Source organism: Rhinichthys klamathensis, unplaced genomic scaffold (genome assembly GCF_029890125.1).
Source record: "Rhinichthys klamathensis goyatoka isolate OS25496 unplaced genomic scaffold, OSU_Roscu_1.1 h1tg000111l_1, whole genome shotgun sequence".
NCBI classification, from domain to species: Eukaryota; Metazoa; Chordata; class Actinopteri; order Cypriniformes; family Leuciscidae; genus Rhinichthys; species Rhinichthys klamathensis.
The window spans coordinates 4,004,789-4,148,967 of record NW_026606649.1 but is presented as its reverse complement, the minus strand read 5'-3'; the positions used below and the strand labels follow the sequence as shown (position 1 = coordinate 4,148,967).

The 144,179-nt window shown below is 40.0% G+C and overlaps 5 protein-coding genes across 9 annotated transcripts; 2 read left to right on the top strand and 3 right to left on the bottom strand.

The window, feature by feature from the left end:
* Positions 1-31,654: 31,654 nt before the first annotated feature.
* LOC130087816 (serine/threonine-protein kinase SIK2-like) lies at positions 31,655-45,280 on the top strand. Of its 2 annotated transcripts, XM_056254294.1 has the most exons (12): positions 31,655-31,818; positions 32,211-32,366; positions 32,583-32,699; positions 33,999-34,062; positions 34,199-34,360; positions 35,760-35,884; positions 36,058-36,181; positions 36,391-36,614; positions 42,882-43,245; positions 43,390-43,662; positions 43,756-43,963; positions 44,744-45,280. In XM_056254294.1, exons 2-12 carry the CDS (start codon positions 32,226-32,228, stop codon positions 45,078-45,080), a joined length of 2,139 nt encoding a protein of 712 aa, XP_056110269.1. In that variant the 5' UTR covers positions 31,655-31,818; positions 32,211-32,225; the 3' UTR covers positions 45,081-45,280. The 2 variants fall into 2 exon arrangements, with proteins under 2 accessions (XP_056110269.1, XP_056110268.1); XM_056254293.1 differs by lacking the exon at positions 31,655-31,818 and having other exon boundaries at positions 32,191-32,366.
* A 946-nt stretch (positions 45,281-46,226) lies between these two features.
* Positions 46,227-50,925, bottom strand: cryaa (crystallin, alpha A). Its single transcript, XM_056254296.1, has 4 exons — positions 50,831-50,925; positions 50,309-50,728; positions 49,506-49,628; positions 46,227-47,088 (listed from the first exon to the last, which is right to left on the bottom strand). The coding sequence occupies exons 2-4, from the start codon at positions 50,498-50,500 to the stop codon at positions 46,885-46,887; spliced, it is 519 nt and encodes a 172-aa protein (XP_056110271.1). The 5' UTR covers positions 50,501-50,728; positions 50,831-50,925; the 3' UTR covers positions 46,227-46,884.
* A 4,967-nt stretch (positions 50,926-55,892) lies between these two features.
* Positions 55,893-85,535, bottom strand: cbsa (cystathionine beta-synthase a). The gene is made up of 15 exons (XM_056254295.1): positions 85,455-85,535; positions 73,260-73,518; positions 72,496-72,602; positions 72,120-72,254; positions 71,590-71,669; positions 71,306-71,510; positions 70,467-70,558; positions 70,072-70,197; positions 59,411-59,495; positions 59,169-59,274; positions 58,916-58,993; positions 58,287-58,421; positions 58,022-58,130; positions 57,852-57,936; positions 55,893-56,066 (listed from the first exon to the last, which is right to left on the bottom strand). Exons 2-15 carry the CDS (start codon positions 73,499-73,501, stop codon positions 55,936-55,938), a joined length of 1,716 nt encoding a protein of 571 aa, XP_056110270.1. The 5' UTR covers positions 73,502-73,518; positions 85,455-85,535; the 3' UTR covers positions 55,893-55,935.
* Positions 85,536-86,147: 612 nt separating this feature from the next.
* On the bottom strand, positions 86,148-98,471 carry LOC130087819 (splicing factor U2AF 35 kDa subunit-like). Of its 3 annotated transcripts, none has more exons than XM_056254297.1 (8): positions 98,406-98,471; positions 97,877-97,964; positions 90,760-90,826; positions 90,028-90,077; positions 89,224-89,322; positions 88,925-89,058; positions 86,556-86,648; positions 86,148-86,463 (listed from the first exon to the last, which is right to left on the bottom strand). In XM_056254297.1, the coding sequence occupies exons 1-8, from the start codon at positions 98,447-98,449 to the stop codon at positions 86,346-86,348; spliced, it is 693 nt and encodes a 230-aa protein (XP_056110272.1). In that variant the 5' UTR covers positions 98,450-98,471; the 3' UTR covers positions 86,148-86,345. The 3 variants fall into 3 exon arrangements, with proteins under 3 accessions (XP_056110272.1, XP_056110273.1, XP_056110274.1); XM_056254298.1 differs by having other exon boundaries at positions 89,272-89,322; XM_056254299.1 differs by lacking the exon at positions 90,760-90,826 and having other exon boundaries at positions 98,406-98,442.
* Positions 98,472-110,287: 11,816 nt separating this feature from the next.
* gemin8 (gem (nuclear organelle) associated protein 8) lies at positions 110,288-116,558 on the top strand. Of its 2 annotated transcripts, none has more exons than XM_056254301.1 (4): positions 110,288-110,339; positions 110,571-110,612; positions 111,077-111,470; positions 115,987-116,558. In XM_056254301.1, exons 2-4 carry the CDS (start codon positions 110,610-110,612, stop codon positions 116,241-116,243), a joined length of 654 nt encoding a protein of 217 aa, XP_056110276.1. In that variant the 5' UTR covers positions 110,288-110,339; positions 110,571-110,609; the 3' UTR covers positions 116,244-116,558. The 2 variants fall into 2 exon arrangements, with proteins under 2 accessions (XP_056110276.1, XP_056110275.1); XM_056254300.1 differs by having other exon boundaries at positions 110,300-110,456.
* Positions 116,559-144,179: the final 27,621 nt, after the last annotated feature.

Here is a 144,179-nt window from a genome sequence, read left to right as displayed (position 1 = left end):
GGATTTTTGGCTAAAAAAGCCTCTGATTTTTTACCCACTCCTCTTAAGTGGTTTATTCAATTCCCACCAAACTTTTTCAACATGATGAAAATACATTAAAGAAGCTAAATTGTGAATGGCTATTGAATATCTCAAATTGTTTTGCTATGGCGAGGGATTAAAGTCATGTCAAAAAAGTAAACACTAAAAGCCTCATATCTTCTAAAAAATTAATTATACACCATTTATTTCTAGATAAAATTACACAAATATCAGAACTAACCCCATTTTATTCTTGTTTTCAATTTAAGAATAATGTACAAGTTTAAAAACAGCCAGAATGTGCTATTCAGTTAAAAAATAAATACATCAAGTAATACAAAGGGCTATACTGCCCTCTTGTGTCCAAAATGATATCAACTCAGTACATAAAACTTTTTTTATCAGGTATGGCTATTGTAATTAAATATAAATATATTAGGTATGTGGCTGTGAGGATCTTTTCCCACCGGTTAATCGACGTTAGACACCAGCGAGGCCTTTTAAATCGCTAATATAAAAGTGAAAGTAAAGTAAGGACGTCCGCACGGACATAGTGGTGGCGCTCGCAGTGCGCTCGAATGAATTTCTATGGAAGTGGAAATGAAAAAACGTTCGCTCTGTTCTGCTTGCTCGTCGCCATGGACGCGCACCGTTATGAATGCCAGTGCAGCCGCATACTTTTTAGTGTCACTTTAAAATTAGCACCATATCGGGGGCCGATTGTTTCCGGTTTTCAGGTAATACACAACAACAAATGAGTAAATGACAGATTCGCTTAAATAGGCGCTTTTACACAAAATATTCCATCATCATTTTTTTCAGTCAGCTCTTCACTCTCGTGATTAATGAATTTTGACTCCTGTTGCTGATCTTTGCTGCAACTTTCGTTCAGCTCACAATTTAGTAAGCAAACACGCTTCAAATGTGTTTTTATTTTATTTTTGTGTATACATATGTGTGTATATATATATATATATATATATATATATATATATATATATATATATATATATATATATATATAGCTTATGTTTAACAATCGTTGGAAAGAATGATACTTTTAAACATATCACTAAACCGTCATTAGGTGTCGCCAGGCGACCGTCTTAATGAGCGAGTCATTGATTCATTCGTTCAAACGATTCGTTCGAACGGCTGAGTCATTCATGAATGAGACAGATTATGGATTGGTCGTTGAATCTTTGAGTCAACCGATTCGTTCAAAATGCTGAATCATTCAGTAATGAGAACGCGTTGCTGTGAGATCCTCGATGGTTCTGCTGTGATCTTTGTTTAACTATTTTCGCTGCTGAAACAGAAAAAAAGTCAATATTGCATCTAAAATGTAAGTGATTTGACGTGTGTGTGTGTGTGTGTGTGTGTGTGTGTGATTGTGTCTGTTACAGTGATTGTTTAACCCTTGTTAAAGTTTAGGCCTTGTCTTTTTGGATATATATCTTTTTATATATAAAAAAATAGCATACAACCCTGAGAATTTTCTCTCCCTCTCTCTTCGTCTCTGTGTGTGAGGGATTTGTCTATTGCTTTTAATGGAGTTCAAGGTTTCAGGGGCTTTTGGGGCTCTTAACGTGCTCAAAAACTATTGAAACTTTGCACACAGGTCAGAGCCCACAGCCATCAGGGCCGGGCTGAAGCTGGTACCCGGGCGTGGCAGGGGGGCTCAACAGCGCCCCCTTGAACGGGGTCCAACAATTTGGTCCATATATCCAACACACTTGCATGAATTAATATGAAACTTAGTACACATATAGATCTCATCGGGCCGAACATCTTTCCCCTGGTCAAGTTTTACGCCAGCCCAACAGGAAATCGGCTATTATGGGTTGTTTGGAAAACGCTTGCTGTGGAATTTGAAGTACTACTCCTAGGCAATTCATTCAATCATTGCCAAACTCGGTGTGCATGAAGTCAAGACATTAAGGATGCTAAATTGTGGACAGATTTTTGATATCTCGAACGGTTTGGCCACGGAGAGGAAATTAATTTTCATGACTAAAAAAGGACATATAAAGTGTGTTATGACTTAGTTAGTTTTACCTACAGTTACAAAACTCAGCGTGTATATTCTTCTCCTCAAGCCGAACAACTTTCTAATTTAAAGTAATTAGCTCCGACCCTCAGAAAGTCAGATATTGTGGTTTGAATATGGTCATTTTCTCTCTCTCTCTGAGCCAATATGGCAAGCCGCTTTAACATTTAATCATTTTAACCTACTAGTCTCTATTTTCATGCTACTAGTACTTATTTTTTAGATACTAGTATCTATTCCATTAAGTACTAGTACTTATTCATTTGGGACTAGTGCTTATTCTTTAGTACTAGTGCCTATTCTTTAGATACTAGTGCTTATTCTTTAGATATTCTTTTGAATACGTATTAGTAGCTAATGAATAAGTACTGGTATCTATTTAATATGTACTAGTATCTAATGACTTAGTACTAGTATTTATTGAATAAATACTAGTATCTATTAATAGGTACTAGTATCTAAAAGGTCATTTTCTCTCTCTCTCTCTCTCTCTCTCTCTCTCTCTCTCTCTCTCTCTGAGCCAATATGGCAAGCCGTTTTAACATTTAATCATTTTAACCTACTAGTCTCTATTTTCATGCTACTAGTACTTATTTTTTAGATACTAGTATCTATTCCATTAAGTACTAGTACTTATTCATTAGCGACTAGTGCTTATTCTGTTTAGAATATTCAAAGTGCTTATTCAATTTTTATGCTTATTTATATTTTCAGAGCAGAAAATCCGATTTTTCTGCTTATTCAATATTGCATCTAAAATGTAAGTGACTTGACGTGTGTGTGTGTGTGTGTGTGTGTGTGTGTGTGTGTGTGTGTGTGTGTGTGTGTGTGAGAGAGAGAGAGAGAGAGAGAGAGAGAGAGAGAGAGAGAGAGAGAGAGAGAGAGAGAGAGAGATTGCGTCTGTTACAGTGACAAGAGTTTAACCCTTTAAGGCCTTGTCTTTTTGGATATATATCTTTTTTTTATATAAAAAAAAGTGCATACAACCCATATATTTTAAATGTATTGTTTGCTTTAAATTAAATTAAGATTGTATGTTTGGTAATTGAACCTAAATACATTTAAAATTAATGTGCTATATTTCAGATCAATATATTTGTTTTCCTTCATTTTAATCAACACTAACTTTATTCTCATCTGAATTATAAATAACTTATTTCTGTATAAAATAAAAAATCCCGAATAATCCAGACCAACCAGAGCGCACTATTTCTACAACATCATCAGTGCTGAAGCGGAACTACCAGAGCCGTTCGGCAGATAGCGAGCAGATATTTTGTGTCACGTCGTGCACAATAACCCTAAAGGCACCAGGGTGGCGGTGCCACCGGCTTTTTATATATATATATATATATATATATATATATATATATATATATATATATATATATAAATATAGCTGCGAGCAGCGATGAAGGGCCAAAGCCGGCGGCACCGCCACCCCGGTGCCTTTAGGTAACTAAAGGCACCGGGGTTGCGGTGCCACCGGCTTGGGCCCGTAATCGCTGCTCGCAGCTATATTTATTCTTATTATTTTTCTGCTACCTTTTGGACACTTTTGGAGGCCTTAACATGCTCAAAAACTCCTGAAACTTTGCACACATGTCAGAACCCGCGGCCATCAGGGCCGGGCTGAAGATGGTACCCGGGCGTGGCAGGGGGGCTCGACAGCGCCCCCTGGAACGGGGTCCGAAAACATGGTCCATAAATCAAACACGCTTGCATGTAATAATATGAAACTCGGTACACATGTAGATCTCCTCGTTTCATATATACTTCACACTCTTACTTTTTACCCCAGCCCAACAGGAAGTCGGCTATTTAGGGTTGTTGGTAAAACACACGCAATGGAATGTGAAATACTCCTCCTAGAGAATTCAAACAAACGGCACGAAACTCGGTCAGCATGAAGTCAAGACATTGAGGATGAAAGTTTGCGAGGGGATTTTTGATATCTCGAACGGTTTGGCCGTGGCGAGGAAACAAAATTATGGCGAGAAACGTGAAACAGGAAGTGTGTCATAACTACTGCATACATTAACTGATCTTGATGAAACTTCAACAGTGTGTTCGTTGTAAGAGCCCGATCACATGGATGTGACTATTGTGAGTCAAAGTTATAGCGCCACCAACTGGCAGCAGGAAGTGTGTCACTTCCTAAATGCTTTGAAATCACCCTCTTATTTTTACCCGATTTGCTTCAAACTTTATTTGTATAATGTAAACACACGGCAGATGTAGACCTGTGAAAGGATTATTGATATCTTAGATACTGTTGCCGTGGCAACACATCAAACTTTAATATTCTTGTTTGATGCTTTTGAGACTCTTAGCATGCTTGAAATTGCATGAAACTCGACAGACACAGGTATGCATATGGTTCAGATCAAGCCGGACAACTTTCTAATTAACTGTCATTAGCTCAGACCAAGAGGAATTTAGATATTTTGGTTTGAATGTGGATGTTTCTGAGAATTTTCTCTCCCTCTCCCTCTGACAGAGAGAATGCACCCTGCCATTCGTGTGTGTCTGTGTCTGTGTCTGTGTGGGGAGGGGGGGAGGGGCTCTTTTAGTTTAAACACAAAATTATACATAGGGCCATACTGCCCTCTTGTGTCCAAAATTATATTTATATATACATTATACATATATTTGGTATGTGACGGACCGAGAGCTTTTAAATACGGGACATTGATAATGGCCACGTGCAGAGCGCTCGAGGGAATTCCTATGGAAGTTCTGCTCGCTCATCGCCGTGGACGCGCACCGTTATGAATGCCCGTGCAGCCGTTAGTTTCATTTTAAAATTAGCGCCTTTTCTGGGGCCGATTGCTTGAATTGTGAGTTCAATAGCCTATTATTCTTCATGGAAACCACAACAACAAAAGAGTATAAAAGTTTGGTGTGAACGCAGCATAATGAACAAGCTGCGATCTCAAGATTGCAATGCTGGAGTGTGTGTGTGTGTGTGTGTGTGTGTGTGTGTGTGTGTGTGTGTGTGTGTGCGTATGAGAGAGAGGCGCGGGCGAACTGTGTGTGTGTGTGTGTCTGTGTGGGGAGGGGCTCTTCGAGTGATAGTTATTATACAAAATTATACATAGGGCCATACTGCCCTCTTGTGTCCAAAATGATATTTATACATATATTTGGCAAGCATGTGACTGAGGACCGAGAGCTTTTAAATACGGACGTCCACACGGACATTGATAAGGGTTGCGCTTGCAGAGCGCTTGAGGGAATTCCTATGGAAGTAGGAATGAACTAAAAAACGTTCGCTCTGTTCTGCTCGCTCGTCGCCATGGACGCGCACCATTATGAATGCCAGTGCAGCCGCATACTTTTTAGTGTCACTTTAAAATTAGTGCAATAACGGGGCCGATTGCTTGAATTGTGAGTTCAATAGTCTATTATTTTTCACGGAAAACACAACAACAAAAGAGTACAATGATAGATTCGCTTAAATAGGGGCTTTTACATAAAATAGCCTATTCCGTCATCATCTTTTCAGTCAGCTCTTCACTCTCGTGATTAATGAAATTTGACTCCTGTTGCTGATATTTGCTGCAACTTTCGTTCCGCTCACAATTTAGTAAGCAAACACGCTTCAAATGTGTTTTTATTTTATTTTTGTGTATATATATATGTGTGTGTATATATATGTGTGTGTGTATATATATATATATATATATATATATATATATAGCTTATGTTTCAAATATGAGTTAATTAACAATCGTTGGAAAGAATGATACTTTTAATATCACTAAACCGTCATTAGGTGTCGCCAGGCGACCGTCTTAATGAGCGAGTCATTGATTCATTCGTTCAAACGATTCGTTCGAACGGCTGAGTCATTCATGAATGAGACAGATTATGGATTGGTCGTTGAATCTTTGAGTCAACCGATTCGTTCAAAATGCTGAATCATTCAGTAATGAGAACGCGTTGCTGTGAGATGCTCGATGGTTCTGCTGTGATCTTTGTTTAACTATTTTCGCTGCTGAAACAGAAAAAAAAGTCAATATTGCATCTAAAATGTAAGTGATTTGACGTGTGTGTGTGTGTGTGTGATTGTGTCTGTTACAGTGATTGTTTAACCCTTGTTAAAGTTTAGGCCTTGTCTTTTTGGATATATATCTTTTTATATAAAAAAAAATAGCATACAACCCATGTATTTTAAATGTATTGTTTGCTTTAAATTACATTGAGATTTGTATGTTTGGTAATTGAACCTGAATGAATTATAAATGAATGTGCTATATTTCAGATCATATATTTGTTTTCCTTAAAATTTGAACTAACACTAACTTTATTCTCATCTGAATGATAGATTATTTATTTATGTATAAAATAAAAACACATTTGATTTTTCTTTTTTAATCAATGTAGAATGTGTAACTGAAAAAATAAACAGATTAGGGCTCTGATCGAGGACAATAAATGAAAACCAATGCAATATGATGAATGTCCAAAAGATTTTTTTGGCTTTTAAACTATGTGTGTGTGTGTGTGTGTGTGTAACAGATTTCGGTTGGGTGACAGTTGTAGTTTACGGTTTGACAAAAGCACAATGTTGTGTTTTATTGTGATTGTACACAAATATAAGTAAACACTTTGCAGTTTGAATAATGTCCTGTATGAACAAAAGGACGGGGTATGTTTTTATGTCTACATTGTTCAATCACGCCTCACACACACACACACACACACACACACACACACACACCAACTATTTTTCTAATCAGATCAGGCAAGTAATATTCTGTCTTGGCACACTTCATATAACTTTCAAACTTGTGTACTTATTTCATGTGTGCATTAAGTCCATGAGACCGTAGGGTGTCTCATTTTTCATTTTAGGTTTCAGAAGGTTGCTCACGCATACTTTGTGGTTGATATGTGCCCTCAATGCACACTTTTGCAGAGCCCACACCAATGCAAGCTCTACAGCACACATCTTCTCAAAGGTCAAAGCGGAGTTACGATATTGCCCGTCATGCACAGTAACCCTAAAGGCACCGGGGTGGCGGTGCCACCGGCTTGTTTATATATATATATATATATATATATATATAAATATAGCTGCGAGCAGCGATGAAGGGCCAAAGCCGGCGGCACCGCCACTCCGGTGCCTTTAGGTAACTAAAGGCACCGGGGTTGCGGTGCCACCGGCTTGGGCCCGTAATCGCTGCTCGCAGCTATATTTTTCCTTGCTTTTATTTTGTGATTATTTTAATTCCTTACTGTGTAAAGCACTTTGCCAGAGTGTATGAAATGTGCTATATAAATAAATAAAACTGCCTTGCCTAATGTTGCATCACAATAAATGTATAAAATGGATGTAATTGATTGTGACAGTGAATAAAGAATATGCTGATGTACATGGACTCAAGTCACTTTTTGGGAATTTATTAAATTCAATAGCATTCATGTAAAATATAAATTAAAGTAAATTTACTTTTTCATTCTGTAAAAATAAAGTGCAGTAATGTCAATATACTGTAAAATGAAAATGTGGTAAGGGCATCTTACTGTAAAATTAAATCGCGGTTAGGGCATCTTACTGTAAAATTAAATTGCAGTAAGGGCATCTTACTGTAAAATTAAATCGCGGTAAGGGCATCGTACTGTAAAATTAAATCGCGGTAAGGGCATTTTACTGTAAAATGAAATTACAGTAAGGGCATCATACCGTAAAACACATTTACAGGTAAGCTACTGTAAAGGGGAACTTACAGTAACTTACTGGCAATAGTGCTGCCAGTAAGTTACCGCAAAAATACAATAAAATGTCTAACAGTGTAATTAATGCTGACAAATTTGGCAACAGAATTTCATTTAGGACTGCACATGATGGATTTTTCAGTCCCGCTCCAGCTGAATTCTGCAAAAAAATACTGTTGTAATAGAAACCTTTGTCCACAAACACAGATCCACAAATCTGTTTTGCCAATATGTTATTCTGATCCTAGACCAGCAGTTATGGGCAGCTTTTCCCCCTAAAAGTAATCAGAAGCAGCAGCAGGCAGGGGAAGGCAAAGTCTTTTCTAGCCTTATACACACTTCGCCTATATGCTTGCTCCTGTAAATTGTTTTTATTTTATATTTTTGTAGTTCTTCTTGTTGCTTTTGTATAAAAGATAAATAGCAATTTATTTGTTTTTAGATAATTCATTTTTTTATATTTCTATTTTGTGGGAGTCCCTCAAATCATTTTATTGTCCCGCAACCCGCATTCAACCATCAAATCTTGTCTCGCTTCGCACTGTTGCGTAATTTTTACTGTCTGTGTTTGCAAATGTTTCCTGCCCCTGTGAGGTGTATGAGGTCACACCCATTCCCAAGCAACAGTCCACCCAGTAAATCCCAACTGCATTCTCTCAAATGGTGTGTGGTATTACTGTGTTCACACAGTAAGCAGATTTACTTGAATTACTTGAATTTACTTGAAGTACTATAACCATTTGAGTGATGGAGTTGTGAAAATGGTTGTTGTGATTTCCATTAGTTAAAAAAGCAAGTTGATGATCAGCAATACAGAAAGGAATTAGTTTGATATGAATGATTGAAATGATTTTATATAATCATACATATAATAAATAGAACATACACAACTGTGTAAAAGTACTAAATATACTCATTAAATTCAAACCATACACATACAGTACACATAATAAATTAAAAACCTACACATATATGCACATACAGTACACAAATTCAAAACAGATGTGCACATACAGTACACAAATTCAAAACTTACACAGATGTGCACATACAGTATACAAATTCAAAACTTTCACAGATATGCACATACAGTATACAATTTCAAAACAAATGTGCACATACAGTACACAAATTCAAAACTTACACAGATGTGCGCACTGTCTACAATTTCAAAACACAAATGTGCACATACAGTACACAAATTTATAACAGATGTGCACATACAGTATACAAATTTAATAAATTTCTAAATGGGAGTAGAGGGCATTGTATAGTTTGTCATAGATGGAGAAAATTTTAAATCATACATCCACTGCTTGAAGTAAGGTCTCCTGTTCAACTGCCTCCCTATTGAAAATGATGAAAACTCTTTGTCCCCAAGCACCAAGACATGTGGATCTTGGCTTGTCTCACTATTCAGGTATTACACCATATTAGTTCCAACCTTAAAGGTGCAATGTGTAAAAATTTTGAGTATCTATTAACAGAAATGCAATATGACATCCATAACTATGTTTTCAGTGGTGTATCAAGAACTTACTTAATAAACCGTAATGTTTTTATTACCTTAGAATGAGACATTTATATCTACATAACCGCGGGCACCCCCTTCTATGAAGGTCGACATATTGTGACGTCATGTTTCTACCGTAGCCGACAGCGAACAAACAGCGCTACAGAGCGCGTTTCGTCACTACCTTGAAAGAGAAGCAGCAGAAAGCTAGAAGCTAGCCATAAACACCGTGAGTAGTGACTTTTCCCTTGTCAGTGGAGTAAAATATGTAGTTGAATTGTTTCATTTAACTTAGCTCTTCTCCCTCGCTGTGTTATGGCTTTGCTATGTGGGGATAAATGTGCTGGTTACGTTCGTAAGACAGCTGATTAGTAACTTACTCTTGTCATAAGCCGCTTTCCGACCGGAGGGACTTTTGCAGTTCCTAGAACCTAACGTTCCTAGAACCCTTTTTTTCGCGTGTTCCGACCGGACTAAGTTGGGGATTTTTTAGTTCCTCAGACCGTAGTTCCTATAACTCTTTCAATACCTAGTCTAGAGCGAGGACTTTTTTAGTTCCCTTTCCCTAGGTCTACGTTGATTGGTTCAACTTATAAGTCACGCCCACTGTCAACACATTTTCTTCGCTGTCTGTTGCAATTCGCCTATGTAGGCTATGCTAACTCATAACTTAAGACAAACATAACGCATTCAACCAGCTTTTGCTAATGCTTGCTAAACTTACCCGTCGTTTTGTTTGCCTCCTGCGCTCTGCTCTTCTATCTTCTTCCATCATATTACTTAAGATCATATTACGCTGGAGCCTTCGTCTTCTGTGTTTCTCTGTACAGAACTCAAGATCTTTTAACGCCGCCGTTCGTACTCCGTTATTAAGGTCCCGGCAAGGCAGAACAGGAACATTCCGATAGCCTCCTCCACGCTGGTTTGTTGTTGTTGTATGTGGCGCCGCCGCCGCCGTGCTTGCGTCACTCCCTTACCCCTCCTACCAGTTCCTATGGCCACTTGGCCAGTGCGAACGCAAACAGCAAAACCGAGTTTGGGGGAGAGTAGTTCTTAGAACTGTTTAGAAGTGGACAGTTCCTATAACTAAGTTCCTGTAACTACTTGGTCGGAAAGCGGCTATTGACCGTAAAACAGTATGTAACAGGAATCACCAACCCGTCGATCGCGGTCGACAAGTCGATCTTGGAAGAATTTTAAGTCGATCGCGAAGAGTTTTCAAAATCAGACAAAAAAAAGCCTATTGTGTGTAGTAAATGTTGTCTAGGGGATGCGGAGGTGCGTGCGCTGTTACAATCCAGCTCAGCCACAGTAACAGCTCATATTTAGCCAGCTAAACTTTTACTACCCTGTTAGAAAAAATATATAGTTGCATAGTTTCATGTGGTTCTTCTCCCTCGCTGTATTATGGGTTTGCTATGTGGGGAGAAATGTGCTGGTTACGTTTGTGAGACAATCAGCTGATTACTATTATTATATTATATATTAAGACCCTTGATCCTCACCTGACTATGGCTTTGTAAACTTTATCCATGGTGTGGTTTATAATGGACTGTGGTACAGAAACAGTGACAATGTTACACACTCTTGGCTTACTCTGGCTATTCTCTGCTGTCTCAGACGACGATATGTTTGTCCCGTTTTAGCCACCGTAGCTTCTTCGAAAGGGAGGGGTGAGCAGTGGGCTGAGCCCTTAGTGCAAATCGCAACCAAACCGCTAGATGTCGCTAAAAAATACACACTGCACCTTTAAAAGAATAAATAAACTTTACTTGGCATACATGGTGAATGCATGATACATGAACTAAAACATTCCATTACATTTGGAATGTTCAAATTGAATGGAATGTGAATGGATTATGATTCAGGCAGCATTACAGGTCAGAAGTCACAATTCAATTAAATATATAATAAAATAATTGCCTCAAATTCAAGTTTAGGTGCATCAAAAGACATGCTATTACAAAGGTTGAGTTGCTTGTTGTTTTCGTCTGGCAGCTTTCCACAAATGTCTGAGTTGGGGTTGGTGGGTTATTCCTTCTAGGTGACTGAATGGGATCACATGACTGATTGTTAACAGGGCCATGTATCACGGTATCAGCAATCACCCACAATGACAATTACCTGTGACTATATTAAAGATTCTATGGGTGCAGCTATGCTGAATTGGTCTCACCCTTACAGTTTTGCTAAAAAAAAAAATTTAAATCACACATTAAAAATCTCATTATTTATAGTGCATGGAACACTTATTATATCAACACTTGTACACTTATAATATAGTAATGGTCGTCATCACACTTGACTTGACTGCATTTAATGGTTGAAAATCATAAAGTTCAATGACACTAAGTGCTTCCGAAACTTGGTCAGGAACAACAACATAGGTAAAGTAATGATGACAGAAACAAACTGTTGTTGATCTCTGAACTATTAGCTTCACTTAGTCATCAAGAGTGACAATTTTCTTAATACAACTAAACTGAGTATCTCCATCTGTAGTGCAGGACATGAAAATGGTCATCCCTGGCCTATATACTGTGCCATTAACCTCTACCTAGTGGATAAACACCTCACTGGAACGGGGAAAATCTTCCAAGCTACCAGTACTATCTTGAACCCCCTTGACTGACTAAAGAACGGAGTTTTGACCTGAACCAATCTCAGTTTCCTTCTTGAACAACCTGCCTGTCAACAGCTGGCTGAAAAGCACAGCATCATTTGGTGCCTGTATGCCATAATCTTTGTGACATTTTTTAAATTACAAGTGACATGGCTCAGTCTTTAAAAAAAAGAAGAAGCTATGTTTAGCTTCAAATCGCATGGTCCAGAAGTTGACAACTGGGCATATCTTTCTAATAGCATGGATAGTCAACCATGAAATGGTGTTTCGGTCCTAAATGCAAGTGAGGGAACAACTCTTGGAAGAGTGTATGATGGTCTTGAATGAGAGTTCGGAGGTATATTGTGGCCTCAGCAGTCATGGATGAGCAAAATATAATTTGCAAACAAGACAACAGTAGAAGCAGCAGTTCTCAGTACTTGTTGCCATGTGGTATTAAGTCACCTGTTAGAAGGGGAAGAAATCGCAACAGACACCACATTTGTGCAGCAGTCTGAAGCATGGTACTGCTGGGGTTTCATGAAGTTCATGACTTGACAGGACTGATGGTTTATTGCACCTATCAACAAAACCATTATTCAAAGCTTGTTAACCTGTAGTTTACAGTATTCAGGCTAATGTGCCCTTAAGCTATAAGTTCAGACAGCACTAGTTTCATCTCCAGAGGGCCAACACCCTCTAAAATATCATGCATGAAATAAGGTGTGACATTGTCAACAACACTGAAGAATGCAAGTCTAGGACAATCCTGACTATAATTCAGTGCATTGCACAGCAAATTTGGATCTGCTGTGGAGCCTCTGGGTATGAAGACCTGTTTTGTTTTGTTTTTTGTTTTTTTTGCACAAACGACAGACTGCAAAACTCTCTGAAAAACCAAGAAGAGAATTCAGGGCAAGATTGTCCCCACACACCTGCGCAACACCAACCTTTATGGTACCACTGAATTGTTCAGTCTCAGTTTGAATGTCATTTTGTTCTAAACCCCTTAAATGTTTTCCTATTCAAGAAGTCCATGCCATATGTTTTGATATCATCTGACTTGTACAAAGCCAACAGAAAGCATGCTGACAAGGAAGATGGCAGCTTAGATACCAAACATCTAATTTGGAAGTAAATTAGCCCCAGTTTGTGAATTGAAGTCTTGAAACCGATGGGATTTACAATTTCACAATTGTCATTTTACAGGGACAGAGGAATGGAAAGATGTTTCGAAAACAGGTGGCTGGTTTTGTACTGCTCACCATCAATGTTAATGATCAATCAATGTAATGCATCATGGTGCATTACGGTTTATTACTAATGCCAAGTCCCGCACTCATCACTGTCGTCTTGATGAGGCGACTGGTTTTAGTTCTTTAGGTTTGCGTAGATGGTTTCATTGGCATATTTTTATTTATAAAGTCATCAATGGTAATTTACCCAGTTATCTTACTAGTCTGTTGACCTGGAATCATTCCACTTACAATCTCCGCTCTGTTAACATTCTGGCTCTAAAAATCCCACGTATAACAACTGAATTTGGTAAGTCTGCTTTTAGTTATGCTGCTCCTTGGTGTTGGAATTTGCTCCAAAAAGTATTGAAGCTTTCTGTTTTTATCCCACTAGAACATTTTAAACAATTACTTAAATGTTTCAAATTTGAACAATGCACATGTTTTCAATGACCCTTTAAGTCATTCTTAAATTGTTTTACATGTATTGTAAATCTGCTTTGTTTGTTTGTTTCTGTGTAACTTGTCTAATTGTTGGCCCCAGGGCTCCCTTGAAAAAGAGATTTGAATATCTCAACGGGACATCACCTGGTAAAATAAAGGATAAATAAAATAAAATAAAAAAATGTAATCAATGAGGGCACCATCTTTATTTTGCTTTGAGAAAGGATTTTTTTCCATTGTACCTGGACTTTCTAGGGGTTTTTTTTAAGGACAGGCTGCAAAGGAACATATTGAAAGGTGTCCTGGACTGCTATCTGTCTCACGCTGACTGCCAGTCAGTGCATGCAAACGCTGGACAGAAAAGCCTGGAAACTGCTTAGTCTCTGGCTTAATAAAAAAACCTGTTAGATAAAAATATTTCATCTGTTTAAAGTCTGAATCCAAGTCCATCAATGGTTCAGCTGCTCTCTCAAAGTGATTCTTTAAGGTACTGACATCTGAGTGACCAAGTCGATGCAAAAGAGCCAAGTTACATACACTGTAAAAAAAAGAGTTAATTTACAGGTAACGCCCTGTATTTTTTTATTTACAGAATTTTGCCGTTTTTTTCATTATACAGTGAATACCTGTTATTTTACAGATTTGCTGTAATTTTAAGGTCCACTATTATATTTACAGGTAATTGCTTGTATTTTGGTTTTACATCAATTTTACCTTTTTTTTTTAAGGAAATTGTCTGTATTTTTACAAGGTTATGTGTCATTTTACCGTAAATATTAAGTAATATTTTACAGATTCTTTCTGTGAAATTAGAAAACAAAGAAAATAAGGTATAACTGCAGAAATCAGCAGTCATTTAACATGTTGTCCTTAAAGATCATTAAGCATGTGGGTGTCAAAGTGAGTTTTAAGGTTAAATAATTGTATTTGTATACAGTAGGTATACAAACAGTCTTTTAATCTTGTCTTGCAAATATAAAATCTTTATAGTCGTATAGCAATAAAGTCTTGCAAATCTTTAAGACAGTATTTTAATCTTGTCTTGCAAATATGCTCATTTTGATAATCATTTGTATTATTCTCCCCTAATTTCATGTTATGTCTTTTATGAATATTTTTCCAAATCTGCGTTGCTGCACATTGCGAGGCTTTGTGTGCGTGTGACTGTGTGTGTGTGTGTGTGTGTGTGTGTGCTCGCGCGCGATGATGCAGATTCAATCCGCCATTACTTTTCCGTTGGGGGGGAGGCCAAGATGGCGACCTGGGTAGACGCTTTCCTGTGAGCTCGTGAATTTTTTAAAGTACCAAACTTTTAGAATGATCCTAATGGACTCAAAGATTGTTTTCTGAGAAGTGACTTGTTGCCTTTGTATTTTATGCACGGACAGTAGGACTATTTAACCTAAAAAAAGAGAAAAAAGTGAAGTTCTTCCGTCGTCGCGTTATGAAACAGTGAACCGGCTAGCTTATAAAAGAGAAGTTAGCAACGTGACAGATTAGCACTGAAAATATGGCCAAAAAAGAAGCAAGACGCAAGGGAGGACTGATAATGGACCTGGAGTCTGATGCTTTTCCAAACTTATGTTCACCTCTTCCTGAAACCCCTCTGAATAGCCCCAGTACAAAGAAGGTCCGCACTGAAATTTCGAATAAAGGAGCGGAAAATGAGTCCAATGCTGATATCCTGAAAGCTATTCACGGACTGAATGACCGATTCTCCAAGTTTGAAGAAATGGTGAACAAGAACACGGCGGAGATTGTTGTCATGCAGGAGCATATGAAAGACCTTGGGATGCATTGTAAGGCGACAGATGACATCGTGAAGAAGCTGAACGAGCGAGCGACTGCAATTCAGGAGCGGCAGGAGGAGGCTGAGAGATATAGCCGACGATGGAATCTCCGTCTGCTTAATCTCCCGGAATACAGCAACGAAGATGTGAGAAAGGAGGTGCTGGAAATAATCGCCCAGATCATTCCTGAAGAAAAGTCCAGACTTGGGTTCCTGGTAGACACTGTACACAGAGTGGGGAGAAATAAAGATGACAACAAACCACGTCCCATTATCATGCAATTCACCATGCGCACTTTCCGACACAAAGAACTCCGATGTGTTGAAAAGAAAAAATCTACAGATGGCAGAAGACCTCACTTACATGGAGAGACAGTGCAGGAACAAACTCTGGCCAATGGTTAAACAAGCCCGTGACGAAGGGAAGAAGACCAAATGGATCAGCCCGGTGGCCATCATTGATGGTGTAAGACATACAGTTTAAGAATCAATTAGTTGAATAATAAGGTGATCTTAAGTTAAGTTGAATGCTAAGTAATATTAATAAGATCCCTTAACTACCTCAAGCTAACTCAGGCTATTGTTCACAAGGAACAATGGCTAATTTAAGTTTACATGTTTGATTAGATGTATTGATTTACTGGGAAAATGTTCATACCTTAGGTTAAATTCTCCTACTAAGGTACTTATTGTCTACTGTATAGCACAATTACATTGATGTGATGGTTACCTTTGTTCGAAATTAGCATACTGCACTATGAGTAGTTAAATAACCTACTTCTACAGTAGCACAGTTACTTGCTTAATTAAGCAATTTATTCACTTCTTTATATTAAAAAAGAGAAATAAATGAGTCTTCAATTATATAAGGTACTCAATATTTAGAGTTCTCGTTTGAGAGTACCTACTTGTGTATCTATATCTCAACACTTTACAAGTTCCTGTTTATTTTACAGACTTCTAGTTCACTTTATTTAATTTTTCTATGACAGACTTCCATTTCAGTTCCTTAAAAATAATATCCCTTAATGTTAGAGGTATCCATGACAGCACCAAAAGAAAATCTATTTTTATTTTTTGTAGACGAAAAAATGCAGATTTAATTCTTTTACAAGAGACTCACTCAAGTGAAAATGACGTGAAATTTTGGAAAGCACAATGGGGTGATCAGTGTTATTTCTGTCATGCCTCTCAACAATCTGCTGGTGTAGCTATTCTCCTCAACAAATTTAAAGGTATTATTATTGAATCATTATTTTTCAGATGAGGGTAGATGGATTATTTTAGTTTTCAAACTGGATAACACCATTTTTATAGTTTGTAACTGTATAATCATAACAACACAGCTTTAGCCAAAACAATGTGTATACAATTGTGTAAGAAACTTCAAGCTCTTAAACTGAAGTACAAAGAAGCACAATTGATTCTTGGGGGAGATTATAATGATGCTCCAGATGATCTCTTAGATCAATTACCGATGAGAACAGTTCAACATTCAAGATTTAAAAGCATTGCATATATTTGTGAACAACTTTCGGTTGTCGATGTATGGCGATACTTAAATTCTGATACAAAAGAATTTACTTGGAGTAATGCGAATAGATCTCTACAATCCAGAATTGACTTGTGGCTTATATCACCTTCTTGCACACAATTTGTTTCAGAAGCATCTCACGATTTTGCTCCCTTATCTGATCATAGATTGATTAAAATTCATTTAATAGGCACTAAACAAAATCAAAACAATCTTCGTGGTTTCTGGAAGCTAAATAATGACTTATTAAATGATGAAATATTTTGTGGTGATGTTAAAAGAACAGCGAAACAGATATTTAGGGATCCTAAAATGAATCATACACAAAAATGGGAATACTTTAAATTTAAGATAAGAGAAACAGCAATGAGACGGAGTAAAGAAATAAAAAATAATAACGCCTCAAAAGAAATTAGTATCATGAACGAACTAAATACATTATTGAAGAAAGATAATCTATTAGAGGAAGAAGAAATTAAATTGAAGAAACTAAAAGAAGAAATAGATCATACATATATTAATATGGCTAAAGGAGCCTTCATAAGGTCAAAAGCAAAATGGTTGGAATTAGGCGAAAAGAACTCAAGCTACTTTTTTGCCCTAGAGAAACGAAATCAAAAAAGAAACAATATCTCTGCACTCAAGATTGATGATGTCATAACCAGTAATCATTTGGACATTTCAAAATGTTTATTCATTCTACAGTAACATATACAAATCAAATTCCCAAATCAATGATTGTGATAAGTTTATTGAATCAATTAAAAAATATACACCAACCATTTCAGAGCCCTTCAAAACTAATTGTGAACGACCCATCACAAAATCAGAAATATCAGAAGCAATTCAATCAATGAAAAAAGGAAAATCTCCAGGCAACGACGGCCTCTCGGTTGAATTCTATTTACATTTTTGGAATATTATTGTGGATCCTTTATTGGAATTATTTAAGGAATGTCAAGATAGGAAAGAAATGTCAACAAGTATGAAACAGGGTATTATAACGCTAATCCCTAAACCGGAAAAAAGATCACCTTATGATAGAAAATTGGAGACCTATTACGCTCCTAAATATAGATTACAAAATTATCTCATTGGTATATGCTAAAAGGTTAAAAAAAGATCTTGGAGAAATTATCGCCGAAACTCAAACGGGTTTTATGTCCAACCGTCATATTAGTTCCAACATAAGGCTTGTTCTTGACTTATTAGACTACTCTGAAAACATTGATAATGACTCCCTTATAGTTTTTCTTGATTTTTACAAGGCTTTTGATACGGTGGAATATCATTTTTTGTTTAAAGCACTTCAAACCTTTGGTTTTGGTCAAAATTTTATTTCAACAATTGGAATGTTTTATACAAATATTGACAGTTGTGTCATACTATATCCAAACACTACCAAAAGATTTCCAGTGCTGAGATCCGTCCGTCAAGGCTGTCCGATTTCTCCCTTTTTATTTTTGATTGTTGTCGAATTGCTCTCATTACATATTTTAAAGAACCCAATAATTGAAGGTTTGTCTATTTTTGGAAAGGAAATTAAACTGACCCAACTAGCTGATGATACAGCATTATTCTTAAAGGACAAACATCAGATTGGAAAAGCTGTAGCATTAATAGACGAATTCTCAGCTGCTTCTGGACTAAAATTTAATAAATCTAAATGCGAAATTTTATGTCTGTTTGAAACAAACGTTAAAACCATATATAGTATGCCTGTTAAAAATTGTATTAGATATCTCGGTGTTTTTGTTTGTAAGAATGTTATAGAGCGCCAACAATTCAACTTTTCCCCCAAAATGAAAAAATCTAAAACTATATTGAACCTATGGCTTCAAAGAGACTTATCAATCTTAGGTAGGGTCCTTTTGACTAAGGCTGAAGGAGTTTCTAGATTTGTGTATCCAGCACTCTCCCTTAATGTCTGTGATTCTACATGTAAAGAAATCAATGATATGTTTGTGAAATTTCAGGAAATTTGTGTGGAAGAATAAGCACCATCATTTGAAAAAAGCTTTGCTTTCTGGTCCTAAAGCTAAAGGGGGTTTTGATCTATTAGATTTTGTGGATTTAAATTATACTTTTAAAGTTAAATGGTTAAAGGAATGCTTAAAAGCCCCAGATTCATTATGGAATTTTATTCCTCATAATATATTCAAGAAGGTTGGAGGTCTCAAGTTCTTACTGTCTTGTAATTACAGTATTTCTAAATTACCAGTTAAGATGTCGGAATTTCATCAACAAGCTCTGTTAGCCTGGAAGCTATGTTATTCACACAACTTTTCACCACATAAAACTATCATTTGGAACAATGAGTATATTATTAAAAGGAACAAATCATTGTATTTACAAAACTGGATAGATAATAATATCATCTACATAAAAGACTTATTTAGCCCTAATGGTCAACTTCTTAGCTATGAAGACTTTCTTACACAGAAAACTTTCCGCGTAAAATTTAAAGAATTTAGCTCAGTAATTAACTCTATTCCCAGTGGAATATTAGAATTAATGAAAAGCTATGTAGAACAAAATGTACAACGCATTACTCCTAACATTATTTACATAAATGGTATTGACATTCTAAGCAAAAAATGTACTAATAAACATATCAGAGAATGTTTCTACAATGCCAAAAAAATAATACCTAGAGGGAAATTTTTCTGGAATGCCATTTTTATGAATATTAATTGGCAGAAGGCATGGCTTGTTCCTTTTAAATTTTGTGTCACAAATAAAATTAGAGAATTACATCTAAAAATATTACATAACATATACCCATCTAAGATGTACATTTCAAGATTTCTTGATATTGATAACAAATGTACTTTTTGTAAAAATGAACTTGAAAATGTAACCCACTTGTTTTATGGTTGTTCATACAGTAATGCATTTTGGAAAAACTTGAGAATTATATATTATGTAAAACAAAACACAAAATCAACATTGAGGGGAAGAACATTATCACTTATTTTGAATAGAAAGAAAAGAAACTATGTACTATAATAAACATTTACATTTTGTTAGGCAAATTTCATATCCATAAATGTAAATTCCAGAATTCTTTACCATCATTTAAGTTGTTTTTGATAGAGGTGGATTTTTACAAACAAGAAATGCATATCAGTAATGAACATTCATTTAGAAAATTTTAATGGATAATATGTCACTAGAACTATTTTTGTCATGGGATACAAATCTGTCACAAGTTTACTTTTCTTTAATGGTAACTTGATTGTGTTTTTTGTTTGTTTGTTTGTTTTCAACATTTAACGTATTGTATTACTATTATAACGAATGTGAACTGGAAAGACTGAAATGTTGTTGTTGTTGTTGTTAATAAAAAAATAAAAAAAATAAAAAATACTTTTCCGTTGCTTAGTCCCGCCCACCACAACGGCAGTAAGGGTAAAATCTTTCCGTGGCAGGGACAGCTGCCACCGAGACCTGTCACTCCACCCGTCACCGCTATTGGCAGCTGTCACTCCACCCGTCACCGCTATGTGCGCCTGCCACTCGACCTGTCACCGCTATGTGCGCCTGTCACTCGACCCGTCACCGCTATATGCGCCTGTCCTGCACACCGTCACCGCTATATGCGCCTGTCCCGCGACCAGTCACGGGTATGCACGCCCGTCCCGGCGTCCGTCACCGTTATATGCGCCTGTCCCGCTGTCTGTCACGGCTATACACGCCTGTCCCGCCTTCCGTCACCGCTATATGCGCCTGTCCCGCCTTCCGTCACCGCTACATGCGCCTTTCCCGCCTTCCGTCACCGCTATATGCGCCTGTCCCGCCTTCCGTCACCGCTATATGCGCCTGTCCCGCCTTCCGTCACCGCTACATGCGCCTTTCCCGCGCCCTGTCATGGATATACACGCCTGTACTGCGACCCGTCACCGCTATATGCGCCTGTCCCGCTCACTGTCACGGCTATGTCCCGCTTTCCGTCAGGTCTATATGAGCCTGTCCCGCGTCCCGTCACGGCTTTATGTGCATGTCCCGCGACCTGTCACGGCCATACGCGCCTGTCCTGCGAGCCGTCACGGCTAAATGCACCTGTCATTCCACCCGTCACGGCTATACGAGCCTGTCCCTCGACCCGTCAGGTCTATATGCGCTTGTCCCGCGACCCGTCAGGTCTATACGAGCCTGTCCCGCGACTCGTCAGGTCTATATGCGCTTGTCCCGCGACCCGTCAGGTCTATACGAGCCTGTCCCGCGACCCGTCACGGGCACGGCTATGGCTATGGTGTCTTTTTGTCATTAAATCTAACAATGTTTAGACTAGATTTTTTTTTAAACATCAATGTTAATGATAAACAGTTAGGCTATTATATTGCATTAAAGAGGCCATATTTGTCTAAAATACACAGTGATGTAGTTGCTTTGCAACCGAGTTATAACAGTAACCTAAAATGCTGCAAAAAATGCAATATATGTATAAATACAAAGAATGTTTATTAGTTTTTCACTTACAATTTCTTGTAATAAAACTTCAAAAAAGTCCCCTATTGAAATATGCATGCGTATAAGAAATATTTTATTTACATACATTTTTATAAATATATTTGTAAATATATATAAACATGTATTTAAATTAATATTTCAATAACAATCTTTACATAAATATGGATCTTCTTTACAAAAACATAATTTGGAAACAGGGCATGAAACAGATTTTGTACGTTTGAATGGTCCAAGGTAGTGCGCACGCACTGTAAATCTCTTGGGTAGGATTTGGGGTGTGGAGTGCGTGCGTATTACACGCCAAAAAGTGCGTATCATATGCACGCGAAAACTGCGTATCATATACACGCAAAAACTGCGTATCATATAGGCCTACGCAAAAACTATTTTTGGCTTATAAATGGCACGAGAAATTAAATTCGTGGTATACGCACTTTCATAGTGCAACATTAGTGCAAGTTTACCTTAAGATAGCATGCAGTGAGGTTGGCTTGACATAGCCTATAATAATAATAATTATTATAATAATATAAATAATTATTAATAATTATAGCAATAACTAGCCCATAGCATAGATTTATTTAACCGTGAGTGACAGGTGCGTATAGCCGTGACAGGTAGCGGGACAGGCGCATATATCCGTGACGGCAAGCGGGACAGGCGCATATATCCGTGACGGGTCGCGGGACAGGCGCGTATGGCAGTGACAGGTGCGTATAGCCGTGACAGGTAGCGGGACAGGCGCATATATCCGTGACGGCAAGCGGGACAGGCGCATATATCCGTGACGGGTCGCGGGACAGGCGCGTATGGCAGTGACAGGTCGAGAGACAGGCCCATAGCCGTGACGGCTCGCGGGACAGGCGCGTATAGTGGTGACGGGTCGGGGGACAGGTGCATTTAGCCGTGACGGAACGCGGGACAGGCGCGTATAGCCGTGACAGGTCGCGGGACAGGCGCGTATAGCCGTGACAGTAAACGGGACAGGCGCGTATAGCCGTGACAGGAAGCGGGACAGGCGCATTTAGCCGTGACGGGTCGTGGGACAGGCGCGTATAGCCGTGACGGAACAAGGGACAGGCGCGTATACCCGTGACAGTGCGCGGGACAGGCGCGTATAGCCGTGACAGGTCGCGGGACAGCCGGGTACAGCCGTGACAGAGCGCGGGACAGGCGCATTTTGCCGTGACGAGACCCGCGGGATAGGCGCGTATAGCCGTGACAGAATGCGGGACAGGCGCGTATAGCCGTGACAGGTCGAGAGACAGGCGCATATAGCGGTGACGGGTCGAGTGGAAGGCGCACATAACGGTGACAGGTCGAGTGGCAGGCGCACATAGCGGTGACAGGTCGAGAGACAGCTGCCAATAGCGGTGACGGGTGGAGTGACAGGTCTCGGTGGCAGCTGTCCCTGCCACGGAAAGATTTTACTGCCTCTCCACAACGGTTAGCTGCTCAGATCTGTCGTCAAGTTTTGGTTCTGTGTCAAGGGCAAGCGGGAGATTTGAATTCAGTCTACGGTTGTGAAGTGGATTGTGATCACAGTGGTTCAAAGCTATAATCGTATTCGTCAGGAGCAGCCGCGAGCAGGAGCACTGAACACATGAGTTATGTTACAGTCCGTTCGGAAATAACGCGCTCTTTTTCAGTGAGCCTGGATCGCCACAGCGGACATCATCATGCCAAGCAACCGATCACCGGCTGAGGTAAGAGTCTCATACTATGTAAACGACATTTTATATTACATTTGTATTAATTGACAGTTTCCAAGCTAACGTTTGTATTTCATAAATGTTCAGTCATAACTGTTGTCGAGAGCTGGGGGGCAAAACACTGCAGCATGCCTTTCAATTTTCCATCTGTTTTAAGAAAGATCAGTTGAACATCTCTAAAGACTAAAACAAGCTTTAGTAGACTTGTTATGCGTATCAAAGTCCGTCCAATTGTGTATAAAATCTTAGTTATGATGATAGTCAGTCAATCAATCTCTTAAACGGCGGGACATTTTGAAACACTGTGTGGAAGCTGAAAACTCTTGTCTTAAAAAAACATCCTTGATTTTATTATAGTAAAATTGTAGTAACCACGTTTTTGGCAGATTTATTACCATTTTAATAACCACAGTTTTACTAAAAATGGGCCTACCTTTTTTGTTTGTTTTCGTTGTAGTTAAACCATGGCTAATTTTCGAAATGGTTAACCTGACTAAGTTAACTATCAAGACCGTTAAAGGAGAACTCCGGTCAATTTTAACATTGAGCTCATTTTTTGTACATTTGGAGTGCTGTCAGTACAGACAAAAACGACAAAAATCGGTGTTGCCTACACCGTGTTATCCTCTTTTTAAAATTCGCACCCTGTTGACTTCAATGGGGCAAGTTCTAAACCTGCTTTTAGCCTCTTAACATCCTTGATTTGTCATTACAAGTGCACAGCCATGTGAGTGGTGTTATTAAGAGTGACCACGGTCAATCTGACTGCAGTAGATGTGAAAGATATTAATAAAAATGATGTTAATTCAGCCAGCTCACATACCTGTATTTACTTCCTGTTTTCGTTCAAAGTCCACAGTAGTCGATTGTCGAGTTCGCGCGCGCGATCATTGGTAACTAATATAACTAATGATCGTGCGCGCGAACTCGACAATCGACTACTGTGGACTTCGAACGAAAACAGGAAGTAAATACAGGTATGTGAGCTGGCTGAATTAACATCATTTTTATTAATATCTTTCACATCTACTGCAGTCAGATTGACCGTGGTCACTCTTAATAACACCACTCACATGTAATGACACATTAAGGATGTAAAGAGGCTAAAAGCAGGTTTAGAACTTGCCCCATTGAAGTCAACAGGGTGCGAATTTTAAAAAGAGGATAACACGGTGTAGGCAACACCGATTTTTGTCGTTTTTGTCTGTACTGACAGCACTCCAAATGTACAAAAAAATGACCGGAGTTCTCCTTTAAGAAATCGAATTCAGTTCTGTAACGTTACTTGTTGATAATAATACAGCGAATACTAGAGTATGAATATAACATAATGAACCCCTATGTGTAACTGATGCAGCTAGGTCACAGTAAATCATATTCATTTTTACATTATATGTAGCTAAAATCACATGGCAGCTCAAAACATACTGGTAACCTTTCCTGCTCAGCTTCCAGATCATAGTCAGTTGAGGTTTTGCACTGTCCCAGTGGAACACATTCTGACATGTGTAAATGTAATACTGAGTTTTAAAATAACTTTTTTTTTTTGTGTGTGATTTCAGGTCCTGTGGAAAGCAGATGATCATGGCAAACAAGGTATGGGAAGAATTAACTTTAAAAAATAGTAATGACGAGTCTTCTGATTTCATGTGATTGCACTAAAAGTGTGCACAAGTTTTGGTTTTGCTACAGTAAGACCATGATTGTGTTAGATTCCACCCATCTATTTTTTTTTTAACTAGGCTCTGTCGTTTAGATTTAGAAACATGGCTTTTCCTATCACTGCTATCTTAATGACACACATCTCTACCTTTCATTCCAGCCAGATGATCTGACGGTTGCTGCTCGCATCTCGCCTTAGCTGATGGAACATCCTTGCTGGATGAATGACCTTCACCTTCAACTCAACCTTGCCAGGACAGAACTGCTTATGGTTTCAACCAAACCATACTTGCTGTAATCCTGCTGATTTCCTTACACCATTAGGAGGATCAGGCCCTTCCTATCGGAGCTCCACAACTCCTGGTCTAAGCTCTTGCTCTATCCAGACTGGATATTGTAATTCTCTCAGGACAGGCCTTCCAGCATCAGTCAAACCTCTGCAACTGATCCAGATGCTGCAGCAAGAGTGGTCTTTAAAGGTAGCCCTATACGTAAACTCACTACTTTAGATCTATGTGTCCTCCAGAAGCTTGTGTTCTGCAAATGAACAGCTTCTTGTGGTGCCATCATCCCAAAGAGACACTAAACCACTTTTACTGACCTTTACCTGCTGTTTCCAGCTGGTGGAATGACCGGCGCAACTCAACACATTTTCAAGAAACTGCTAAAGATCCATCTTTTTCATAAATACTTGCCCCAATAACACTAAATCTTTGTTTAAAAAAAAAAAAAAACTTGCTATGTGTACTGTGCTAGACTAACTGGGACTTGTCACTGCACTTGTTGCTTCTATTGTTATCTTAATTGGTAAGTCATTTTGGATTAAATGTAATTGTAAATGTTTAAAAAAAAGTTATATTAGAGTATAAAGGTATACAGCAATTGCCTTTTAATAAAGATATTTTTACATGTTCCAAATGATATACTAAGCTTCTATTTCCTATTAATCACTTATCTTGATGTTCAGTGTTTGTTCAATTACTAATAGTGTAAATGTGCATGTATTCTGTACTCATACATTTAGTTAATTAACAGAAATTGACTGTAAATTTCCTATTATTAAGTACTTAAACAGAGATTGGTCAAAGTTGTGAAATTGGATCTGTACAAATAAAAATAAATTTACAAACATTTCTATTTTAATTTATGTATTTATTGCATTTTTATTAGGGCTGCACGATTTGGGGAAAATGTCATATTGCGATTAATGAGGTCAATATTGCGACAGCGATATAATAAACAAATGGTTTCATGAGTCAACTTGCTTGGTTCTAAAGTAAAATGCACACACAGATTAGTGATCATTCTGTGTATTAATCTGTATTTCTCAACTCAAACTAGCAACAACAACTAAATGATTGATAACACCTATAATGATCAATAAACCATTGATGTCTGGATAAAAATGACGACACCCCCCACATTTTAAACGTTAATTATAGCCATCCAACATTACAGTGATTCCATCAATACAATTGAAAGCTATCAACTTTTAAAATATTTATTAGGCTTAAAAAATATTAATAACAGCTTTTAAATTAAGTGAACTTCAAACAATCCTCACATAAACCCATAATAAATGCCATATTTACCTGTGCCCTTCCTGTCTTAACAGGTAGGATTGAGGATTTATATACAGATTTATATACAGAAATTGAATAAAGTTATCAAACAGTCTGCACTGCATGAATTATAAATTATATATATAGACTAATCCTTATTAAACCCACGAAACTTCTTTAGTCAAGAGTAGTGAGTAATTTTCTGTTCCCTTTGTTCTTTGATTAACTTTACTGACGGAACGCTTTATTCGCTGCTGGCCCTTTAAGAGCAGCCGTTGCCGAGACGCGGATCTCTCACGCGCCTCATTCTCTCACAAGCACAACTCTTTTTGTCCATCATAAGACTGCTCTTATGTTATGAAGATAATCGACAAAACGACATTTTAGCATAATTGTGTGTGTTATTGTTCGTTCAAGCTCGAAAGAGAACTGTATTCTGGCACGCGGTCTGTGCATGCGCATTATGCGCGCGTTTTTCTGTGAGTCACGGTGCAGATCCACTTGTCCGTGCGACACTTCTGTTGCGCCGCGCTCCACTTTATTCCTATGGGTGACGTCACGCGACTTTAACGCGCCCGCAAAGCATCCCGGGAAGGCGGCGCTTCATTTGAAAAAATGCTGCGCGTCCAAAAGCTGGCCGATGCCCAGCTTTATGCAAATGAATCCGTCAAACGCGAAGCGTCTATCCAATAGAAGTAGAGCATATGGAGACGGGGGGAAGTCTCTCGCAAGTCCTCTGTTCTAGACTGGCCGCTGGCTCAAAACCACGCCCATAGCGGTAAACACGAGGAACGCCCATCAATGTACAAATGTGGGGAGGCGTCGCGACACCACGCTTCAGTCGTGTCGCAAAAGTGGATCAGTACTCTCACATTCAGGACATTCACAGGCAGCGCGCTCTCTTTTGACTTCTTGTCGTGCAAAATGGTTTTAAGGCATTTGCACGAATAAGAGCGGGATCATGTAACACTAGTCAAAGGATGACAAAAAAGATAAAAAAAATCCGTCTGAATCCGTCTGGAAACTTTGCTGCCAGAGATTTGCCGTTTTTTTACGGGATTTTTTTTTACAGTGTACAAGTACAATATCAGTGATAAAAGAAGATGTTTGCTTCACCATGTAATTAATTGCAGAATATGTTTGATTTTTAATTGGCTTTAAAGTAACAACAGGTAACTTTTCAGCCTTCATAATATATTTCCAAGTCTCTTGTGATGGTACATCGACTTACAATAGGTTGAATGACACGTCTGCCATAGCCTGACGGGGTCTGTAGCGTTTTTAATCGTACTTTTAAACTTTGGGTTTCGGGTAGTAACCGGCGAACAAAGAGAACTACAAAATTCGACTGCTTTACGGCATATACGTCACTTCCACCACCACCACCCCCACTTCCTTAAAATCGGACTTGCGAGCCAAATGTTATAGTCATGGCCCAAGCAGCACAGAAAAACAAGAAAGCAAAGGTTTTATCGGAGCAAAGCAAAAAAAGAAAAAGAGAAAGTGATCGCGTTAAAGGCAGAACGAGGATCAACATTGCAGAGCTGCCAACTCTCACGCATTGGCCGTGAGACACCCGCATTTAATTGGTTTCCCACGCTCACACGCCACACCCCCGGTTTCTCACGCTAAATTGTCAACCCGGTCGGTCAAATGCCTGAAAGATGAGTTTATCTATAGATCTCTACCTGTTGAGCCACTCGTGATCGACAAGTTATACCGCAAATTAGTTCAAATCTCCCGGAATCTAGAGCGAGCGCGCACGCGAGACAGATGCTGCGTTCCAGGCAGGTTTTTGAGCAGGTAAATCACGACTTCAAACCACGACTCACGACTTTGTAGCGTTCCATCCAGTCACGCCAAACTACCTGTGCGCAATATATACTTATAGTTTTCAGAGACACTTAAAATTGTAATACATAATCGTGTGTGTATTTTTATCATTATAATATAATTATTAATTTGACTGAAACGTTATATTGGCCTAAATTGCATTCTCACTGTGTGTGGGGGGGCTGCCATTGTTGTTTTGTATGGCTCCGCGGGCTATGTGACGTCAGAACTCGTAACTGGGAGTACATCGATCTAGTACGAGTTCACGGGTGGGAAGTCACGGGTTTGACTGCCGTTCCAGTGCACTTTCACGGGTATAAGGTTGGAAAAACACGGGTTACAGGTTGCCTGGAACGCGGCAAGAGACTGTGCTCCAACGCGCGCGGACGGCAGAGAGAGAAAGCGAGCGAGAGACCTTGCGTGTGCAGGGAGCATCGAACCCCCCATCGAAAAAAGATTGCCTCTCTCTAATCTCTCTAATTCGCTAGAGTAATAGCGAATTATCAAGCTAGTAAACGATATTCTAGTTTTTGATGGTTAGCTATCGCTAGTATTCTCGTTCTGATTTGAACTTTGCAATCGATGAAATACAAATAGCATATGTTTGACCTAAAAAGTGTAGTCTACTCAACATGTACAAAGAAAGGAGGAAGATTATTAATAAAATCATATTTTAGGATACCTAACATGTCTGTGATATTTGTTTATTTGTCTTGCCTCAAGCTATAATGCAAATCGATTTGTAAAATTTGCAGATTCATTTATGGTAGCTTGATATTATAATATTGACGATATATGGTTATTATCAACTACTCAAACATTGCATTGAAGTATCATACAGATTCAGTAAAACGGTAACCAATAGACTAGGCTACTATAATGACGCTGGCTTGTAAACGCGATCATTTGTCGTTATAAAAAAAATAAAACACATGAAATTATATTCATATGACATGCTGAAATATATGCCACTGTACCTGGGATGAAGACATTTCACACACGCGAGAACACCTGCATGTGACCTCCTCCTACAGTGTTCAGGGCTATCATGGTTGTCAACAAATGCATGTGCATGTAGGATGACAGTTTACGACAGTAGTAGAGGACAATACTGTTTCCCAACTGTAGGGGGAGCCCGAGAGCAAAAAACGACCTGTTTTTACTTTAAGCTTTGCAAGGAAGCATTCCACTCTCAATGTTATATCTTCCTCTGCTAAATCATCCCAATCCTCGGTTTCCTCATCACCCCCAGAGTCATCTCTAAGGGCCCTATCATACACCTGGCGCGATGCGGCGCCAGGCACGACGCAAGCGTTTTTTGCTAATTTCAGCCCGACGCAGTTATCTTTTTCACGTCCTGCGCCACGTTGTTTAAATAGCAAATGCATTTGCGCCCATCTATGTGCCCATGGGCGTGCTGGTCTGAAAACGAGGTGTGTTCGGGCGCATTGTTGGTGCAATGTTTGAAGCAGATGTCATAAAAAATGGCAGTAGACCAGGAAGATATTAAAATGAGCGGTTCATTCATAAATCCGTAAATCTTACCTTCATGCTGTGGAAATACAAACCGGAAGACAGAACACAATGAGCGGTGCTGAAATGGGGATGGGCTACATAAGGTCTATAGGAGAGAATTCAGCAAATTCAAACGCTTCTCACTGAATATCACAGCGCTGTCGTGTGATTGAGGTGTGAGCTAGAGCTGCGCTATGCACTGGTCCGAGCTGATAAATGGTCCGTGCGGCGTTACCAGCCTGATTTCGGTGACCTACTTAGTTTATCGATACATTTCACCAGGCATTTTTATTAAAGATAGGGAATACTTCTCTAAACTGTTTGTTGTTTTATATACTTGTTTTATATACTTTATTAATGCTAGCGAGTAAATTGGGATATCTAGAAACAATCGATCTGATTCTCTGTAGAAGAAAAAAAACTTACTTTAAAAATTTTTTTTATAAATAAAACCCAATACAATTAAACTGCACATTTTAAAGTGGCCTTTTATTGTGGCCAGCCTAAGGCACACCTGTGCAATAATCATCAATAATAATCGGTAAAGGAGAAGTGCTCACTAACACAGATTTAGACAGATTTGTGAACAATATTTGAGAGAAATAGGCCTTTTGAGTACATAGAAAAAGTCTTAGATCTTTGAGTTCAGCTCATGAAAAATGGGGGCAAAAACAAAAGTGTTGTGTTTATAATTTTGTTAAGTGTAGTATCTCCCATATTCTAAATTAACCTCAGGTGATGTGTGTTCTCATGTGGTCATGCTGCAAGTGAATGCCTGTATAAGGGTGTGTGAAGCTTCCCTATAATGCATGCTTGGCTGTATTGTGCAGTGGGTCAGAAATGACAGCAGGGAAAAACCATGCTAAATGCAAGTAATGAAATGCAACTAACCCTGATATGTAGTGCGTTAAGATAGCAAGGAACTTTGTTTTCTGTGTTAGTATGGTATTGTTTATGCATTTACAGAATTGTCAATATTAATAAGATGATCAAAATGATCATTTTGTTGGGCATGTGCTCATGGTAATTTTATGGAGCACTATATAATGCAAGTTGTAGAGCTGCCCTTACAACAACAAAAAAGTATACTTCAAGTTTTTATTAAGTATACTTAAGTAAAGTCTAAATATATTTTTAAGTATACCTTATGTAGTACTAATATCAATGTGCAGTATACTTGTAAGTGTACTATTTCAATACTACTTACTTGGGACTTAATTGGCCCACGTTTAATGAATGACTTGTAAGTATACTTTAAGTGTAACAGTAGTAAACTTTGAGTACACAACTAGTTTACAACTGTTTTCATTTGTACAGCAACTATACTACAAGTGAACTTACAACAAGGCCTATATTTACTGTACTATAGTTTACTAGTTAAATACTTGTAGCGTTTTTTTTTAACACTAACAGTAAGTTGAGTACACAACTAGTTTACCACTATGTTTTTCGTTTGTGCAGCAACCATACAAGTGAACTTGTATATAACTATACTTACTGTACTATAGTTTAGTTAAATACTTGAAGCACATTTTTTTAGTTTATGAAAGTACACTGAAGTATACTCTCAGTAAACTAAACTGCAAGTATAGGCTTGTAAGTTTTCTTTAGGTGAACTTAACATTACTGTACTATTTATATACTATTTTCTTTAGGTGAACTTAACATCACTGTACTATTTATATACTATTTTTGCACTTTAAGTATACTGAAAGTATACTCTCTTATTTTTAGTTTTAGGATGAATGACGCACTTGAATAAACTTTTTTTTTTTTTTTTTTGTAAGGGCGTATCTGAAACTCTAGGGCAGATTAGGGAGGAGGCTAATTATCTGTCCAATTATTATAGTGTTACACCCCGTAATCGAAGTAACTGTCTGGCAACTTTTGCAATCCAGTGTACGTGCTGTGTTAAGTTGCTGGGCAACATGACATTTTGTATCAGATCTCTGACGCAAAAGTGACGTTAATAAAGTAAGAATGAGTTTGCAATGGTATGTTTGCATGAGGCGGAGGCTGAACCGTTCTTACCGACTTCATCGCCCGAACTCTGGGGGAATATGCATGTCTGAAACGTGTACCGGTTTTTGGAGAGATGACAGCCCAGCGCGAGACGACTACTCTAACTGACTGCTCGTGAGATAAACAAGTAAATCATTGGATTGATGATTTAATAAAAAGGTTTACTGGCTTTATTGATTTTTTTAGCACATGGAGAGATCACTTAAAAATTGATTAGGCGCCCCGGAGGTAGCCTAGATAATTAATTCGAGCTAAAAGAATCACGTTTTTCTTTCTGGCTGTGATGAAAATCACAATTAATTATTATTTTGATTCATTTTTTTATTTTTTATTTTATTTTATTTTTTATCTACGCATGAAATGCACATTTTAAAAGTATATTTGTCCGTTTAGGTTGTGTGAATGACGCACATGTTAATGTAGGTTATAAACACTTTTTATTTCAGTAGCCGTAATGCGTGTAGCCTATACAGTTTACCTGATCTTAATCACTGTTCTTGATCACTGATCTTGATTCAGTCCTCCTTTTTCACAATGGTGATTTTGTCGGAGGAAAAGGCAGCGAGGCAGTCCGGGAGACCGCTGCAAGTTGGTTTCTACGAGATCATCAAGACATTAGGCAAAGGAAACTTTGCTGTGGTAAAACTAGCTAGACACGAAGTCACCAAAACAGAGGTATGTTGTGGTTTTTGTTATTACTTAAAGTCGTTTGCGTTTCACCTGCCATGTACAATTATATTAGCGTAAATTAGGCGAAATATAAGGGGAATTATTGCTATATAATTAGATCATGTTAAATAAATTATTTTTTATTTCTAATTTTTTTTTTATCACACGTTTACCTGCACCTCCTTCACTAAATAAACATATTCTCTGGTTGTACTTTAACAGGTTGCCATAAAAATCATTGATAAAACTCGACTGGATGAATCTGATTTAGAGAAGATTAACCGGGAAGTTCAAATCATGAAGCTTTTGAAGCACCCATACATAATCAAGCTTTACCAGGTGTGTGTGTGTGTGTGTGCGTGTGCGTGTGTTGTGCAATCATTATGGTTGATTGATACCCATATTTGCCTATGTATCCATTTATTAGGCACATCAAGTGTTAATAGACCTTCAATAATAGTAATACCCTTGATCCATGTTCACTTGAAATTAGAGTTTAATATTTCTTATATTGTCCTCCTAAATCTCAACCCTTGATATCTACCAACTATAAGCTTAGATTTTTCACTTCATTAGTTTAACTGTTTTAAACTGTTAAACTAGTTTAGAGTTACCAGAAGCAGCACAAATCATAACTGTACAATACCATACTGTAGGACAAGCTTCGCACAGACAGCCTTTTCTGTTAAGAGCTCTAGACTCTGGAATTCGTTACCATCTGACATTAAGGTCATATCTGACTTGAAAAAGTTCACTTCCAGGATTAAGTTGTGGGTAAAGGCAAACCAAAACTGTAACCATTTTTAACTAGTGTTATTTTTCTGGTTGTGTGTGTGTGTGTGTGTGTGTGTGTGTGTGTGTGTGTGTGTGTGTGTGTGTGTGTGTGTGTGTGTGTGTGTGTGTGTGTGTTTGAAGAAATGTGAATATTTTCTATTTGTATGTATCTATTTATAATGTAGGCTACTTAGAAATGCCCAACCAGGGACAGGAGTTGAAAATTAGCATTAGCTACAAACTCTATATGCTGCGCATCAGTTACACTTACAGGCTTTGTATTGTAACTATGTTTGACTGTATGGCCCCTGTTAAATAAATAAATAAGCTGGCTGAAAGCCAGTTTACAGCGAGTTTATTCTAATGCACCACGACTTTCCCATGGCTGCTACTTCCTATCTTTACTGCTCTCTCAGGAGTATGTGGAAGGGGGAAAATAATGACCTTACAATGGAAAGGTCATGATACAACTGCTTTCTCAATAATTATTTAATGTTGGTGTTCCAAGTCCAAAGTTGGGGGGGGGGGGGGGGGGGGTCAGTTCAACTCAGTTCAAACTGAGTTGAAAAAGAAAAAGAAAACTGAGTTGAAATTGAATTAGACACAAACCTCACAAGTATTTTGATTTTGAGATATCACTTGTTTGGGCATTTAGCCTTTTTAATCAAGCAGGATTCCAATTTGTGTTCCCCTGAGAACCAGAGTGTCATGCATGTGCACTACCTATTGTTCCATGATTCCAATAAGATGTAACTTTTATTTTGATTCATCACTTTATTTCTAAAGATCTATTTAAAAAATGCAATGAATGAACTTTTTTGTTCTGCTTGTCACTAGTATGAAGAATTTGTTTGTATCATGTAGGTTATGGAGACCAAAGCCATGCTGTATATTGTGACAGAGTATGCCAAAAATGGAGAGGTGTTTGGTGAGCCTAAAGAGAATTGTTTAATTACCTACAAATCTGTATTTTCTTTTCTTTTTTTCTTTTTTTTTTTTGTGGCTTTTATGTCATTGCCTCTCATGCTGGTAACTAATACTGTTATTATCTTTCTTTTTTAAAGATTATCTTACCTCAGTTGGTCATCTAAGTGAAGCAGAAGCTCGTAGGAAGTTCTGGCAACTCCTTGATGCTGTAGAATATTGTCACACGCATCACATTGTACACAGAGACCTGAAAGCAGAAAATTTACTCCTGGACAGTAACATGAATATAAAACTGGCAGGTAAGAAAGATCATGTAGCCTACCTCTATTTTCATCCATCCATCCATTTTCCAAACCACTTGTCCTCTGTAAGGTTGTGAAAATATGATTGCATGGAAAAAAGTATGACAATCAAACAAAAAGCAAATTAATCCATTGACCATTGCCATATTTATATCCATTTCCAAATGCAGTAGTTCTTCCCGTTCCTTGCGCCACCCCAAACCCAAACTACCAACCACCAGCTCTGCACATTTTGTATGTATCTCTTATCAGTTCAGAGGTTTGTTTAGTTCGACTGTAAGTGCCCTGCAAATTGAACTTTACAAGGTATGCCAACATGTGAGATTTCAATCCGAAAGGTACATGTTCAGTTCAAAGAGCACTGCTAACGCCATTGGGAACGAGGGAACATCAATACATCACTTCACGAGAAATGGAGTGGGAAATTTACACGTCATTGTGTATCACTCCAGCACTTGAAGAAGTTAGAATAAAATAAGGATTTTAATTGGGTTTAATTCGCCCCATAATTAGCCCCATGTGTGGTTTGTGCGTGGTTGTTCATGGATATAATGTGCTTGAGACATGACAGTTACTTGTGCAAATACGATTACATAAGATAAAAAAAATCTAAATTACATTTATTTTCACATTAAAAATAACAGACATTTATCACACATTTTAGCACTTGTAATTATGACTAATTAAATTAATAATAACAAATTAATATTTATATAAATGTACTTGGATTTATTATATAGGCTACACATACTGAATGAAAGTATGGTAATGTTTATTGCATTTATTTACAGAAGTATATTATATCGTAACTCAAACTTCTCTAATAAGCGCTATTCAAGTCTGTGTGTGATGACGTTGCAGGCAGTGGCGTAGCGCAAATCCGCAAACTAATGTCGTGTTCCAGGCAACCTGTAACCCGTGTTTTTCCAACCTTATACCCGTGAAAGTGCACTGGAACTGCAGTCAAACCCGTGACTTCCCACCCGTGAACTCGAACTAGATTGATGTACTCCCAGTTACGAGCTCTGACGTCACATAGCCCGCGAAACCATACAAAACAGCAATGGTTTGTTTACATCTAGCTACCACAATTCCTTGCGCTCAGGTAGTTTGGCGTGACTGGCTTGGAACGCGACAAAGTCGTGAGTCGTAGTTTGAAGTCGTGATTTACGTGCTCAAAAACCTGCCTGGAACGCAGCATAACATTCCCAAGTGAAGTGAAGTGAAGTAGTAGGGAGTAGTGAACATACAGGACACAATATATGCAGAGCAGGATTGAGAAGCTCTGCACTAATGAAAGTGTGAAAAGTGTTGTAAGAGACCTTATTGTTATTAAAAGTACCTAATTTAGAGACATCTAATGGCTAATGTACAGTATCTCTTTGTATTTCTTCAGACTTTGGTTTTGGAAACTTCTATCAGCATGGTAAATCGTTGTCCACCTGGTGTGGGAGTCCTCCCTATGCCGCCCCAGAAGTCTTTGAGGGGAAGGAATATGAGGGACCACCCTTGGATATCTGGGTAAGATATCAGCTTTTGTGTAACTGTTGTATAACAGCTTTTCAGCTTTTGTATAACTGTTGTATAACAGCTTTTTAGCTTTTGTATAACTGTTCTGACCCTCTGAAATTTTTCCAGAATGTCCTCTTTGACATTAAGGAAACATCTAAAATGTGTCTCTGACTGCTTCTTAGAGTCTGGGAGTATTGTTGTATGTATTGGTTTGTGGCACACTACCTTTTGATGGCACCACTCTCCTTGCCTTAAGAAGAAGAGTCACTGACGGACGCTTCAGAGTGCCCTTCTTCATGTCACAGGGTATGCCTCAATATAGAAGGTTCCTCCTATACTGTATATTAGAGGGGCATACAACATTTACATATATAGTTCCAGCACCATTCTCATGGTCGTCTTAACTGTGCATTAATTTTCAATATTTTAGTTGGACTCTTTTCTCATGGAGTGGTGTGCTGATATCTGGTGTCTTTAGTCCTTCTTTCATCCTTGCTGTTTCCATCTTTCCACAGACTGTGAAAGCCTTATACGGAGGATGTTGGCTGTTGAACCTACCAAGAGATTCAGTTTGGCACAAATCAAACAGCATCGTTGGATGCAGGCTGATCCCTCTGCTATATGCCATTCCCCTTTACACTTTTCCTGTCTTGAGACTCATCTCCAACAAGGGACTTACAATGAAGCAGTTCTGAGTATTATGCAGACAGTGGGCATTGACAGGAAGAGAACTATAGAGGTGAGGAGCCCAGAGATCAAGGTCTGTGTGGGAAAAAGACACCTTAGTTCACCTTTAAAAAAAAAAATATTTACTCACCCTCATGTCGTTCTGCGAAACAAAAAAGAAGATATTTTGAGGAATGCTGGTAACCAAATGGAAGTACTATTGACTTCTATTATATGGTGAAAAAACACACTGAGACCTTTCTCAAAAAATGATTTTTATGTTCCACAGAAAAAAGTTATACATGTTTGAAATGACATGAGGGTCATTAGATTATGACAGATTTAACCATTCCTTCAAGTCTAAATCTCCAACCCTTCTCCTGGAGAGCTATCAGGTGTGTTTGAAATCGCCCCCTATACTTTTTTTTTTTTTTTTTTTTATTAACTTCAATTTCAGAAAAGGGTACAAATCACAACTAAGTAATCAACATATACATAACAATATACAAAAATACAACACATAAAAAGAATACAATACAATTTTGCCAGGGGAAGCTTACGGACCATTACAAAGAGAAAGAAGACCATATGTTGACAGTTTTAATTGCCTTTTTGTTGTTGGAACCAGAAATCAGATTAATATAATGTGCAACTTCGTGGAGAAACAGTACAAAATTAGGGGTTTTAGCGCTAAATTTGGACTTATGAATGTGAAATTTTGCCAAAAGAATTAATAAATTTATAATGAAGTACCTCTTATCTCTAGTTTGACTTTCATAAAAGCAAAACACAACATTCTTCCATAATAAGGCAAAGTCTTTATAAATATGGTCAATTATGAATCTGCTGAAATTTTGCCAAAATGTTCTGGTGTGTGAGCAATACCAAAAGAGATGCAAAACAGTTTCTGGGTGATCTTCACAAAAAGAACATTTTGTATTGATGTCTCTTTTAAATTTAACCATGTAATGATTAGCAGGGTAATATTTGTGAATTATTCTGAAAGACACTTCTTTCACCTTATTTACTATCAAGTATCTGTGAGGAATCATCCAAACCTTTTTCCAGTCAATGCCATTTACAAATCGGTTCCAATAAAATGTAACATTTGGAATAGATACAATTTCTTTCTGAAATAGTGCTCGAACATTCTTATTATTTTGAGGTATTTGGGAAAAACAGACTTTTCCAACTGGTGATTCAGCCACATCAGGGAGGGAGACAGAAGTAAGCGGAAGTCTGCTAGTACACCTAAAAAGCATGATTACGCCTGATGGAATGGCGTCAAATACAATTGCAAATTCTCTTGGCGTAACTGGGATGTTATATGTTGATAAAAATTCACTATAGGAGAAAAGTCGCCCCTCTCCATTAAATAGCTGGTCCACCAGCAGAATCTGATTGACTACCCAATTTTCAAAAAAGAGTGACTTGTTCTTATATAAAATATCTCTGTTATTCCAAATTAAATACCTGTGAGGTGAGAAATTATGCTTATAAATGAGAGACCAAGCTAAAAAGACCTGCTTGTGAAAAGTGGACAGTTTTACAGGGAGTTTGTCCACATTGTAGTTACAGTTCAAAATAAAGGCCAGACCCCCAAATCGAGAGAATATATAGTGGGGAATAAAATTCCAAATCGAGACAGGGTTTTTAAGAAAATTCTTAGCCCAATTAATCTTAAAAGTATTATTTAGAGTATTAAAATCCAAAAAGTTGAGCCCACCAGATTCATAATTATTCATAACAACACTTTTTTTTTATATAATGGGTACGATTTTTCCAGATGAAGTCAAAAAGCATTCTATCAATGTCTTTACAAATTTTACTGTCCAGGTGTAAAGAGAGAGCTGCGTATGTGAGCCGGGATATACCTTCAGCCTTGGTAAGCAACACTCTGCCTTTTAGAGATAAATCCCTTTGCAACCACTGGTTCAGTTTGCTCTGAGTTTTTTTAACAATTGGCGAGAAATTTAGTGGGCATCTAACTTTCTGATCTTTAGAGATAATAATACCCAAATACGTAACTTCTTCCTTGATCGGAATGTTGCAAATAGTTTGTGTATTACACTCTTTTAAAGGCAATAGCTCACATTTATTAATATTTAGGCATAGACCAGAGGCCTCTGAAAACTGATTAATTACTTGAATGGCGACAGGTACCTGACTTGCATTTTTTAAAAAGATTGTGGTATCGTCAGCAAGCTGACTGATGATGATATCCCTACCCGCAATAGAAATTCCCTGTATAGCACTGTTACCGACATGAGTTGTGAGAATTTGTGTACAAAGTAAAAAGAGATAAGGGGAAATCGGGCATCCCTGACGAATGCCCCTTTCCAGATAAAATCTAGGGGAAGTTCCATTTTTCAGTATGATGGAGCTATTTCCATTAACATATAAGGTTTTAATTGCTTTGCAGAAAAAGTCCCCAAAACCAAATTTCTCTAAAGACAGAAAAATAAATTGGTGTTCTATCGTATCAAAAGCCTTATAGAAATCTAAGAAGAGGATGAAGCCATCTTCAGATATCAAGTCAGAGTAGTCAAGAACATCTAATACTAGCCTAATATTGTTAGAGATGTGCCTGTTTCTCAAAAAGCCTGATTGTGATTCATCTATAATTGTGTCAAGAGTTTCTTTAATTCTACTCGCAAACAACGACGCCATAATTTTGTAATCATTGTTTAGCAGACAAATGGGTCTCCAGCTGTCGATAAAAAGCACATCTTTTCTAGGCTTGGGAATCAATGTAACCAGCCCTTGAGTGAGGCTAGGAGGAAGGGTATCATTCTCTATACTTTCCATAAATACCTGTAGTAAAAATGGGGCTAAGAGATCTGAGAACGCTTTGTAAAATTCAGCGGTTAAACCGTCCGTGCCGGGGGATTTATTGTTTTTGAGTAGAGCAATCGAATCAGAGACCTCTGCCAATGTAAGAGGGGAGTCACAATAATCTTTGTCTGCCGAATCAATCTTTCTGACGTTATTTACGGAGTTAAGAAAATGAGAAGTAACTTCTTTATTATAATTTGAGCTGTATAAATTGCTATAAAATTCTGAACAAAAATTTGAAATTAATCTAGCGTCATCAGTAACGACCCCATTAACATTTAAATTATAAATGGTATTGATTTTAGATCGGTATCTTTCAAGACGAAAAAAGTAAGCAGAATTTTGCTCCCCCTCCTCCAGCCATCTCTTTCTAGACCTTACAAAGGCTCCCTCTTTTTTTTGTCGATATAACTCGTCTAATTTGTTTTGGAGTTGTAAAAGAAGTAGTTTATCCTCCTCTGAAACTTCCTCTGGGGGTCTCTGATAGAATGAAGAAATTTTAGTAATGACTTCATCTTCTTCTGCTCTTTTAGCTTTGGCAATAGAGGCTCCATACTGTCTGAATAATTTCCCTGACTCAAACTTAAATAATTCCCAGTTAGTGTTGTAGGATTTTTCCTTTTTAGCCTTGTTGTAAAAAAGATTAATTAACTTAATAATTTCCTTCTTCACCTTTTCATGCCTTAACACGGAATTGTTTAATTTCCAGTAGCAAGATCTATGGAAAGTATTAGATGCACTAAATTGAATGCTTATATGAATTGCTCTATGGTCAGTGAGTGGTGTGGCATGGATATTTACTGTTATTTTCTCTTTATCAATGCTATTGGACAATAGCCAAAAATCAATGCGAGACTGGCTGGAGCCTGACCTGTTGCTCCAAGTGAAAGATCTTTCATCAGGAAATTTTTCTCTCCATACATCCACAATGTTAAATCTACCCATGAGTCTTTTAAGGTTTGTACTGAGGGAGGAGGGCCGCCCAGGGGGCCACCTGTCAATAGCATCATCTAGAGCAATATTAAAGTCTCCACCAACTAAAAGAAGAGAATTTGGATATCTTGTGAGCCAAAATGTAATTCTTTCCTCTAATGAATCAAGTAATTTATCATTCTCAAGTTTGTTATTATAGCCGTAAAGATTAATAACTATGATAGAAATGTTGTCAACTCTAATTATCAGACATACATAGTGTCCTAGGGAGTCACAGTCTGAGTGTAGGACATCACCAGTAAACGCATTTTTAAGCGTGGTTACTCCAGCAGATCTCTCTGAGCCATGAGAGAACCAAGTATCATTACCCCATTGAGATTTCCAAAAATTGACATCAGCAGATGTGGAATGACTTTCTTGAAAAAAACAAAAACCCGTACGAAGTTGTTTTGCAAATAGAAATAAAGCTTTCCTTTTACAGATCTGTCTTAGTCCCCTGGCATTTAAAGAAACAATAGATAAAGACAAAGTTATTAAAGTACGTGAACGAGGAATAAACTAGAAAGTAAACAATAACCAAATAGTTAGAGGTGTATTACCGAATAAGGGGACCGAGCGCTGCTTTATATTAGAAATATAACGGTAAAGAATAAAGTAAATAGTTCCGGCCAGCTTAAAAAAAAACAACAACAAAAAAACACAGCGTTCAGCTGCCTGCCCTCGGTTATTAAATGGCCTTAAAAACAGAACATATAGTAGAAAAGGCAGCGAATTTGAAAAATAAAGTACCTTTTCAAAGTGCAGTACAACAAAAAACTATAACCTTACAATAACTCTGAATGTAGTGCAAATCAAACCAGTAAGTGTTCTTGTATTAACATGCAGCAGGCTAGTCTGTTGCTTAGGTGGGCAGTGAGACTTCTGATCCGTTGATAAAACCGCGACCACCAATGAAGAATGCAGGTTTGCCCTCCTCTCGAGCTTTTTTTATCACTGGCCATAATTTGCTTCGTCGTTCTCTGTCTTCCTTAGAGAGATCCTCCGCAAATCTTAACCCGTTGTCGCGCAGGTGCGGTGACGTTTTGGCAGCTTTCCATACGGCGTCTCTGCAGACACGTGCGATGAACTGGATGATGATGGATCTGGGTCTGCCGTCATCCTGCCGCCTCGTACCGAGGCGATGTACGGTATCGATAGTGTCAGCCAGCCTGTTCTTCTCCTCCGGCAGAACAGCCTGACAGACCTCGATGGCCTTCTTTCGTACGTTTTCCTTTTCCGATTCTTCAACTCCATAAAGTCGAAGGTTCCATCTCCTGGAGTATCTTTCTAACTCCGAGACCCTTTGCTGACACGTGTCTACTCGTTTTTCTTCTTTTGCCATTTTCACCTCGAGTGTACGCACTTTGCTCTTTACCTCCTTAATCTCTGCACACACAAAGTCAATTGTCTTTTTAAGACCTTCAATTTTAAGTGCATTGGCACTGACCATGCTTTCAATGTTGTCTGACCGCGTGTTTATCAGAGCTGAGAGGCTAGCTATGATATCGCTGGTGTTGGTTTGCTCTGACACGATTGCGTGCATCATTTTCTTCGGTGCTGGCGACTTACTGGGAGTGACAGGTAGTAGTGGAAAATCATCCATGAAGTCTTCCGTAGTGGAGAGAGGCAGAGAAGTGGAGGTATAATCGTGACAACTGTCAACTAGAGCATTGCCAGCCTTAAGAGTAATATTACTAGCATCTGGCTTTGGTTTCTGTCCGGCGCTCTCTTGGCCTCTTTTCCTTTCTCGTTGGTTCGACATTGCTCAATCGTTCGTCTTACGAGTGCTGTAGTATTTATGAAAACAAAATTTTGTGCTTGGCGAGATAATAAATTGAGTTTTACTGTTTCCAAAACTTTAGTTTGCAGAGCTCGGTAGAAAGCGTCTACTCACTCGGCCATCTTGGCACGCCCCCCTCCTCGCCCCCTATACCCTCAATTCACTATTCCCTACATTACTCCACATATAGTCCCCATGAAGGAGTGAATGACAACAAGGGAGCAAATTCCGGACACTGAGTGCGCCGGAAGGGCTGCAGCTTTTGCATAATTTGTGCTTTCTGTTTAATAATCTTTTGAAACTACGCAAACTGGCAGCTCTAGTAGTATTGCAAATATTTATCTTGAACTCTGTCATGGAAACTAGCATGTATAAACCTTAATTAAACAATTTAATAATCAATTAAAAAGGAATGTATACCTGTATCATGTAATGCTTTTAGTACCAGTCTGATTTTTGTGAAGTCAGACTCATAGACCTTGGTTTAAGCTTGGCTTTGTCCTGCATGCATATACATTAATTTGACTAAACTATTGATCTTGGCATTGTGCGTTTGCTCTGAAGACAGATGTGACATGATACAAGTATTTAATCCAACAAATATTGGGTTACACATTGATTGCATCACGTGTACTGGGACAGACAGATGAAGACTAGTAGCTCAACACTATACAGTAGCTTGATTATAACATGTATACGCATGTACTTACCGTGCATCACTTTATTGACTAAAGAACATGCCTCTGTATTCAGTCTCTTCAGAACAGTAGCTTCAACCACTTTTCTGCTATCTACTGCCTGCTGTTAGAAAGAGTGATGAAGCGTCAAGCACTGCAACAAAACAAACTGGGAACTGGGTGGCTGAAAGTGCCGGGTCTCAACCCTTCAGCAACAATGCTGCCTTTGGAGGACGATCTTAGCACACTAGAGTACACATGCTCTGCTTCTGCTACCTGCCAGCTGGAGACTACAGGATATCAAAAGTCACAGCCTGGGGATCTAAAAAATAGGGAGGAGGACGATCAGTCCACGATCAATCCTTCTGTGGGGTTCAGAAAATCACAGAGACACACGCCCTCAAATGCCAGTGCCTCCCAGAACTTTTCCTGCTTACCAAGTAAGTTTGAAGGAATCTCTAGATATTTCATTCATTATGATTAGTCAATTTATACTGACTAAAAGTACTGTGACACATTGATATTAAAGTGTTGCAGAGTGTGTCTGACTCTAGTTTATTAGTGTTCCCTGTCCCTTGCTTCAGGTATAGTCATAGATCGTGTAGATGGTGCCACCTCAAACTCCTGCCTCAGGTCCACTCCCTCTGCTTCTACTAGTTCTTCTTTCACCACCCTCTGCACCCCATTAGAGATGGGCACTGACACCAATGGCCGCATGACTCAGGGATTACGTCCGTGTTCACAGATATTACTAGGGAATTCCGGCACTCACTCATCCATCCTTGGGCACCAGAGTTGTCTGCCCTTACCCAGCTTTCCGGAGGGAAGGAGATCCTCAGATTCCTCTCTTATACAAGGTCAGGGAAACAGTACACTGTGCACAGAGAAAACTATATCCTTGTTACAGTAAACAATATGAATTAAACAATATTTCCTCTTTTTTTTGTTAGGTGTGAAGGCGTTCCCAATTTATTTGAGAAAGAATGCCTGTATTAAGGGCCAGCTGAGTTGGAATAAACCGAAGGCGCCTGTGCAACACGCGTGGATCCTAGATGACAGTCCCCAAAGCGGTAGTACATCTGCAGTTTTAACAAGCCCTCCATGCTCTCCAGTGGCGCTCCACAGTGGTGTCCAGGAGAATGTTTCAAAAAATAAAAGGTGAAAATAATTCAGTGGTTAATGATTTACCCTTGTTAAAAAAAGACCAAAGGGCTTAATTGTATTGGATGTGCACGTATGTGCATTTTTTACTTTTTACTAATGCCAAATTAAAAGTTTTACTTTAAAGTACATTTTAAATCATTGTTTTAAAAATCTTTTGTCATGCTTTAAAGAATTACACTTATGATGTGTTGACTAACATATTAAATCACCTGTAAAATAATTGATTCTAATTTTAACTGTAGTTATTCAATATTACATTTGAGGTTAATATATTTGAATTGTACTAAATTGCAACTGTATCATTAGCAAAGTGTAATTACAAACATTTTCAAATGCATGACACAAGTTTCAGTAGAAATTTTAATTATATTTTAGTTTACCATAAATACTTGTCAGTACATTCAGCAGTACACTTACATTTCAAAGACGATAGAAGTAATTATGAAAAGATAAACTGTAAAGATGTACTTAAGTCTTTCTTAAGTGAGTCAAAAAAGCACCCTTAAGTGCATTTAATACAAATGTAAACTATTATATATTTTAATTTAATTGGGAATATGAAATGAAGTGTCCAAAAACATTACATTCAGTTTGCACTTAAGTTTTCTTTTAAAGTCCATTACTTCTGTAATAAGTAACTTCTCTTTCAGTAGGTGTATTTCTTTTTCACAACGGTACTTCAGTCATTACCTCATAGAAGGCATTACAAATTTATTAGTAAATTTCAAACAGCTGAAATCAAATACTTATAGCCTCTTTATTTTTGTATTTTAGGATGGTTCCTTTTCAATGCTATCAGAGCCAGCAGCAGCTTCTCCCAGTGGCCTCTACTTCTTATGTTCCATTGAAAAAAACCACAGGCCTAGATTCACAGCGCTTTTTCACGCCACCTCTTCCCCCACAGTATCAGAGGAAACCCATCAGTCTCTCCGCCTGCTTGCTCCCACCGCAGTCAGCTCCTCGCCACTCTCAATTTTCTCTCTCCTCTTCTTCCTCCATTGTGGAACCAGCCGCAAAGCTTCTTGAGACTCGACTGCAGATTACTCCACAATCTCAGTCTCTGCCTCAGGCTGGGATTTACATTGGCATTGTATCACCCTCAGTGAAGTGACCCTGATTTTATCCAGGAACTTTATAAATAAAATATATAGTTTAGTATTTGTCACAATTGAGAGTTTAAGAGTGAGCGAATTTACCTGATTAATAAATAAATTACTAACTACTAATAAATAATTGATGTGTTTGTACAGAGGCGAATAGTTTTAATGTCCAGAAAGTGGTGTGAATATTATTATTATACATCATTATACAGTTTACTAAGATCTTGTTGTTGCTTTATAATTTATTTGGTACCAAAAATTATTAATAATTGAAGACTACTGTAGTTGTGGTTCATACTGTGATTGGTTTAATTAGAGCTTAACCTTTATTATGCAGTAATTTAGGGGGCATTGCTGGTTTTAATAGTGGAATAGTAATTAATGCACTGGGCTATTAGTTTATTAATACATACATCTGTAATATCTTCATTTTTTTTTTAAACCAAATAAATTTCAAATGTTTTTATCACTTCTTTTAAAAAGTAATTTTTAAAATCCCACACTTTCCTTCAAGTCTGGCAAAACAGTTTTACACTAAAAACATACTTATTGTAGCCCCAATTGAAGGGAAATGCCAATAGCCTCAAGCTTTTGACCATACGTCAACATCCGACGTTTTAGGGTACCCTTTAACGTCAGTATATGACGCTATGAAATCCTAACCCTACCCCAGACCTAAACCTACCCGCGTCATCTAACTGACGCTAAAGGTAAAGCGTCAGACATATGACGCCCTAGGATCGTCATCTAACTGACGTTAAAGGGTACCCTAAAACGTCGGATGTTGACGTATGGTCAAAAGCGTCAGTCATATGACGTCTTGGGATGAGACTGTGTAAAGAAAATCAATCAGTAGCTCTTATGACAAAGATCAGATGGCAACGGGTTTAAGAAAGATTTAGAAAACATTTTGGATCGTTTTCAGATACCAGTTCATTAAGAATCTGGATATGTCTTTTTTGTAGTTATTGAAAAAAGCATCATTCAACTTCTCCAAAATAATATAAATCATCTAGTCATTTAATTATGATGTATGGTGTGACTTGTATTGTATTACATAGCTTTAAAAAAGACAAACATGGTGTGTCTAATGGTTAATGGTACAACTTTATTTTTTAAATATTTTTTTAGTAGACTCCTGAGGAGTCTGTAATCAGTAGAACAGGGCTAAAACCTACAAGACAGGAAAGAGTCAATGACAAGAGAGGTCTAGAAAAGAGGTCTTGACACAGGTAAGAGAGGAAGCAGAGGTCTGACTGGTGCCAGTGATGGAATCTCTCTCAGATCAGAAATCTTCAAACAGAGCAATTTTAAAACAAGCTCTCCACCTCCCTTTCATTTAGTTCTCCAATTGATCCTATAGTAAATGATTATGCTTTTAAATCATAATTACCCTAATAATATATAATATATCACCCAGGATGACAATGACTGCTTGCCACTTAACATCTGACTAGAGAGAAGGGTAGAGGGTTGAGTAAAGAAACCTTACAATCTTTCACTTCAATCTTTAAGACCCCCAGCCAATCATCCTGATCCATTACCTGTGTGAGTAGCATGTAATGAAAAAATGAAAACAATCATAGTGGATTATGGAGATTTTTAGCTAGTATAGTCTAATGAAAGAAGGTATTAGGCCAGATATACACTGACACCCTTTGAGGTGGAAGTGGGAGGAAGGGCTTGTTTAATGATAGACAAATAAAGGATTTGCTTAAATCCACCTTTAGATGCCCTCTGCAATTAAAGCCTAGCCCCCCCTGGGAGCCCCACTCACACCTCCAAACCACCACCTGGCTGTGGGGTGCTGCCCGTCTAGGAGGAGGAGCCTGAGTTCTTGTCCTCGCGGGTAACAGGGATGGTGCGGTCTCCGCGGCCAGCATCTATGCCACCAGTCTTGGGTCCATAAAGAGTGAGCAGGCCATCAGCAGTCAGTGAGCAGTTGATGGCAGACTGGTCCACGTTGGGAGGCAGACGGTAGCGACGGTGGAACTCACGGGAGATGTAGCCATGATCATCCTGAAAGCCAACCATGCAATAGAAAGACAGAGAAAAATGTAGGAAAAGGCCACATTTTTATTATATTACAGATATTATTAACACGTATTACTATGGTCTTAGCTGACCTGAAGAGGAGCCTGTTCTTTTAAACTAAAGCTTTATTCAGTTGAGTTTAAATGATTTGAGATCCCAGTTCCAGGAAAGATTTAAATAGGCCATGAGGATTAATTTATAATGTTTTTTTTTTTAGTTTATAATGGAATTATAAATTATAATTGAATGAATAATAAAGTAAAGTGTTAAAGTATATCAAAGTAATCCATCAAGAGGTTGACACCCATTCCAACTGGTCAACTCTGAAGATAGCCTTTTTCATTTATTAGAAATTTTCTCCTAAATTGGTCTGAATCTTATGAATCTGTTTACAGGATCTGTTACTAGTTTGATCCTGATTACATTAGTGTAGATTTGAGGCCATATACTGTAATACATAACCGTATGGGGGACTTTTCAACAAGCACCGGTGAAACATAGTAGTCACCCGACTTTAGTGTCTGCTGTTGATTAGGTCATACAGAACAACAGCTTTAGGGTCAAAGCATTTTAGCGCACACTCCACCAGTAAAACCTGGAAAAGATTACCCAGAAGTTCTTTACTGGCTTTTGGGACTCCCAAATAGGGTGGCAGGCTATGACGCAGAAGTGACGTCAATCTGACGCAAACATTCTGAGAGATCTGCTCCCTTTTTCCTCATCTGTGCCTCCCTTAAGGCTACTGAAACATGAATAAACCCACCATGCTGAAAAAGTGGCTATGGGGATGGGAGGATGGAGATAAAAATAGAAAAGGAACTGAAAAGAAAAACACAACTGGAAAAAAATGAGAGGAAATGTGTGCTGGGTAGCAACTGATTACATGTAATCTGAATTACGTACTCAGTTTCAAGAAAATTTAAATACTTGTACCGGTAATTAGATTATATTACATTTTAAAAAGCTTGCAATAAGACTACGGTTACATTTTTGCTGTTGATTACATGAATACATGTTATTCTCACAAATTATTCATAATTCATTGATTCTCCCTAGCACTTATTTTTACTGAAATGAATTGAATTGCACACAGACAAACCACTATTCATGAGCCTATCACTGAAAACTGAGACCCACACTGCATTTGATCACTGGATTTACAGAAATCATTTCACTTTTAAGAAGTGTTTTCTTAACATTGCATCTAATCAGCTCCTTATTACACACTGAGTCATTTAAACACGTATTACTGTCTTTGGAAAGCTTTTGTCTTTCAAACAAGGCTTTTGTCTGTCACTAATAATCAAATTAAGTCAATAATAATAATAATAATAATCAAATTAAGTTCAACAAAATATTCTTTAAAAATCTTTTTTAATAAGTGATTTATTTTGATTGTTTTTATTTTAAAAGTATTTATTTAAATGATTTTTTTTAATGATTTAATTAGTTTTTTTTTTTTTTTTTTTTTTTTGGAATCTGTAACCGACTACAATTAGTTAGTAATCTACCCAGCACTGGATATGTGAGGTGGTAAAAGAGACCAATGCAAAGATGAATGTGCTTGGAATGGCTGATGAGTTTTAAAATAATGATCTCATAAAAGCTTAAATAATCCAAAATATATATATTTTTTGTATTAAAAAATCTTTTCACATATACAAATATTACTTGCTCCCTAAATTTCAAATAATTTATTTTGCTTCTATAAAACCATTTCAGTAGAACAACTGGTACTTCATTGAAATATAAGCAGTCTACCTCTGTATGACTTCCAAAGAGTTTGCTAAATGCCTGTCTGTGAAAATTCAGTGTCTTATTTAGTTAGGATGATGTGATTTCATGAAATCATTAATTATATTTTCCCATGCACTAAAGTTATAGAATAGTTCATTTGTCATGTTTAATTACACTCACTCCTATAGTTGTTCCAGATGTCAAAGATGCTCATTTCTGACTTTATGTGATGCATATGAAAGTTGCGATTTTTAGAGAGAAGAATTCAGACTGATCCACTGACAAGAATTTATCATAGGCTACTGCATTTGTTACACTATTTAATTCTTCCAGACTGTTGAACTCACACATACAAGCACTTATACTATTATACTGTTGTACTGTTCATAGTTCACTGCACACTGAACAATTTGATGGAAAACAAACTAAATCACTTTAAATGAAGCATAATACACAAACTTCAGAGTCGGATTAAATAATGATTCACTACTATGTGTTCAACTTCAATCTTTCTCCCACTATAAGAAAGAATCAGCACAGCAATTGATAAGAAAACATTTGGATGGTTAATTTAATTTAATTTAATTCCAAGTTTCTAATTGCTAACCTCTCTTGAGAAGATAAGAATAGATTATCTGTCCTGTCGTAATGAGCCGTGACCTCACCTGTCTTTCTGCATGCTTGCCCTCGATCTCCACATAGTCATCTGTCACCTTGACATTGAGCTCTTCAGGAGAGAAGTGTTTCACATCCAGGTACACTGTGAATTTGTCTCTGTCAGACCTCACCTGAAAAAATGCCAAGCAGTGCAATTACATCGATATGGTGTCAATTGGAGTTTCACAAGTTCACACTTACATATAATCAGATAAGAGTAATGAGTATGCATATTTGACGTGGTGTCCGAGAGGACAGAATTGTGCCCGAACCCTGAGGACTCCCCCCATATCTCTGGCCGGGATAGGAACAATCGAGAGTGAGGAGTTGTGGTGGTGGAGGGATGCTGGAAAACTGTTGTCCAGCCTTCATATTTATCATGTTTGGGTTGAATGTACTTTTCTGCTAGGACATTATCCATTTTTCTACATATTTTTTCTTTTCTTACAGCGCTGTATTCATCAGTTTTGTTGATTTCTTAAATTTAGCCTGATTCTGTTTTGCCTTCTGTCACAGTTTGTGCATATTTCCAAAGATTAGGTTTTGATTTTGCTCATTTTTTTATTGGTCTTATTTGCGATTTAATTCCTGTAGTCTGTAAGGAAAAATTCTTGAAATGTATTTTCCGGAAAATAAGTTTCACATCCACCATTTAGGCCTACCTCACTTTGGGGTGATACTAATACTGAATGCTGGTTGCCAAAAAATTATTAAATTGATTAAATTATAATCAAACCTGTATTGGGCTTTAGCATCAACAATGGCATTATAAAATTCAAAATCTTCTCAATTCGCAATTAAGAATTCATACCTCAGAGATGCCTGAGTTGGAGGAGTCCAGGAAGTTGCGGAAGAGTGAATGTCGATAGTAGGGGCTGAGAGTTGAGGGAGCGAAGGGGAAGAGGTCATAGTCGAACAGGCCTTCTCCAAAGAACTGGTCGAAGAGACGGGTGGGATAGCCCATGTTGCGTCTGAACCAGGGGTGTTGGATGGCAATATCCATAATGTCAGGCTTGGAAATTCTCAACTTTGAATTAGCTAAAGTGGACTGGCAAATCTCAGCGATTTGAGTCTGACTGTGACTATTTCCACTTGATGTTGAGGAAACTTTCGAAGGAGAAGATGTAGACTGGAGGAGAGTATGAGGAGGCTGATATAGGCTGGTACAGTAGACAAAGATCCCCAAATGATGTGTGCCGTCCTCAGGGGAGAAAACCCCCTGGTTATATACCTGTGCTTCAGAAAGAGGGGCTTACAAGTGGATTTCTCTGGAATGGCATTATCTCATGGTGGGAACAGTGGTGTCAGCAGAATTGGTGGGGTGCACACTGACCTGAGAATGACAGTCTAGCTTTGAATGGCTCCCGGCAATACTCTGGTGGCCAGCTATCACTGGGAAATAAGTGCCTGCCAAAACAAACCAGACCATACAGATTAAGTAGTAGCTGCAGAACTTTACTAATGGTGTGTTATGGCCACTTGTTTCACCTGATGTTTCTTAGGCCTGACTATTTTAAAAGTGCAGGTCTTCAGATGCTTATTTCTTCCTCAAAATTGATAATAAAATGTTATATGTGTTAGTTGTTAGTTGTTAGTCTGCAACATTCTATTGAAACCGACCCTAAAATTTCCTCTTTTGGCACTATGTTACTACAGAATACAAATCACATAACATCCTGAATCACATGTGCACTACAGTTAGTAAAGAGAGGGATTAGTGCAGGGAATGTAGTGAATGACTGCAATTCCCATGCTCTGCAGAATCAAACTAAACATCAGTGTACATATTTTTAAAGGAGCTGTATGTAAGATTGTGGCCAAAACTGGTACTACAATCACTTTCAAATTACTGTAGAGCGATGTATCCCCTCCCCCTCCTCCCTGACTCGAGGTTGCCAGATAGGCTGCAGGATCCAGCAGGAACGTAGTCTGCTCCAAGAAGTGGTAACTAGAGCAGAGCTGGCAACCCGGATCCCGCAACACTACTGACTTCGTGATTGGTAGATAGGTGGAGGGTGGAGCATCAGACCAAAACACAACATGACAACATCAACATCAGTTGAGGGCTGCAACTTCACTTTTTAAATGACAATATCCTGGCCGGACTACTGTTGTCAGTGATATAAGTATTTGAAATGAACATGATTTCTTAATGTCTAGTGACATATCAGGGCCATTTCATGATTAATTGAAATAAATTTCTTACATACAGCTCCTTTAAACCTTTAAAGCCTGACATATAAACTAATATTCAGAAAAATCTTCTTTTTTTTTAAATAGAAGTTTATTGGTCCATGAGACAACATATATTTTTTAAAACAACTTTTTTTAAGTATCATATTTAATACATCAGGCTTTTATGGGTCATGTAGTATGATATGAGAATATGAGGCTCACACTGAAAGCGCATAAAATGTATTCAGATGGCCAATCTGAGCAAAAATATTTTGTGCAATAATTTGGTGCAGTTGCTGTTGTTTATAACAGACTACTCACATAAAGTGTTTTAGTTTTGTGAACAAAGCTCTGTAGTTTTGATTGTGGAGATACAAATAAACGTTCCTCAAAAGCCTGTGTATCATAATTGTATCACATTTTAACTTGATTTTTCTAAGTTGCTTCAGTTCAGTGTTCATCTTGACATATCATTAACAATATAAAGGGTTTTCTTACTTTAACCTTATAAAAACCAGTCAAGATTTCACTGCAAAAAGACACGTGTACCACAAACTAAAGTTAGACATTTTTAGAATTATGGTAAAAGGCATCAGGCAACAGAAGTCATGTAGTAGATAGATTGCATACAACAGGTTTTTCATCAAAGTTTTGAACATGTTGATAATTTAGATGCCTTAGAAATGTATGTATCAAATACGATACAGCTTGAGTTAAGCATGCAGAACCATGGGCAAACAAACAAGATGATTATTGCATATTGGTCAAAATAGATCAAAAAGTTTTAATACGTTTTGAGAGCTGAATAAAACTGTTTGTATCACTATTACTACAGTGAAGTGTCACTATATTTGATCTGGTCTCTACATACATTAATTGATCAGTGATTTGATTTGATTTGATTTGAGAGTGAATAGACACTTAAAATTCAGATGTGTATGGATTCTGTTTTACGCTCCTTTTTGGAGCTTGAAATATTTCAACCCCTTTGACTTTCAATGAATGGACAAAAACAGCTGAAGCATTATTCATAATATCTTCTTTTGTGTTATGCAGATGGAGGAAAATCATACAAGTATCGAATGGTATGATGGTGACATGAAAACAGAATTTTCATTTTTGGGTGAACTATTCCTTTCAGGATAATCCTGTAGAGAAAATAGTAATAAATATTGAAATAATGATCTACATGAATTATCTCTTGATTGTACCATGATAATTATTATCAATATGCATGCTCTATACTTTTTGGTAGCAGAACTGCTGTTTTTCATGGTAATAATTTAATACTGCATTTAGCAAGTGCATTGACACACATACACATGTACAGTGAAATGGATTAGCAAAGGCTTTTGGTGTGGAATATTTAACTCATCTACAGTACTATCTGTCCGACCAATAAAGCTTTGAACCCATAATTCCGATCCTAGATGTGATGACTTCCCCTCTGCTCTGTGGGGCAGCATTAGGGTAATCCCTGGGGGCTTTCACCTGGCACGCTGGTGAGGCTTAACTGTAAACCACCAGCAAGGCCCTTTTTCCATACCACAGACTCAACAGCCTTGGCAAACAGCCCCAGCCGTGGGAGGGGTGAACCGGCCAATGGAGTGAGGATGGGCGACCAGGCCACCGGATGAGTGGTTTAATCTTTGGCCAGGTTTCAGCTCAGTCAGCAGCTTTTGTTTGAAGCGTTTCTCAGTGGACTATACCATGAACATAACTATTACAAAAGCTTGGGGTGAAATGATATTTTATGTCAGGCCTGGAGAGAAGATGAAAACATCTGTATCTTGCAAGTATCTTCTAGTCTAGATGCTGTTTATGGCCTCCATCCTATCCATTATTTGTTGATATATTATCGATTAGGAAATGAACAACATGTTCTGAATATTACATGTTTTACATATACTCTACTAGACTTATTTCAAGACAAAAATATACTGTTGTTTAAATTGAAACATCTGTTATTTTAAGCTTTTTAAAATGGCTTTTACATTGTTCTTTCAGCTCTGGTCTTTCAACCGAGGTTGAGAAGACCATTTTACATTTCAGAGCTCCCTCCACGAGGAACCTGTATGCCCTGAAGTGGAGAGTGTTCACTTCTTGGTGTAGTGCTCGTCAGCTGGACCCAGTTAACTGCCCAGTTGATACAGTGCTGGAGTTCCTGCAAGAGCGGTTCACTGCAGGTCTATCCCAATCCACTTTAAAGATTTATGTGGCGGCCATATATGCTTACCACATTCCTTTGGGTGGAATGTCTTTGGGGAGAAACCCTTTGGTATCTCCTTTTCCCCACCATGGTACTCTGAGGCTAAGGCCTGCAGCTCGTACCAGGGTGCCGTACCAGGGTGCAAGGCCTGTCCCTGGCTCCCTTCAAGCCTATTGAAGAGGTTCCGGCCAAGTTTCTGACCTTAAAAGCTTTGTTCCTCCTCGCTATCACTTCTTTCTGCATGCTGCACCAAATAATAGGAGATCTGCAAGCCTTGTCGGTTTTACCTTCATGCTTTGAATTTGCAGCCTGGTATGATCAAAACGTTTCTTTACCCTAGACCAGGCTATGTTCCTAAGGTCCCCACAAACGTGGCTAGATCTATAATGCTGCAGGCCTTCTGTCCTCCCCCTTCCATGATCTAGACCAGGAAAAGAATAATCTGCTGTGTTCAGTTAGGGCACTAAATGCTTATGCCCACAGAGCTGCCTTGTGGCGTAAAACTGAACAGTTGTTCGTATGTTTCAGGCCGCCCAACAAGGTGTCCCCAGCATCAAAGCAGAGAATGAGCAAGTGGGTGGTGGAGGCTCTCTCACTTGCTTATGAGTCGGTAGGACAGCCTTCACCTATGGCTGTCCTTTCCCACTCTACTAGGAGTATGGTGGCCTCTAAGGCCCTTATGTCAGGAGTTGCTCTCCAAGATGTTTGTGATGCGGCAGGGTGGTTCTCACCGCACACATTTGTAAGGTTCTATGCTTTGGACCTGGACTCTACACCAGGGTCCCAGGTGCTCTCGTCCTAGTACTGCTCCTCGCGATTTCACACAGGACAGTCACTTCTCGCTATTGTGATGTTGGTATAGACATTCCCTCAGCGTCAATCGACGCAGCGTGAGTTCCCTTAAAAGAGAATGCCTCGGTTACGTCTGTAACCTCGGTTCCCTGAAGAGGGAACGAGACGCTGCGTCATCTTACCATACCTCCTACGTGCCTGTCAGCGTCTTACTTCAGACTATTAAGAAGCTAGCGGTGCTTGGTTTGGGCAGGCTTTATAGTTTCCTGGTTCGTGACATCACCCGATTCTGATGTTCCGCTACACCATTGGACTGATTTCACATGTGCTTCAAGACGTATCACGCAGAGCGTTCCCACAGCGTCAATCGACGCAGCGTGTCATTCCCTCTTCAGGGAGCCAAGGTTACAGTTGTAACAGAGTCGTTATCCAGTAGCTATCACTCTCTTAACTGTATCTACCATTTGCTCACCTACATTTTCCCATTATTTCATCTGTGCAATATTCTACTGGTTGGGTTCACTAATCTATCTGTGAGTCTGGTTTATCCTGACAATACCAGGATACAAACTTTTTTAATACAGTAAGAAGGCTAGAGTAATGAAAGCAAATTGAAAAACAAATTACAATAATAATGCTGAAAAACTATTTTTTTTTTAACTACACCAAAACCTTGGAACGATTTGGTTCAACCATTTGAGCCAAGACAGTTGACAAAACTGATGCAGGGCTCAAAATTACCACCAAGCAAGCAGCAAATGCAAACAAAAACTGGATTTGGTGGACAAAAATAAAACTACCCAGTTGGCTAATACTTTTATTAGTAACTGCAACATGACAAGTCAAAGGACACAGTCAGACAATGACTTTTTGTCAGCAAGGAAAACAAAGCAAAACAATTCCATTGTCATAGTAATTTAAACAACTGAATTGAATAACAACAATGCAAAATACACAGCCATGGTCAGTACAAACTATTTATGGCCAGTAAATTTAGTTAATTTACCAACCATTGGCAAAAAAAAAAAAATGTATACCCTGTTCTGATGCCTTTAAACATCACTGTAAATTTGTTTACATACATTTATACACTTGTACATAATTATTGGCTATGAAAACAAGAAATATAATTGTAAAAAGCAGTGCCACCCAACCCTAATGCCCAAGTTTAGATGTAATAGCTATATGACATCTATACCTTTAAAGTATGATTCTTTGTAGTAAATCGCATTCAGATTGAGGCAGGAAGTGCTAAAATTCCTTCAGTATTCATCTGTTGATTCAGACATAGATCTCTCTCTTTTCTCTCGAGCAGTCACAAAGTTGAGGAGATCAATGGCGGTCACCACTCCAAACACCATTTGCTTTAGAGTGGAGGATCCATCCGTCAGGTCTGAGACAAAAAAAAACAACAACAGAGAAGCAATTAAAAAAAACTTCTCATCATCCTCTCAGTGCTAAGGCTATATGGGATCAGAAGGATAAAACCTCAAGGTTTAAAAAAATGCCTTTGGCTGCATTCACAATTCTAGGTCAAAGCAAAAAGACAAAAGTATTTTTGCATGAAAAAAAAATCCACAATTATAATGGGTTGTCGAAATGTCTGATGCAAGCTTAACATTTATCAAATTTAATCTCACCAGTCATTTAAAGCAACAATGTTGAGGAATATAGGATAAGAATTTCATTTAAATTAGTATTGTCTTGGTTACAGGCCCCCGTTCAATGCAGTACTCAGGGACAGTTATTAGCAGGCTGTAATAAGCCTAGGTAGCAACTGATTAAGAATGTGCTAGACTGTTGAGTTTAAATCTTTGAATTTATACAGACGGGTTATTGTATGTTTATGTAAATATTATTATCATCATTATATCATTGTCACCTTCACCATCACCACACTTTCACATAAACTCTGAATTATAGAGGCCGACTATGCACCACGCTAAGCCATTATAAGTGGACCTCGGGGATAAATAATTACAGAATATATGATATGATCTCTAAGAAGTGTCAGGGTTGTCACTACATTTTTTTGGTTTATTCTTGGTTTGGTGACAGAGCTCTGACGCTCCTACCGTCTTGTCTTTGTGTGAGTATGTGGTACAGAGTCGCGTGTTATGATGCAATCGTTAGCCTATTTTTACAAAAACTGCTTCTACGGGGCCATAACGTAAGATACAAGGTAATGGAGCCTTTTATACATTGTCGTGTTTCTTTAGAAATAAACAATGGACAAATGGAGTCTTTAAACGCCTCAGATGTAAAGTTATTCGCTGTCAAAGTGACGCCAAAATGAATGGGAGTCAATGGAATGCTAACAGCAGGTGAAGGTTTGCTAGCCAATGGCGGCCCCCGGGGAGACTTCAGTTTCCGGCTGGTGGATTACCCCCTTGGGGTGGTTTCGAGTTACGCACACTCTTTCGTCCGCTTGTTTCTATTGTAAGTGCAAAGTATGGTGTTTGGATCACGGCACTTCAGTCTAGCTCGGTTTCAGTTCAGTGTCCAGGGTTGGACATTCATGCTCCATGTTTTGTCTCTTATTGTATGCACATGGGTTTAGTGTTCATTCACTCACTGTGCACTCTTGTCTCATGTGTTTTTGTCGAGCACATGGTTTATGTTTTCATTAGCCAGGCAATCTTGTGTTCTCTTGTTTTGTATGTTTCTATGTGCCATGTGCTTCGTTGTCTATTGTCTTAACCCTGCCCTTTTTATTACCTGATTATTGGTTTAATTGCCCCACCTGATCTCCCTCGTTACCCTCCTTATTTATTTCCCTTGTGTTTTCTGTCCTGTGCTGGTTCGTTTTGTTTCCATATTGTGCTTCTGGTTGCCGTCGTCTGGTCTAGTCTAGTCTAGCCTGTGAGTTTTACATTTTTCGCTGTTGTTTTTTCTTCTTCTTCCTTTTGTTCACTGATGTCTGGGTTTATTATTTTTGCCCAGTTTTTTGTATTGCCTTTTATTTGTCAAAGATCTTTCTGAGTTTCCCTGGCTGTTCTGCGTTTGGGTTCTGTCAGCAAATCCTGACAAGATTAATGTAAAGTTAAAAGTTTAAGCAGTGTAAATCAGACATCTGGGTTACACTGCATGCAATGTGGTTTTGTAAAAAATGAGAGCACATTATCTAGTCAATGAAGAATTATTACTCATATGCCTGGCCATGACAATAAACACTCACACTGAATCTGCTCATGGACCACCAGGGCAAAGTGATCAGTTTCCAAGATCCGGGACAGCCTTCCCATGTTGTCAGTTAGACGAATCTAAAACAGGCAAAATGGTAAAGTAATGTCAGATGGATTGAGTGAGCAAAAACTACCCTTTCTAAAAGTCCTGCACTAGACTCACCTGCTTGAACTGTTTGTAGAGCACTTTGCTGACAGGATCAGAGGGCTTCACCTTTCCTGCAAGCACAGAAGCAAGCATGTTTCCCAGGGTCACCATACCCAGAATCAACCTGCAGAGAGGAAGCCAAACATAACTGTATTCCAGTCCTCATTCAAATGTAGTGTAAAACACTTTCAATCAGCTTCATTTACATTGACAAAGTGAGGTCGTCACCATTTTATTTTGAATTGAATATGAAAATGTTCTTAGTTGCATTTTCACTCACCCAGCTTCATCTACGACAGGTGCCTGGTCAAAGCCCTTTTCTTTCAAAATTTTGATAGTTTTTTGGCATGTGACTGTGGGCAGCACAGTAAGGGGAGCACAGAGGTTTAGACTTTGCAATTTCAAATTCCACCACCTGGAAGAAATTGAATGACAGATGAAGATAAATGAAGAATGTACACAGGACCAAAAACAAATGAGAGGCTGCTCAGGTTCTAAATAACTAGACTTTGTATAAATGTTCATAAATTAAGTATATATTTAAACAGGGGAAAATGGCCATAGCTTTCACAAAGAGAAGTTATCATATCCACAATATCTCAATAACTAAAAAGAGTGGAGTGAAATGGTTTTTTTATGGTTTCAAACACCTAGTTCAAAACCCTTTTAAATAACATTACAGATGAATAGATGAATGTGTTCTCTAAACTAAATGTTCAAATATCATCAAAATAAAACCTCAGTTATGGGTCATAACTGAGATAGATTTTAACTTAAAAGTTGAAAAGTATTCACAGGACAATGGTAAGTTGTGTTTAAAATGTTACACACTATTCAAATTGATGGTTTGATATTTTGTATAATAAATTGTACATATTTTGCTGTTTGCTGTTTTGATCCTCTCCTCACCAGGGTTTATTCACCATGATGTCCTCCACCCTCAGAAATCCCTTCTGGAACATCCACTTATCACTCAAGAACTTGGACCTTTAGAGTATTTTTACACAGTTTATTTTATACATACATGCACACATTTATGCATTTGGCAGATGCTTTTAACTAAAGAAACTTAAAGCGCATTTAAGGTCAAATTTATCAGTTTGTGTTCCCTGGAAAAACAAACTGAAACTGATTACTTTTATTCAGTAAGACTCCTCCTTACATGTAATTTCGAATCGAGTCTGGCAGAATCACGACACAGCGCTGACCCTCCTTCAGCTCTTTGGCAAACTTTACTGCAGCTGCCATGGCAGTGCCTGAACTACCACCTGACAACAGAGCCAGAGCATTATACTGATAAACAATGCAGCATATACCTACTTCAATATTCTCATAAACATTTAACATGTTGAAAAATTCACAGACATTATAAAGGTGAAATTTAATAAAAGATCATGTTCTTACCACATAACAGCCCTTCATCTCTTACAAGCATTCGGGCCATGGCAAACGATTCATCGTCTTTGGATTTGTACCATTTGTCAACCAACTGAAATAAACACACACAGGGGTTTCAATGTAGTCCTGCATGATTACATGACTGGTTCCCACCAATAGGACACTGTAAACCAACCCTATACTTCTACTGCCATCTACTGGTAAAATATCAAAATAGCAACAAATGGAACCACTGAGTGGACTATTGCAACAAACATGTGGACATCACAGAACAGGGTCCTTTTCCTTTAGGACGTTGGATTATCCAGATGAAGACATCAGGGGAGTATAATTTGAATAATATTTGATCTTAGCACTTTTACTGCAACTATGTGATAATGTGCCTGATATGGTAAGTGATACCTGATAATGTGTGTTAATAAACATTTGAATAGGAAAAATAAATTAATCAAATAAGCATTTTTTTAATTATTATTATTAATTTTTTTTACTTTTTATCCCATAACTGTACGTTCACACCGCCGCCGACTTGAGCTTCCAAAGCGGCCGGAAGTCATTCATTTTCAATGGAAGCTGGCTTCTCTCAGCTGCAAGGAGCGTCAAATCCATCGGCGTCGCGTTTTGGGCGTTTTGAGCGTCTTGAGCGTCAATCAGAAAGTTGAAAGAAGCTCAACTTTATGGTAATGAGATGTGACGCGGTTCAGCGGCAAGCAGCGGCAAAACGCCAGCAACCAATCGGAATATAGACGTCCCTCGCGCTGGCTGATTCCGGAGAAACACACGATGTAAACTTTCGTTCCTACCAAAACATTAGTTCCGAGAAAAATGGAAGAGAAGCCAATAATCGCCGTTGCTGGGTTTCCTATCATTTTTGACATGACGTTGTTTGCTTATAGGGACCGTGAGAGCGCAACTTTTATTTGAAATATTTACGATCGCTCGTTTTAAAGCGGGAATGCAATTCATTTGCTCACGGTGACACCGATTTGACCGCAAATAATAATAATAATAGTTCTATTCTTTTTCCCCCGACCAAATGTGACCAAACCGGTTATAAAAATGCTGTCATTATAAAAGGTTTCTTTAATGTATTGCTAGTTTTTTTCCTGTTTATTACATTTTATGTTGTGACACTTCTATTCTCCCTGACACGTCAGAGCGTCCAAAGCGTCAACAAGCTTCCCCGTACTTTTTGACAAGCGTCCTTGACAGGGCGGCCAGAGCTTCTTTGACGCTCAAGTCGGCGGCGGTGTGAACGTACAGTAAAGCCTACTATATCATATTTGATACATAAATGTATTATTATTAGAGGTGGGCATAGATTAATTTTTTTAATCTAGATTAATATTGAAATTAATCTAGATTAATCTAGATTAAAATGGTTCATTTGAATTCTCCCGAAGGCATTCAGAATATGTGTGCTACCCAAATAATGACTAAAAGTAAGTCTTTGAGAATAGTTTGCCTCGCGTAGGGATGTGCATTTCTGCCAAAAATGCCATTCGACAATCGAGGAGCAAAAGTCGAATATCGTAAAAAAAAAAACTAAAAAAAAACGCAATGACAGAAAGGGAGGCCAATTTCATCTTTAGCGATTTGTCATCAAACAAACTGTTTATTAATTGAACAAGTAACATGGTTTCGTCCTTTTTTTAACATAGTAGGCTAATTGGAAGAAGAAGAAAAACAATACGCACGACAGTCCGTTTTTGCATCGCCAATGCTCGTTAGATCAAAAAATAATGTCATCATATGTCATAAGAATTTTATGTGAACCTGCCTTGTTACTGCAATAGCCTCATTTTTAAACAAATTAGTTTCAATCAATGTAAACTATTCGTGTGATTATGCCACTGCGCAATACACGCGCAATACACACAATGTATTACCTGAATGAAACATACCTGCCAACTTTTGAGTTTTGCTCGGCGTGAGATTTGTTGACGGGGGGGGGGGGAGGGAGACGAGACGAGTGAGATTTGTTGACGGGGGGGGGGGGGGGGGGGTGGTCTCGCTCGCGCAAGGTCTCTCGCTCGCTCTACGCGGTTTGGAGCACAATCTCTGTCTCGCATGCACGCTCGCTCTAGATAACGGGAGATTTTTAACGAATTTGCGGTATAACTAGTCGATCACGAGTGGCTCAACAGGTAGATATATAGATAAACTCATCTTCCAGGCATTTGACCGCCCGGGTTGACACTTCAGCGTGAGAAATCGGGAGTGTGGCGTGTGAGCGTGTGAAACCAATCAAATGCGGGTGTCTCACGGCCAATGCGTGAGAGTTGGCAGCTATGATGAAATGAAATCGAATGTATCGTCCTGTGGAATCATTCATTCACAGACAGCTTACGAAGATTTTCAACTAATAAAGATCGTCATCGCTGGCAAAAATATGATGCATTTGCAGATTTGCATTCACTAGACTAGACTGTAGATCGGCCACTTCATCCAACGCTCTTGATGCTCTTAAATCTTCCTGTTTCGACTCCGAGTGTGAATTGAAAGCGCTTCAGACGATTCAGTGCGCGAGGAACTGAACAGATCAACTGATTCGCGAACCGATTTAGACAGATCATCTGACAACTTGTTTGATTAAGTCTTTGAACAGAATCGACTCAAAAGAGTGATTCATTTGTAAATGAGCATCGCTCATGCCCATACAAAGGATACAGCGCGCTTGGAATAAACTAATTTAACAACGTAATGCATTAAAATAAAGTAACGAGAGGAACGTCGCCCAACGTAACAAAGTAAAAGTACACCTTGTGTCCCTGACAGGAAAATACCCTACTGCGCGCGATCTGTGACAGTAGGCGCGGCGTACACATTAGAATTGCGCGAAAATATAACGATATTCGAAAAAGCTATTTATGATCCCAACCCAACTTTGATTAACGGCGATATTTTTTTTATCGCCCGATAATAGTCTCACGTTAACGCAGCACGTTAACGCCGATAACGGCCCAGCACTAATTATTATCTGACTATTATTTAATATGTAAGGTTTTACAGGGTTATAAATTGCTTAATATTATTTATTGGACCTGAGCAAACATGAACTTTTAACAAAGATTAATAAATACTGTAACAAATGCTCATTGTTAGTTAACGTTTGTTAATACATTAACTAACGTTTAATAACGGGGCCTAATTTTGTAAAGCATTACCAACTTTTTTATTTCCAAACATTTGCTATAGTTTTCCCTGCTTCAAGTGTTTGTAAAAAAAAAAAAAGTGTCAGGCACCACTGAACGTACATATATGTATACATCCTGACTATTTGGTTTATACAGCTGTGAGTCAGAATTCTCATCCTGAACATCAAGTTCAAGGTCCTGCTTTCACCACTGATTCTCTGCACAAATGTCTCTGACAATTGCACTGGCTACATCGAGAGGCACTCACTGAAACAAAGCTTTAGAGATAAAGAAGAGTACTCATTTATTATTAATGTATTTTTATTGTAAATTGACAGTTGGATAGACATCTAATTTGTAAAGAAAAGTTTTCAAAGTAAATTTTTTACAAAAGCTCCTTGTTAGTTGAGGGTGTGAAGCCATACTTGTTCTCTTTCATAGGTTCACTCAACGCTGCGTAGCTTAAGACGCAGAGGGAATGCCCTCTGGGTGTGCCGATTGTCTGAAGCCCTTATAGAATCACGACAATTCATTGGCTGATGGCGCGGGTGCCGCCCCGACGCTCTTGCGTCGTCATATTATATTAGCGCGCGCGCTAGAGGTCTGCTACCCGACCCGAGCCCGACGGGTCCCGAAAAATGTGCGGGTTTCGGGTCGGGTTCGGGTTAATGTTAATGAACAGCCTCGGGTTCGGGTCGGGTTCGGGTTTAACTAAGAAAAACGAAATAGGCTATATATAGTTTGCGTGCCGTGTGCTTTGCCTGCTTGCTGTGTTGTGGTGACCGGCACGCGCGAGAGAGAAAGTATAGGCTACGTCCGCAGATGTGCAATATGTGCATACAGGCTCTCTCTCTCAAATATAATGATATATGAATATAATATTTTTAATTATTTGTTTTATTTTATCATATCATTTATATCACAAAACTGTTTTGCGCATGTGCTACCGCTCTCGCGCGCTATTTCAGTCACAATACAAACAGCCGACGACAACAAGCAAACCATGAGTCTGATAAAGCAAAAAATTACTTGGTAAGTTTTTTCTCTTACTGCTGTGCTGCCTGCTGATAGGGCCGCTGCGCCTACATGTATTTGTTTAATATGTCAAGCAATCATTAAATACAACATAGCATATTGCAAAAATGGTATTGCTGTGAGAAACAGAATGGACCTCGGGTTCGGGTCGGGTTCGGGCTTAATATGTAAATGTAATTGTCGGGTCGGGTCGGGTCGGGTTAAATGATCGCGGGTACGGGCCGGGTTCGGGCTTCAGTTTAAAGCCCGTGCAGACCTCTAGCGCGCGCGCCATCTGCTCCTCAGATTTCTCTGCCTTCACGAAGTGGCCATCTTAAGCCCTTCGGTCTCGGTTTTTCTGGCCCAAATAATTCGGATTTATCATCAGCATTCTTCATCTGCACTTCAGCGACTGCGAATAGTAGAACTCAGTTTTCCTTGCGGTGAAGTGCCATAGAGTTTCGTCGTTGCCCGCCGCCATGCGTTCGCTTTATTGCGAACGACCCTCACAGTAAGTGTGTTAAATGTATGGGTTTTTCGCATGCGCGCGAGGCTGTTTTAGGCTTGTCTAAATGCAAGTTTTGTGACAACCTGCTTCTCAAAACCCTCCGCTCTCGGCTCGCGGTTTTTGAGGAGTCATTCGTTCCCCCCCGTCGCGCTCCCGAGGCCGCGAATCCGCGACCTGGGGTTCGGATGTAGAGCTCGAGGATATAGAGTACGAGCAGACGGGCCAGGCCCTTTCTCTCCCTCCCTCTCCCGAGCACGCACGCGGTGTTCGGCCAGTCGAGTTTTCGCATGATTATTTATGCCCCAGCCCGAGAGCACGCGAGACGGTTTCTTTCGGGCTGGAAGATATTATTTACACTACAGCGTCCGACTCCGAGGATTTCGGGCCTGCTTTAGCTACTGACGGTCTCCCGCCTAGCGGCCAAGAGGCGCGGCCTACTGCGGCTTACACGGAGATTATCGACGTGCTTTCGCGCGCTACAGAGAAGCTCTCTATCGACTGGCCCGACGAGCCCTGCGAGTCACAATCGTCTAAACTCGACGAGAGATTTTTAAGTGGCCCTAATTCTAGGCCTGAGCGGAGAAAGCTGCCCTTTTTCAGTGATCTGCATCACGAGATCTCCAGATCCTGGAAGCAGCCTTTTTCCACGCGTCTAACAAAGCTGTCAAAGAGCTTCGTAAGGCCACGGATCTGGCCTTAAGAGCCACCAAGCACACCGCACACGCTATAGGTCGTTCTATGGCGGGGGCGATTGCTGCAGAGCGCCACCTATGGCTCAATCTCACGGAGATCCGTGACAAAGAGAAGGTTTTCCTCTTGGACGCCCCAGTTTCTCAATCTGAACTGTTTGGGGAGGCGGTCAACACTGTGGTTGACAAGTTTCGGGCCGCAAAATCCCAGTCAGCTGCCCTCAGGCAGTTTATGCCCAGGGTTATTCTCTAACCTCAACCCAGAGAACGTTCGTCTCATAGGCCGGATTTTGCTGCTAGGAGAAGTGACTCGGCTCATCCCCCACCTGCTACGGTTTGGGGAGCCCGCGGTCGCCCGTTTCCCCACCAGCAACCTCATAAGCGTCTGGAGCTGAAGCGGTCTAACAAACTCTTCGCTCCAGCCTCCTCGAATCGTTCCTGACCCGCAGGTCAGAAAAAGGAGAGCTTCCCCCGATTTACGAGGTTGGGACAGACCGCGGAAGCGTTTCTGCCCACCTCTCACTTGCTCTCCTTCTCTAAACCTGTCACTTTCGCCACCCAGCGTGTTTCGAAGTGCAGTTACTACTCAACCTCATTCAAACCGTCTGGCGCAGGAGGACGGAGACGCGTTCAGCTTTCTCCCCTTGCCTCCGACGCGTTTGATACCTGCCACTCGCATCCTCGGAGACACTTTCGGTTTTCCTCAGGAGCAGGCAGACCCTATGATCTTGATCAAACAGGCAGTGGTACCTCCCACTACGTGTCAGGATGTCAAGTGCTCTCACCCTAACACAGGTATGTCCGCCGCATTGCAACACTCCACTTCCTCTATCTCATTTCTTTCAAGAATGGAGGCGTCTGCCAGGGGTATCGCCTTGGATCCTCCGCACGGTTCGGCTCGGCTACACACTTCAGTTCTGTCGCCCGCCCCCTTGCTTCAACGGAGTCTTTCCAAATGTAGTCAACAGCGCCTCAGAGGCTTCTGTACTACAGCAGGAGATTCCGTCCCTTCTCCTCAAGGGAGCAATAGAAGGAAGTCGAGCAAGGCTTCTTCAGCCGTTACTTCTTGGTCCCGAAAAAGGGCGGAGGTCTGCGACCAATACTAGACCTGCGCCGGCTTAATTTCTCCCTTTACAAAGGGAAATTCAAGATGTTGACGCTGAAAGCTATTATATCTCAAATTCGAGCAGGGGACTGGTTCGTGACAGTAGACCTGAAGGATGCATATTTTCATATTCAGGTCGTACGGCGACACAGGAGGTTCCTCAGGTTTGCCTTTGGAGAGAGGGCGTACCAGTACAGGGTCCTTCCCTTTGGTCTCGCTCTAACGCCGAGAACGTTCACAAAGGGTATGGATGCTGCTCTGGCCCCGTTGCGGCTCCAGGGCATCCGTATACTCAACTATCTGGACGATTGGCTCCTTTTAGCCCACTCCAGGGAATTAGTGACTCACCACAGGGACATTGTCCTTCGTCACATTCAGTCTCTCGGCCTGAGGTTGAACACAGAGAAGAGTGTTCTTACCCCAACTCAAAGCACAGTTTTCTTAGGGGTGCGCCTGGATTCCGTTCTGATGCAGGCCCGTTTGGCTCCTGCCCGGATTTCCAGTCTTTTGACATGTTTGGCTCGCTTCACGCTCGGCCATCGTGTTTCTGTGGGCACTTGCCGCAGGCTTCTGGGTCTCATGGCCGCAGCATCCCCTGTGCTTCCCCTAGGGTTGCTCCACATGAGACCGTTTCTGTGGTGGATGAAACTCTCAGGTGCCCGGTCCACAGGACCGGCTCTTCGCCTGTTGAAGGTGTCGCGCAGTTGCTTCCGCGACCTTTCAATTTGGCGGGACCCTCTCTTCCTTCGGAAAGGGGTCGGCATGGGTGCAGTTTTCCGTCGCCAAATGGTTACGACGGATGCCTCTCTGACCGGCTGGGGTGCGGTTTTCGAGGGCAGGCCAGCATGTGGGGTCTGGACTGGAGAGACTCTCTCTTGGCACATAAACAGCTTGGAGCTGAGAGCTGTTTCCCTGGCCCTTCTTCACTTTCTCCCCTTTCTTGAAGGACACCATGTCATTGTCAGAACAGACAATATGGCGGTAGTGTCTCATGTAAACCGGCAGGGGGGTTCACGGTCGCGCACCCTGGACAGGCATGCGCGCCACCTTCTCCTGTGGTCTCAGGGCAAGTTCCTTTCACTGAGGGCAGTCCATGTTCCTGGGATCCTGAACCTCGCAGCAGATTTTCTGTCGAGGCAGAAGCTGGATGTTGAACCGCCGAACAGTAGCCCTGATTTGGGAAGTGTTCGGAAAAGCAGAGGTGGACCTCTTTGCATCACAGGAGTCGTCCCAATGCCCACTTTGGTTCTCCCTGAGCCCCCCAGCACCATTGGGGATAGATGCATTTGCCCACCTATGGCCGATGTAGAAACTTTATGCATTCCCGCCTGTCAAGTTGATCCAGGCAGTTCTGTCCAGAGTGAGGGAGAGCGGAGCCCGTCTCCTACTTATAGCCCCATTCTGGCCGTCCCAGCCGTGGTTCTCGGAGCTGGTTCCTCTTCTGGAACTCCCCCCTTGGGAGATTCCGGTCATGGAGGATCTGCTGTCCCAGCTTCAGGGCAGGATATGTCATCCTCGCCCCGAAATTTGGAAGCTATGCATATGGCCCATCAGAGGCCGCTAGCTCTGAGTTTTGGTCTTCCCGCTGATGTCCAGGAGACCATTGCCAGTGCGAGAGCCCCTTCCACGAGAAGGTTATATTCCTCCAAGTGGAGGGTTTTTGAGTCGTGGTGTTCGACACACACTACGGACCCAGTCAGCTGCGGTTCAGTGCTGGAATTCCTACAGGAGAAGTTTGTTTCTGGAGCGGCCGCTACTACTCTGAGAGTGTATGTTGCTGCTATTGCCGCTTATAGAGAGTCGGATGAGATCCCCCTAGGTAAATTGAGGTTAGTCTCAGCATTTATGCGTGGGGTTAGGCACCTGAAACCAGTACGCTCCCCTGGAATTCCCTCTTGGGACCTGTCGGTCGTCCTGGAGGGCTTAACGGAGGCTCCCTTTGAGCCCTTAGAGTCAGCTCCAGAGCGCATTCTGACTCTCAAGGTTACTCTTTTGTTAGCCTTGGATTCTTTGAAGCGGGTGGGGGATTTGCAAGCTCTTTCTGTTAGCAAGACTTGTATAGACTTCGCTCCTGGTCTGGTCAGGGTGACTGAGACCGAAACCGGGATATGTGCCCAAAGTATTGTCCACAGCATTCCGGTCTCAGGTTAACCTTCACTCTTTCCATCCTCCTTCTTTTGTCTCTGAGGAGGACAAGAAGCTTAATTTGCTCTGCCCTGTCCGAGCATTGAAGTTATACGTGGATCGCTCTGGCGGTTGGAGAAAATCCAACCAGCTCTTGGTATGTTTTGGTGCTGGCCGCCGCGGGCTTGCCGCATCAAAGCAGAGAATTTCCCACTGGGTTACAGAGGCTATTTCACTGGCATATGAGGTGCGCGGTCTGCCTTCACCTCTTAGCATCAGGGCACATTCCACCAGAGGCGTGGCTTCCTAGGTGCCCTCCTGGAAGACATTTGTGTAGCGGCAGGCTTGGTCCTCTCCGCACACTTTTGTCAGATTCTACCGTTTGGATCTTGACATGACTCCAGGTTCCCAAGTTTTATCTGCTTGAACCAGTCGTGTGAGTTATCTGGTCATTGTACTAGTTACGGCAGCGCTTAGCTTGGCGAGTTTGGTATTTCGTTCCCACTGCGTCTTAAGCTACGCAGCGTTGAGTGAACCTATGAAAGAGAACGTCTCTGGTTACTGATGTAACCTATGTTCTCTGAATAGGGAACGGGACGCTGCGTTCGCTGCCAAGCTCCTTGCGCTGCCGACAAGCTTCCTTTTTCGGGAGAGAAATCTGAGAAGCAGATGGCCCGCCCGCGCTAATATAATATGACGACGCAAGAGCGTCGGGGCGGCGCCCGCGCCATCAGCCAATGAATTGGCGTGATTCTATAAGGGCTTCAGACAATCGGCACACCCAGAGGGCGTTCCCACTGCGTCTTAAGCTACGCAGCGTCTCGTTCCCTATTCAGAGAACATAGGTTACATCAGTAACCAGAGACGTTTTCCAGCCAGTCTTTAACAGATACAACTTTTTAATTTAACCCATAAGAAGCCAGACCAATTTCCACTTATAGGAAAATTATGGGGCATATAAAACAGACCATATATAAATGGACCACTTAAAACATGTTTCTGGCGTTGTTTTTTAAATACAACCACTCCTTGTCAAAGATCTGTAATGTTACATATATGTCACATTGGGCGTTTATGATAAATTTTTAATGTTACATATATGTCACATTGGGCTTTTATTTCTCATAAAAAAATAAAAAAAAAATTGTCAGTTTTCTTGCTAAATAACAGTTTTTTTCTGTTTATTTTCTTTTCCACAACATTTTCAAAATTATAACTTTTCTGGGAAGATAAATAAAAAAAAAAATCTTTTTCAGAAGTAATAGTTTTTGCATTTTATTTGCTTTGCCACATATTTCAAAACCACATAACTGTGACCATAACTGTGACCTTTTCAGGTATACGGTTTAATCAGAAATACATTTTTAGATTATTTTTTCACAACTCGAAAATGTGCAAACTGAATAAAAATAAATAACTACCTCACACTGGAGGTCAAACATGTTGAACATGCATGTAGTGCAATAACATTGCAAAAATATACCTTTTCAGGTATACGGTTTAACCAGAAATAAATGTTTTGATTATTTTTTCACAACTCGAAAATGTGCAAACTGAATAAAAATAAATATGGTGTTTTATGTTGCATACCTGTTAAGGTATGCAAAATATTTTCAAAATACATTTCATTAAAGGGTAAACCCTAAACCAACTTTTTTTAGTTAATGATCTGTAAGTGTTTTAATTCTACAATATATGGTGTAAAAACGTCTGAGTGCTGCCCTCTTCAGGTTGAACGGTGGCTACTGCAGTTGAATTTTCCTATTGGAAGTTGTGGTGCCCTGTGACATAAGCAGGCACAAGCTAACCACACCCTTGCCACACTACAGTCCAAATATGGATCATGATGCACTCACTGTTGATTTCATCATTAGGTTTTGTACACAGAATGCTTTAATGTATGTGGCAGTGCAGAAAAATAACTAAAATAAATTGGAGGGCTGCATAAAAATTATTGATGGTCAAGATCTGGTAGGATACCAGTTGAAGACCCCTATCATGGACACATTCAATTGTTAAAGGACATTAGACTTTTATTTGAATCTAATTTAACAGTCTACATAATCTAACACCTATGTACAGTCACTCACAGATCTGTCCAGAACGGTGGGTATAAAGTCATATCCGATGCCCTCCACTTCATACTGGGTTTTATCTGTCCGGTTCAGCTCATCAGGCTCAGCGAGGATCGAGCCCTCTGGATCCACTGCAACAATCTAGCAAAACAAAGACAGACTTCAGACGTGTGAAGACTCATATTCTGTGTTGTCTTGTTACTTTATGCCTTAGTGACTTTTAAAGCTGCAATTTATATGATTTATTATGCAGACTCAATGGTATTCCTATGATGTGGTATACTCTTCCAGTTATTCTCTTTCTGGCTTCTTGGCATTTTAAAATAAAATAGTACTCTGTTTTTTGTTACAAAACAGGTGAATTTCAAAGAATTGCTGTGCATCAGGTCTCAGGGACAATCAGTTTCTACCTTAACATTTGGGCATTTCTCCTTCAATTTGCGAGCAACGCCAGTAATGGTGCCACCTGTGCCAGCTCCTGCCACCAGCATATCTACTTTTCCTGTTGACACAGGTAAGGCGAGTAGAGAGTTAAAGGAATAGTTCACCTCACAACCATTTCATTCATTGTAGAAGCACAAATTAAAGTATTTTTAATGAAATCTGAGAGATATTCGCCCCTCCATTGGATAGCCATTCACCCAAACTATGGTTCAAAACATTCATAAAGAGATTGTAAAATAAAGTGGTTCAGTCCAAGTCCTCTGAAGAGCAAGCGAGCAAGTACGGTTGAGCTTCCATTTATCAAATTTGAGTGCTCTATCTGTTGATCAAGCGATTGTGTCACTTCAGAAGACTTGGGTTAAACCGTTCGATTCATATGGATTTCTTTTACGATCTCTTTATGAACGTTTTGAACCATCAGAGTTTTGGGTGAATGGACGTTCAATGTAGGGACAGAAAACTATCAGATTTCATAAAAGTCTCTTAATTTATGTTCCAAAGATGAACAAATGTCAGTTACACTTTATTTTAAGGTGCCCTTGTTTCAGTGTAATTTTACATTTAAATACTGAGCAATATTAATTAACTACATGTACATGTACATCCTTAGGGCGGTGCAACTTCCAGCGGCGAAACCTCCCCATGGCCACAAACCCCCCACCCCCTGAACGCGATGGAATAGACCAAGGAGAACCAGACCCCGTCCAAACATGATTGCCAACGGACCAAGTGACAACAGACAAGAGTTATGCTGTGAAGATCAAAAGCAGAACAAAGACAGAGAGAGAAAATACACGATAACTACCATCACACTGCTCCAGAATCTCCTCAGCAGTGGTGTCATAATGAGCCAGGGGGTTGCTGGGATTGCGGTACTGATCCAGGATGTGCGAGTCAGGAATCTCATTCTTCAAGCGCCAAGCCACACCCACATGGGACTCCGGGGAGTCAAACCGCGCACTGGTGGGAGTTCGGACTATCTCAGCACCCAAAGCTCTCAACACGTCAACCTATGATGAGACTCTTGTTTAACTTCATAAAATGTAACATTCTTGGTGGGCTAAGAAAACTAATTGGGATAAATCTTACCTTCTCCATGCTCATTTTCTCAGGCATAACAATTATGCAGCGATAACCCTTCACTGCTGCAGCCAGTGCAAGACCAATACCTGCATAGAATGCACAAATTTGTTAGACCTTCAGACCTGATTTTTTTTTTTTGTAAGAACATTTTTCTTTTTTTTCCCCCCAATTTTTTTTGTTTTTATTCAATATTTTTCCATGTCCACTACAATGGACACCATGACTAAAGAAAAATAAAAATTCTCATATTTACATTTATGCATTTTTTTGGCAGATTTTTTTTTGCCTTTTTCTTATCAGTTCTTGCTTTCCCTGGGAATCAAACCCATGACCTTGGCGTTGCAGGCGCCAACGCTCTACTGTTTGAGCTACAGGAAAGCCAATACTCATATATTGTTTAAGATTTTGAAAAGAACATACAGTACTGTAACAATGAGCAATTCAATAGGAATGTAAAAGGTAAGATGAAGTATCAAAACCATGTTTGACAAAACAGAACATCAGTCTGTAAATAATAAAATGCCCTGTGGGATTACCTGTATTTCCAGAAGTGGGCTCTATAATGGTGTCTCCAGGTTTGAGAATGCCATCCCTTTCTGCATCCTCCACCATACGCAGACTGATGCGGTCCTTCACACTACCACCAGCATTAAAGAACTCACACTTGGCCACTGCAGACAAACAAAACTTAATGACAGTTTTATGTAACAATAAATCCACATAGGAGGGAAAACTACTTCAATGGACACAAGTATATGTCTATACTCCCTTGTCTTTCAAATATTTTGTCTTTAAAGGATACCAAGTTTTTGAAGTTTCTCATTTGTAATACTCCTTCTGTGATTAAATGGTATTGACTTTGAATTAATTGATTTACAACTTCAAAAGTAAAAATATGAATTCATCACTTACAAAGTTCACACTTTAGTCCAAAAGTCTTAGAGATCTTGTTTATGCGGACCAGCGGTGTGTCTCCAATCCTGTCCAGGATGTTGGGCAGAATGCCTACAGCTTTTGTCCTCCAATGGTGAAAAAAAAAAAAAACCAAAAAAAAAAAAAAAAAACAAATACCACTCAAGGTCACTTGAAGAAAAACAAACTCACATTAAGGTCATTTTGTCATAAAAATCTTAAAGGAGTATGCTGTCAAATTTCCGTTGTGAGTTCTTTGACATCTGGTTAAAATATACAGGATGAGACTGTCACTAAATAAAAATAATAACAGGTAAAAATAAAAACAAGTCATGTACTTATGAATACATGCACGAGACTGCAATTGCTTCAGTGTGTGGACACTGTTCTAACACCTAAAACAATATTACTTGAAATATCTATACAGAATAATAAAGATCTCTCTCTCTCTCTCTCTCTCTCTCTCTCTCTCTCTCTCTCTCTCACACACACACACATTTTCTGTAATGTGTATATATATATATATAAAGTAACAAATATATTGCTTATCGAATATTGCTAAGTCCATTACAGTGGACACATTTATGTAACACATTTATTTTGCAGATAAGTTTCCTAATAAGGAGATATTCCTGAGAAGTAAACAGAAATGTTTTGTTTAGTTTAGGCTCAGCTTTTTTAGTACGTGTCATTTTCCTGTCACTTGATTTTAAATTAGAAATCTTGTAATTTTAGGTTAGATTCTGAAAGTGAGTGATCATTACCTGGGAAAGTATTTGTGAGGGGACTTTTCATGAGACATTCCCGGTTTCCAGGTACATCTACTTGGCAGGTCAGGACGAATCCATTTTAGGTCAGCGGCCCCAGTTTCTCTATTAGGCTGCTGGGGTCTGTCTACATCATCCGAAACCAACTTGTTCTCTACACCATTCCTGCCAGTGGTCTTCTTGCCAGCAAAGGGGCAGGCAGGGGTGTCTTTCTCTTGGTTGGATGGGCCTGAAGGCATGATTTCTCTATAGTTCCCTGTAAAGAGTTTTAACGTTTAACCCAGGATAATTTGTTCACAATGGATTTTACACATTGTAGATTAAGACATGAATGAACATGTTTATAATGAATGTGATTATACACAAGATACATAATGGAGACATTTAATTTAATCTTAATCAAAAGTAGCAGCAGTTCCTACATTATCACCCATTTATTTAGTCAAATGTCCAAAGACTTTGTAACTGGCACACTTCCAGGCTGCCGGCTTTGTACTCATTCCAAAGGCAAATATCACCAAAACATCAAAGCCCACAATGAGAAAGTACATAATCCACAGAATTAACAAGAAAGCAACAGAGTGCTGCAATGATGATGTATTTTTGTAGATCAAATAAGATTTATCCATTGGCTTTTGGATTATTGCCTAAATTCAAGGAGACGGAGACCAGAGACGATGGAAAAACACACGGAGAGCAGCAGCTTTTGTTTCAGCTCTGATAGCCGCAAGACCATGCCGAACGTGGTGAGTGCGAAAACAAGCTCAAATTGTTTTAGACCCTGCTTACACCAGTATTTAGCGTTGTTCAATTGTGATCCGATCAACCAAAACGCATCTTAATAGCAGGTGTAAACAAGGCCTATATCACTTTATCAAGCAACATCAACACAATGACATGAGGAGCCATGACAATTCAAGCCTTTAGGATACAGTGCATGTTGATACACTCCAATCCCCCAGACAATCATAAGTTTCTAGGATGAAGTTGTATCAAATAAGAAAATGCCAAACAAATCTGACGCCTTAAATGCACATAGCTTAACCATTAGGTTAATTCCAGAGTATGAGAACCATTAATAGATAACCCAAGAAGCCATGCATATAATACACCAGCTGTTAAAACTTTGAGCCTCTCCAAGATGGCAAGCATGCTTGACTGATTTAATGTGAAATGGCCACAATACAATGCAAGCTAAAATGGTCTTTGTGTGTCCAGAAAAAATGTGTTTGAGGTTGACCCATTCACGCAAAAGTGCAGTAAGTTTCAGGCCATATTCAAGCACTTAGAGCCTAAGGCAGGGATCCTCAAATCCGGCCCTGGAGAGCCACTATCCTACAGAGTTTAGTTCAGACCGTGATCAAACTCAACTCTGCAATTTTCTAGTAACTCTGAAAACCTTGATTAGCTTGTTCAGGTGTGTTTCATTAGGGTTGGAAGTAAATTCTGCTGGGCAGTGGCCCTCTAGGGCTACGTCCACATTAATCCGGATACATTTGAAAACGTACTCGGTTACTAACGTAACCTCGGTTCTCTCTAGAGAGGGAACGAGTACTGCGTAATAGCTTTACGCTAGGGGAAACACTCTTTTCCACGAGATATTGAAGCCAAAAATTATCCTTAATTTTTTATTAATGTAAAACGCTTTGCAGCAGCAAGCAGACATAGGCGAAACAGCTCGCGCGCCTATTGGTTGCTCTTGCGGCAAATGCAGCAGCCTATCGAGAGAGACTCTGCGTGACGTAATGACCAATGGGGGCAATTCGCGCCCATATCGTCACGTCCCGCCAGAAAGGGCGTGGTCTCACCCTATAAATATGCTCGTTAGGCTGGTACAAGCTGGTTTTTATCGCTGAAGCGAACCAGAGCGTATTCCAAGCACGGCAAGATACGCAGTACTCGTTCCCTCTCTAGAGAGAACCGAGGTTACGTTAGTAACCGAGTACGTTCTCTTACGAGAGTATCTCTCGTACTGCGTAATAGCTTTACGCTAGGGGAACACAATGCAACACGCCGTGCGTACAGGGATCCAACACCAAAGTCCCAAGGGCCGAAGCCCAGGGCTCATGTAGTGCATAATCACCATAAACTCACATAGAGTGGAGGAAGAGAGGCTGGAAGCGTCATTCCCTATAAAAAAGCACCCAGCGGGGCTATCATATGACAATAAAACGCGCAGCCAGGGTGAAAGCTTTCAGCCTGATCTGGGTGGCCATACGTGTGTCAACACTCATGGGGCTGCAGTAAACTCAGCATCTGGGCCGCACAGCGGGGCAGATAGCACTGAATTTTAGACCGCCAAAAGCTTAGCTTGTAAGGCGGGTACCTCCAGGTTATAGTATTTTATAAATGTAGACGGCGAGGCCCAGCCCGCGGCCGTACAGATATCTTGCAGGGAAACCCCGCTCGACCAAGCCCACGAAGAGGCCACGCCTCTCGTGGAGTGCGCTCTGACACCCAAGGGGCACTGTAGGCCCTTTGCAGAGTAAGCGAGCGCAATGGCATCCACTATCCATCTGGATAGGCTCTGTTTTGAGGCGGCGAGTCCCTTGGAACGCCCGCCAAACAAAACTAAAAGCTGCTCCGTCTGTCTGAAAACAGACGAGCGTGACACATAAGCTCTCAATGCCCTGACGGGGCAAAGGAGACTCGCGTCCTCCTCCTCACTGAGAACCGGAAGGGCGGACAGGGAAATTACCTGGGCCCTAAACGGTGTATTGAGGGATTTCGGGACATACCCGTGCTTAGGTTTGAGAATGACCTTCGAGTCATTAGGCCCAAACTCCATACACGACGCACTTACTGAAAGCGCCTGCAAGTCCCCTATGCGCTTCACTGAAGCGAGAGCCATGAGAAACACTGTTTTGAACGACAGGTGTTTCATGTCCACCAGCTGGATTGGCTCGAACGGGGCGCCTTTCATGGCCTCCAGGACCGTGGAAAGGTCCCACGTCGGGACTGAAGGGGGCCTGGGAGGGTTCAGCCTCCGAGCTCCCCTAAGGAAACACACGACTAAGTCGTTTTTCCCCAGCGACTGGCCAGACACCGGTTTTGCAAACGTTGCTATGGCCGCCACATATACTTTGAGCGTGGATGGGGTCCTGCCCTTATCCAGTAGCTCTTGAAGGAAGGAAAGCACTTCCGAAACCCCGCATTCCACAGGTGAAAAGCTCTGGGCTTGACACCATGCAGAGAAAACAGACCATTTCGAGGAGTAGAGCTGCCTGGTAGACGGAGCTCTAGCCTGCGCGATCGTGTTTAACACTCCTTCTGGGAGGCTAGCGGGTACCCGTTGATGGCCCATGCGTGCAGGGACCACAACTCCGGGCGAGGGTGCCAAATCGAGCCCTCCGCCTGAGAGAGGAGGTCTCTCCTCAATGGTACAGGCCATGGGGCAGTGCTGGTAAGCTGCATCAGGGCAGGGAACCACGTCTGGTTTGTCCAGAGCGGAGCTACGAGCAGCACTGGGCATCCGTTCTCCCTGATTCGTTCCAACACCTGAGGCAGGAGCGAGACAGGAGGAAAAGCATATAGGGGGCAGCGGGGCCAAACATGAGCCAGCGCGTCCTTGCTTTTCGAGAAAAACTCCGGGCAATGAGCGTTTTCGTGGGACGCGAATAGGTCCACCTGTGCTCTGCCGAACGTTTTCCACAGCAGCTGGACCGTCTGCGGGTGCAGCGACCATTCCCCTGCTGGAACATTGTTCCTGGACAGTCTGTCTGGTCCCACATTCAGGTGACCAGGCACGTGCGCTGCTCTCAGTGAGAGCAGGCTGTGCTGAGCCCAGACCAGGAGGCGTTCCGTCAGCCTGTGAAGGTTTCGTGACCTGACGCCGCCCTGGCGATTTATGTATGCCACCACTGACATGTTGTCCGACCGGACCAAGACGTGGTGGCCTGTTACCTGGGGACAAAAACGCCGTAGCGATTTGTCGACTGCTATCATCTCCAAGCAGTTTATGTGAAGGAGCTTTTCCCGTTCTGACCACAGGCCAGCTAGCGGTCTGCCCTCGAGCAGCGCTCCCCACCCCGAGGTGGAGGCATCCGTAGACACCACCTTCACACTCGAAGCGGTCCCCAGACTCACACCTGACTGATACCAGTCGGTTATTTTCCAAGGTTCCAGAGCTGAAACACACTGTAGGTTGACCCTGAGGCGAAACAGACCCGCTGTCCATGCCCTGGGTGGAACCCGCGCTTTCAGCCACATCTGCAGTGGGCGCATGCGAAGCAAGCCCCACTGGAGTACAGAGGCCGCTGAGGCCATCAGCCCCAGCATTTTCTGAAACCTTTTGAGCGGAACTATCGAGCCGCGGCGGAAGGATTTCGCGACGCGCTGAATATTTAGTCCGCGCTCTGGTGACAGGCGTGCCGTCATGGATAGCGAGTCTAACACTGTTCCCAGAAAGGAAATTTTCTGACTGGGAGACAGTGAGCTCTTCGCCCAATTGACTGTGAGGCCCAGCTCCTCGAGGTGCTCGAGTAATGCGGCCCTGTGTTCTATGAGCTCCGATCGTGATCGAGCTAGAATCAGCCAATCGTCCAAGTAGTTCAGGACTCGCATGCCCTGAAGTCTCAGGGGTGCGAGCGCCGCGTCCATGCACTTCGTGAATGTACGAGGTGCTAGGGACAGGCCGAACGGCAGGACTGTGTATTGATATGCCTGGCCCTCGAAAGCGAATCTCAAGAATCGCCTGTGATGGGACGCTATTTGTATTTGGAAATAGGCGTCTTTCAGATCTATTGACATAAACCAGTCCCCGTGGCGCACTTGCGCGAGGATTTTCCTGGTCGTAAGCATTCTGAACTGGCGCTTCACAAGCGCTCTGTTCAGCTGTCGCAGATCTAAAATGGGTCTGAGACCTCCATCTTTTTTCGGTACCAGAAAATATCTGCTGTGTAGGCCCCCTTTGCTCTGAGCTTGAGATAAAGGTTCTATAGCACCTTTGCTCAGTAGTTTCGCTATCTCGGCTCGAAGTAGATGAGATACTTCGTTTTCCACCGCCGTCTCGACGCGCGCCGTATAACGGCGGGGACGTCGAGCGAACTGTAGCGAATAGCCTCTTTTTATAGTGTTCAGCACCCATTCTGATACCCCAGGAAGCTGTGCCCACACTTTCTAGTGAATAGCTAGGGGTAGAATGAGATCTGGGCTCTGGCCGAGACATAGTGACGGCAAGAGAGCTCCGGCGTGCTGTAACGCAGACACTGTGTTTACAGTGTGTGAGGCGGGGGGCGCGCCGATCGCGGCGGGCAGCCTGGCCGCGCTCAAAACCCTTATAGCAGTTTGCTGAGGGAGAGAGAGCGGGGCGAGCCCCGTGGGGCTTAACATGTCTGTGAGTGAATGTGGGCGCAGGACAGCGGGCACATTTACTGCACTGAAAAACACCGTCGGCCTGAGCTGACTGAATGCGTGTTGGTTTCGTTTTCACAGAACCCGTGGGACATGTGGTGTGTAGTGTTTGTGGGCACTGAGACGTAGGCACATTCACTACATTTAGTGCACAATCGACATGAGGCGATTTTGTTTGTGCGAGCCCTGCATTTTTGCGGGCTGTGTTTGTGTGTAGAAATGAGCCCTGGGTTGTAGGCATTTTCAATACACTCATAACACCATCGGCTGTGGCCGGAATACCAGAAAATACACCATTTATGTGATTTATCTGGGTCGCCGTGGGAACAGCATTTGTGTGCAGGCAAGCGGGCATGGTACTGGCTTGCTTACTGCAAAATACACTGGAACAGTCACATTTTCTGGAACTGAACGAGCGAAAATTTCAGTGGAAGTCTGGCCACGGCGAGACTGAAACACCGTCGATTTCCTAGGAGGCTAGGAAGACTTGTGTTGGTTTCGTTTTACAGAAACCGTGGTAGTGTTTGTGGGCACTGGGTTGTGGGCACATTCACTACATTTAATGCACAATTGACATGCGTCGATTTCATTTGTGCGAGCCCTGTACCGTGGCGGGCTGTGTTTGTGTGTAGAAATGAACACTGGGCTGTGAGCATTTTATTACACTTATAACACCATCGGCTGTGGCCGGAAAACCAGAAATACAATGATTACATGATTTTTCTGGGTCGCCGTGGAAACGGCCTTTATGTGCAGGCAAGCGGGCCGTGGTACCAGCTTGTTTACTGCAAAATACACTGGAACAGTCGCATTTTCTGGAACTGAACGAGCGAAAAGTTTCGGTGGAAGTCTGGCGAGACTAAATTTTTATCTGCTGCGAGAGCCGGGATCGAACACGGGTCTCTCGCGTGAAAGCTTCGGGTTCCGCCACTGGGCCACAGGAAGAACTACACTAGCGCAAGCAGATAAGAGAGCGTCATCACAGTTTTGTGTGTGTCGGCGTTTGTATGCAGGTGTGCGTGTTATACAACAGGCTCATTGCTGCAATAATGACATTTTCAGCCGCTCAAACTAGGAGCTGAGAAATGTTTAAGAAATGGAGATTAGTCCGGCCTCGGCGGGGACTAAAACACACTCTTTTCTCATTTGCCGGTGACGCACGCCCATGGGGGGCGGGGTAGATTTCTTATAACGTAAAGAAAGCTAGCCGCGGTTTTAGGGCTCGCGGTCTTGATGCTGGCCCGTTTCCTTGACGACTCGCGGACAGAAGGCGGAGGTCCACAGAGCTCGCCTGTTGCGCAGCGGTTGCGCGGGCGCCTCCCAATCGAGGCCGATGCTTTTCACGGCCTGAGAGAGCAGACGCATCAGCTCAGTCTCAATGCCGGTTCTCTTACCAGTGGTCTGGCGGGAAACGCTAGCGGAGGGGAGGTCCACGGAGCTCGCCCAATCCTCGCTATCGGATGCCAGAAGAGAACACGCCTCGGTGGGTTCGTCGAACTCGTGGACGGACGCGGCGGCAGGCGGCGGCCGTTGTCCGTCAGTGAGCGACTCGAGCGAAGCCGGCGAAGCTGGCGGGCGAACCGGCGAGCTTTGGCGGGCTGGAGAAAGCTCGGGAGCACGCTGGGCGCGGCGCTTCTTGCGGCGCGGCACCACGGCGGGCTGTGGTGAAGGCTCGGAGAATGATGCCAGGCGAGTCCTCAGAGTCACCATGGGCAAAAGCTCGCAATGAGGGCATCCGCCGTCAGCGAGCGCGAGAGCCGCGTGATCCTCACCCAGGCAGGAAACACAGATGACGTGCCGGTCTCCGTCGCTGAGCGGGGCGCGACACGAGCCACAGGATGGCATCTTTAAAAAGACGCAGCTCTTTTGTGAAGAGAAGTGTGAGTCGCGTCAAGTAAGCGAGCAAACACTCTCAGCAGAGTAAAGATACACAGAGTATAAAAGGATATAGAACGCCGGAAAGCGCAGCAGGTACGGCAGTTGAAGGCGGCGAGGCCAGCGACTCCAGAGCTCGTCCCGCTGAAAGGCTTGCTTCGACGGCGCGGCTTCTCACTCCGGATCCAGCGATGCGTGTGCGTCGCTGAAGAGATAAAAATCAGCTTGTACCAGCCTAACGAGCATATTTATAGGGTGAGACCACGCCCTTTCTGGCGGGACGTGACGATATGGGCGCGAATTGCCCCCATTGGTCATTACGTCACGCAGAGTCTCTCTCGATAGGCTGCTGCATTTGCCGCAAGAGCAACCAATAGGCGTGCGAGCTGTTTCGCCTATGTCTGCTTGCTGCTGCAAAGCGTTTTACATTAATAAAAAATTAAGGATAATTTTTGGCTTCAATATCTCGTGGAAAAGAGTTTTCCCCCTAGCGTAAAGCTATTACGCAGTACGAGAGATACTCTCGTAAGAGAACGGCGTTTTCGTTTAAAAACGCTCTCCGTCCACACTAGCGTTTTCAGGAGTTTTCCGACGTTTCAGTGTAGATGAGAAACTTCTAAATTCACCTTACTGAGCATGCGTGAAACCTCACAAAAGCTCACCGAGATGATACAGATGGAAAAATAAATAATAAAGTTACCGCGCAATTCTTCTAACAGGATAATTTTATTTAGCAAAATATCTCACCATCACTGATGCGTCCAGGTCACACTCAGTCACCATATGGGGTCTCATTTATAAAACTGTGCGTAGGATACTTACTGTTACTAAAAGTGTACGTGCGCCCGAAAGCCAAAAATGGCGTACGCAAAAAAATATTCAGACTTATAAAACCGTGCGTACGCCAGAACCTGCGCACAATTCACTTTATAAATCCCAGTCAGCGGAAGATTGTGCGCACATGCGTCTCCTCCCCGAAATAACCATATATGGAACTTACAACGCCTTGTTTTACTATGCATATTCTCATCTGCATGTCATTTGCATATGATTATTCATCCACGTGATACCATGTTTAACGGTACAAGACGTTGGTAAAATATGAAATACGGATGTGCCGTCACATTATTACATTCATATATTTTTTTTAGTAGCCTATATCCTTGCCTTGTTTTTGAATAAATAAATCAAATAGTGTATACATTTCAGAGAAAGTTTTTCTCAATCTTTTCCACTGGCCAAATAGTATTTTTAATTGGTTTATATTTTTAATGGAAACAGATAGACATTGTTGTGCACTATTTGCACGAAACAATTTTCCCAGACAATCTGCTATTAGCTATCAGTTAAAACATTAAAACACAGCATGCCAGAGGAAAAGTGTTTAAAAGCATTGCATCAACAACAAATAGGTCTATTTCTATTTATTGAATATATATTTTTTGTAACTTCTCAGTAATTTCATGTAGCTAAGTGTTTAACTCCATTAATGAGAACAGCATATTTAATCTAAATGTTTATATCAGAAGTAAAACATAGTTTAAATCATTCTTTTATTTATTTTAAATGTTATTGTGAACACATGCTTCTTGACGGTTTTGTAATGAACACTGTAATAGTTAGGACCGATGATGAGTAGTGATTGTGCTTCATGACTGTATTTGCAGACTTTGACATTTTATGATATATGTAGGCTACATTAAGGAAAATATTTCCTTTTTACACTGTGTTCTGCAGTTCTCTAATAAAAGGGTATTTCATGCTATTCTGTATCACATGTAGTCGCGCCATGTCCTCCTGCGCTCCCGTTGTGGACAATGTGACTGGCAGCGCTGATTATTATTATTATTTTTTTTATAGCCTACATTTTGAATTACGTTTGGATTTTACTAGATATAGCCTAAAACCATCGGCACAAATAACACTGTTGGATTTAATCTTCATGATAATGTGGATATAACGTATGAAATGGAGTGAAAATTAAATGTCATTAATTCTTATAATCGTCTTCTCACATTTATTTTCTACAATCTAACTTCAGTTCACGACCTCACCATCTATGTCGCCAATTCCCTTTGTCTCCAGAATGTGCGTACGCACGGCTCAAAGTTTGCTTAAAGGTGCGCACATTCTCCCGTCAAGTTTGTTTTTTTATAGATCACAACCTTTGCGTGGAAACTGGCGTACGTACGTTTCCAGCCCCGTTTTGTGCGTACGCACGCTTTATAAATGAGACCCCATATGTTTGGTCTAAAACGCAACCGCTCTCATGTTTTGCCGCAGGACAGCAAATGTGAGTACATTTTCTGTCATCTGTGCAGGACTGTGATATGAAGAGTGTACAAAGTAACATATTTTAGCAACAGTGTGAAAGTGAATAGCACATAACAGGCACAATACCGTAAACATGAATATCAATTGGTACAACATAGATCACATGACTAAATTTACGTCATCGTTTTCAAATACCTCCAGCTTCACAGTCCACACTACAACGCGAAAACAGCGTTTTAAAATTTATCCACTTTGGAGAGCGTTTTCCAAAAGCTACGTTTTCATTGACTTAAAACGCCGTCTCAGTGTGGACGGAAGGCCAAACCGGAGAGAAAAATATACGTTTTCAAACGAAAACGTATTAGTGTGGACATGGCCTTAGACCGGATTTGAGCATCCCTGGACTAGGGTATACGTATTTTAACACTTTTTGGCACTTACGCCACATATGTATATATATATAAAATGCCTGGTATGCTGTTGGTCCTCTACATGCAGCAAAAACAGGGCCGACCCGCCAAAGCATGGACTCTACAAGACCCCTGAAGGTGTCCTGTGGTATCTGGCATTAAGACGTTAGCAGCAGATCCTTCAAGTCCAGTAAGTTGGGAGGTTGAGCCATCGTGGATCGAACTTGTTGGTCCAGCACATCCCACAGATGCTCAATTGGATTGAGATCTGGGGAATTTGGAGGCCATGGGCAACACCTTGAACTCTTCATCATGTTCCTCAAACCATTCTTGAACAATGTGTGCAGTGTGGCAGGGTGCATTATCCTGTTAAAAGAGGCCACTTCCACCATGGAACACCATTGTCATGAAGGGATGTACCTGGTCTGCAAAGATGTTTAGGTTGGTGGCACATATCAAATTTATGTCCACATGAATGGCAGGACCAAGGTTTTCCCATAGCATTTCCCAGAGCATCACACTCCCTCCACTGCCTTGGCGTTGTCCCAGCAGTGCCATCACTTCCCCTGATAAACAGCACACATGACGGCTGTCCACATGTTGTAAAAGAAAACAGGACATAACGTGCACTGTGTTGTGACACATTGCCCTCGTACATCGATGAGCCTTGCGCGTCCAACACCGTCGACGTTTGTGGTTTGTCTCTCCTCGGACCACTCTAGGTAAATTCTCACCACTGCTGACCAGGAGCAACCCACGAACCTTGCTGTTTCAGACATACTCTGACCCAGTCGCCTTGCCATAACAATTTGGCCCTTGTCAAATTCGCTCAGATCTTTATTCCTGCCCATTTGTCCTGCATCCAACACATTGATTACGAGAACTGATTGTTTGCTTACTATCTAATCTACCCAGTAGCCTACTTAATATGTGGACTTATGTGTCCTGTGTGTGTGTGTGTGTGTGTGTGTGTGTGTGTGTGTGTGTGTGTGTGTGTGTGTGTGTGTGTGTGTGTGTGTGTGTGTGTGTGTGTGTATAATTTTTTTCTCTCAAAAATGTAAACATAGAAATGATCAAACATTAGAATTAACAAACATCTTCCATTATGCTTGATCAAAATTCTACCGCAGGAGTATTGCAGAACATGAGACTATAGGACCAGGGTTGCCAAATGTGGAGTTTTCCCCTATTTTGATGATTTCAATGAAGTATTTTTGAAACCAAAAGCCAATCTTCTGTCAGTCTTAGGTGTCCTGGACACCAAGATTTAATGGAAATATGAGTCAAGCTCATGATTACAATATTACATTACAGCCCTGTATGCAAGTATTGTGTATAATAATAATAATTCATTACATTTTATAGCGCTTTTCTCGGCACTCAAAGCGCTTTACATAGAAGGGGGGAATCTCCTCAACCACCACCATACAAAGACTAATAAAAATGTATTTTATTATGTTACTATGTAAATAAAAATCTGATGACATTGTGAGGCTCTTTTTAAAAAAAAATCAACTGACGATTCTTAAAAGATTCAAATGTGTTGTGCTACTTACATTATAAGTGCCTATTAATGATATCAAACCTGAATGCATAATAACGATTCCCAAATCCATTCTTTTAAGTCAGTGGGCTGTTTATGATACACAAACCTGGCAACCCAGTCTAGGACACACGAGTGACGAGTAAGACTATTAAAAGAATGGGGAAGTTTAAAATGGGTCCATGTGCTCTAAGAAATAGACCTACAAAGTCTTTTATCAAAAAACTTTCAGTTCAGACCCCATGCAGGCAGACTTTCTTATACTCTCTTCCCACAAAACACTCTTATAGGACTTGAAGAAAAAAATCCTTTAATACAAATTTGTGCGAGAACGAGGCAACCATTCGTGTAGGCTACCTGCAGCAAAAAAAGAAAAAAAAAGAAAAAGAAATTCCGTGCACTTGACTCTTTCTGTAATTTATCAGACTGTCTGTTAGTAAATTCGTAAAACGCTGTCGGTTTTGATGGAATTGGTTATAAAGAAATTTTCGTAGTTATTAATAAACTTCATTCCCTGATCCGTTAAGCACAATAGGGATTTAGGATTAGGCTACTTACTAATAACATAGGCTACTAATTTAAATATTTAAACTGATTTTTTATATACATTAAACCATATTCACAAATACATAAAATGTAATTATTTTGTAATTATCTGTCTCTTTGTAACCAATATATCGCTGATAGAATATTGCACAAGTCTACAACAGCTACTAAACGATTGAAATACACATTTACCTTGCTGATAGGCGCGCCAACCGTCCACTTTAACAGCTGTATATAGAAGTACCTGAGTCACGTCAATATGAACGGGGTTGACCACTTATTCGGGAATTGGCCATGTGTTGGCGCTCAATATGATTGGCTGGAAGCAGGGCGTCTTTCGTTTGGTCTCCTATCAGAAGCTGGGACATGTCCAACATATACAAACAACTTGAGAGAAACATTTGGCCTACAACTTTAAAAAAACGCCTGAAATGTAAGTCATCTTACATTTTAAGGCAAATTTCTCTTACATGAGAATGATAAATAGTCAAAACTTGTGACGTGTCTTTTTGCTCAAATGATATGCATACTAGCTACAATCACCATGAACCAGAATCATGGCAGCAGGTTTTATGATTTTTGAGATAATACAAAGATAATTTTTTTACCCCCAATACACTCATGATTCTGTACTGCTAGACGATTGCAACAGTATCCCTACCTATACTACAAAGGCAAACATAACTCCTGGTCTTGATGTAGTGTTATTGTCTCCAAATACCACTGCATTATATGTACAAGCACATAACCAATGAATAATGAACTTCAGTGTGACACCTCCCTTCACACCCACAACACTTCACTGAAGCCCTGCAGAACTGATTAATGATGAATAAGCTTTTAATAATCCCAAACATATAAACAGTAAATGTTTGACCGGGACAATTAATAAAAATGCACTTTTATTGAGAAACTTTTTAATTGTACACTTAAAAAAAAAAAAAAGTAAAGAAACACAAAGGGACAAACAAAAGGACTTCAAGCACGTGACAAGATGACATCTGATGTTTCAAACAAATGCTGGTCACTGATTGCAATAAAACACCAAGCAATAAAACAAAGGCATCAAAACTGTGTCATGGCTCAAAATCTTCCAGAACGTTCCCGATCTCTTGATCTCCTCCTCTCCCGTTCACGACCTCCACGGTTACGATCCCTTGAACGCGAACGTTTTTCACGAGAACCTGACTGAGAACTAGGTCTAATGGAAAGAAATTAATTTCTGTTACAACAAAATTGCCAACTACAATTAAAGGGACAAGTCTTGCCTTTAATATAGAAGGTTTTTAGTACCTTTTCCTACGACGTCCATAAAGATCTCTCCTGAGTTCTCGAGAAATGGGTTTCAAGTGCATGAAATTACAGAAACCACCTCTAGTGCACTCCCTGTGGTGAGACGAGATACAGCACAAAACATTGCTATACGCTGATTTCACGCAGCCGCCATTTTGAAATGGCTCCGGTGGGAAGAAAACCGGAAGTGTCGCCTCTAATCATAGGAGAGTCGCGAATGCGATGGCGTTTTGTTGTGTTTAATGTAGAAATTAGTTATTCTAAAAATGTACATTCATTCCATTCCATACTTTAGACTATATACAGTGAAATTCATTTATAAATAAAATTATTTTTTTATATATAATTCAGAACGTAAAAAAAGAAGCAGGAACGAACTATATACATATCCAATAGTGTAAATCGCAGCAGCAGCTTCAGGTTGGTAGTCCAAGGCATTGTTGTCTATCTGTACTTCCGGGGTTATTCCCACCGGAGCCTCGCTTTCGATTTCAAAATGGCGGCTGCGTGATATCAGCGTATTAGTGCATAAAACCAAGTTTATTTATTTCATGGAATTCATGTCAACACTAGTATTAGTGTTACATCACTAAGGTATCCACTTAGGCACAAAGCAAGAATGAAAACAGGACCACGACAATCATGAGGTGGACAAATATATATATATATATTAGGGCTGTCAAATGATTAATCACGATTAATCACATCCAAAATAAAAGTTTTTTTTACATAATATATGTGGGTGCACTGTGTATAATTATTTTGTATATATATATATAAATACACACACATGCATGTATATTTAAGAAAAAAATATAATTTATATATAAAATATTTATATTTATATATAATATAAATTATATATAAATCTATATACAGTATATACATGAAAATAATTCTTAAATATATACAAGCATGTGTGTGTATTTATATATATAAAATAATTATACACAGTGCACCCACATATATTATGTAAAAAAAACTTTTATTTTGGATGTGATTAATCACGATTAATCATTTGACAGCCCTAATATATATATATATATATATATATATATATATATATTTATTTATGACTAAATTGTCCTAACCCCCCACTCTTTGATATTTTTAATGCTGCTCTCTTGCACTCCACTATGCAGTGTTGTTGTTAGGAAGACAAAATGTTAGGCTGGTCCGCCTCAGCAGTCTAACAGCGCTCATCAGTCTCAAAATGATTGAGATGGCCAATCATAAAGGCAGAGATTGTTACTGTTTACAGAAGCCAAACATAAATAAAGGCAATGCTTCAGTTTTAAAACTGAAAGAGTGCGAGCTAAAATGTAAGCAGCTAAAAACTTAATATTTTTATGATAGGTATGTTAAACCAACCAAAAGTAGTATGATATCAAGTGACCCAAATTGGGCACAGGATTAAGAGTGAATGGGTCTCATTCATGAAACACGAGCAGAACGAATTTTTGTGTAAATCGTGTGTAAAGTGGTTCTGGCGTAAATTTTTGGATTCATTAAAATGTTCGTATTTTCCAAATGTTAGTTGGTACGAAAGAAATCTACACCTGCTCCCAGCCACGCGTAAATAGTGAGTTTAACATCCGAACGTTTTGCTCATTAATAACTAAGGCTGCATTTGAATTCACCTTAATCGGGTACATGCATTTTGAAAAAATATTATATATAGTAATTACATACGTTTTTTCTTTTTACTTCTGGGACTGTTTGATTAACAGATGAAACTCCATTAACTGCATCTGTAATATGCTGCCAAGCTTCCTTTTCTTTAGGACCTGATATGCCACTATAGCCTACACTTGAAAATAAAATGTGGTGTTTTGAATGAACTTCTGATAATAAAACTTCGATTTCTGCATCTGAGACATTTTTCTTTTTCATTCATGTTGAAATCCTTCGTTTGGTGTCATAATATGATGCCCATATATAGTTGTCAGTCGGATTTAATGGGCGGGATTTATGGTAATTGAGAATGAGCGTGCACGCACGTCCCATTTACGACTGATTGGAATTCATTAACACACACACATTTCACTATCACATCTGACGTTTACGAAGTATTTGTGAATCAGGAGATGAGTTTTCGGGAAGGTCTCTTTACGCGCAAATCACTCTCATACTTACTCGTATATTTACGAATGTTTCATGAATGAGACCCAATGTGTGTATATTTTAAAATATATTATTTGCAAAAAGTTTACATTGATCGCTTTGTGAAAATTCCATTTTCCCTTAAATGCTTTATTTATTAATTATTCAATAATAAAGACCCCCCTCCCTTAAAAATATTCAATCAGTCATTAATATGTGCCTTAAAATGTGACATATTATATTAAAATGTTTTGTTAGACACTGACCCCATTTCATATTGTCTGCAGCAGGCTTCTCTGAAGTCTGTTACTGGGGAAAGTTCTGAATGTATCGGCTGGCCATTAAACCAGCGATTATTCAAGTCCAATACAGCCTTTTCAGCATCCTCTTCCCGCCGAAACTGTTAAGACAATAAAACAAAAGAAAAGGTTAAACCTTTCCTAGTCTAATTTGAACGCAGGCTGTTACAGTTCCATTGTTTGAAATACTGAAATTAAATATTCTATAAAGTGGTCTTTTAATCAAGCAAATGTCACAAAACATTAATACATAATTTCAAGTCTACCTTCACATAAACATTTCCAACCAAATGATCACCAAGGTTATCACACACATTCATCTCCTCGACCTCTCCGTACTTCTCCTCCATTTCTGTAAAGACTTCCTGTTGAAATCATAAACAATCAGCATTACAAAATGTAGGAGTAACTACTTCAAGGGATAATTCATCCAAAAAAGAAATTCTGCCATCATTTACTCTCTCATGTTGTTTAAACCTAAATGAATTACTTTCTTCTTTGTAACACAAAAGAAGATATTTTGGAAAAAATATCTAACATTCTTCAAATTGTCTACTTTTTTTGTTCCAAAGAAGAAATAAAGTCCTTTTTTTCAGTTTTGGAAGGACATGAATGAGAGTAAATGTGATTACAGTTTATTTTTGGGTGAACTCTCATTTTCATTTAACAACTGATTCTTATTAATCATAAGTATTATGGTGTATTATAAGCACAACATAAAAATATTGATATCACAAAATAAAAATTATGTAAAAAGATGATTGTGAAAAAATAAACTGAGGAAGATCTACTGTAAAATGTGCCACTCAGACCTCCACAACTAAAAACCTTGGGTTGCCAGGATTTCTCCATCACCCAACCAGCTTGGCTTTTAATGGCTTCATCTAAGTGTAAATATTAGCCTTGTCCTTGTTGGGACATCGCATTAAGTAGATGTTAGATGTGCACATTAATAGAAAATGTGTAGTTTACTCGTGTGTGGCATTTTGACCCTTGGAACATCAAGTCATTTTTAAATCAGGTCCACCAGTCTAATGAAGCCAAAAAGCTCATCCATGATGAAAACTCACCTCAAAAAACTCGTCATAATGCTCCTGCATTTCCACATCACTAACAGCACCTAGCAACAATTTTTTTAATACAATTAGAACACAGAAAATTGTATCAGAGAGCAAGATATTTTGATATATAGCCGCCATTGCATGCAAATAAGTAAGTAATAAAATGATAGATTCACTGGCCCACCATAAAACTGGATAGTGTTAAAAAAAAAAAAAAAAATTACATAATATATGATCTGTTGATCATCAGACTTGATATTGAATTTACTATGGCATATATTTATTATTTGTATAAACATTTTGAACTGAGAATTCAGAGAGGAAGCAAATCTATGTCAGGCACAGTAAGCCTTAGTATTTATTAAATAATAATACAGGTCAAAGCCAGGTCTTGTTCCCTTGATAAACAACTTTACATCTCATTATAGGTCTCACTGTTATACATTACTCATACAATTCCCAAGCAAATGTTTTTAAGTGTGATGCATACTTGGGGATATAAAGTGTCTGCAAAATCTAAATCCTGGAATAAATACACCTTCATTATACCTCTAAACATATGGCCATGGTACAACAACTAAAGGATTTTAGAAGTATTTGTGAAAAGTGTATTTTCCAAAAATAGTATCTGAAAAGGGATTACATAATTGAACACTGTAAAGGATGCGTTTGAAATGTGCCAGTGGTAAAGAAATGTTCAATGCCACAGACTCCTGCAAGCGAGTGGGGGGGACAACTTACAGTGTAAACCATCAGCAGACTGGGCAGAGTTTTGAGGGTTACGGTATATGTTCATGAGGACAATAGTCTGAAATACAAAATGTGCATTTTTGAAAAACAAACTCTAAGACTGTTTAGCACCCAGGTCTATAGACCACATGGGATATCAACATTATAAATAAGGCAATTAATGAAAACAAGTGAATTGGGAAGAGAGGGGTCAGCAGGACAGGTCAGAGATCCATCCAAAATGACAAGAGAACCTGTGCGTAAAGGTCTCAGGCCTTTGTTGAAGCAGAAGACTGTCTTCTGTAAACAATGTAAATATGTACAGCTTATTTAAAACATTTTAAACAAGGGCTCTAAATAAACTCATGCAGTTCATTATATATTTTTATATATATTTTCAGAGTTATGTCCAAAACAAAAACATGACATCTGCTTTTTTCAAAGTACTGAGTCCTTTACTGGAGGGAAATAAAGATGAGTGGCACTGAGTAGTCTGCACTGCACTCATACTTACCTTGACATTAAATTAAAAAAATCAGCTTTGCTAGGTAGGAATCAAAACAAATCCAGCAACACTTATACCCATTTTCCATCAATGTGTTGCTGGTTTTCATGCAATCTGGGAGCCTGTTAGCCTGGGAAAACCGAGACAACTTCCGGCAAATTTTGATTTGCTCTGAAAGTTAGTCTGGCAAAGAGCTCATTTAAGCCCATTTCCAATCCGTCGAAATCGAGGCACCAATCAGAAACTTTGGGGCGGGCTTTACACGATGACGACAGCGCTGGGATTTTGAAGCAGATTTTGTAGCCTACATTACAAAGATGGATGCCACAGTCGAACATCACTCGTTCGAATCAGCTATCGCGTCTGTTTTAAGCGATTTGAACGTTTCCTTTTAGTTAAAAACCGAGCAAACAACAACACTCGGAGATGTTTTTCCGCCGCTCTGCATACGTCATCTCCTTCATCGCTCTGATTCGGTATAGGTCTATCCGCGACGTCCGTTGGTGACGCCCCTCTGGAAATGATTTGTCTATGACGCTTTGCCAGACCATAACTCAGTTACAACTGAGAATGGTCTGGTTTTAACCAGGCTAGGAGCCTGTCACAAACTGGCCAAAAAAAATCAAATGTGCCATAACGGGTCTTATGTGGTTGGGCATTCAGCATTCTTCTCAATGACTCCTACTCTTTTTCTATGGTTGCAAGCTCACTAATTTGTCTTGTATAGCTGTAGAACAACATATTGCAAGTAGAGCAGTGTTAATTTTGACAACAAATTTTGATTTATTTTGTAGTTATAGTCTTCTAACTAAAATGCCATTTAGTTTTAGTCATATTTTAGTCATCTGAATTGTTTCTTTTAGTCAACTAAGATCATAATATTTTAGTAGACTAAATATACAGTAAATCTACTCAAATCTAACAGGTTTAGTTCAATTATAATGCATCAATTAATAATTTCTCTAATATTTCCAAACTCATAATATACTCCTGGAGAAAACATTATTAACCTGGTAATATGAATGATAATAAGGCTTGAACATGCAATACAGACACAGATTTAACTGCTGTGACATATAACGTATTTATTTATCTTAAATTAAATAAAACAACTTCTAATCAAGGAACAAGAACATGGTCTTCTTTTCAATTAATGATATAGGCCAATGCATTTTCTTAACAACCTTAATTAATCCTTATTAAAGATTTCAAAGTAATTCAGTCAAGAACATTGAGTGATTTTCTCTTTTTCTTTTGTTGTTTAATTAACATTAATAACGGACAACAGGTTATTAGGCTGCTGTCACTTTAAGGCTGAATACACTTAAGACATAACCGACTGTTTACATAAATACTTGCAAAACTGACATTGACACAATTTTGTGTGTATTTGTTTGTTCAAGAGCAGAAAGACACGAAAGAGAGCCTGTGTGCTGACGTCTGAAAGGCAGCTTTCTGTGTTCGCATAGAAAACCGGACTGAGCTCTCTTTCGCGTCGTCATGTTTAAAAAAAAATGTATCCATATGTCTGCTCTTCTTTTTCTCCCAGACATTTACATTTTATGCAAGTGTATTCCCGCCAAGTAGCTTGTATCTACCACACATTATGACTGGATCTCTTCCCAAATCGTCCCACTAACATTGGTCTCGTTTTTATTCGTTGATGAAAATGTCAAGTTTTTGTAATTCAAAACTGGATTTTATGTAGTTATCGTCTCGTTGTCGACAGTGAAAAAATGTAGTTGACGAAAAATTATTCATCAACGAAATTAACACTAAAGTAGTGCACACGTCGCCTACGCAAGATCACTGCTGAACGCTTTTGCTAAGAGACATTTTTGTTTATTTATTGCGTGCAGTTTCAAGCTGCTCCTTACCGCAAGCATTACCAAAGTAGCTAGATAACTTATTGATGCTGTTGTTGTTTAGGAAACTTTCCCTAGTGAGAAAACATTTTCCCGCCCGCGTTCCCTGATGTAATTGGTTCCTGGGGCCTCATTTATATAAAACACATGTATAATCGGATTTGATCTTGAATTCTATGGATTTCATCCTAAGTCAAAAGTGAGGAACAAATCATGATTTATAATGGCAAAACATTACGTATTTGTATGCCTTCAGCAACTGAAAAGTATGTATATAAACATTTTGTGTCCATGTATACCAGTAATTATTAAAGTCCAAGTCCAACATTGTTTATTAAATGCTAAAAATGTAAAAAATAAATAGACAATCAAAATATGCATTAATATAAGTATATGCACAAATGAGCAGCAGTTTCGTAATGAATTACATCAATCAAATTAATTCATTAATTAAAAAATGACTTTTGATATTATGGTCTCTATAGGGGTCCACAGAAATAAAATATTGTCAATTTTAAAGTTAAATGCATCAATCTGGTGCACTTTTTGAGAGCTCCTCCAACCCATTTTCAGTGACAAAATTTAACAGAGTAAAACATATTTTGATTGATTTGTACCTGGACTCAAACATCTCTTTAGTTGTGATATAGTGTCTCAGTCCACATTAATACATTTACACTGGTGTTTTTACAATTTGAATATAATAATAATAATAGTTTGGATTAGACAGATTAGACTATGGCAGGGCTGCCACAGTCTAGGTAATGGGAAATACTGTATCCTATATGCTTGCCCTTGGTGATAAGTGCCATACTTCTTCTGAACTATAAAAAGATATTTGTGAAATAAATCGTTCGTTGGATTGTTCAGAAAATTGTTGTACGTTCACATTTAGGATCACTCTGCGCGCATCTTTACTAGTGAGACCCCTGGTTCCAGATAAAAAAAGCTTTAAAAGGATGGTGCAGTAACAGTTTTTCCAAACCAGAACTGTTTTTTCTTTGGTGGAAAAACGGGTAAAACGGTTCAAGAATGGGAATCATGTCAGGCAAGGAATCATGTCGGTGGAAAAGATGCATCAAAAATTAAGGGACTCTTTACAAAACAGCTAATCCAAAACACATTTACTGTTTGATAGAAACAGCACTGAGGTTTTCGATAAGGTTTTACTTATGTGTGTAATGTACTAATGTGCAGTAGTGGTCCAAAGTATCAGTGCTGAGGCTGCCTCTGCTAGAGTTTTACTAAAATGGGGATTTCTTGCTTACCCCATAAGCTAGCATTATCTCATGGAAAAGCGGCACTTACAGCGAGAGGCGTCGGCCGTCTGTGCACTGTTTTGGGTGTTACGGTAGATGTTTTGAATCAAGATGGTCTGCAAAGGGAGAAATTAAAATATGTATACAAATATTTCCCAATTGGCTATTTAAAAGAGAGCTGCAAATGCAAACGGCTGAGGCAGTTGTCTCTGTGCATCAAATAGCCTGAAATTTGGAAGGGCCAATATTCAATTCAACAACTCCCCCCCCCCCACCCCCCACCCAATCCTCCCCAATGCATTTTCTTCGGTGCGTCTCAGAAACTACAATGGATTTCCCAGCAGTCATATATCAGATCTCAGGAGCTTTAAGACAAAACAGTCCTAAATGCTACTGAAACTATGAATGAATTATGAACTACAAATGACCCTGTACACCAAATGTCATGAATGTGTTACGTGACTGAAAGGTAGTCTGCAAAGTAATATTGATTACATGCAAATTACATTACAATGCAACACTATATCAAATATAAAAAACAACATGCATGTAAAAGTGAAAATGCAAATACAGGGCTACTTTCAGTTAAACTGAAATTCGCGACGAAAGTGTACCAAGAAATGACAGTGTGAGCAGGGCTGTTTCTTACCATTTTCACACCCTAGGCAAGAACCCCATTGGTTTTTCCCTTTCAATAATGGAATAGTAGCCTATTATTTTTTTGATGAAACGTAAACATGTTATATTATAACACTTAAATTAGCCCAAGCATATATTAAATTATTGTTTTGTAATATTAATTGACATTCTAAGTTAAAAGGATAGGTCACCCACAAATTTAAATTCTGTCATTAGTTACTCACCATCATGTCGTTCCAAACTCGTAAGACTTTCGTTCATCTTCGGAACACAAATGAAGATGTTTTTGATGAAATCTGAGAGCTTTCTATCCATCCATAAACAGCTACGCAACTGACCCTTTGACACTTTAAAAAGTTAATAAAGAGAAGGTAAAACTAATCCATATGAATTGAGCGGTTTAGTCAAAAATTTTCTGAAGATACATGATAGCTTTATATGATGAACAGATTGAATTTAAAGCTGCAGTCCGTAGCTTTTTTGGGTTCAAAATTATCCAAAATAATTTGAGAAAATACATAACCAGCCAGTGTTCAAAACTATCTGCTTGCCTTAGCTCGATTCAAAGCGGTAAGCTTGTAATAATGTTTTTAATTCCAGTGGTACTGGTGGATTTCTGCGGGAGATTCGAGCATGTCTTTGCGTCATTACGTCACATCTGTACACATAAAGAAGGAGTCTCGGCTAGTAGGCTATATTGCGTGTGAGGATGTTGGAGGTGGAGATTTATAGCCTTTTCTCACAGCACTTGATACAATTAAACTTATCAATTTGATGGCGGATCCAGAAAGGTTCAAACGACAATCACCAGTGACAACAGATTCACCCGTTGCAAAATGCAAAAGACTTCGTTCGGACTTCGGAGTGGCTACAGAAAAAAAGAGACTGCAAACGGCCCATGCGAAAACAAGGATACATATCGGAAGGACATTAAATGTAGTCACGCAATGCTGACGTTGTTAACATTAACAATTTGAGAACAAAGTATAATTTGCACGGTTTTACGTGATATGATAAGCGATTGTTAGATTTAATCAGCGCGAATTACTGCAATGTCAGAACCAGAACAAAAGTGGATGTTACTTACTTGTTTAGATGACATTTTCCAGTGAAAATTATTATGTTGGTCATACTTCCAAAAAGAATAATCTGTGATTTGAATGCCAGTATCCACACCGGCATGGTGACTGACAGCTGCACACTCTCCTCAAACATTGGAGCTTTAAAGGGATAGTTCACTTTGAAATTAATTTTTGGTATGTTTTAGCTTACCTCAAGGGCATCCAAGATATAGGTGTCTTTGTTTCCGCAGTAGTTTCAATTTTGATATTTTTAGGTCAAACCGTTCTTGTCTGTCAGTCATATAATGCAGGTCTATGGTCACTTCCTCAAAGAGCATGCACAGAGAAGTCCAAATTAAACATGATTTAATGACTCGTAAATGTAAGTACACATTGATGGCCTAAGACACGAAACGAGCGGTTTGTGTGAGAAAACGAACATTATTTATATCGTTTTTACCTCTTGTAAACACAGCCACGTCCAAGTGATCTGAGGGCGCGGGCGCTTCGGTCTTTTCCGGAAAGCGCCGGAAGTGATCTCTCGCGCGTGTACGTCACTCATACAATTGTTTTATTTATTTATTTTTTTTAAATTGTTTTCTTTTACGACGGTTTAAACATCCCGGATAAGCGCAAATTAGTACCATTTTAATTAGCCGTCTTACCTACAATCTCTGTTCTGTGTAAACAATGAGTGACGTACACGCGGCGAGAGATCACTTCCGGCGCTTTCCGGAAAAGACCGAAGCGCCCGCGCCCTCAGATCACTTGGACGTGGCTGTGTTTACAAGAGGTAAAAACGATATAAATACTGTTCGTTTTCTCACACAAACTGCTCGTTTCGTGTCTTAGGCCATCAATGTGTACTTACATTTACGAGTCATTAAATCATGTTTAATTTGGACTTTTATTCACATATAAACATTCATCAACTCACACATCAACACAAGCATGTTCACCTGACATGAGGATCATTCTTGTGTTAAACAGCACATCTGAGCTTTCTCAAGAGGTTTGTTCTTGCGCATCAAGAAGGTTCGGTTGAGATTCTGTTTTTGCTGATCAATGTTTATATGTGAATAAAAGCCTAAATTAAATCTGTTCATCATATAATGTGATCGAGTCTCGTCTTCAGTAAATTTGGACTTAACCGCTTAATGATCTCTTTATGATCTTTTTGAAGCGTCAAAAGTTGCGTAGCTGTCAGTGTCAACGGAGGGATAGAAAGCACTCAGATTTGATCAAACAGATAATTTGTGTTCCAAAGATGAACGAAAGTCTTGCGGGTTTGGAATGTCATGAGGGTGAGTAATTAATGACAGAATTTACATTTTTCGGTGAACTATCCCTTTAAACTAACAAAAACCAAAATCACATACTAATGCCTTTTCGTTACAGATATTTTACCCTACCTTTCCCTATAACTCTGTTAACAAAACATTTTTTTTAAATAATATTTAAAAACATTTCTTTTTAATGCTATTTTTCAGCTGCATAAATCTACTTAGCACATGGTGAATATTTTGCTAAAATTTTAAGTGGTTGAGGCGCTCAAGCTGGTGGCCCCATGGCAATCGCCTAGTTCGCCTGTGCTTAGAAATGGCCCTGAGAGAGTCATTTTAATGCAATTACATATTTATTGTAATGTAACTGTAACACATAAGTTCAATTATAGATTTATCACACAATAACATTCTACATCGGAAACAAATAAAGTATTGTTTCACTTTAAACATAACAACCCATTTTACAGAGGTGGAAATAAAACACACGGGTGTAAAGTTAGAGGTGTAAACATACCTGACTGAAAGTTGGTTTATTGTGCAATCTAGAGCACCGATCTCCATGACGACAAGCTCCAATTTTGAAATAAAATGAACAATTGACCCTAAAAATACGAAAAAGGACACATACTGTTAAGACATTAAAACCATATGACACGTAGGCCAAACGTTATCGACATTGACATGTGACACATGATCAGACAGTGTCAGATTGTACCATTTTAAAATGATAACAACGATAGATAGAAACACAAAGCCAAACATAAATTTGAAACCCTACATAAATCAATTCTTCCATTCAACTCATGTTGTCTGTACATCTGATATGCATTTAAATAACACTTTATGAAATTGGCGCCAGTGCGATTGCACTGCGGAAGCTTTATACCAGTGTGATCACACACACACCCACCCACACACACAAAAAAACATTGTTTTGTGTCCAGACCGGATGCAAGCACTCAGCAGACAGTTCATATAGCTGTATTAGATTACAAATCAATTAATACTGCACTGTTGAAACAAAATAAATCAATATAGCTTACTTGTCTTTTTCTGTACCAAAAATGGACGCAAGATACTCCGCCATCTTGAACGGCTACGAATCTGCGATCTACGTCATCATTATGACATAACTTCCGGCTTCGCGAGCGCGCGCACACGTCTACCTACTGTAGATGTCACAAAAGACATTATTGCTCATTATGCTCAACATTCAGAAACCTTCACTCTGCCCTGTCGTCAATTTATTAATATAATTCAATCTTATTTGCAATTACGTTAAAATGTCTTTTGTTTTTTTTAAAGATGTTTTCTTCTAACAGGAGATGCTGTTCTGTTTCCGTCTCAGTGTCTACGATTATGTTATCACTATCCATCCGCTCCGAAGTGGTTTTTATTAAATATCAAGTAGGCTACGTGAACAATATAACAATGTACAAAGAGTTTAAACAAAGAGAACATTAAATAAGTATGGCTATCGATGGATGTCGTAAAACTTCAATTGCAGGGTAGGCTAATCCATGTGACAATAAATAGAAAATATTGGAGGAAATGGAAGTCATATCAATCAAGTGGTGTGGTGTGGTGATTTTAATGCACACAGCACATTATGGGGAGTAGCCTACAAACACAGATTATAACAGACTGATCATCATAGAAGACATGTTTAGATTGGGGAGGATTAGTGTGTATCAATGATGGAAGCTATAGCTACAAGAGTTGATTTGTCACAGGGAAAATATTCAATGTTAGACCTGACATGACTAGTCTCAGAAAGTTTAGCTGGAAAATGTGATTGGAAATAATTAAATCAAAGTAGTATGATAATTTTCCTGTCGGCAGTACAATCGGTTTAGATATGAAAGAATGCCAAGGTGGAAGTTTAAACCAGCCAACTGGGACAAATGGAGATATGTCATAGCAAAATGTCTGAAATAGTAACTCTATGGAAGTGGAAGATGTAGAAGTTTTTTTATTATAAGTTATGTGAAGTTCTTCAGAGTACTGCTGAAGAAGTAATGGTAAAAAGAAGGCAGATTACAGGAGGAACTTAAAATTTATCAGAAGAAATTAGGAGGTATAGAAAAAACCTGAGTAAGAACCCTCAATTACTGGAGGAAAAGGGACCATCTGTAAGGATGTACGTTAGATTCAGAGTTTACCCTGTGTATGAGTTGAAGAAAGCGCTTGCAGGGGTTAAACAAACTTTTCGAAAGAGATGACATTTGTTATACGATGGTAAAACATCTATCAGAGATATCACTAAATATAATTTTGAGCCTCTTTAATAAGGTGTGAGAGTCAGGGAAGTTTTACATTTACATTTAGTCATTTAGCAGACGCTTTTATCCAAAGCGACTTACAACTGAGGACTAAAGCAAGCGAGTCATCGTGAAGAGGCAAAAACAACACAAGAAGTGCTCAAAATACAAAATTCAGGCACTGCTCAGAGTAGCATAAGCCAGACAAGGGAGGATTTAAAGGAAAAAGAAATTGTTTTTGAAATTGTTTAATGTTGTTTTAATTTTTTTATGAGGTTAAGTAAACGAGTATTTTTCGATGTTGAAAAAACATACGACATGATGTGCAATAAGTAGTAGTGAGGGACTTTTAATAAAATTAGACAGAATGGAAATAAAAAGAAGAATGTACAACTGGATCATGAATTTCTTGTTTAAAAGAACTTCAAGTTAGAGCGGGTTCTGCATTTTCTCAGATATATCCAGTGGAGAATGGAACACCTCAAGGAAGTGTTTAGTCCTATTCTGTTTAATTTAATGATTAATGACAACACAAATAAACATGGGAAAGGTCCTTAGATGACAGCACTGTGGAAAAGGGGGCACAATGTGTGGTATGTGGAGATGTGTATGCAGAATGCTGTTAAAAAAGTAGAGAATTGGGCTAATGAACGAGGTTTCCGTTTCTCTGTAGCAAAAACTCAGGTGATCTGTTTTACAAAAAGGAAAACCAATTTGATATATTAAAATGTATGAACAACAACTGGAATAAGTGTCAGTAATCAGATTTCTGGGAATGTGGATGGATTCAAAGCTACATTTTAGAATTCATATTTAGAAAATGTAAAAATAAATGTGAGTGTTTGGCAGGAGCAGCTATTGATTATGGCATGTTCTGCATCTAAAACACTACTTATAAAGATTGAGGCAATTCAATCACAAGCACTGCGTATATGTTGTGGAAGATCATAACAGCAGTACAAGTAGAGATGGGTGAAATGCCTCAAGAAATTCGAAGGTTCAAGTTAAATATGAGATACTGGATAGTTGGATAGTCATCTAGTTAAGAAAGTTCTGAAGGATTGTTGAGAGTATGATTATAAAAAAATTACAAGCTTTGGATGGACTGCCAATGAGGAGGCACAGAATATTGGATTAAGTGACATCAATATTGCCTCTTCTGTGACAACTTCAGTAATTCCCCCTTGGCTTTACCCTATGCCTGTGGTTGATGTTCAATTATATGAAGAAAAACATAACAAGTAAAGAAATATTTTAACAAGTATAGCAGTGCAGCAATACATTGATCAAACAAATTATAGCACAGTATACATATGGCTCAAAGGATCCTGAATCTGGAATAACAGCAGCAGCAGTTTACGTACCACACTTCAAAGTCAAAATATCAAAAATAATCTCAAATCATAAATCTGTTTTTACTACAGAGATAATAGCAATATTCCTAGCTCTTCGGTGGATAGAAGTACACCCAATAAGATCAGTAATTTGTACAGACTCCCTTTCAGTTTTAAGCATGTTAAGTGGAAAATCAACAGCAAGACAAGATATGATATTTGAAGTGAAGCAGAGTCTATTTAGAATAGTACAATCTGGATTTACAGTAAACTTCCTGTGTACCATCACATATGGGTGTGAAAGGAAATGAAAAGGCAGACCATCTGACTAAACAGGCTTTTACAAATGTCAATGAGTAAAGCAGAAGTAAAAGGGTTAACTGGGATAGTGGAACAAAAGGTATAGACACTTTAATCACATTCAAGAAAAACAGGATCGAAGACGTTTTAATCTCAAGAATGCGTATTGGACATTGTTCGTTAAATCAGTGTCTGGGGCATGAAACTGGAAACTGTGACATGTGGTCAAGCAGAATCAGAAGAATAGCCTACGTAGGCCTACTTATAGTATGATATGAAAGAGCAAGATTTCAACTAATTCAAACTTTAAGATCTTTGGGAATAAATAACTTGTCACTTCAGGTTCTGTTAGGAAATGGCACAAACAATAAAAAATATTTCATGAATTATTTATTTTCTTAACCCTCAGACGGTCTTCGTTTCGGAGTCACATCCTGGGCCTTCCCGGTCAGAAGTGACCGGACACCTAAAAATGAAACTTCCTCCATCCCAGTAAAACCAATGCAATTTATTTTTGTTCTATAATATTTATTCTTTTTAATTTAGTATTTTGAGACAATTTGATTGAACTTATTAATATTTATGGTAAATTTTTTGCCATTGAAAATAATGAATTTTTTTATTTTATTTTTATTTTTTATTTATTTTTCTTCTATGCAGTATTTTCGGTTAAAATAGAGACTAGGCTTTCAAAAAAAAAAAAAAAAAAAAAAAAAAATTTTTATTAAACATAAAATTAAATAAATCATGTTATTGCATGGGTTTACCACTAGATGCCTGTATAGCTCTAAATGGAGATGCTTGTGAATTCTAGTTGTTTTTGGACCAAATAACTTACTTTTAAGATGTGGATTGAATGTATTTTTTTAGAAATTCTCAAATAATACTTTTTGCCAAGGTTTATAACATTTTATTAATTATTATTTTAATAATTTTAATAATTAGTATATTAATTATATATATATATATATATATATATATATATATATATATTAATTATGATTATTAATTATGTTATGTTTTTCACTCTTGATGTTTTAGAGTTTCACCCCTTCATTGCTGAGCACTTTTTTCCTCATCGTGGCCGATTTGTAGATAATTTTTGTGGTTTTGTCAATTTCCCATTCATTTCCTATGGGGGTCATTTTTGACCGAAGACCAAAATCGTCACTATTTTTTTTACGACCACTTAGCATGCTCGGATCATGAACTCAATTTTTTTGTGTGTTCACATATCTAATGCCAGAAAAGTCACCAAGTTTCGTAACATTCCGATGAAGCTGTGATTTAAAAAAATTCAAACAGATTTTTTGTAATCTGAATTTATTGGTGTGTATGTGTATAAAAGTGTGTTTGTATGTGTGTGTGTGTGGGTGGGTGTGAATTTTTTGCACTCTTGATGTTATAGAGTATCACCTCTTTACTGCGGTGTACTTTTTTTTAGAATCGTGGCCGATTTGTAGATTGTACAGACAAAAATTCAGAGAATTTTTTTGTTTTTGTAAATTTCCCATTCATTTCCTATGGGTCGGTCATTTTTGACCGAAGACCACAAGTGTGACTATTTTTTTTACGACCACTTAGCATGCTCGGATCATGACCTCAATTTTTTTTTGTATTCACATACCTAATGCCATAAAAGTCACCAAGTTTCATAACATTCCGATGAAGCTGTAATTTTTAGAAATTCAAAACAGAAAATTTTCCCCTCATAAATGACCGAAGACCGTCTGAGGGTTAAAAGAAAAACGATACCAACTTCCCAACTCCACACTCAGGGAAGGAGTTGATTCGGAATGACGCATATTGTGTGCGCTTGACTGTAGTGAGGGGCTTTGAAATCGAACGTGGCGGACGAACCATTGAGGGACGGAAGGATTTGAGCGTGCTACTGAGAACGAGCGTTAGTATTGGCGAGCTAGCAACAACTGTACCGTGAATGTAATTATCATGGGTAAAAGTACGGATGGTGATAGTGATAGTATGTCATGGCAGGATGTAAATAAAAAGAGGAAAGGGAGGTGCGATAGTACTGGAAGTTCAATCCATGATGCGGAAGTGGGCGACATGTCCAAAAAAGCTAAGCCTGCAATGATAAATGTGAGAAAGGATGATGAACAAACTGAATGGAAAGTGATGATAACATTCAAAAAAGAAGGGGGGGCATTTTCATCCACTAAAACTAACAAAAGCAATTGAGAAAGAAATGCAAGATCACGTTTGCCAAATATTTGAGTAATAGGAGGCTGCTGGTCTTTGCTACAGATCAAATGCAAAGAGATAGGTTTCTCAGAATAGAAACACTTAATGGGGAACGGATCAGTGCTCATATCCCTGGGAATGCAGCAAAGCTTAGAGGTGTTATTTATGATGTTCCTTTGACAATGACAATGGAGGAGATAATTCAGGAAGTAAAAGGAGGAAAAGTGGTGAAAGCCACAAGACTGCAAACACAAAGAAAAGGGGTGAAAACTGATAGCCTATCAGTAGTTCTTGAGTTTGGAAAAGTTATGCCAAAGAGAGTAAGATTGGGATATCTGAGTTATGATGTAAGAGAGTGTATCCCAGCACCACTCCGATGTTTCAAGTGTCAAAGAATGGGACACACTGCGGGTCAATGTAAAGGAAAACAAAGATGTGCTAGATGTGGAGGTGAACATGAATATGGAAAATGTGGTCAAGATACAAAAATAAAATGCTGTAATTGCGGCGGTGAACATAGCGCTGCTTTTGGAGGATGCCCTGTTCAAAGGCAAGCTAGAGAGGTACAGAAATACAAAGTAACTAATCAGGTATCGTATGCAGATGCAGCAAAAAAAAGTGAAGGAAAGTGAAATAAACAAAACTAGTGTTACACAAGTACTAGAGCAAAAGAATCTGAGAACAGACGAATAATTGAGGTTTCATCTCCAGCATCAAGTAAGAGGCAAACAGAAATAAATCCATGGATAAAGGATATTAATGAAGATACGCTGATTGTGGGTAAAACCAACTTTGTTGCCTTCATCTGCAAGACTGTAAATGTGCTAATTCAGCAAAAGAAAAAAAGTGATAGAATCAAGACAATAGTAGAGGCAGCCATACTGGGGATTACGGAAGTTACAGCTGAACTGATTCATGAGATGTTGAACCCGAATAATTATGATGGAGTGTCTCAAGGTGATTAGCATTATTATGGTATTTTATATCCTCCAATGGAATGCCAGAAGTTTAATTGCAAATGGACAAGAGTTCAAGAAGGTTGTAAATGATCTGGAAGTTAGACCAGATGTTATGTGTATACAAGAAACTTGGCTAAAACCTCAATTGGAATTTGTTATATCAGGATACAGTTCGATTAGATGTGACAGAATTGGAAACCAAGGTGGAGGATGTATAACATTTATTAAAGATACTTTAGCATATAGAAGGGTACATGTTCCAAATGAGTATGAATGTGTAGTAATAGAAATGTGTAGTCCCAGAGGAAATATCAAAGTAGTCAATTTTTATAATCCGTGCAAAAAATTATCAATGCAAACATTTCATGAGATATCAGAAAGTGTTGATAGAAGATAAATATGGTGTGGAGACTTTAATGCTCACAATACTCTGTGGGGAAGTGACCATACAGACATTAATGGAGAAGTAGTTGAAGAACTAATCGAGGAGAGATCACTTTCTTGCCTTAATGATGGAAGAGGTACCAGGGTTAATGTTACAAGAAATACAGTTTCTTGTATAGACCTTACTTTAGTATCTGTAAATATGAGTAATATTTGAGAATGGCATGTTAAAAATTATACCAACATAGGGAGTGATCACTTTCCAATATTATGTTCTATGAACTTTGATATGTTTGTGCAGGAGGGTTATGTAATAGAGAGATGGTGCTTTCATAAAGCTAATTGGGAAAAATTCAGAGAACTTTGTATTGAGCATACGGACAAAAGATCGATGGAGGGTGATATAAATAGTTGCGCAGTAGCAGTGACTTCCATGATTATTAGTGTTGCAACAACCTGCATTCCTAAGAGTACAGTGAATGAGAAAAAGAAAATAGTTCCATGGTGGAATGATGAATGTAAAAATGCTATAAAAAACAGAAATCATGCATTCAGAATTTTAAGAAAGACTCTGAGTCAAGATAATCTGATCAACTATCAAAGAAAGAGAGCTATGGCACGGAAAATAATTAAGTCATCCAAGAAGAATGCATGGAGGCAATTCTGCTCCTCCATTGGTAGAGAAGTTAAATTGGGTGACATTTGGGCAATGATCAAAAAGATGAGTGGGAAAAGGAAATCTGTTAAAATCCCAGTGCTCGTGGATGGAGAACATCTGGCAATTACAAACAAGGAGAAAGCTGAGCTAGGTAAGAAGTTTGCAAGTGTGCATAGTGGGAATCATTTAGATGAAATACATAAACAACGAAAAGAGGATATTTTAAGAATAAATAGTCATGTAAATAAGAAAAAAGATAGTGATGAATCTGCACTTGACATGGACTTTTCATTACAGGAGTTAAAAATGGGACTTGAGGGAAGTGGATATACAGCTCCAGGACAAGATCAACTATGCTATGCTATGTTTAGACAATTACCAATAGAAGTTTTAGAAATTATACTAAAACTATTTAATAAGATTTGGAGAGAAAGTGTAATGCCTAATAGTTGGAAAAGTGCATTGATACTTCCGTTTGGTAAACCTGGGAAAGATACAACTAATGCAGGAAACTACAGACCTTTAACATCACACTTGTGTAAATGGATGGAAAAGATAATTGTCTGCAGATTGTCATTATTTAGAGCAAAGAGGATTGCTAAACAAATACCAAAGTGGATTTCGTAAAGGAAGATCTACGATAGACGCTTTGGTAAAAGTTAGCAATGAGGCAGAAAAGGCGATTAGTATGAAAGAGGTCATGGTTATAGTATATTTTGATATAGAAAAAGCTTATGATTCAATGTGGAGAGAAGGACTATTGATTAAAATGTATGAAATGGGTATTGACGGAAGGATATACAACTGGGTTTTAGACTTCATGTCTAACCGAACATTCCGTGTAAAGGTTGGAGATGCTGTGTCGGAGTATTTTGATATTGTAAATGGTATTCCTCAAGGGAGCGCTATAAGCCCTATTTTGTTTAACATCATGATAAATTATATTTTTATAAATGTTGGTAAAGATATTGGGTCATCACTTTATGCAGATGATGGGGCTATATGGAAAAGAGGGAAAAGCATCAAACATGTGACTAATAGAAAGAGATGGAAAGATGGTCCTATAATTGGGGTTTTAAGATGTCAGTAGCAAAGTCATGCTATATGTTCTTTACAAGAAAGAGAAGGATTAATAATGTACAGCTTAAATTATATGGACAAAATATGGAAAGAGTGAAAGAGTTCAAATTGTCATGACGAATGAGGAGAGAGAGAACCCAAACGCAAAGGCAGATTAAATGTCTCTTTAATAACTCAGAAGGGCCGCTTGGCAAAAAAAAAAAAAAAAATCAGGCAACAGGTGCCGACTGGCAAAACAGTACAAACAGAAAGCTTCTTAGAAAAATGACAACTGAAGAGTGTCGGCACGTATGGCTCAGGAATATCCCGGAGGATGCGGAGAAGCGTCCGGGTAGCAGATGAACGGCTTCAGACAACAGTAGCCTACTGTGTTGGACAGCCAGAGACAGGGCAAGCAGATGATGTTCAATGATAATAATCAGGAGACAGCACATACCACACTTGACACGACTGGACTGGAAAACGATAGAGAAACATCAGGTACGTAACACACATCAGATAATACTCTGGCGGGGAACAAAAGAAAAGAGAGAGAAGAAATAGGGTGAGAAATCAGAAGGAAGAGAGAACAGGTGTGAGCGTTAATGAGATAATGCGATATGGAACAGCTGAGCGAGAGGAGAGAAAATGGGAAAGGGTGAAAGGTGAAAAAAGACCAGGAGAGGGAGTAAGAGAGAAAGAAAAGAAACAGAGGAAGGAGCCCGATTCATGACACAAATATCTAGGATTGTGGTTTGATGAGAAATGTGTATGGAAGAATCATGTTAAGCAGGTTGAAATAAAAAGATACTGAATATCATGAGATCAGTTTCTGGTTATCAATGGGGAGCAGATAAACAATCATTACTAGATATTTATAGGGCATTAATAAGATCATGTATTGATTATGGATGCATGGTATATGGAGCAGCAGCCAAGAGTATTTTAGAAAAACTAGATAGAATACAGTTCAGAGCTCTAAGACTCAGTATAGGTGCAGTGAAAACAACCCTACCAATGCTCTGCTGGTAGAAGCGGATGAATTGCCATTATATTTAAGACGTTCTAAGTTGTCTTTAGCATATTGGATCAAGTTAAAAGGATCTGGAGAGGAACAACCTGCAACAAAGGTTCTGTGTGACTGTTGGGAATATACACGACAAATGAAAGGTAAGGGATTTGGCTGGAATATTAATGTAGTAGCAGAAGAATATGGATTAAATAGCATAGAATATGGCCCAGCTACTGTATGGGGTAATGTTCCTCCATGGATTTATCCTGTGCTCAATGTGGACTTGAAGCTTCTTGAGAAGAAGAAAGAATGGAGTGAAAGTAATGTAGATAATATTGTATATTTGGTTCGAGATTATGTGAAGATTAATTATTATAATTATATGCTCATATTTACTGACGGATCAAAAGATCCAGAGACTGAACATGTAGGATCAGGAGCATATATACCTGAGTTTGATGTAGTTATATGTAAAAGAATTAATGATAAATTATCTGTATATACAGCAGAAATGGTTGCTATTATTTTAGGGTTACAATGGATAGAAGAGGTGAGACCGGAAAGAGTTGTCATTTGTTCAGACTCCACTGCCGTCCTACATAGTTTGAATTCCAAAAATACAGTAAGAGATGATTTATTGATTGAAATATGTACAATAATGCTGAGAATACAAAGAGTTGGAATTGATGTGCAATTTGTCTGGGTGCCTGCACATGTAGGTGTTGAGGGAAATGAGAAAGCAGATGAAATTGCAAAGTCAGCATTGAAATTAAAAGATGATGAAATAATGAAAGTTCCTTTTGGAAAAGGAGAGGCCAAATCATTAATACAATACAATACAATACAATACAATACAATACAATACAATATTTATTTATAAGGCACATTTAAAAACAACCAAGGCTGACCAAAGTGCCGTACAGGACGGAATAAAACAAAATAATAATAAAAACTACCAACAAAGGAAAACACAACAATAGATAAACCATAATTACCAAAATTAAGCAGTATTAAAGGTCAAGGAAAATAAATGTCTTTAAAGAAGATTTGAAGGAGGAAACAGACGAGGCTAATCTAATGTGGAGAGGTAGGCTGTTCCAAAGTTTAGGGCCCGCAGTTGCGAAGGCGCGATCACCTCGCTTTTTAAGTCTAGACTCTAGATCTAGGCACGATGAGTAGACATTGATCGCTAGATCTCAGACTTCTAGAGGGAGTGTACGGGCGAAGTAGATCAGTAAGGTACTGAGGGGCCAAATTGTTGAGTGCTTTATAAACAAATAATACAATTTTAAAATCAATTCTAAAGTTGACAGGTAGCCAGTGCAGTGATGATAAAACCGGGGTGATCGACTCGTAGGCCTACTTACGGGTCCCAGTGAGAAGTCTATCAGCTGCGTTTTGCACTAGCTGTAGACGGGAGAGGGAAGACTGAGAGACACCAACATAAAGAGAATTACAATAGTCTAAACGTGATGTAACAAAAGCATGGATCACTGTTTGGAAGTTACTCTTGGTTAAAAAAGGTTTCACTTTAGAAAGTTGGCGAAGATGAAAAAAGCACGATCTTACAACAGCACTGATCTGTTTATCAAATTTTAGGTTATGATCGAACAGAAAGCCCAGATTTCTAGCGCATTGAGTTTCACAAGGTGCAAGTGGACCACGGTCAGCATCAAGAACACAGTTTTCCCTGGGCCCAAATAAAATGATTTCGGTTTTATTTTCATTTAAATTTAGAAAATTACTTGACAGCCAAAGCTTAAGTTCATTTAAACAGGCCAACAGGGATTGTAAACCATTTTTGTCGTTATGTTTTAACGGAAAGTAGATCTGAGTATCATCAGCGTATAAATGAAAGGATACTCCGTGTTCATTAAAAATGGAGGCCAGAGGTAGCATATACAGGATAAACAATACCGGGCCGAGGATTGATCCCTGTGGGACTCCACAATTTAGAGGTAGACTAGAGGAGGACTGATGACCAATACGAACACTCGTATTGGGGAATGCACCGTTTAAGTTGGTCTGCCAACCGCTATTAAAGAAGAAGAAGAATTAATTAGGAAAGCAGTGAGTGATGTATGGCAGAAGAAGTGGGACACAGGCACTAAAGGGAGACATTATTACAGCATACAAAAATCAATTAAGGTGAAGGGTTTCAAAGGTAAATGTAGAAGAGATGAAGTGATATTTTCAAGATTAAGGTTTGGGCATACTGGGTTAAAATCAACGCTGTTTTTAATGGCAAAATGTATGTCTGATAAATGTGAGGTTTGTAATGTGCCTGAAAATGTCGAGCATGTCATCATGAATGTAGCAAATATGATGCTGAAAGGAACATCTTACGTGACAAGATATATGAATTAGGACAGGGATGGAATTTAGAAGGGATTTTAGGGATGAGTGAAGAAACAAGGGAGTGCTGCAAAGCTGTATTTAAATTTCTTAAATATACACGATTAGATCATATCATATAGGTTTAAAAAAAAAAAAAAAAATACTAAGTACTAAAACCTTGCAATTACACACTCCGGCACAGTAGGTGGTGGTATGCACCTGAACAAAGCTGGTTGCGAACCGCCATAATCCTAGAGAAGAAGAAGAACTCCACACTCCTCTCCAGTAGGTGGCGGGAATGCACCATTTAAGTTGGTCTGCCAACCGCTATTAAATAAGAAGAATGGGCTTACATGGGGCAAGACCATAGACAGTAAAAGAAAGGGCACGACGTGGTCGACGTAATCGAGTTGTTTTTGTGCGCTACAGCCTGCCATCTCTCCATGCTCATGTCAGGGGACGATATGAGTGGTGAGAAGTACAACTAAACTATGCTGTCGTTTTAATACATGATACGTTTAATTATTGGTTATAGTACGCATGTTGTTGTTTAAAGAGTACTCCTGCTCCTTTCTTCGAAATTACTAGGTAACTCACTTAATTGTACATGTGTTATCGCTAAATTATTATTTTCCTGTCCACTGCTGCATATGAGTACATAAATGTTTACTCGTAATTGAAATAATCCTTTCTCTCTAACAGGTACATAAATTGATTCCATTTACTAGTCGCCTCTTCATAATGGTAGGTCTTACACTTCTCTGTAATTTACTAGTATCTTAGCACTTTATTAGGTTTCATTTGTTATTAGTTAACATGAACTAACGATGAATAATATTTATAGTACAGTATTTATTAATCTTAGTTAATGTTAATCTCAGAATTTACTAACACATGACAAGTTGTATCTGTTAATATTAGTTAATGCACTGTGAACTAACGCTAGCGTTTAACTAACATTCACAAAGGTTTAACTAACATATTGTTTAACTAACATATTGTTTATTGTTAGTTCAAGTTAATTAATGCATTAACTAATTTTACCAAATAAGACCTTATTGTAAAATGTTTCCAAATGTCATCGATAATTAGTTGATAAATATGATACAGTCATTCAAGGCTGTATGATTGATTGTAAATTTAACACAGAGTGATAATTCCAAGCACTCTATACTCATAAGACATTAACAGCATTTGTTATGTTACAGGCCAGTCAGGGTGATGGACCGGTGTGGTATGCCCATCCAGTTTATACCCGTTATTGGCAGCACTACCAGCAGGCCATGAACTGGCGGCAGAGGCACAAGCAGGCATACAGGAAAGCTTTGGAGGTTGGCCACTTCCAGGCACTGTATTCCATGTGCCCCTCTACCATGCAGCGTTACTCAGATTGGCATGCAGATAAGAGCTGGAGGAAAAATCACAGAGACAGAACGACAGGTAGAGAAGAAAAAAGGGAGAATGAGGCCACCGATTCAGACAGTGAGATGGAGGAGGAGAGTTCAGATGAGAGCCAGATTGAGTGTGACGTCAGCAACATGGACATCTCAGAAGAACTGCGACAATACTTTGCCCAGACAGAGCGACACAAGCAGGAACTCAGTAAGTGTTTAAAAGCATATGTGAAAACTTTTATTAAAACTGATCTATGCATTTAGTTTTTCTGTTTTGTGCTGACTTATTTTATTTGTATTTTGCTTAAGTCTGGAACTATTGGCTGACACTGGTCATGTGTGTGATGCTGGCCAATAGTGAGCCTACCTTCTGACGTACAACCCAGAAGCGCTACGCTGTTATACTACTTGAACTCACTCAGAGGCCCACACAGAAGAAAATGAATAGTTGAATAAAGTTATTATTTAAGGGTTTTTTTTGCGCACAAAAAGTATTCTTGTCGCTTGATAAACTTATGGTTGAGCCGCTGTAGTCACTTGGACTATTTTAACAATGTCTTTAATAGCTTTCTGGGCCGGCAAGTTTCAATTACAATAGAAGCCTATTAAGGAGTGAGACAGCTCTCAGATTTAATAAAAAATATCTTAATTTGTGTTCCGAAGATGAACGAAAGTCTTACGGGGTTGGAACATCATGAGGGTGAGTAATTACTGACAGAATTCTCATTTTTGGGTGAACTAACCCTTTAAATTCATTTAGTGACGGGAGCATGGACAACTTTAAAATATTTAGCAGATTATTCCAAGCAACAGAAGTGTTGCTTAAAATCTTTATTTTTCAAGCTCTGTTCAGACCTGAGGAACATTAGCTATATCAGGACATTTGAGCAAAGGTTATAGTATACATTTGTATTGGATAAGCTGAGTGACAAATAAGGAGTTATACCACAGATGGACTAAAATAGTAACTTCTCCGCATAGCCAGAGGTGGTAACTCAGCCTTGTCATATAACGTACAATAATGTGTTTGATAACTACAACCAGATATAAAACATAAAGCTCTGTGAAAGACAGAGAAATTCATAATCCAAGCAAGCAAACAAACAAAAATTAGAAATAATATAATTGCAGAACAAAAACCAAGACCGATATGAAATGAGAATGAGGACAGAGTTAGGTACAAAAAATATTAGAAAAACAGACTGAAGATACAGACAACCCAAAGTCTTCTCTTCTCAAATTTAATTTGCTTAGATTATTATTTTATGGATGAGAGCTTGAGAGGAGCCAGGCTCATTATCCCAGATTGTCCCCACTGCCATGCAGTCTCTGTACACTTGCCATCTGTTTTACACATTAAGCCTGCTTAAAGGAGAGATGCACCCTAATGATTCATTGCAAAAAAAAAATGCGATTATTCATTGTTAAATACTGACCTGATGGTATGTGATCTTATATTTAAAGTACTGGCTTGTTTGACAACATATGACAGTGATTCTAAATGCTAAATACAAATAATAAAACAACAACTGCGTATAGTGTATTTGAATGGCAAAATATATAGGCTTTTCAACTTCCAATCATCCAATCAAATGGGACAGTATTTTTTATTTATGCTGCAAATTCATGTTACTTGGTGGAAGCTAGCCAATCCATCTCAAGTGGGTCAATCCATCTCAAGGTTGCTTGACCATTTTTAATTTTCTTTGTTTTTGGTATTGTAAAATCTTTAAACTTTTGATTATATTTGGAATAACCACGGTATCCATCTTTGCATGGGCTTGGCATTAATCGTTGTTATGTGCTTGTAAGCAAATCGGCCATTCACTTGTCCAATTTAAAAAAAAATACTTGTCTGGAAAGAAAGAGGGATTTAAAAAAAAAAGTATCCTGAAGCAAGCTTTAAAAGCTCCCTTAAATTGATTTCCAGGACATTTTTTACCATAATGTAATAGAATCAGAATCATTTTCACCTATATATTTTTGGTGGGTGAAGTTTTGGTGCTTATTTATTTATTGATAAAATAATATTTTATTCATGTGTTTTGAGAAATGAGCATAATAGCTTATCAATGAGGTCTGAAACCATTCAAGCAGGAGGCTGGGGACCACAAGCCTGCAAACTTCAAAGGGGGACCTAATAAGTCTTAAAGTGCCCCTATTATGCTATTTTAAAGTTTCCTAATGTTGTTTTGGAGTCTCCTACAATAGGTTTACATGCATCAAAGGTAAAAAAAACTGTTTCATTTTCTCATAAAATACATTTGCACATCACCACATTTTCAATGATTCTCAAACTACTCGTAAGATGAATCAATCTCTTTAAATCCCGCCTTTCCACGAGCTACTCTGCTCCGATTGGCCAGACAGCTCAGTCTGTTGTGATTGGTTTACCGCGTACAGCGCGCGTGTCGAAAACAAAAACGCCCATTGCCATAACGTCAGCTCTGCTTGTCCTGAGGCTTACTAGTTCCTACACCGTAAACTAAACAGAGTAACGAACAATGACGTAGATTTTACTATATCAATCCGAGTGCGATGAAACATTGGAAGAACTAGTTATTCAACCCGAACCTCCATCGCAAGGACAACTCGAGCAGGACATTTCTTAGTGATACACTACTCAGTTTGAGGTACATTATGCAACTGTAATTCCTCACCATAAGCATTAACAAGTGCATGTCCATCAACAAACTGATTACTTTACTTGTAAGTTACTTGTTTATTTACTGAGTATTTATTGCGGTGAACATGTGGAAACTGTATCAATAACAGTGCATACATTAGCCGAGCTCTAGCGTGAATGACTGATGTAACATAAACGTTGGTAAAACAAATCTTGCTCCATGCTTAATCTTTCCTCAAAGTAGTGAGAACGACGGACAATCTGCATTAATAGACACAGTTTTAGGTAATAGTGGCCCACAACTGATTAGCAGAAGTATTACAGTAAGGCCCCATCCACACTACTGCGTTTTAGTTTAGAAACGGATAATTAAAACGAATACGATCTCCGTCCACACCAGCGTTTTAGCTGCGTATTAGAATTGATCTCCGTCCACATTAAAACGACTGAAAACGCGGATCACGTGACCTTTCACCAACACTGGGCATGCGCGTGCCGGTGTAAACACAACTTCATTGATAAAATTATCCCACCATGCTCTGGGTTAACCCCAAACCGACGCTCCATGTACGGTCAACGCCGCCGCTGCACACGGGAATTGTCACAGATCGCTCGAATAATAGCTTGACTCCGGCGCATGTAGGCAGTTATAGCAGTGTAAAATGCAGAATTTACTTGTACAACAGCTGCTAGCAAAGATATACGCCATGACTGATGACACCCAATCATAGAGCCGAGCGTGAGCCTCTACTACGTCATCGTTTCTAAAGTTCTCCGTTTTGACCCGTCTACACTAAAACGCCCTCCGGAGATTCAAAACGAAAAACGGGTCGGCAGCGTTTCTAAACTTCTCCATTTTGGGTCTCCGTTTTTGCCGTTTTAGTGTGGACGGGAGGTGCAAACGTAGCAAAAGGTCTCCGTTTTTGCCGTTTTAGTGTGGACGGGAGGTGCAAACGTAGCAAAAGGTCTCCGTTTTTAAACGAAAACGCAGTAGTGTGGACGGGGCCTAAGACAGTGATAACATGAGTTAGCCAGTTAGCAGGAGACCTTCACAATATCAAACTCAAAACCAAGTATTTTGAACACCATCTTTCAAGAGCAAGTGGTTTGCGAATCCTGCATTGAACTTTTTGAGAAGATTTGAGATTTTAGAAAGTCGTCGTCAGTAAAATAAAGGAAAAACAGCAAAGGTTTAGGATTATACTGCTGTGATATTGTGGTAAAGATTCATTTTAACCACTGATTCTTCACATGCTTGTCCTTGGGCAGTAAAAAAAAAAAAAAAAAAACTGGCTTTACCTTCACATTGTAGGGCACAGCGTCTTCTCGACATGATGCTGTCCAGTATCCACAGGAATCTGGAATCAATTGAAGGGGTTCAAGTTTTCCCTGGTGTCTGCACGCGCAATAAGTGGACGTGCAATATGCTAATGTTTCGTCTTGACGTCACAATGAAACGGCTTATGACTCGTTTGAAAAAAGATTCATTTCATTGACTCAGTCGACTCTTACTTTTGAAAGAAAGTAACTTTATATACGGTGCACTTTCAGATTTAAAACTTTGCAGGATGTTTTCATTCACTTACAGCTGTTACACACTACATGAAAGATCATTTTCAAAAATCCATAATAGGGGCACTTTAAAATAATGTTGTAAATAGAGGTAATCACTTAAAAACAAAAATAACCAATTGAGATGAACTCACCCAGGTTGATTCCAACATGTTTTGTGACATACCCTCATTCTCAGAAATGATCAACAAAAGGTAAATAAACACACAAACTAGACCACATTAAATAAGGGTTCTCTTAAAATAAGCATGGTTTGTGCCCACCACAATTATTTGCAGTTGAGCACAAAATCATAAAAGTTGAAGAGATATTTAGAAACCAAAATTGCTGGATTTCCTATTATGATTATTATTATTCCTGTTTAAAAGTTTTAGTGTTTGATTTTCAGGGAGTTTTTGTTTACTTGATTTTGGCACTGAGTTTGGTTGCCCCTTGATGTCTGGTATAAAATCTCTATCCTAAAGCAAAACATTAATTAATGTCAGGAGTTCCTAGTCATGACAATTCTTCTTTCTCTGCCATGTAGAGAAACAACAGCAGATGGAGGCAGAGCAGCAGGACTCTTATGTACTGGCTGACCAAGACTTACACAGAGTTTCCTGGCGCAGCAGCCTGCCTCCTTCAGAGCGTCCGGGAGAGAGGAGGACCGCAGAAATGAAGAAGCTGTATGGTAAAGATGCAGCAAAAATTCAGGGGATGGAAACAGCCATGCAGCTCACATTTGATCGCAACTGTGACAAAAAACAGCCCAAGTACTGGCCTGTTATACCACTAAACCTGTAGGATGATCAGACATCCATCATAGCCTGACACAACATCACAGGATGATGAACCTGTTTTCTGAACTGATCAGAGACTGTTTGGATTCTGTTGTACTGACAGTACTGAAGTGTTGTAACAAATCAGCATCTTTGAGGACCTTTCTCATTTAAAACACAAACATGTGTTAGGTCCTTACAGACAGATATAGCACTTCGAGAGTACGTTTAATAAATATTCAAGATCTGAACAGTAAATGCCTTTGACTTTAATAATAAATGTTATCCTTACACTCACTTTCTTTTGAGGTATCTGTACATTTGTCTGTAGTGGTATCCACAGACAACACGGTTCTATTTTTTTTTAAGTTTCTCATATACGTAAACGATGGAGACACTGCTTAGAGTTCAGTGCTGTTCTTCTCATGTAGTCATTTCTCCCTAACTAGGTCATTGCCTCCCCCACAGTCTTTGGTTAATGTGTTTTGTCTGTCTCTTCTTTTTGCATCTCACATGAACACTTGAGAGTGCTTGCTGGCTTATTCTCTGGTGCAGTTTTTACATGCAGAATTCTCTTTTTTTTAATGCAAAGATGTCATTGTTTAATTAATGAGATTTGATTGATTAATAAATGTATTGCATTTACACGTGTGGGTGTGGCAGTTTGTATGGTGTATTTAACCCATTTAATCCCAAATTTTTCCCAGACATAAAAATATCCAAATCATGTGTCATTAGCATCCCTTTGAAACAATCAATCATAATTTTTTTTAATTTTCTTGGAAAAGTGTGTGAAAAAGTGAGTTTTATGATCGGTCACAATTGTGACCGGTGGGATAATGTGTTGTATCAACCATTGGACAGACTGAATATAGGTCTATAGGACCTGTGCAGTGTGTTTGTGTGTGTGTGTGTGGGGTGTGTGGTGTACGTGCGTGTGTGTGTGTGTGTGTGTGGGGTGTGTGGGGTGGTGTGCGTGGGGTTTGTGGTGTGCGTGCGTGTGGGGTGTGCGGTGTGTGTGTGTGGGGTGTCTGGTGTGTGTGTGGGGTGTCTGGTGTGTGTGTGGGGGGTGTGCGTGTGTGTGTGGTGTGTGTGTGGGATGTGTGGTGTGTGGTTTGTGTGTGGGGTGTGTGGGGTCTGTGTGTGGGGTGTCTGGTGTGTGTGTGGGGGGTGTGCGTGTGTGTGTGGTGTGTGTGTGGGATGTGTGGTGTGTGGTTTGTGTGTGCGGTGTGTGTGTGTGGGGTGTCTGGTGTGTGTGTGGGGGGTGTGCGTGTGTGTGTGGTGTGTGTGTGGGATGTGTGGTGTGTGGTTTGTGTGTGGGGTGTGTGGGGTCTGTGTGTGGGGTGTCTGGTGTGTGTGTGGGGGGTGTGCGTGTGTGTGTGGTGTGTGTGTGGGATGTGTGGTGTGTGGTTTGTGTGTGGGGTCTGTGGTGTGGTGTGCGTGGGGTTTGTGGTGTGCGTGCGTGTTGGGTGTGTGGGGTTTGTGGTGTGGTGTGTGTGTGGGGTCTGTGGTGTGGTGTGCGTGGGGTTTGTGGTGTGTGCGGTGTGTGTGTGTGGGGTGTCTGGTGTGTGTGGGGTGTGCATGTGTGTGGGATGTGTGGTGTGTGTGTGGGGTGTGTGGGGTCTGTGGTGTGGGGTGTCTGGTGTGTGTGTGGGGGGTGTGCGTGTGTGTGTGGTGTGTGTGTGGGATGTGTGGTGTGTGGTTTGTGTGTGGGGTGTGCGGTGTGTGTGTGTGGGGTGTCTGGTGTGTGTGTGGGGGGTGTGCGTGTGTGTGTGGTGTGTGTGTGGGATGTGTGGTGTGTGGTTTGTGTGTGGGGTGTGTGGGGTCTGTGTGTGGGGTGTCTGGTGTGTGTGTGGGGGGTGTGCGTGTGTGTGTGGTGTGTGTGTGGGATGTGTGGTGTGTGGTTTGTGTGTGGGGTCTGTGGTGTGGTGTGCGTGGGGTTTGTGGTGTGCGTGCGTGTTGGGTGTGTGGGGTTTGTGGTGTGGTGTGTGTGTGGGGTCTGTGGTGTGGTGTGCGTGGGGTTTGTGGTGTGTGTGTGTGGGGTGTCTGGTGTGTGTGGGGTGTGCATGTGTGTGGGATGTGTGGTGTGTGTGTGGGGTGTGTGGGGTCTGTGGTGTGGTGTGGTGTGCGTGGGGTTTGTGGTGTGCGTGCGTGTTGGGTGTGTGGTGTGTGGGGTGTCTGGTGTGTGTGTGTGGGGTGTGGGGTGTGTGGGGTCTGTGGTGTGGTGTGCATGGGGTTTGTGGTGTGGTGTGCATGGGGTTTGTGGTGTGTGTGTGTGTGTGGGGTGTGGGGTGTCTGGTGTGTGTGTGTGTGGGGTGTGCATGTGTGGGGTGTGTGGGGTGTGTGGTTTGTGTGTGGGGTGTGTGGGGTTTGTGGGGTTTGTGGGGTTTGTGGTGTGCGTGCGTGTGTGGGGTGTGCATGTGTGTGTGGTGTGTGTGTGGGGTGTGTGGGGTCTGTGGTGTGTGTGTGGGGTGTGTGGTTTGTGTGTGGGGTCTGTGGTGTGGTGTGCGTGGGGTTTGTGGTGTGCGTGCGTGTGGGGTGTGCATGTGTGTGGGATGTGTGGTGTGTGTGTGGGGTGTGTGGTGTGTGTGTGGGGTGTGTGGTTTGTGTGTGGGGTCTGTGGTGTGGTGTGCATGGGGTTTGTGGTGTGTGTGCGTGTGCGGTGTGTGTGTGTGGGGTGTCTGGTGTGTGTGTGTGTGGGGTGTGCATGTGTGTGGTGTGTGTGGGGGGTGTGTGGTTTGTGTGTGGGGTGTGTGGGGTCTGCGGTGTGGTGTGCGTGCGTGTGGGGTGTGCATGTGTGTGGTGTGTGTGTGGGGTGTGTGGTGTGTGTGTGGGGTGTGTGGTTTGTGTGTGGGGTCTGTGGTGTGGTGTGCGTGGGGTTTGTGGTGTGCGTGCGTGTGTGGTGTGTGTGTGTGGGGTGTCTGGTGTGTGTGTGTGTGGGGTGTGCATGTGTGGGATGTGTGGTGTGTGTGTGGGGTGTGTGGGGTGTGTGGTTTGTGTGTGGGGTGTGTGGTGTGGTGTGCGTGGGGTTTGTGGTGTGTGTGCGTGTGGGGTGTCTGGTGTGTGTGTGTGTGGGGTGTGCATGTGTGTGGGATGTGTGGTGTGTGTGTGGGGTGTGTGGTTTGTGTGTGGGGTGTGTGGGGTCTGTGGTGTGTTGTGCGTGGGGTTTGTGGTGTGCGTGCGTGTGCGGTGTGTGTGTGGGGTGTCTGTGGTGTGTCTGTGGTGTGTGTGTGGTGTGTGTGGTGTGTGTGTGGGGTGTGTGGTTTGTGGTGTGGTGTGCGTGGGGTTTGTGGTGTGCGTGCGTGTGCGGTGTGTGTGTGTGGGGTGTGTGTGTGGGGGTGTGCGTGTGTGTGGGATGTGTGGTGTGTGTGATTTGTGTGTGGGGTCTGTTGTGTGGTGTGCGTGGGGTTTGTGGTGTGCTTGCGTGTGGGGTGTGCTGTGTGAGTGTGTGGGGTGTCTGGTGTGTGTGTGGTGTGTGTGGAATGTGTGGTTTGTGTGTGGGGTCTGTGGTGTGGTGTGCGTGGGGTTTGTGGTGTGGTGTGCGTGTGGGGTGTGCGGTGTGTGTGTGGGGTGTGTGTGTGTGTGTGTGTGTGTGTGTGTGTGTGTGTGTGTGTGTGTGTGTGTAAAATTAAGTAGAAAGTTAGGTAGCAGAAGAAAGTAAGGTAGAACAGTTAGCCTATGTGTATTAGCATGTAGATACAATGGGTTATCCCACCGGTCACTATTGTTGCCGGTGACATGTTTGTAAGTTCTATGACCACATTAAACAAAGTTAAGTAATTGCAAATGCATATATCAATACTAGACACCTTAAACATGATGTGTACCAAAAATCTAAGTCCTATCTTTATGTTAACATACTTTACTAATCTTTTCTTTGGGAGCTTTCTTGCTGCCATCCTCTTCTCTTGGCACAAACAGGAAATAAACAGCTCTGGTCATGTGACAATTTACAGTAAACATGCGACACTGCACATAATTTTCATTGAGACCCTTTATTATTTCAATATCTGCTGGAAATGCATTGATAGATCATTCAGTAACATTTTTATAGCCTTAGAAATGAAACATTTTTTTACGGTCACTATTGTGACCGGTGGGATTTAATGATGATACTCTTTTGGATTGGAGTTCTTCAAATGAAAAAAAAAAACAGTTTTGTCCATTTACACTTGTTTTTAACATCCACCTCAGGAGATTAAATAAAAACAGAAAGCTGTTTTAGCTGTCTCCTGTGACTGCCTTTGAATAGATGTTGGGGGAGGAGCCTCTCTGATTTTGTGGCTACAAACATCACACGTTCAAGTAAAAAGAAAAAAGAAAAAAAAAAGAAAGTTGCTTCCGAATTCAATTAAAACAATAAATTAAAAGGTTACTTTTTTTCAGTGAGGTTGAGGTTTTGCTCATTGTTTTGATCAAGAACTTCACATACTGTACACATAACTGTACTGTATAATGCTGATCATTAGTAAAGAACTTAACCTAAAGAAGAACTTCTTAACTTATCCAAAAACAGTGTTGGGTGTAAATTATTACCAAGCAATTGTATGTAATTGAATTACTTTCCCCTTGAAAAAGTAGAGTTTGGGAGTAAAGTAATGCAATACTTTTTAAAGAGAGTAATTAGTACAGTAGTCTAAGTACTCAGTTGAAGATGTAATTACTAGCTAGTAGCTAATTAATAACTTTAAAAAAATTTTTTTGAGTAACTCACCCAACACTGGTCAAGAACTAACTATTGGTCTCCTGGAAACTGTCTCTTATTGTCTTAAAAAAAGAAAAAAAAAAAGAATAAAAAAGCTAATGACAAACATGTGACACTCCAAATTTGCTACTAAAATGAAAAGTTCTTTAAAAAAATAACCCCCACATGTACTAGTTTGCAAAAGTGTCGACATTTTCTCCACAGGCATCAGGATCTGAGAAATTTGGAGCTTCTCTGTTTGCCGTGCTGGCATAATACCAAATGGCAAAAACTGAATAGAGTTCCCAGCCCGCCTTCTGGTTGCCATGGTGTTTTTTTCGGAGCATCCGGCAATTAAATATTCTGTTGTACTCCTTGAACTCTCTACCTAAGTTCAGTATCAAAGTTTACAACAACATGAAATGCTAAATTGCGCCTGGTTAGTGTGCATATAGGCTAATATACATTTTATTTTTTAATAAAAAACAAACAAAAACAATTGCGTTTTCTCTTCATTGTCCTTTCAATGTGGAACTGTAAATAAGTAATTTCAGTTTATGTGTAAGCACTGCGATAGTATCATCCTGGGTTTATCACTCAAATCATATGTTTCTATGACTGATGGATGGTAGGCTACTAGCAATACAAAGTTAATTTGTGCTGATGGAAAAAATAGTGGCCCCGTGCTACCCCAAAATAGTGACGTCACCGCAGCAATGGTCCCGAACTGGAGCGACACATTAGTTCAGTTGAGAGAAAATTTGTCCACCCCAAACACCCGCAGAACTTTCACTAACGCCCCCCGAACGCAGAGAACACAACATGGGTGAGTGAATGATGGTCAGTGCATTCTCCATACTTTCTTACACAAGCGTTTACTCCGCTATAACGTTTCTTTCCATTCTGCTCGTTTTGAGACGCGTTTTGTTTTTTCTCCTCACACTACTGCGAATAAGTTGTAACATGTTATGTTTGATCATGATGAGTCAATGCAGTTCGTTTTCTACCCTGTTGTTGCGTTTAAATTAAGTGTCTAATGTTACATTTTTCTTATTTGTTTTACGCGTTTAAAAGCCATTTTTGGGGTCTACATTGTCTTACAATAAATGACAACAGATGTTTGCCCATTGTGTTTTAGCTATACAGGTATACAATTATAGTTTTGTTTAATATCTAGTATTTCGTATTTGTTCAAATTTTAATAATTATTTAGGCCTTGGTGGTTTTTGGTGGATCAATAGAAAAACAATATCTTGTCTTTTCAAATTCTGTTTTGTGTATTTCTGCATGCATCAAATCTTGGGGTGCTATTAATGAACTCTGCCATGAATTTGTGTGCTTGTTTATCCTGCTCTTATCCAGCATGCAAAATAGAGCTAATTCATGGGAAAGAATTCATTCTTTCATTTGTCCCAGCTGTGTCCTTGGAATGGTTGGTTATAAAGCACATTCTCTGCCAGCTGTCTGCATCTACGGAGACTGCTTCTTAGCTGTGCTTAACGGGTACATCTCTGCTGTATAAATTGCCCTCAAGAGAGTGATATTTAGTAATGTTTTGCATTCTTTGATAGAAGAATGTCATTCTTCAGAGGAACAGGTTAGGAGAAAGTGCTTATTGTTTGAGTCAGAGCCCAAAGTGTCTCTCTCTCTCTCCCTCTCTCTCTTTTTCTCTCTCTGGCCCAATCCCAATTCTATTTTATTACCCTTTGGCCAAATGTAGGCATAAGACATTAATTTAATTGATCTTTTAATCATATGAAATGAAACAAACTTTTTTCTCAAACAATGTGTGGCACAACAGAGCTTTACTCTTAGAATTAAAACACGGAAGAAAAATTGTGTTTATTTCTTAAAAAATGAAGTTTTAATAATAACTTATTATTATTAGTTTTAGTATTATTATTACATTGAGACGTAGCTAAATTCTACTCTACAACTGTAATATATTTCTGTCACTTTTATTTTGACGGGTTTCCGTGTGCTTTCGCACCGGGTAGTTCTAGCAATTTAGTTCTAGTAACTAGCCACCAGGGTGGTTTCCCGAGAACCAATGTTTCCCTTAGGAACATTTTCCTGGTTGCATTCGCACCACCAGAAGGAACTCTGAAGTGACGTAAGCCGCGCTTGTTGTTGTGACTTTTATTTTGACGGCGCTGAGAACGCCAAAGTCTGAGCACACAGTGCTTTCATTATCTGTGTTGATTATTTTACGATCTGTCAAACAGTCCTGTCTAATACGTTATTAGATAGAACTGTACATAGAAAGGGTGAACGTGATTTCACCAAGTACCACATGTTCCTGGATCAACATCGTTGTTGATCCTGGATCAACTTTCCAATCAACCAATCAGATCTGAGGGACAAGTTTACAGTTTATGTCAAGTTTAGGCTTAGAACCAGGGTGAAGTACTTAAACATCAGTGTTATTCACCTATCATTACCCTCTGATTTTAGGGAAAAGTTATGGGTAGGGTTAGGTTTAGGGGTAGGGATTGGGTAAGGACTACATTTTGGGACAGGAATGTTGATCCAGGGTAAAAAAAAAATGTTGATCCAGGACCATGTCTTACTTCACAAAATCACGGTGACCACATAGAAAGACAGTATATGAAAAGGTATTAGCGTATGCCGTGTGGTTGATGTCCTGTGTTGCTAGCTGAGCAGAAATACATAATCATGTTTGGCTTGGTCCCCTCAAAGTTACGTTGGATTTTCTCCTTAGTGTAAAGGTTAAGAGGCCCATCTATCACTGTTTTCCATGTTCGTAGAGTTCGTTTCTGGAGGAAATAATTAGGCTATAATCTGTGTGTTTACACAGCTTTTTAAAAAATGGCGGGTGCTGGTGTTTCGCGTGTGCTCGGCCAATCAGCGTGTACTAACGTCACTGGTAGTTCCTATAGTGCTGGTTTAGACCCTACTCTGAGGTAAGAGCTAAATTAGTTCCTCCAAAAGGAGTTCCTAGAACTAAAATCGTTCCTAGTTCCTGCGGGTCAAACACGCCAAAATCTAGGTACTTCTGCCAATAGTTCTAAGAACTATGAATAGGTTCCTCCAGTGTGAAAGTCCCTTATGATATGACGATAGGTTTTCTTAAATTAAACTGTAAAATGCTGATGAACTTCAGTGACTCAGAGCGGCTCTGGAGATGAAGTTCATGCATTCATGTTCTCATATAGTGAGGCGGCAGAGACCGAAAACACAGCGAGTGTGCTTCAGTGTGTGTGTGGTAAATGAAACCGCGCGTCTGCGCCGTTCATTCACAAAGAGACATGCAGAACATGCAGGATTCATATTTAAATAGTCTTTTTGCGGTTTAATATTCACACATACTAGTCTATATCGTGATTTGATTTAAGTATACTGACCTGCTTTTTATTAATTCACTAAACATTGAGAATTTCCGTTAAATTCCGCTTAACCTCTTAACCAGCGCCCCATTTTTTGAGAATTTTCTGAAAATGACATACCCAAATACAAATGTCTGTAGCTCTTAAACCCTATGGTCCACATTCATAACTCTGATCTTTTTTTAAACTAGACACTTGAAACTTTGTTACCCAAGAGTCATTATTACTCAAAGTAGCATAGGAACAGAGTAAAACAAGGTAAAATTTACATGAATGTGACTCACGATTTCTTTTAATTAACTTCACTTAGGGAAAAAATGATCAGACTTTTATGTTAAGGGCCTGAAAACACCATAAAGATAAAATTGAATGTCTGACCATGTTTAGATTCAAATTTGAGGATGATACTCCCAAAAATGTAGTTTCTGTAAGCTTTTATTCAAGAAAAGTATAGGCGTCCTTTCCAAAATGCAATTTGGAGACTCCAAATGGACACCTGGCACCCAAACACTTTACATAGGGAGTAAACACTATAGGTCTGCAACAACAATTCAGAACTGTTATGCCCTTCAAACCACACAAGAAAAAAACGATTTCAGCACAACATTTGAACATTTTACCAAAATTATCTTTATTTTGAACAATTCTAATAGCAAAAACAGTGATTTCTCACTACATGTATAGACATTGCAGAAGTGTTCATTTTCCAACTAATGTATAAAATATATAAAAAGAAAAACATAAATGTTTTAGAACATTTGTAATTACAAACGTGGTTTTTACCCAAATAAATTGCAATAAACTGATACTTATAATGAATATCCTATTACTTCCTGTTGCTCTTCGTCATTTTCTGCAAAAAAACCTTCAAATCTCTTCTGTAGTCGACGATCCATGATACAGATGCTCAGATATAAGCTTTAGAGTAAATCCGTGCATTTATGCAAGCTCCATGTGTCAAAACATCGCGTTTATGTGTCTGTTTACATTCTGGTCTGCTAACTATGTGTGTGCGTGCTGCGCGCGTGGCGAAAGCGCACATGTGAATGAAAACTTTGCGCAGTTGAATTTGACGAATGTGCTTGCATGAACTGTCTATCACTGCAATCGATTTTAGTTGGCTAATACTCCCATCAATCAAAACGTAGCTCAAAGGACATTGGATAGCATTATCCAGGCTTTTATCCAGTCGAAAGCCCAGCTGCGCGATGGACAGCGCGCTCAGCCTGTCAGGGACTCTCTTACTGTTTTGGTCTGTAACAGAGCCTGTGATTGAACAAGAGAGAAATAGGATGTATCATTCGATCCGGAAGAGTCTAAACTGCGGGGGTGAGATGGCTTTTGAGTGTTGGAATATGGATTAGAATCGATATTTCTTTGAAAATGAACATGATGCGAACTCTATCTCGAAAACGCTCATGAAAACAAAGGAGGATATTTCATTTTTTTCCCCTATTTTTCGTTGTTTTGGATTAAAAAGTGGGATGCATTTTGAAGAGTGGACCCTTACATTGAAATGTATGCTGTTGTTTCTTGGATTCTTCCGAACTGATCTGAACCATACGAGATGAAAGATGAGTATAGCGGTTCATTTTGCTCATTTTCAAATGAGCAGTCCTTTTGCATTTTATTTAACCCTTTCCTCTCTGGTGTATTGATTGCAAAAACAAGTCTAGAACATGGTTCTTGAGTGTTTTAGCTTTCAAATGATGCATAGTTTATGATAGTCAGATGAATATTTGTTATAAAACAAAGCTTAAAAAAGGTAATAAAAGTATAGCCACGCCCTCGACGGCCCGCTCGCGGGCCGATGCGGGTTAAGAAGTTAATACAGTAAATTGATTCTGCGATTCCGTCAGTGTTTTCCGCATCGCAGAAATCATAGGGCCCTAGTTGTTGCTGCTGTAGCTGGTGGTTCTCATACCCCTTCGTTTGAAGTGGGGTCCAGAAAGATCTTCGTTTGAAGGGCTATCTGGCGATCTGTGTGTCAGTTGTTTAGGATGGGAGCACACACGGTCAGCCCTCAAGGGGGCTGGCTGTACTCACTGTGATAATTCAGACTGATCTCATGAAATGGCGTATGTATGATACGCCAATTCGTATTTCCATTTTTGGCGTGCTATCAACACGCATAATTGCTTTTCAGCGTGTTTATCAACGCCGTTGACTTAACGTACATTACTGTATATGTAAATATATGACCTACCCCAACCCCGTCCCTAAACCTACCCGTCACTGGGTTTAATACCATTTATGAGTCTTCCCCTACCATCCTAGGAGAAAAATAAATCGCTCCCCAGATGTAGATCTACATTTTGCTTCGTTTCGCTCGGACATTTAACGGCGTGTACATACACGCGGAATCACTCGGACATTTAACAGCGTAGACATACACGCAAAAGATGACGGTTCACGCGGATAGCTCAAAATGCGTATAGATAACACGTGACTCGACTTGAAAGTGGCGTGTATGTTTAAGCAAAAGTCATGATGTCATGTTGGATAATTTCACAGTGAAGAAGCTCCATTCCCACCTGGCTCTATTTAGGACGTTGTGAGTTCGGCCGCCGCCTCCTCCCCAGCACCGGCGTATTAGGAGTTACTGAATGTTATGACTCGCGGCACCGCCAGACTGAATCTAAACTGGTAGATGGAAAAACAGGAACCCACTCCGGGCAGGCTAGATGAACGGTTCCAGAGGGGTCATAAATATTCACATCCTGCGAGCTTTTCATTTTTCCCAGAACTCCACGATGAGATGTTGAGGTCTTGGGGGGGGACCGTTTTCTGCCTGTGCTTTTCCACCAATTTTCTGCCCGTGCTTTTTTACCTCTCATCTCCCGCTTTGCCCTCAAAGCCCTGCCAATTTACATCTAAGCTTGTAGGCAAAGCATACGCGGTGGTGGACTCTGCAGACCAAGCCGATCTTTTGAAGGATGCTGACCATGAGGGGGGTGTAGTTCCAGATGCAATACTGGAGCTCCACCGACCTTGCCACCAGGCCTGCGTCATGTCTTGCTGTCGGGGTTAAGGAGAAGGAAAGATCGTTTCGCTTAGATGTGCAAAAAAAAAATCCTTTCCGTCGAGATCATGGTTTATGTGCAATACTGTTGTTTGCGTCCCACTTCATCATCTGTTGTCTCTCTAATATCGTGAATACGAAGGTATAAGTGAAATGCTCTTTCTTGTATTCACACATTTATGATTTATTCACACATTTGTGAACATGAGGAAGATGGGCAATTCCATCTCTCGTGTCGCACTTCCTCATCGGTCGCCATTCTAATACTGTATGTTTGCTATGGTAGTCGGACATACACTATATTGCCAAAAGTTTTGTGACGTCTGCTTTAACATGTACATGAACTTTAATGACATCCCATTCCTGATCCGTAGGGTTTATTATGGAGTTGGCCCACCCTTTGCAGCTACAGTATAACAGCTTCAACTCTTCTGGGAAGGCTTTCCACAAGGTTTAGGAGTGTGTTTATGGGAATGTTTGACCATTCTTCTAGAAGCGCATTTGTGAGGTCAGGCACTGATTTTGGACGAGAAGCCTCCGCTCTAATTCATCCCAAAGGTGTTCTATCAGGTTGAGGTCAGGACTCTGTGCAGGCCAGTCGAGTTTCTCCAAACCAAAATCGCTCATCCATGTCTTTATGGACCTTGCTTTGTGCACTGGTGTGCAGTCATGTTGGAACAATAAGGGGCCATCCCCAAACTGTTCCCACAAAGTTGGAAGCATGAAATTGTCCAAAATGTCTTGGTATGCTGAAAGCATTAAGAGTTCTTTTCACTGGAACTAAGGGGCCAAACCCAATCCCTGAAAAACAACCCCACACCATAAACAAATGTTTGGTAGAAGCAGTTGTTTGCATGCCTAGGTGCTTGATTTTATACAACTGTGGCCATGGAAGTGATTGGAACACCTGAATTCAATGATTTGGAGGGGTGTCCCAATATTTTTGGCAATATAGTGTAGTTGAAGAAGATGGGCAATACCGCTGTTTGCGTCCCACTTCATCAGGTGTTGTCTCCCTAGTATCGTGAATACAAAGGAGTAATATGCTCTTTCTGTATTCACATATGTAGGAGATACAAGTACAGTTGAGCACAATGGGTGTTACAATGTTCACAAATAAAAAAGATGAAGGTCAGCGAGTTCTGAGTGTCTTTATTTGTTTCTCTCTCTCAAAACAAAACAAAAGCAAACCAAAATAGTGCTCCTACGCAATCAACACAACACAGTCCTTTTAAGCAACATAAAATATGTCCTCAGGGTGTCCTCCTTCAGAGGACTGCAGGCTCTATTTATCCTGTCTCTCCAACATTTACTGGAATTAGAAACAGGTGTTAATCAATTGCACTTGACCCACTTCTCACCGCTCATCTCTGCACTCGCTCAACCACGCCCCCCTTGCATCAATGGGCAATACCGTTTTTAAGATGGTATGCTCGGCGAGACTCGCATACAATCGATAGGTAGACTCAAAGGAGGATGATGGGCAATACCGCTTCTCGCATCTCACTCCTTCATCGGTCGCCGTTCCAATGTTGTAGGCTTGGGCCGAATTTGCATATTGCTAATAGGTCAATGTAGATGAAGATGGGGAATATCGCTTCTCACGTCCCACTTCTTCATCACTTGCCTCTTTAGTATTGTGGATAGGATATTTGCCCTTGAACTATAATCACATTCATCTGAATCCAGGGGAACAATACCGTATTTATACTGCACTTTCCTTATGAGGAGAAGGGGAGTCTCTTTCCGACACCCCCTTCATGAGAGTTCAAGGGTTGCATTATTGTGCTTCCCCTGTCAGGGTGGTAAAAGAGGAGGAATCTGTTGCAGTGTTTTACTGTGCAGTGTTTTATTGAATGACAAGAGCACACAAAGTCAGGAACACAGGGAGGAATACTGAATCCACAGTCAGAAGGGTGGACAGGGATGATTTCGGCCAGGTACGAGGCAGTGCTACGTCAGCCCAACAGGGGGGATAAAGGATATCCAGAGCAAACGGCAGAGCAGATCAAAACAGCGACACTGGTGAGTGGAGGTAGAAATTAGTACAGTCCAAGGACAATGAGATATGCGAGTTCACAGATGAACATCTGGTGATGTAACTTCACAATGACAGGGGAGGGAGAGAGAGTAAACCTGGTGAGTGGAGGTAGGGACCTGGCAGTGGTAGCAGAAATTAGTAATGGGACTCTTGATACCGGGGCCCCAATGCTCCGACGCATTTTTCAAAGCACTATTGTATCAGACACTGTACCGATGCTTGAATTGAAATGACAATACCATGTGATTGATGACATTTGAAGCTTCAAACGTCATGCAGTATCGGAAGGTCGGAACAGCTGGTTTGAAAAAAATTGGCGCTTTGCGACCCCACCTGATGCATTAAAAGGGAAATGATTATCGAGAAGGCATTATTTATTTAAATGATTTAACACTAATCTTCCCTATAACAAACTGTAAAAAAAATAGAAAAACAGAATACCCCAAATATTTTTTTAACTACTCGCATCAATTAATTATGATCACATACTTGTATATTCTATATTATTGATCAAAATGTGAATCCGTTGACCAGACTACACATGACACGAGTTGTGGTCTCATTGACACAAATTAATTTAGATGAGATTAGATCAGAAGATAGAACTGTATTGATCCAAGATAGATTCCACTCTTGTGTCACAGACCTCTAAAGCTTTGTTTGGTCACATGCTTTTTCTGCTCTGCGGTGATTTGTTAGATATGGTGGAAAAAAATTAGTCTGACCACCAGATGTCACTAATGCGCATTGTGTTAAAAGCTTTGAGTAATGAACCGTTTTTTGGCACAATTTGATGAAAGCCTCAAACGCTTCAGAAAGCCTCGGTTTCCCATCACAAATCCTTTTGTGGCAGGCGGGCAGGGAAGATCCAAAAATGGAACAGCACGGGAACAACAGGAAGGACTGGATCAGGTAGCCAAAGCAGACAGGGGAGTTAATTAAAAGGGGAAAAGAAAAAAAAAACCTAAACTAGCCAGACGGCAGCTCAAAAACAAGGCTAGAAGATCAGGGGAAAAATGAACAAAATAAAGTAATAACCAAAACTATAACACTTAAGAGATCGCGATAACTCTGCAAAGCAGAGATTCAATCTGGCACAGGACAGAAAACAAGAGGGAAATATAAAGGGTGACAAATGAACTAAAACAGGTGTGAGCCATGATGAGATAACAAGAGGGGCGGAGTAACAATAGAGCACATGGCATGACAACACAATCATCATGTGTCAGCCATGTGGTCCAGACAATCAAAAGGACACAGCATGAACAAACCCCAAGCTGATCAGACCGGCACCTTAACATCCCCATGTGTTCACAGGTGAATGGGTAGAACAGAAGAGGAGGTTTGGCAGTACCCACCACTGTATACTTATATTTAGGATTATATTTAGCATTGGAAGTATTAGTTAAAACTGGGTTTCATAGCAAGTTTAAACCTTTCCTTCAGAAGGCCACTTCATTCTGACACTAAAGGAGTCTGTGATTGGTTGCTAACTCTCAATGATTTTTCTTTGTTCCCTCATTTTATATCTAAATTCTAGATTTATGAACAAAACTGCATTACTTTTTAAAGTCTAGAGTGAATACTTTTCTCAGCTTCCATCATATTCTTGCTTTTTCTACATAAAAGTGACCCTGGTATACATTAAGTGAGGAATTTGTTTGTGCTTAGGCTGCAATAAATGGATGCAACAAAGAAACAACCGTTCTTGTTCTACAGCTGTCCATATCTGTAAACAACATCAGACTTGTTATCATTATTGTTTTTATCAGACTTGTATCTCTCAAACAGAAGTCAAGGCCCATTTACAGCGATGACGAAGACTATAACAATAACTATACAGTTTTAATATTCTTTCTAATTCTCTGAGAATAGGGAAGTCCACTCCAATGCAATTCTGGATGCAGCCAGACAATTGAGAATCAACACAACTTTAAAGAGCTTGAGCATTTAAAGCGGTAGACAACATTATTGCATCAAGCGCTTATAATAAACATCATGTGTCACCTTAAGTGAAGCCAGTAAGAGTAATGTAACCTTTCATTTAACTATTTTGCAGCATTTGTTTCCAAGCAACAGCATCCCTTCCTACATAATCCTGCTTGCATAATTCCACATCAGACCTCACCGACCTGTGCCACCACCATGGAGCTCATTCTGTATGATTTAGTCTGATGAAGAACTGATTTGCTCGAAACATCAAATCATAGCATTTTGGTATTATAGTATTTTATTTATTTATTTTTTGTGTGGGAGAAACACTGTGGTGACTTTCTTGCATTTTTATGCATCCTGTATGAATGATAGCTTGTCTATCCTATCTGCAACACCTCTGTTTCCATTATGCAAAGCACTGCTTCTGCCATAGCTACAGATCTGTGCCTTCATGCCATTGTAAAGCCTCATTTTGTGAAGCATAAATGAAAAGGTCAGTATAGATAACACCACAGTCTTTAATTATAAACTTCATTTTAAACAGAAAATCAAATGACTTGTCCAATTACATTTGCATGTATCAAGGGAAATAATTGATGAGGGAATTCGCACTGCGTCCTAGGATGCTAATGGGGAATGCCTCCTGCATGACCGGTTTCTAAAGCACATGTCAAAACATGACAACAACATTGGCTGGCGACAGCCTATGACATCGCTACTGGTGCAACCAGAGTATAAATAGGGCACCTGTAGTACACATCCTCTTTCTGTCTTCAGGGGCCTGAGAAATGCGAGTCGGTTAGACAAGAAATATCTTTCTAGTCATAATCACCCAGCTCTCGTGAGCATTCCGTTTCTTTCCGATCTGCACGCTGTGGTGGAAAGATTGTGGAAGATCATATTCAGCCCGTATTCATCCATTTCAGCATGCGAATTATGCGAGAGTGGAGTGGATACGTGAGCATGGATATGAGTCAATACCACCAGTTGAAGAGACTCTGGCTAGCTATCTAGTGTCCTTGAGCACTGCTACCGCGATTGGCTGATCTATGACGGCAATGGAGGCCTCAGAGAGGCATCTCTGGGTGAACCTGGCAGACATCGGGGAGAAAGAGAGAAACTTTCCCCTCGATGGACAGGTTTTGCCACCTGAACTTTTATGCACATCCGCTGAGACGGTGGTCGCTGAGACGGTGGTCAGGAAGTTCAGAGAGGCCAAGGAGCAGTCTGCTGCTTTTAAGACCTATATACCTCGCCAGTCCAGGTCCATGCCCCAAGCCTCTAGAGGCCAGAACAAAGAAAAGGCCAGAGGGTGAGCGGGCCACTCTCGCTTCTAATAAACATGTTTTTGTCCGTTGGTCTGGATGCTAATATAGATATTGTTATAGTTACATTTTTTTATCAATATCATTGTTGTGAACGGGCCTTTAAACTGAGAAATGTTTAGCTCCAAAGGAGCACCTTAAACGCACCGATATACTTCGAAGTATATCGAAGAAATCGAAGAACGAACTGACGTCATTTCGAACAAAATCAGGCCAAAACAAACTTCGTTTGGAGTTCGTTTTGGGAGTTGACACCAGCTTGGCAAAGCGAACTTTACACCTTTGTACTACCATTGGTCCGTGGCGATTATGTAATAGGTAGGTGTGCGCGGAGGCTCCACCACCTTTAACGTGGAAATGGTTTCTGGTTCATTTCTTCTGTTAAATCCGTGGATGTCAGACGTGACCCCTGAGTGAAAACATTAACAGACTAGAGAGCAGCTTTTTGTAGAAAAATGAAGTTGTACTTCTGATGAAACTAGACAGACACTGTTTTTTACGGAAGCGTATTGCATTCACTTGAGGAAAAAAATCTACTCTGTTTTTCTGAATTAACGAGTTAATTATCTCAGAATTACAAGATAATTTTTCATGGAAAAAAAAAGTTTTTGCTCTGTTTTTCTGAATTAACGAGTTAATTATCTCAGAATTACGAGAATTTTTCATGGAAAAAAGTTTTTGCTCTGTTTTTCTGAATTAAAGCTGCAGTAGGGAGTTTTGAGAAAACGTTGACTTAGCCTGAAAATTTGAACAAGCACAACTTACAGGTCCCACCCCCTTGCTCTCTGCTGCGCTACAGCCCTCCCTCCACAGCTCCTCCCTCCACAGCTCCTCCCCCACAGCGGAGCCTGCCGTGAACGGGCAGGCTAGTAAACAGGGCCACCCATAACGGCGGATAAAAAGTTATATGGCACATTCACTAATAGGGACTAAACGTCAATAATATGCTTTACATTGACTATGGCCTGCCCATTCTTTGACTACAAACTTGGTCCTCAAATCATTATGTATTTTCCAATAGCCTACATGTACCTTTATAACGTTGCACTCTTTCTATAAGTTATAAATAGCTAGTAAGATAACGTTAATATAACGGTAACTAACGTTACAGTATGTAAGTAATTATTCTAGCGATATATAATGCTAGATAAGGTGTGCTAGTACATTATTTCAGCAACATGACAAGCCAGTGAATTAGCAGGTTTCAATTGTTGCTTAGCAGAGTGCGTGACATTTTATCTACATGTTATGTGGCTAGAGTTTTGACACCGAGTCAATGGGCTCTGTGTAATTCTTTCTTTTTCGCTTGTTTATCGTCATCGGTCTTTTTCCTTTTACCTCTTTGTTTTAAGAGCAGGTGTCACTCGAGAATTGGCAGTTTAGGTTGTTTCTCCGTCATAAGCACAGCTGCAGCACGCCGGCAATCTTGAGTTTGAACGACGGCTCGCGCAACGCGCTGTGCAAGAGAGGGGTGTGATCAGCGCGTACACGAGCGTGATTGACACTGCTAAGACAATCCTCCTGGCTCTGATTGGTTGTTTCTGACCGGGAGCGTGTATTTCTTGCAAATGGCAATAGGACCACTGGGAGGAGCCAGAGGAGCTTGATTTTTACACAGATTATCTGTCTCATATTCTACTGTCAGGACATAATGACAGTTTTAACAAATACATGTTTTCAAAAGTTACCTACAGGAGCTTTAATGACTTAATTATCTCAAAATTATGAGTAACTCATTAATTCATAAAAACAGAGTGAAAAAAATGTTTTTCAAGAAAAATGTATCTCATAATTCTGAGATATTAACTCGTTAATTCAGAAAAACAGAGCAAAAACTTTTTTTCCATGAAAAATTCTCTCGTAATTCTGAGATAATTAACTCGTTAATTCAGAAAAACAGAATAGATTTGTTTTCCTCAAGTGAATGCAATACGCTTCCGTAGTTTTTCATGTTTAATATAGTAAAGCTGGTAACACTTTACAATACGGGTGCACTAATATGCATTAATTCATGTTTAACTAATGCACAGATAACCATGAGTTAATGTATGACTCATGAAGAACTAAACCATTAATTAATTATTACTGCACCAGCAACTAATAAAGAGTCTATATGATTAATAGATTAAGTAATACATGAATTGCTATTAATTCAATGCGTCATTGTGTATTAATTCCTTTATAACATATTTTATTAACTAATAGTGTAAATTAATGTGTTAATTACCACAATTAGTCAACGCTATGCACTTCAACTTCCAGTTGTCTGCTTTAATTAATCATTAGCTAATGATTTGCAAAGGTATCATTATGTTATGACTTTACTTGTTAAGGCACATGACTATTAACTAATTGGTAAGTAATATGTAATTTTGGTTTTGACATCCACACTATGGATTTCAATTTCCCGCCTTCTACAACCGGGATTCCACTGTGCCAGATGAACCGCCGCATCCAACAGTTCATGGCACAGGAGTGTGTCAGGTTAAGCTTGAGCTCTAGGATTTAAAGGAAGAACACTGAGAATATGCGGCCGGGCTCTGCTATTTCATAACACTGTGTCTAGACCGGACAAAGACACTAGAACTCATTATAATCAGTGATAACACTGGATGCGACACAATGCTACACGACACAACAAAACCCCGACAGTAAACTGATGCCTCACTCTATTTCTGACGTACTCCGAGCTCTTGCACTACTTCTGTTATGAAGGACAATTGGACTTGCAATGGTCTGTCATGTCCAGTGTAGACAGCTGTAATGGTCTCATCCAGTTTAAACACGGTGTAACAGTGTCAGTATTTCAGATTCTGGTGTGCTGATATTTGTGTGCGGCCCAACTTACCCATCCTTCAAACACTCTCTGACATTACACTCACTGCATGTGCAACTGCCCCACAGACAATTAGTGGGGATGACAAAACCCCTTAACCATAATGACATATTACTTAACAATTAGTTAATAGTCATGTGCCTCAACAAGTAAAGTCATAACATAATGATACCTTTGCAAATCATTAGCTAATGATTAATTAAAGCAGACAACTGGAAGTTGAAGTGCATAGCGTTGACTAATTGTGGTAATTAACACATTAATTTACACTATTAGTTAATAAAATATGCTATTAAGGAATTAATACATGATGACACGTTTAATTAATAGCAATTCATTTATTACTTTTAATCTATTAATCATATAGACTCTTTATTAGTTGAATAGGCGAGGCGAGAGAAAAGGACACGGAAGCATGAGGAGCGACAGATACGAGAGAGGGGAGAGAGAAAAAAAAATCTTGGTCCGGTTCCCACAACGCGCATAGATATGACCGCACATCTGAATAATCTCAGTCTGTTTCAGACCTCTATGTGCATTGTGAATATGAATGCTTTTCAGCGTAAACTTAACCTTTTTCACAACGGATTTGCATCCGATCCAGTAAAATTGACACACTTCTGCCTGCGAGGAGATGCGCAAAGATGCTCCTGAATGCGAGATGTTTTTTGCCAAGTACAGAAAAGAAATCAAAAGTCATATGTTCACAACTGATATTAGCTGCCATACATCAAATCAAACCAACAAACGGCACACAATAATCTGTATTAAGGCCCATTCAGACGAAGTATATAAGCGGCAAGCTGCCGTTACGCTGTCTGCGAATTTAAATGCTTAAGCTCTTTTAAGTCAGGTAGGCGATATCGTTCTTGTTATAGCTGTGGTGTGGACTTTCCCGTTTACTTTTCCCTATTATTTTTGTTACATTCTGTTCTCCTATGAAAAATTGGATTTATATTTGGAAATCTAGACATGGTCAGACTAGTTTAGTTAATGTGAGACAGAACAACCCAGTGGACACAACTCTCCAGTAATGAGCCCATTACTGCTCTTTTATGTGCCCTGACTGAGTTAATGTGGAAAAAGGGGATACAGCACACAGAAAGGTTTCCTTTTGAAGTCCTGTAAACAAAGAAGCAATTAAAGTCCACAGACAGGGCCTGGTCCTGTCCCACTTAGGAGGGAGGTCTTCAGTGAGGGCAGAGTGATATATCCGATGTTTAGTTTAAAGATATTGCAAAATAAATCAAAGAGAATAGTGAGATAAAAAGTATGTGTATTTTCGCTAGGAATAGTGATGAATACGTTTTTTTTAATGTAAAAATGTTGTCAGTTTATATGCAGAGCCAACTATAAGTAATCCATTGGTAAGTTGACTTCCTCCAAAAAGTGTGACTCTAAAATCTGTGGCTGTTGCAACATTACTTGTTTGAGCAGCCCAACATAGCAACACTGGCTTAACCAATGATGGGGTAGTAGTAAATACTCTATTGTGACACTATCTATCATAGAATCAATGAAAATTACAATGGAACCACAAAAGAAATAATAATAATACATTTTATTTAAAGCGCCTTATCAGGACACCCAAGGACACTGTACAAAGCAGATAAAAACCATTAAAACAGTAAACAATAAAATTGGCAAGACAACATTGAGGTGAAATGGGTCAAGCGGAATATGAATGTCTAAACAACAGAGTTTTGAGTTTGGATTTGAAAAGATTAAATGAGTCCATGGTACGTAGATCTGGGGGGAGGGAATTCCAAAGATGGGGAGCAGAGCGACTAAACGCCCTGCTCCCCATTGTGACAAGACGAGCAGGGGGAACAGAAAGCAGGCAGGTGTGGGAGGATCGGAGTGAACGAGTAGGGATGTTTAAATGGAGAAGATCTGAAATATATGGAGGGGGCATGTTATGAACTGCTTTGAAAGTAATGAGAAGTATTTTAAAGATGATCCTCTGTTTGACAGGAAGCCAGTGAAGTTGTTGCAGGATGGGAGTGATATGATGAGAAATGGGGGTCTGAGTGATCAGGCGTGCAGCAGAGTTCTGTAGGAGCTGCAGCTTCTGGAGCGACTTATTAGGAAGGCCAAACAGGAGTGAGTTGCAGTAATCTAACCGGGATGTGATGAGGCTGTGAACCAAGATGGCGGTGGTTTTGGGAGTAAGAGAGGGACGGAGGCGGGAAATGTTACGCAGGTGGAAATAGGCTGACCGGGTGATGCTATTAATGTGAGAATGGAAAGATAATGTGCTGTCAAGGACGACACCCAGACTCTTAACCTGAAGGGAGGGGAGGACAGTTGAGTTATCAATGGTAATGGAAACGTTATTAGCTTTGGAGAGGGTATGAGGTGTGCCCACCAGGAGGACTTCAGTTTTTGAACTGTTCAGTTTGAGAAAGTTGGATGAAAACCAAAAATGAATTTCTTGGAGACAGAGGGTAAGAGAGGTTGGTGGGAGTAGAGAAGATGGTTTAGAAGAGAGGTAGAGCTGGGTGTCGTCCGCGTAGCAATGAAATTTAATGTTATGTTTACGGAGGATGTGACCAAGAGGGAGGATGTATATGATAAAAAGGAGAGGCCCCAATACAGAGCCTTGGGGCACTCCAGCGGAGACGGGGAAAGTAACGGATTTCTGGGTTTTTAGTTGTATGAACTGTGTGCGATCAGAAATGTATGAAGTAAACCAGGCTATGGGAGTGTGAGTGATACCAATAGATGATAATCGACTAAGGAGGATGGGATGAGAAATGGAATCAAAAGCTGCTGTGAGGTCCAGAAGAATGAGAATTGAAAGTAACCCAGAATCAGAAGCCATGAGAAGGTCATCTGAAATTTTGATGAGTGCGGTTTCAGTGCTGTGAAGGGGACGGAAGCCAGATTGAAACTGCTCGTAGATGTTATTCGACATGAGGTGGTTATGAAGTTGAGAGGCGACTGTTTTTTCCAGAATTTTGGATATGAAGGGTAAGTTAGATATAGGACGGAGATTGCTAAATTTAGTGGGGTCCAGACCAGGTTTTTTCAGAATGGGTGTGACCGAGGCAATTTTGAGTGAATGGGGGACTGAACCGGAGCTTAGGGAGGAGTGGATAATCTCAGTGATGAGAGGGGCAAGTGAAGAACAGCAGGATTTAACCAGGGTGGAGGGAAGTGGGTCGAGCTGACATGTGCAGGGTTTAGATTTATGAATAATGTCCGAAATGGCTTGAACAGAGGGAAGGTCGAAACTTGAAAAAGTAGTAGTTGGGGATGGATAAGGGGTGTTAAAGTTGCCTCCAGAAGCTGCAGCTCCAGATGGGGTCAAATGTTTATGGATGTCTGTGATTTTGGAAACAAAAAAGGACATAAGTTTATTGCAAAAGTCTTGGGATTGCATATGGTAAGAAAGAAAGTCAGGAGGTTTTGGGATGGAAGTGAGGATGGAGAACAGGGTTTTAGAATTATGATGATTAGAGTGAATTAAGTGAGTAATATTCAGATTTAGCTGAAGAGAGGGAATCCTTATACAAATTAACATGTTCCATGTACATATTTTTATGAATGGTGAGTCCAGTTCTGTTAGCAAGACGCTCCAGCTGACGGCCCTGAGATTTCAGGAGGCGGAGGGCGGGAGTGAACCAGGGTGCTGAGCGGGTGAAGGAGACTGATCTGGATCTCATAGGAGCATGGGTGTCCAAGAGAGTGCGAAGATGTTTGTTATAGTAAGAAACTAATTCATCAGGTGAACAGCAGGCAGGTACACCTGGAAAATTAGTGATATCAGATGCAAAGTTGACAGTGTTAATGTCCTTGATGTTCCTGAAGGAAATGGTGCGAGGGAGGGTCAGTTTAGCTAGCGAGAGGGTAGTATTAAAAGTAATAAGCATATGGTCGGAAAAGGCAACAATGTGAGTTTTACAGGCAGAGGGGATGACACCGGAACAACAGACTAAGTCCAATATATGCCCACCACAATGAGTTGGAGAGTCGATATATAGGTGCAGACCGAGGCTTTCCAGGGAAGATAAAAAGTCTCTGGAGAGCGGAGAACTGATATTATCCATATGAATATTGAAATCACCCAGAATGATTAAGTTATGAGATAGAGTTGAAAGATAAGTGAAAAGCTGGGAAAAGTCATTCAGAAAATCTTTGTTATATTTTGGGGGACGGTAAACAGTGACCACAACTGTGGGCGAGGGTCCAGGCAACAGTGAGGCAGAGTACTCAAACGATGAAAATAGAGGAGAAACAGGAATCGGCAAAACTTTCCAGGTCTCGCGATGAAACAATGCGAGACCTCCGCGACGTCCAGAAGCGCGGGGCTGGCAATTGTAAACAGACCCCGGTGGGGCAGACGCGTTAAGAGAAATAAAATCATTAGTCAGCTGCCAGGTCTCAGTCAAACATAAAAAGTCAAGATTATAGTCCATAATGACATCTCTGATTAGTGGACCCTTGTTGTTGAGAGAGCGAATGTTTAGGAGACCAAAGTTGACGGTGGCAGAGCTACTCTTACAGGCAGAGTTAGCCGCTTTGGGCAGACTAGCCAGACTACTGTGATCAGCTCCTCGGCTAGCGCTACGAGAACGACGGCGTGTGGTAAACCAAGTTGTTATGGAAGAATAAGAGTTCTTATAAAAGCGCTTACCGCGCGGTCCACGGTGGATACATCTCCGGTTCGGCTGGAAAAAGATGTCCGACGGAATGGAGCAACCAGATGGGGGCTGGAGAACATCAACATGGCGTCGGAGCTTCAAAAGCTCAGCAACAGAGTACTGAAACAGAGCGTCGACTTGCAGGTGGGCGAGAGACACTAGAAGCCAGCCAAGCACGAACCAGAAAATTGACCGGTGAGTCCACGTCATCCTGCACTGGAGAGAGAAAGAGAGGCTGGGGGGCCGGAGATCCTCAGGTAAGCAGCAGCAGCGGTGAAGATGTTAGGACGCAGCCGGGATCACAGAAGAGCATTAATCCAACAGTTACTGGTCATGAGCAGCAACCAATTGTACAGGCGATATAATGATTCAATTTGATCAGATTGAAGCACTATCTGTCTGAAAATTCGCTGGAATTGTCAAAATGTATGCCAAAGTTCTACCGGTGAGTAGCGGCGACAGTCACGCCAGCGTTCACTCAGACCGCCTACCACCTACCAGAATCAATGAAAATTACAATGGAACCACAAAAGTAAGACACAAGGCAACCCACTTGGCCAATTTGAATAAGTACTTTAGTCCTGTGGTCCATTTACACAGAGTACTACTGTTTAATGCCAACAGAACTCAGTGTCTCTATAGCAACATGTTGACATGGTGTTGAGGCTATTCTATAAGCCTTGGTGTAGATGGCATGGTGTTCTCAACGCGTAGCAGAAATTCCGGAGTCCAAACATTAGCTCTCTTTGGGTGGTATTCCCGTGTATTATAAAAGTAAAAAAGGAGATGGTTTACAAAAAATGGTATTTCACCAGTGCTAAGCAAAAAAAGTGCTGTCGTGCTGTTGGTAAAGTGCCCACGGCTACGGTAAGAACCGTGTGTTCCTCGCCATCCACACCTTTCCTAATTTATTGCCACACCTGTTAATATACCTAACGTGACGTGTCACACCCAGTGCAACACTCCCACCAAGTGGCTAGAATAAGTAATTGCAATGTTAACCTATCAAGAAAAGGTGCATGTATAAATGGCTCCTACACCCCGGCCCCATAATTGTGTGAATATTTACTTTAACCACAATTACCCAAATTACTTTAAACTAAAGGAGTCTTTTTCGCAATGAAAATCTAAGTGAAATCTTCTTCTCTTGAGCTTAGGACATCTGTGGTCGGATCATCTAGTCAAGACCTCCTCTGTGACACTTCGACTTCCATCAAAAGGCAGATCTAAGTTACAGGCCGTTCCAGCTGACCCGTTTTTGTTTTCAGCAGCACTGAGCGGACAAAGCCTTTCTTGTCAGGGTAGGTCTGCATAATTTTTCCCATCAGCCAGGACCCTCGTGGAGCGACAGGATCCTTTATGACCACAATGTCTCCGACAGAAAAGCTTCTTTTGGGTCTCGTCCACTTTTGTCTCTCCTGGAGTAGCGGTAAGTATTCCCTCACCCAGCGTTTCCAAAAGAGATCAGATAGGAACTGCACCTGCATCCATCTCTTCATATACAGGTCATCCTTACAAAAGAGCCCAGGAGGGAAGTGTGGCTTTGACCTTAAGAGTAGGATGTGGTTGGGTGTAAGTGCTTCAAGGTCATTCGCATCATCAGAGGCCTTTGTGATGGGACGACCATTGAGAATGGCTTCGACTTCACAAAGAATGGTATGAAACCCTTCATCATCCAGTGTTTGGAGTCTGAGCGTGGAAGAGAGGACCCTTTTCACAAGACGAATAAGACGCTCCCAGACCCCTCCATGGTGAGACCCGGCTGGAGGGTTAAAGGACCATGTCAGACCACTCTGCAGTAAGGCATGCTGAATCTTCTGGTGGTCTAACTCAGCAATGGCTTCCCTTAACTCCCGCTCAGCTCCTATGAAGTTGGTGCCATTGTCTGATGTCAAGTGTGTCACCTGACCTCTGCGACACATGAAACGGCGAATGGCATTTATGCATGAGTCAGTGTCTAAAGCATAAGCAACTTCGAGATGAACCGCCCTACTCGCCATGCAGGTAAAGAGAACGCCGTAGCGCTTCGCTCTGGCCCGTCCCTTCTTCACCTCCACTGGCCCAAAGTAGTCGACTCCCACATTTGTGAAAGCAGGTAAGTCTGGCACAATTCTCTCTACTGGTAGGTCAGCCATTTTCTGTTCCCCCGTCTTTCCTTGGAGGCGGCGACAAACTACACACTCAGAGATGACTTTCCTGCAAGCAGAATTGGCATGAGTAATCCAGTATTGCTTCCTGAGAGAAGAGAGCATATGATTTCTACCTGCGTGACCCAGCTTTTGATGGATATGCTTTAAAATGAGTTTGGACACATGTTGCTCTTTAGAAAGAATGACAGGATGTTTTTCAACTTCAGGCATGGCAGCCCTACTAAGCCTTCCTCCCACACGCAGCAATCCATCCTCCAACACTGGGTCCAACTTGTAGAGGTCGCTGTTTCGTTTGACAGATCCTCCGTCTTTCAAAACAGCAATCTCGTAGGAAAACCTCTCTTGCTGGGAAAAACAGATGATGGCACCTTCTGCCCTCTCAAGGTCACCTGCTGTCAGTGACTGTCCACAAAGTGCCAATTTTTCCCTTTGCATTTCGGCATAAAGGTAGTCGTTTCTTCTGCCTCCATTATTGTGGCCAATGCTTTCGGAGGCTTCAAGAACCTTTCTCCTTTGGGACAAGGTTCGAAGCACATCTCTGAATCTGAACATCCATGCCACAGATGTTCTCAGCTTCTTAAAATCTGAAAAGTAGCTTAAAAACACTTTTGTTGCATTCAGTGAACGGTGGGAGACAAAGGCATTCACCAGTGGGTCTTTCTTCACCTCCGGGTCCTCCACATGGGATCGGAGGTTGTTCCATGATGGTCTTAGGCCATTCCACTTCCTCCCTCAAGAGAAATTCTGGTCCCTTCAGCCACCGCTCGCATGCAAGAAATTCTTCAGCACTTAGACCCCTGGATGCCTCATCTGCTGGATTAAGTCTTGTACCAATGTGTCTCCACTGTGCAACATCTGTTTCATTTCTGATCACAGCCACCCTATTGGCCACAAACGTATGAAACCTCCTGATCTCGTTTCCAATATACTTTAAAACAGTTGTGCTGTCTGTCCAGAATACTGATGGGTATAGATCCAGCTGCAACTCCCTCTTCAGAATCTTGTCCACCCGGACAGCCAGGACAGCAGCAGTCAGCTCAAGACGAGGGATTGTTATTTGCTTTAAAGGGGCAACCCTGGCCTTGCCCAAGATAAAAGCAATACTGACATGGTTTCTCTTATTCTCCATCCTGAGATATGATGCAGTTCCGTAGCCATACTCACTGGCATCGGAGAAGTGATGCAACTGCAGGTGAGTAGGTGTTCCAAAGTCCTTTGGCTTGATGCACCGGTCCACTGTGAGCTCAGTGATGTAATGGAGATTAGCCAGCCATTTGGACCACTGCTCGGAAAAGACATGAGGAATGCTGGCATCCCAGCCGATGTTCAGCCTACACATCTCCTGCAGCATCCTTTTAACAGGCAAGGTAAATGGTGCAAGAAAACCCAAAGGGTCATAGATGCACTACACCACAGACAATATGCCACGTCTTGTATGTGGGCGCTCTTCTATGGCTATCCTAAAGGTCAGAACGTCTGCATCTATGCACCAATGAAGACCAAGAGCTGTTTCAACAGGACTTGCCTTTTGATCCAGGTTAAGCCCCCTAGTGGTCTTGGAGCGCTGTGGCTCAGGAATACTAGCCAAGACTTCACTGGTTTTGCTTGTCCACTTCAACAGGCGGAATCCTCCCTTCGCACAGGCTTCAGTCAATTCATGCACCATTGTTATGGCTTTAGCCTCCGATGACACAGATTTTAAACAATCATCCATGTAGAAATTTTGGAGTATTGTGTTCAGAACACTGGGTTCAAAGTTGTCTTTGTAGTCTCGCACAATTCTCTGCAGTGCATAATTCGCACAACTGGGCGAAGACACGGCGCCAAAGAGGTGAACTCTCATGCTGTATTGCATAGAAGCTTGTCTTGTATCGCCATCAGGATACTACAAGAAGCGTAAAAAGTCTGTGTACTCCGGAGTCACCCTCACCTGATGGAACATGGCTTGGATGTCTGCCATCAGCGCTACACGTTC

Bases quoted from the DNA above. Each gene is read 5' to 3' on its own strand.
- LOC130087816 (XM_056254294.1), top strand. From the start codon at position 32,226: ATGGTGATTTTGTCGGAGGAAAAGGCAGCGAGGCAGTCCGGGAGACCG. The intron at 36,615-42,881 runs GTGAGGAGCCCA...CTCTGTATTCAG, and splicing joins ACAGGAAGAGAACTATAGAG to TCTCTTCAGAACAGTAGCTT. The intron at 43,246-43,389 runs GTAAGTTTGAAG...CCCTTGCTTCAG, and splicing joins GAACTTTTCCTGCTTACCAA to GTATAGTCATAGATCGTGTA.
- cryaa (XM_056254296.1), bottom strand. From the start codon at position 50,500: ATGGATATTGCCATCCAACACCCCTGGTTCAGACGCAACATGGGCTAT. The intron at 49,629-50,308 runs GTATGAATTCTT...GCATTTTTTCAG, and splicing joins CCAACTCAGGCATCTCTGAG to GTGAGGTCTGACAGAGACAA. The intron at 47,089-49,505 runs GTGAGGTCACGG...GTTGGCTTTCAG, and splicing joins GCAAGCATGCAGAAAGACAG to GATGATCATGGCTACATCTC.
- cbsa (XM_056254295.1), bottom strand. From the start codon at position 73,501: ATGCCTTCAGGCCCATCCAACCAAGAGAAAGACACCCCTGCCTGCCCC. The intron at 59,496-70,071 runs GTGAGTGACTGT...TGTTTATTTCAG, and splicing joins CCACCGTTCTGGACAGATCT to TTGGTTGACAAATGGTACAA. The intron at 58,994-59,168 runs GTAAGGAGGAGT...AATACTCTAAAG, and splicing joins GACTCGATTCGAAATTACAT to GTCCAAGTTCTTGAGTGATA.
- LOC130087819 (XM_056254297.1), bottom strand. From the start codon at position 98,449: ATGGCGGAGTATCTTGCGTCCATTTTTGGTACAGAAAAAGACAA. The intron at 90,827-97,876 runs GTATGTTTACAC...TTTGTATTTCAG, and splicing joins ATAAACCAACTTTCAGTCAG to ACTATTGTCCTCATGAACAT. The intron at 89,059-89,223 runs GTAGACTTGAAA...TTGTCTTAACAG, and splicing joins TTGGAAATGTTTATGTGAAG to TTTCGGCGGGAAGAGGATGC.
- gemin8 (XM_056254301.1), top strand. The intron at 111,471-115,986 runs GTAAGTGTTTAA...TCTGCCATGTAG, and splicing joins GCGACACAAGCAGGAACTCA to AGAAACAACAGCAGATGGAG.